At 39.3% G+C, this 144,179-nt stretch overlaps 1 protein-coding gene across 1 annotated transcript; it reads right to left on the bottom strand.

The window, feature by feature from the left end:
- Nucleotides 1-58,153: 58,153 nt before the first annotated feature.
- Nucleotides 58,154-117,327, bottom strand: LOC107789109 (fatty acid amide hydrolase). Its single transcript, XM_075225318.1, has 20 exons — nucleotides 116,979-117,327; nucleotides 110,107-110,216; nucleotides 105,905-105,965; nucleotides 105,642-105,817; nucleotides 97,207-97,336; nucleotides 96,560-96,637; nucleotides 96,332-96,479; nucleotides 96,147-96,259; nucleotides 95,926-96,001; nucleotides 95,391-95,462; nucleotides 95,254-95,305; nucleotides 72,586-72,657; nucleotides 72,369-72,449; nucleotides 72,111-72,214; nucleotides 71,862-71,954; nucleotides 63,320-63,388; nucleotides 63,024-63,088; nucleotides 60,716-60,777; nucleotides 58,538-58,633; nucleotides 58,154-58,438 (listed from the first exon to the last, which is right to left on the bottom strand). The coding sequence occupies exons 1-20, from the start codon at nucleotides 117,322-117,324 to the stop codon at nucleotides 58,379-58,381; spliced, it is 2,064 nt and encodes a 687-aa protein (XP_075081419.1). The 5' UTR covers nucleotides 117,325-117,327; the 3' UTR covers nucleotides 58,154-58,378.
- Nucleotides 117,328-144,179: the final 26,852 nt, after the last annotated feature.

The raw sequence follows: 144,179 nt of genomic DNA, 5'->3' as shown, positions 1-144,179 counted from the left end.
GCTGGGGATATCTGTATTGACACTGGCCTCGCGTTTGTTCCCTGCTGACTATACCCCTTGGATGTACTAGTCAGATCTCATTTTTGGAAAGCTGATGGCCTATTCGAAGTCACTTCATACTTGTTCTGACCAGACAGACTCTATTGGGGATTTTTCTATGAAAGGAAAAAGATAAAAGGGAACAGAATAAAAAGACAAAGGAAAAAACATGACTCTTTTAACAAAAGAAACTATAAATAAAAACCCTATCAAATGCAGATGCCGACTCTAATGGCCATGACATGCATATGGGGCCTATCCTTTACCGTCAATCCTCTTTCAAGATCTTCAATTGGCGATTCCCCATCTGATTCTCACTCTTATTCGACTTGTAGTGCCCGAAGGGTTTTCACTATCAAGCCTCTCTCATTTTGGTTTTCTCTTAGCTTTTATCGCCTTATGGTGTCTGTGAAGGTTTTCACCAATAAGACTCTCTCATTTGTATTACTTTCCAGCTGGGAATTTGGAGTGTTGCCGGCATGACTCTTTTTGTTGGAGATTAGAGTCCTTTCTGTTGTGGAAACAGAATGTTATGTTCGCCGGTAAGAATCTTATTTGTCTGACTTGGCATCTTTTGAAGACTGGACAGAAGGTCTTTCTTTGGACCGTAATGTGGGTTTTGGATAGGGCTAGAAAGAAAGGGTATTAAAGGCTCAAAAATGAATCGATTTCGGGTTATTAATTACAACCTTCGGAATTAGACTTATTTACAACAAACGCAACTTTTGCCCCAGTTTCTTGCTTGGGGATATTTTGATTGTTTTTTTTTTCATTTTTCAAAACTATGACCGAGCCGTGAAGCGCCTACGTATCCTCTTTGAGGAATCAGGTCAAACGTAGTTCCCAATTCCTCTATTTTCATTTGACTTTCTTTTTTTTCTTTTTCTTTTTTTTTTTGTTATCAATTTTCTTTTCTTTTCTTTTCTTTTTTTTCTCTTTTTTTTCGTTGTTGTTTTCTTTCTTTCTCTTTTTTTTCGTTGTTACTGATTCCGAACGAGGGGTATGAAAGAAAAATAAATAAGGCTCAAAAGGGGTAACGAAGGATAAAGTGTTTAGGTAGCAGAACAAAATGCCTTCGTCATTTCAGTCTTCAAAACATGCCAAGTGCAAACAACACACTTTAAATTTGTAGTCTCTTCTGATGGTGCTGGACTTGACAATTATGTTAAACGTTTTATTTTTCCTTTGTCATTTCTAAAGCACCGTTGGGCGACACTCTCATTATCATTATTATGGACGACCCTCATGCCAATTTAGGCGAATCTTTCTTTAACGGTTTTCTTTGTGCTTAACTTGCCCCAGTTCCACATGACTCGAGCTCTGAATAATTTCAAACCGTCCTTATTTTCTTTAAATGGTCTGATCGCCTTTCCGGGGTTTTATGATCAACTTTAGAGATTAGGCCCAAACTGGGTGCGCATGTCATGTCCCTAGAATCGGCATTGAACGAAATGATAAAAGGACTAAACAAAAGACGACTGGAACTAACAAAAGACCGGATTTTGCCTTAGACCGGTGAAATGGTTTGAATAACAAAACAAACAAACAAACCAGAACAAAATCCTAAACAAACTGCTATGACCAAATGGAAAGATAAGAAGGTTTGACACAGGACAAAATCCGAATTACAAATCTAATAATCCGAACAAAAGAAATGACAACAAAATAAGCCACCAAATGCCTCTTTCTTGTTAACCAAGGAACGGAGCGTCCTCCCACTTTATCAAAACTGGCATCTTAGCCACTTGAGCTTCGCATCAATACTGCCAAGACTATTACCAGCTTTAATATCATCGTCCTCTGTCAGCAAATTCCCAATAGGATTTGAGTGCTTCTGTTATCGGCCTGATCCCAGCAAAGTGCGCACCATGATGTGCAAGTAAAGGATTCTGGGTGTCATTGTCCGGCTTACCACAAACCAACCACCTTAACTTATCTTCAAAACAAACAGGTTAGAATGGACTCAGTCGGTCCTCATTATTGACAACATCTTTTTTTCTTTTTCTTTTTCGATTTTTTTTTTTTTTCTCTTTTTTTCCGCTTTTTCTTTTTCATTCTTTTTTTTTTCATTCTCTTTTTTTCATTTTTTTTCATTTCTTTTTCGTTTTTTTTTTCATTTCTTTTTTCATTTCTTTTTTCCTTGTGGTCGAATCTTATGGAGATTGCCTACGTATCATGACCCCGCATGAATCAGACCTTGCGTAGTTCGGACCAATAAAAGATAAACAATAATGAACATTTTTTCAATTTTCATATTGAAACAAACTGGGTTTCAAAGGTTTATAGATGACCTGCAAACTTGAAAATCAAACAACCCGCCTATTTTAGTCAAAAGGTTTACAAACTTCACAAACAAAAGGCTAGCTCCCTTTCTCTGTTCGACAAATGCGCAACCAAACGGTTATTTTTGCAAATGTGGCCCTTTCCAACTCTCACATGAATTTTGAGGCCGAGGAGGATTATTTTATGACGCTTTACAAACTTGTCCATTCTTTTACGAAAATAACCTTTCGACAACTGAAAGATACTCTAAGGCTATTTCGGCAAGAACGGTTTAAGATGCGGCCGAAGCTGGCTCGGCTTATTATGACAAAATTTGAACGGTATTCACCTGACCGTTGACTAGTTGTTGTTTTTTTCAACTTATAATAAAAACCTGGTATTGCAAACACGGCCCTTCAGCGCCTCGGGGACGAAGATTTATAAGGCTGTGTGGGTCAACTAGACCAAAAATCCTAAACATGACCCGAAGGTGGCTATTTATGCAAAGTTAGCCTTCCGGCGTCCCTTTCGGGAACATTCGGCTATTTATGGCAAAACAACATCACCTGACTTATTTATGACTCTTTTTATCATTTTTTTCAAATTAGAAAACTCAATATTGCAAGCACGGCCTTTCAACGTCTCGGGGACGAAGATTTTTAAGGCTGTGTGGGCCAATTGGACCAAATCCAAAACATGACCCAAAAAGTGGCTGTTTATGCAAAGTCAGCCTTCCGGCGTCCCTTTCGGGAACATTCGGCTATGTCTTGATAAAACAGCGTCACCCGACTTCTTTATGACAAAACTAAAATTTGACATGTATTTTTTTTATTATTATTATTTGTTTTTTTGGCTTTTTTAGCAAAAGGTGGGGTTGGACCCGATGAGGGTTGCCTACGTATCTCACCTCCGGTGAGAATCAAACCCGCGTAGTTCGGGTAAATAAGCTATTTTTGAGAAGACCCTTTTCCATTTGTATTTTTTTTATTATTATTATTATTATTCTTTTTTCACAACAATCAAATAGACTATTATTTTTCATTCATAACAAACAAACAAATTAACGAAAAACATAAAACATTCCTTCTTTTTTGAGAAGGTGGGGTTGGACCCGATGAGGGTTGCCTACGTATCTCACATCCGGTGAGAATCAAACCCGCGTAGTTCGGTCGAATGAGAATAAGTAGGCAAATAAGAATAAGTAGATGAACTAACTTTTTTTTGAATTTGCGAAGGAAGGCAAATAAAAGAAGCAAGGAAGTATTTTTTTTGATTGATTTTCTTTTAAAAGAAAGACTTCTAAGATATTTTTTGAATTTTCATTTGCTCTTTTTTTTTTCTTTATTCTAAAGAAGAAGAAGAAAAATATTTTTCGGAATTTTGCTTTTAATAAAAGGAATGCTTCTCAAAAATGTTTTTTTTTTGGATTTTGAATTTTCTTTTCAATTTTGAAAAAGAATCAAAATATTTTCGGATTTTTTTTTATTATATATACATGTTTTTTTTAAAACAATTAGAAAGAATTTCTAAAGAAATCAATAATGGAAAGTATTTTTGGATTATTGTAATTTCAGCATTTTCATAAACAAGTAAATAAACATATTTTTTTAAAAAAAACAAGACCCTTTTACTTATTTTTTTTTTATGGCAAGACAAACTATTTTTTTTTTGAAAAACAAAACCAAACAATGATGATTTTTTCTACTTTTCCTTTGTTGTTAATAAAACTAACTAATAAGACATATATTTTCCTTATTTTCTCAAAAATTCGGCAGAGTTCCGACACTACTTGGACATTTGTTTTTTTCACATTTATAAACTGTTATTTTTCCTCTTTTCCACTATTTCTAACTTGTGGATGATGATGAAAAAACATACAAATTTTTTTTTTTTTTTGAATTTTTCAACGTTTTTTTTATATATACATATATACATATATATTTTATTTTTTTATATTTATTATATTTTCAAAAATGTGGCATGGGGGACATAGGGAATTTCAAGATTTCTTGGGTTCCGCAAATGTTCCCCATGTGCTTTTCCCAAAATGAAGCGTGGGAGACATAGTGGATTTCCAAGGCTTCTTGGATTCCACAAATGTTCCCCATGTGCTTTCCCAAAAAGCAAGCGTGGGGGACATAGGGAATTCCAAGAATTCTTGGATTCCACAAATGTTCCCCATGCTTTGATTAAAATAACATCATGCTGGAAAAACGTGCGGCCTTCTTATTTAAATGTGATCAACCTAACAAGGTGTGTTATTTGTCCGCAACTATTATTGGTCCGCCAAACGACCCATTCACCCTTGAATAAATACAACATGCAGCACTTAGGATGCCAAAAGATGGTCTATTATTTTCAGGTTGCTTGTCCTAGACGGACCCAACCCCTGTGTTGAGTCCCCTAAGTCAAATGCACATGATGCAAATAAATATTCCTACTAGGGATCCGGCATGAAGCTGAGTTATTCTAAGTTGATAACCTGGGTATTTGTTCTAGACCTGGCTTACCCGAGCGGACAACTCGAGCCAAGGATGGGAGCTGTGTACCGGTAACCAAAAGGCCATCCGATTTTGCAACTCCACCGAATCCTCGTTCTATTTTGGTATATGACACTAACAGAAAGAAGCCACGACCAGCGTGCACTCCTCAAGAGAGAGAAGAGAGGGGTTTCGGCACAGTTTATATATACAGTCCAAATAATATCAAAGCAGTAAAAGCAGCATTCAGCACATTAGGCTAAACACGTAAAAAACCAGATAATAAATAAAGCCAAATAATAACAATTATTTCAAGCTCGAATTCTTAACCCTGAACCAGCTTTTATGGATTTGATGAACCGAGTGTCACACCTCCTTTTTTCGCGCCCGCGAGGGTGCAAGGGAGTTTTTTCCAATTAAAGGACAATCGAAACGGGATTGGTTTAATTATTTCAGAGTCGCCACTTGGGAGATTTAGGGTGTCCCAAGTCACCAATTTTAATCCCGAATCGAGGAAAATAATGACTCTATATTACAGTCTGCGTACCAGAAATCTAGATAAGGAATTCTGTTAACCCGGGAGAAGGTGTTAGGCATTCCCGAGTTCCGTGGTTCTAGCACGGTCGCTCAACTGTTATATTTGGCTTATTTATCTGATTTTTAATACGCTATGAACTTATGTGCAAATTTATCTTTTAACCGCTTTACTATTATTGTTTTTAGGAGAATGTGAACATCGCTTAAAACACGTCTTTGGACTGCGTCGCATGAAATACACCCACAATCCGGAACGCATTTTATTTGATGTTTTGAGATTTGGATTTGGGTCGCATGAAATGCACACCCGAGTTTCAGAAAGTAAATTATTAAATACGCGCCTAAAGAGACTATCGCGTTATTATTTTTTGCGGAGGCCGCGAAATTCGCTAAACGGCCCTCCTGAATTCTAAGTAATTTTAAACAAGTATTTACTGAGGGCCCCACGATTTGTGTTGTTATTCGGCGAGGCTCATCTCATGCTTATTTTTTAAAAAGGAATTTGCAACGTCATGGAAATGCATCTCATACCACGTCACAGTCAATGTACCCGTGATTAGAGGCACATTTCGATTTTCGTTGAGATTTGGATTTGGGTCACATAAATGTGCACCCGAGTTTAGGGAGATAACATTATTAAAGGCGCGCTTAAAGCAACTAGCGCATTATTATTTTTGGGTAGGGCCGTGAAATTTGCTAAACGACCCATCCCGGAATCTAGGTATTTAATACATATATTTTGTGAGGGCCCCGCAGTTTGTCCCTTTTATTTGGCGAGGCTCGTCTCGTTTTATTCTTATTATTATTATTTATTATTTATTTATTTATTTATGTATTTTTTTATATATATTTTTTTTTTAAAAAAAGACAAGGCTAAAATGACTACATTTCTTTGCTACTTCGCGAGGTCATGGATCGTAGATTAAACTTATTTGATGAAACGAGTATTTTTCCGCGGGATTAAATTACTACTATGATTTTAACATTGCTACTACATGTACAAACAACTATTAAGACAAACATTGAGATAACAACAATCTGAGCGTGAAGAAACAAAATGCCGAATAACTACTTAACATGACGGAACAAAGGAAATACATTCACGAACAAATTTCAATATCATACGGAGTTGATTATCAAGAAATAGCAACTTACAAACATCATGTGAATATGTCTCGCTCATTTGCATACTATTCGCATGAACTAGGATTGTATTTCAACAAACACATGTATATATTACTAACATAAAACATGAGGGACACGAGCAGGGATACCTACTTGCGATCGACGTCCGGTGCGTTGGACCTGCGACGAAACCTCTGACAACAACCTCGACGCACCGAACCTCGACGGAAAACAGAAAACTCGGCAAGGCGGGATCGCAGCGACCCACAACTGCTCGCGAAACGCAGTTACGACTGCTTGGAGGTTGATGACCTTGGACTGAAAATGGCGGACTTGACGACGGGGGAAAATGTTGGTCGTGGTGTTGGGTTGTAGTGAGGAGCTGGTGGGTTCGGACGTGTGGGCGTAGGGTTTTTGTTCTACTTTCTTCAGGAAGAAGAAGCAGGAACAGTGGCCGACGATGAGGAGTGGTCGTGGTCGACGGAACTGGGCAGCAAGTTATGGAGGTCGACGGACTGGAGGTTTGACGGGGTGGTGTTTGGTCAGTGACGATGTTGTTGCTGCTCGTCGGGCTGAGTTATGGATGGAGGTTTGACGGACTGGTTTTTGAGACGACGAGGGAGATGGTGTCGTCGGAGCCGGTGGTCGTTTGGACGTGGTTTTGCTGGTTTTCGTTATGAGGGTGACGGAGGAAATGGTGTTTACGTTTGGTGATGATCCGGCGAGGAGGGCTGGTGCGTGGGGGTGCCGGAAGGGATGAGGGAGCTTAGTGGTCGTCCATGGTGGTTTTGGAGTGGAGGTGACGGTCCGGTGCTGGGGGGAAGTCCAGTAGGTTTTTTTTTCACGCTAGGGTTTCTTCTTCTTCTTTTGAAGAAGAAGAAGACGATGAACAGTGGTCTGTTTTCAAAAGTTTCGAAAATCTTCCCCGTCTTCCTGTTTGTTCGTTCTTTTTTCTTTTTGAAGAAGAAAGACCAACAGTCCTTCTTCTCTTTTTTTTTTCTTTTTTTTAAAAGTCCTCAAAAGTCCGTTCCTTTTTGCTTTTGTCCGTGTTTTGTACTGGGTTTTGCCCAAAAAAATGAGCCCACGCGTGGTGGGGTTCGAGGCATATGTCCCCCACGCGTGGTGGGGTTCCCCATGTGTCCTGGACACGGTTTATTATGGGCTAGGTCCGAAAATTAGGCCTAAAACCGGGTAGTTTGAACCCGAATATTATTCTTTTGCCCGGACCCGAGAAATAGGAACACATTGCTTAACTAGTCCTATGTAAGCAAAATAACTACAAAAAATAAGACTAGTATTTAAACAAAACTATATCTTTTTAAATATTTTTTTAAAGATTTAAAATAGCTACAAAATATTAATAAAACTATTTTTGTAATTTTCGTTTTTCTTAAATATTAAGATAAAATATGAAGTAATATTTTTTTTGTATTTTTCAAAGTTAAAATGACTATAGAATATTAATAAAACTATTTTTTTTGTAATTTTCGTTTTTAATAAAGACAAAATATAAAGTAATATTTTTTTTGTATTTTTCCAAAATTAAAACGACTACAAAACATTAATAGAATTATATTTTTTTGTAATTTTCGAATTTTATATAAAGTACCAAAATAAAGTACAATTTTTGTATTTTTCAAGTTTATGAGAAATACATAAACTAAAATTTATATATATATTTTGTGATTTTTTCTTTTTGCAACAAAATAAGGTAAAATAGTTAAAATAGCTATACTAGACCCAATTTCACATATTCATGCTAAAAATGTGAAAATTCTCGGGGAGGGTCAAAAATCACGTGCTTACACTTGTCTGGTCAGATTTCGACTTATACAGATATTGCTGGTATACTACATATTGGTATACCATGATTACTGTTAAATTATGGTATTCTTATAGTCTTGGTATATTATATTGTAATGACCCGGCTGCTCGTTTTGTGTATTTGAACCTCATTTCCCCATTTGATGTTTCTTATATGTTTGGTTTTTGTTTTATGACTTGCCACGATAGTTGGTTTTGTTTTTGAAAAGTTTGGGAATGAACTGAAACACTTGGTTCCTTTGTTGGAAGCTTTAGTTATAAGAGTTGACCAATGGTTGACTTTTGTGTAAACGACCTTGGGTTCGTATTTTGATGATTTTAATAGGTTCGTGGGATGATTTTGGACTTAGGCATATACCCGAATTTGGATTTGGAGGTTCCTAGAGTGAATTGACTCAAATTATCGAAAGTTGAAAATTTGAAGGTTTGGAGAGTTCTTAAATTTCACTAGGGGTTGAGTTTTATGATATCAGATTCTAATTTTAGTTCCCGATTCATATTGTCATTTGTGACTTGTGTGCAATATTTTGGATTCATTCCAGATTGATTAGGCTTGAATCATACGCTTGGTTTGAAGTTTGCATGTTCGTGAACTTAAGAGAAGTTCTGTTTGCATTTGATTCATTTTTGTAATTTTATTGTATGTGTTTTGAGGATTTGGATGTGTCAAGGTAGTGTATATGAATTGTCGAACCATTGGGGTTTGATCCTAAGGTGATTGCCAAATGAAATCGGAAGTTTGAAGGCATTTGAATGTGATTTGGATCAATTGGAAACTTCAAAATCGAGCAAAGAAGAAGAAATGCAGAAAAATTTCATATCAACAGGTTGCGTAGATATGTGCGTAGCTACACATGCCTTGCGTACATACGTGTGTAACTATGCACTCCTTGTATAGATACGTGAGTAGCTACGCACCCATTGTGTAGCACAAAATAGTAGCCACCAAAGTGGGAGAAAAATTAGGCATAGTGTCACGACCCAAAATTCCCACCATCGGGACCGTGATGGCGCCTAATAATTCACTTGCTAGGCAAGCTAAGTTAGATGTATTTATGAACTATTTTTAACATACTTCAAATAGATGAAAATAAAGAAATTGAATAGTCTAAAACCAGATAAATAAGCTAATAAGTGATGAAATTCAAGTACAACCCAGGATCTGGTTACATTAATACATGAGCGTCTAAGATACTACGAATAATGGTATAAATAAACATGACTACTTAATTAAATTAAAAGCTAAAAGAAGTAGAAAGGGACTTCAGAGCTGCGGATGCCGTTCAGCTATACCTCAAGTCTCCTCTGGGTAGCTGGATCCGAGCAAGTCTACGGTACGCCGCTGGGACCAACTCCGATATCTGCACATAAAGTGTAGAGTGTAGTATTAGTACAACTGACCTTATGTACTCTGTAAGTTCCTAGCCTAACCCATGATATAATCACCTATCAATATCATAACCATTCTTATTCTGACATTTCAATTCATTAGGTTTTAATTTCCATTGCGACGTGCAACCCGCTCCCCAAACAATGTCAATTAACAGTAGTAACTCAATAACTAAGATTTACAAGAAATCATACATCAAGAGAATAAATGTATGGCAATGGAGAATAACATAATAATCAAAGAAACTCTAATTACTCAGATGTCTCAACTATACTAACTCAACGATATCTATTTTTAACCATACATACAAGTGAAACTACTTCAACGAGGGCAACATTTAATACGAAACTATAAGGCAAAAAGGCATAAAACCATTTAGATATATGAGGGAAACGAATAAAGACAAATAGTAAATAATTATGGAATCAAGGAGGGGATGGAAAATCTAATACAAGAAATGCTAAATGGCAAGTAGCAAGCATGGCATGGAGGTCAAATAAGCATGTAGCAGTTAAGGCATGAAAGAAGATATAATACGAAGCAATGAAGATAGGGAAAGCAAGTAATGTAACAGTTATGTCATGAAATAAAGTAAATAAGAAAATACGGGAAAGCATGGAAACAAGTAATTTGACAGTATATATACACGCCGCTACACATGTAATTCACATACCACATAACTCAAGGGTTCCTAATTCCCTCAAATTAAGGTTAGACCCAATACTTACCTCATTCTGCAAGTAACTCAAAGTTCAACCACGGTCGTGCCTTTCGAGAAAGCTTCCAAACCAACCAAATCTAGAAAATTATTGACCAAACTATTCAAAATAAGCCTTAGAAACTACCCACGATTGAAAGAGGTTCAATTTAGATCATTATTGAAAAAGTCAATAAAAGTCAACCCCGAGCCCCCTTGGTCAAAACTAAAATTCGGACCAAAACCCCAACACCCATTCACTCCCGAACCTGGTTATGTAATTAGTTTCGAAATCAGACCTCAAGTCGAAGTCTAAATCCCAATTTACAAATATCCTTAATTCTATCCAAATCCCTAGTTTCTACGTTGAAAGTCCTAGATTTAATGTTGAAAACTTATGAAATATAATGGGTAATTGAAAAGGAAATAGATTAAAGTCACTTACCAATGAATTTAGGAAGAAACTCTCATGGGTAAATTGCCTCTAGGGTGTTTAGGGATGAGAGTTTGAAAGAAATGAGCTAAATCCCATTTTCCCCCTCCTTTACTTAGTTGTAGTTATCGCTATTGTGATGATCGCAAAAGCGACCAACCTTCGCAAATGCAAAAGAGTCAATGAGCCTGAAATCGTCGCAAATGCGATAATTTTATCGCAAATGTGAACCAAGTTTTCCGCAACTGCGAACATCAACTTGTTTGCGAGTCTGCCTCAGTCTTCCTTTACTCGCAAATGCGACTCAGATGTTCGCAAATGCGAACCTGCCCGCTTCGCATCTGCGGACTTCATCTCACAAAAGCGAAGCTGACCCAACCCCCACCATCTTTACATATGCAAGCCTGACTCGCATTTGCTATCAGGCCCTTGCAAATGCGAGATCTGCAGACCTGATGCACCAACACTCTTCTAAGTTCAAAATTACTCCGTAGCCTATCTGAAACTCATCCGAGCTCCTCAGGATCCAAACCAAATATGCACAAAAGTGTAATAACATCATATGAACTTGCTCGCACGATTAACACACCAAAATAACACCTAGAACTATGAATCGAACACCAAAACAAATGAAATTTTCAAAAAAAACATAAGAAATTATAATTTTTCAACCGGACGTCCGAATCACATCAAATCAACTCTATTTTGCACCAAATTTTGCTAACAAGTCATAAATACTGAAATGAACCTATACCAAGTTCCGGAACCGAAGTCCGAACCCACTAGCAATAAAGTCAACTTATGGTCAAACTTAGGAATTCTTTAAACTTTTAAACTTCTAGTTTTCAATAAATTACGTTAAATCAAGTTAGGGACTTCCGAATTCGATTCTGTGCATATGATGAAGTCCCAAATCATGATACAGACCCATCAGAACAGTCAAAATACTAATCCGGGTCTGTTTTCTCAAAACGTTGAGCGAAGTCAACTCAAATGTGTTTTAAGGCACAATTTCACATTTTCATCAATATTTCACATAAAAACCTTTCGAAAAAAGATACGGGTTGTGTATGCAAATCAAGGAAGGCTAAACGGAGATATTCGAGGTCTCAGAGCATAGAAATGAAAGGTAAAACTATCGATGACTTTCAGGTCATCACATTCTCCACCTCTAAAACAAGCCTTCGTCCTCGAACGGACATAAAAAAGTACCTAGACTAGTGAAAAGGTGTGGATATCTACTCCGCATGTCAGGCTCGGACTCCCACGTGGCTACCTCAATCGGCTGACCTCTCCACTGCATTCGAACTGAAGGATAACTCTTAATCTTCAACTATCGAACATGCCGGGCTAGAATAGCCACCGGCTACTCCTTGTAAGTCAAATCTTTGTCCAATTGGAGTGAGCAGAAATCTAACACATGAGACAGATCACCATGATACTTTCGGAGCATGGACACATGGAACACCGAATGGAATGCTAATAAACTAGGTGGTAATACGAGCTTGTAGGCCACCTCACCCACTCTCTCAAGAATCTCAAAGGGTCCGATGTATCTAGGGCTCGACTTGCCCTTCTTTTCGAACCTCATCACACCCTTCATGCGTGAAAACTAGAGCAATACCCTCTCTCCAACCATGAATGCAACATACAAACTCTACGGTCGGCATAACTCTTCTGCCTAGACTGAGCGGTGCGAAGTTGATCCTGAATAATCTTGACCTTGTCTAAGGCATCCTATACCAAATATATACCCAACAACCGAGCCTCCCCGGGCTCGAACCATCCAACTGGCGAACAATATCACCTCCCGTATAATGCCTCATAGGGAGCCATCTAAGTGCTCGACTGGCAGTTATTGTAGTAGCAAACTGCACAAACGGCAAGACCTGATCCCATGAAATGTTGTGCTCAACTCAACCTGCATGCCTAACTCACCTTGTATAGCCCTCCAGAAGTGCAAGGCGAACTGCGTACCTCGATCAGAAATAATAAACATGGGCACACCGTGAAGACAGACAATCTCGCGGATGTAGATCTCAGCTAACCGCTCTGAAAAATAGGTAACTACCACTGGAATGAAATGTGCCGACTTGGTCAACCTGTCCCTAATGACCCATACCACATCGAACTTGTTGTGAGTCCGTGGGAGTCCAAAAACAAAATCTATAGTGATACGCTCCCATTTATGCAACTATATCCTTCTTCATTCTCCTCCACTAATAATGTTGCCGCAAATCCTGATACATTTTGGCGGCACCTGGGTGAATAGAATACCGGGAACTGTGGGCCTCGTCAAGAATCAATTCACGAAGCCCATCCACATTGGGCACACAAATACGACCCTACATCCGCAAAACCTCATCATGTCCAACAATAACCTGCTTGGAACCACCGTGTCGTACCGTATCCTTAAGGATAAGCAAATAAGGATCATCATATTGACGCTCTCTGATGCGCTCATACAAGGAAGACCGAGCGACTGTGCAAGCTAGCACATGACTAGGCTCTAAAACATCTAGCCTCATGAACTGATTGGCCAAAGCCTGAATATCTGCTGCAAGCGGTCTCTCACCAACTGGGATATACACAAGGCTACCCATACTAACTGCCTTTCCACTCAAGGCATCGGCCACCACGTTGGCCTTCCCGAGATGATACAAATGGTGATATCATAGTCTTTCAACAGCTCCAACCCCCTTATCTGTCTCCAGTTGAGATCCTTTTGCTTGAACAAATACTGAAGATTCTGATGGTCCGCGAATACCTCACACGACACGCCATAAATATAGTGCCTTCAAATCTTCAATGCATGAACAATGGCTTCCAACACTAAGTCATGAACAAGTTAATTCTTCTCATGAACCTTCAACTGCCGCGACGCGTATGCAATCACGCTGCCATCCTGCATCAATATTGCACCGAGTCCAATACGAGATACATCACAATACACCGTGTAGGATCCTGAACCTATGGGCAACACCAACACTAGCACCATAGTCAAAGCAATCTTGAGCTCTGAAATCTCGACTCGCACTTATCCGACCATCTAAACAGCGCACCCTTCTCAGTTAGTCTAGTCAATAGGGCTGCTATGGATGAAAACCCCTCCACGAACCAGCGATAATAACCCCTCAAACCCAGGGAACTCTGGATCTCTATAGCTGAAGTAGGTCTAGGCTAGTTCTGAACTACCTCAATCTTCTTAGGATCCACCATTATGCCTCTACCAATACAACATGCCCCCAAAAGGCAACTAAGTCCAACCAAAACTCGCACTTTGAAAACTTGGCATATAAGTGGCTATCTCTCAAAGTCTAAACTACAATCCGAAGATGCTGCTCATGCTCATCTCGACTGTGGTAGTAGATCAAGATATCATCAATGAATACAATCACAAAAAAATCCAAGTAGGGCTTGAACACCCGGTTCATCAAATCCATAAAAGTCGCTGGGGCATTTGTCAACCCAAATGACATTACTAGGAACTCATAATGCCCATACCGAGTTCGAAAAGCCGTCTTTGGGACATCGAATGTCCTAATCTTCAACTTGCGGTAGCCAGACCTCAAATCAATCTTCAAAAACACTTTGTCACCCTGAAGCTGGTCAAATAAGTCATCAATCCTGGGCAACGGATACTTGTTCTTGATAGTTACTTTATTCAATTGCCAATAGTCTATACACATCCTCATCGATCTATATTTCTTCTTCACAAACAACATAGGAGCACCCTAGGGCGAGACACTAGGTCTAATGAAGCCCTTATCAAGCAAATCTTGTAACTGCTGCTTTAATTCCTTCAACTCGTAAGGGGCCATACAGTATGGTGGAATAGAAATGGACTGAGTGCCCGGAGACAAATCAATATAGATGTCAATATCCCTAATGCGAGGCATCCTAACAGATCTGCAAGAAACAACTTTGGAAACTCACAAACAATTGGTACTTAATCCATGGAAAGAACCTCTGCACTAGAATCACGGACATAGGCCAAATAAGCTAGACATCCCTTCTCGACCATACGTCGAGCCTTCACATAAGAAATAACTCTGCTAGTAGAGTGTCCAGGATTCCCTCTCCACTATAATTGAGGCAACGCTGGCATGGCTAAGGTCACCGTCTTGGCGTGGAAATCCAATATAGCATGATAAGGTGACAACCAATCCATATCCAAGATAACATCAAAATCTACCATATCAAGAAGTAGAATATCTATGCTAGTATCAAGACCCCCAATAGTAATCACACATGAGTGATAGACACAATCTACAATAATAGAATCTCTTACAAGCATGGACACATACACAAGAGCACTCAAAGAATCATGAGGCACAACCATATATGAAGCAAAATAAGATGACACATAGGAATAAGTAGATCCCAAATCAAATAAAAATGAAGCATCTCTATGGCAAACTGGAACAATACCTGTGATAACGGCATCAGATGACTCGGCCTCAGGCCTGGCTGGGAAAGCATAACATCGGGGCTGGGCACCACCACTCTAAACCACATCTCTAGGATGGCCTATAGCTAGCTGGCCTCTACCTCTAACGGCCTGACCCCCACCTCTGATGGTCTGGCCTCCATCTCTGGCTGCTTGATCCCTACCTCTAGCTAGATGCGTTGGCAGTGGGGCAATCGATGTCGGTATGATGGCACAAGAACCCTGCTAAGATCTTCTGCTCGACAATCTAGGGCAATACCTCCTGATATGACCTATGTCCCCACACTCAAAGAACCACCTCTGCTGCTGAGGCTGCTAAAATGAGGACTGACCCTGACTGTCTGAATAGCCATTGTAGTAACTCTAGAGTGGTGGTGCACTGGTAGAAGCTGAATGTGCATTGAATGCTGGCTGCTCAGAATGAGACCCGTAAGGACCATGATTGTCCGAAGCACCATGGGCTACCTGAACAACTAACTAAAATGGTCTAGGAGGACATCCTCTCCCAAAAGAACACCTGCCTCTAGATGAGGCCTGCTACAATGTGATGCCTTTTGGGCTTAAGAACACCGGAGCAACTTACAAGAGGCTTGTGAACAAAATGTTTGAAAAGAAAATAGGGAAAACAATGGAAGTTTACATAGATGATATGCTGGTTAAGTCTTTAAATATAGGTGATCATCTGAAGCACCTCCAAGAAACCTTTGACATCCTAAGGAAGCGTAACATGAAGCTTAATCTTGAAAACGGTGCATTCAGAGTCAGCTCTGGTAAGTTCTTGGGTTTCCTGGTGTCATAAAGGGGGATTGAAGTCAATCCCGATAAAATTATAGCCATCGAGGACATTCCCGACCAGCTATCAAATGTGAAAAAGGTTTAGAGGTTAACTGGATGTCTGGCCACTTTAAGCAGGTTCATTTCCCAATCCTCAGAAAATACCATAACTTCTTCTCAACTTCTGAAAAAGAAGAACAACTGCGAATGGACTACGGAATGCCAACAGGCCTTGAAAGATTTGAAAAAGGTATTTGTCGAGCCTTCTGTTACTATCGTAACCAGAGGAAGACGAACAATTGCTGATTTACTTAGCAGTATCGGAGGTGGTGATAAGTGTCATTTTAGTCCACGAAGACGAAAGTATGCAATCTCCTATCTATTATGTTAGTAACATTTTAACGGGACCGGAAATTCACTACCCACACATCGAAAAATTGGCCTTAGCTCTCATAGTTGCAGCTCGAAAGCTTAGGACTTATTTTCAATACCACCCGATAGCTGTGGTAACGACCTTTCCCTTGTGGAATATCCTTCACAAACCTAAATTTTCAGGTCAACTGGCCAAGTGGGCAATCTAAATAAGTGAATTTGACATAGAGTAGATATAAGGCCCCATAAAAATTCATCTAAAACCCGGGGTTTCGTGGTATCGAGGTAAGCTAATGTGTTTCAGGAAGGTACAGACTTTTTGGGTTATACATTAAGTCAGGGTGTTGAAAGAAAAAGTTTGCAGATCGACCGTAGAGTGAAGCAGAAATTGAGACAAGATTGAGGACCATTATGCGGTCCATTATGCAGCCAAATAACCATATTTCTAATTGCACAATCAATCGTAGATCCAACACGAAGATTTTCGGAGGTGGATTCTGTGGTGCATTATGCAACCGCAGAACTTGTTTGCGGATCGCAGACTTGCCGCATACCTAACCCGAGCAGCCCAATTTTTGAGAGTGATTTTTGTGGTCCCCTATGCAAACCACATACCTATTCTGCAGTCCACTCTGTGACCACAGAGTTGAAATCGGAAGGTCCATTTTCTGATTTTATATATATGGTCGTTAAGGATCATTTGTAAAGAGAAAATCTGATATTTCTAGAGAGAGGAAGTACCATAGAGTGAGAGGAGAAGTCCCTAAGCTAATTGTTCATCAATCCTTGCTCAAAAGTTGGAGAATTCACAAGAAAAACTCACAAGGTCTTCGTCTACGAGGTAAGGTTCCATACCCTAGTTTCAATTTCGAGTTTGGGGTAGAAGATGGTTAATAGGAAGTGTGATTCTTGGGTGTGAGTATGTTATTTATGCATTCATGTACTATCAAGGTTTGTGGGAAGGTTGTTGAGCTCAAATAGGTAGACTTTGGATTGTGGGATGAAGGAATCCACCATAGGAGGACCTTGTGATCATAATGCCCACCCAGTGTTTGTTAAAATGCTCAAATGAGCTAAACCCGTGAACTTCTCACTAATTTATGTTCAAATATTTTATATTTGTAAATAGATCGAAGTTGCTAAGATTTTCGGAGCATTTCAGTAATTAAAGAAAGCTCAAGTGAGGTATGTTGACTAAACTCCTCCTATAGAAATCGTATTCCATGATGTCCTCGTAAGTTGCAATGATTGGCTCAACCTCTTATTTCTCATGTTTCAAGTCCTTCCTAGTAGATTTGATTATTCTAAGAATAAGTGATGTGTTGAAAGATGTATCTACTCAAAATGTGTCCCAAATGTTCCTATCATATCATGATTCCCTCCGAGAATGTAATCTAGTATGATCAATGTACCAAGGGTGTTGTGATTTAAAAATCACGTTTCAATTGCATGTTGGTATGACTAATTGTGGAAGAGGAACTCAATGTGCTTAAAACTCTTATTTTCTCGTATGTGTACTAAAAGTTTTGATATGTCTCTTATTGATGATAATTCATGGTAACGTGTGAAAGTTATAGGAGTGTGTATGAAATATAAAATACGACCGACATGTCAATAATGATATTATTGTGGCCACTAGTGCCAATGAAATGAAAAGATGTGTGAAATATTATGAAATGAGCTAAAAATCCTTTAAATAATGAATGTTTTGGGAGTATCGTTTAGTCACCGAGGAAGGGTAGGTTGAAACAAGCCGAACCCCGAAATTATACGTGACGGTGTAGGAGTGGTTGAGGGGTAAAATTCCCATGTTGATGTAATGAGATTGTTTCCCCCATATGAGATGAGATTGATGTGTTGAAATTTTTCCTCTTAAATAGGATGAGATTATTGCTAGTGAGATGTGATGTGATGTCGACCCACACAACATTGTGGTGAGACGGCTTAGCCGATCGGGCTGAGATCGGACGCCATGTCCTCCCACATGGTGGTGTTGTGATTGGATGTCTTGAAGTGAGATGGCTTAGCCGATTGGGCTGAGATTGGACTCCGTGCTAAAAGTACGGTGGTATATTGGTACTAAAGATCTCCCAACTTAAAAATATTGATACTTACTTGAAATTTATCCTTCTCCTAACTTGAAACTTTAATATTATTTGAGGCTCTCATTGATTCCATGCTTCCTTCTCAGTTACACGTTCTATTGAGAGAGTGTTTAGTTTTACATACTAGTACTATTTCATATGTACTAATGTCTCCTTTGCTGAGGGTGCTGCATCTTTAATAGATGTAGGTGGTTCCACAGCAGGCGGTAATCAGTGATAGTAGTACACCCTCTCCTGAGCTGACTTGGTGAACCCCACTTCATTTTAGGGTCTTGTATCTCTTGTCCTCTATGTATATTGTTTTGATGTGTAGCAAGAGCCTTGTTGCCGTCACTATCATGCTACTCTTTTTTATCTATTATAGGCTCTATGGACATAGTGTAGGTTGTACTTTGGTTATAGGAAAGTCAAACTAGCAATGTTGTATTTGTATCACGTGCCCCAATTCTAAACTATGAATGTGTAATGTAATATCTTGGAGACTAATAAATGGCATTATTTGTAACTAATTTGGTGTTGTTCACATGATCCTATCAGTCTAATTAATAAAAATATATCTTCTCTTTATTCATGGGTAAGTTAGGGTAAAAAGCATTATACAGGCTTGCTTGGCCGGGTTATCTCGGTTGAGCACTGGTTGCGCTCCTCGAGGTTAGGGTGACAGTATAAACCCAGGACTGTGGTCAAATTACAAGTTTTGGCTGACTTCATGGCCGATTTTAGTCCCAGACTGATACCTTTGGCCACCAAAGAAGCGATGATGGTGTTATAAATGACATCAAGAGTCTAGACCTTGTTCACGGATGGAGCTTCCAATGTGAAAGGGTTCGGGATCGAGGTAGTACTAATTATTCCCACGGGAGAAACCCTGAGGCAGGCCATAAGAACTGTTCCCTTGACTAACAATGAAGCGGAGTATGAGGCTTTGATTGCAGGAATTGAACTGGCCCGAGACTAGACTCTGAGTTCATTAAAGTCAAATGTGATTCCCAACTAGTAGTAAATCAGGTATACGAGATCTTCTAAACCAAAGAGGAATGCATGCAAAAATATGTAGTGAAAGTCCAAAGTTTGCCCGCACAGTTCAGAGAATGGTCAATCACCTATGTACCGAGAGAAGAAAATATAGTAGCAGACGCAATGGCCAATTTGGATCGTCCACGGAAATGAAGGGATTAGACTTCGATACGATCGTCAACTCATGCATTCGATATTGGATGTGGATGGTTATTATGAAGTAAATGCGACCAATTTGGTCTGGGAGTGGAGGAATGAGATCATCGACAATCTTGAGCACGACAAACTACCTGAAGATCCGAAGGCATCCGGGCACTCCACACCAAAGCAGCTCGTTAAAGCTTCTGTGGCCAGTTGTATATAAAGTCTTTCCAAAGCCCGTTGGCACGATGTTTAGGGGTCTCCGGGGCTAATTATGTCATGAGTGAAGTTCACAAAGGAATTTGCAGATATCACTCCGGTGCGGACTCGTTAGTATTAAAGTTAATTAGGGTAGTATACTACTGGCCCCAGATGGAACAAGGCTCTAAGGCATTTGTTCATAAATGCTACAAGTATCAATGCCACGCGCCATTGGTGCATCAACCGGTAGAGCTATTGCATTTAGTATTGTCGCCTTGGTCGTTCATGTAATGGGGGATGGACATAGTCGGTCCGCTATCGCCGGCTCCCGTTAAGGTAAGATTTCTTTTAATTTTAATTGATTACTTCTCTAAGTGGGTTGAAGCATGTCCTTACCAAAAAATCGCCAAGCGTGAAGTGGTCGATTTCCTGTGGGAGAAATAATTTATAAGTTCAGAATACCAAAAGAAATAGCCTGCGAGAATGTGCCACAATTTATAGGCACAAAGGTCATGAAGACTTAAAAATCAAAAGGATCACATCTTCATCATACCACCCGAGCGCAAAGAGGAATTGACTAATAAGGTGATTATCCAAAATATCAAAAAGATATTGGAAGCATCCAACGACGGCCAAGCCAAGCACGGAAGAGACATTTTTCCCTCTTGTATACAAAGAAGAAGCCTTGATCCCAGTGGAAATGAGAGAACTTGCCATGAGATACTTTCGGGCAGACGAAGAATCAAACAATGAAGCATTGCTGGTTAGATTGGAGCTGCTTGACGAACGCAAGGACTTGGCAAATATAAGGATGGTCGCCCAGAAACAAAGAATGGAAAGATGTATAATCGAAGAGCCAATATATGTTATTTTAAAGTGGGAGACTTGGTTGTAAGAAAAGTAACTCAAAACATCTGAGAACTCAACATAGGGAAGCTGGGTCTGACATAGGAAGGCCCATATCGAGTTTCAACTACTACCCAAAAAGGATCACATGAACTAGAAAATCAAGATAGAGTGAAATTGCCAAGAAACTAGAATTTGGCACACCTTAAAAGGTACTATTTCTGATGAGTGCCCACTTATACAGAAACTATATGCTGTACTATTTTTTTCTTCATCCAGTTTTTGTCCCAATTAGGTTTTTCTGAAAAGGTTTTTAACGAGGAAGCAATGGAAAGCATACTAAGAAGGAAGCGCCATCAGCATAAATAAGACATTTAAACGACAAGGCATGGAACAACAAACTACTATGGGATGGTTAGATAGTCTTTGGCTCGATAGAAAGTTCCTAATGGGGGACAAAGCTTGCTATCGGACCAAAAGCTACCCCACCATTCATGAGTGTCCCTTCACTACAATGCACTGGGGGTGGTTAGATAATCTTTGGCTCGGTAGAAAAGTTCCTAACGAGAAATGAAGCTTGCTATCAGACCAAAGATTATCCAACCATTCACTAGTGGAATTTTCAAAGGAGCAAGACTTCTAGTATTCCAGTTTGCATTCTTCACACTCAAATAGTGTGGGGTGTGGGGTGGGGGTGGGAGTGGGGGAATGATATGAGAATATATAAACCTAATTGCCACAAAAACTGGACTACAAAATCTGAGAAAAAAAAAATATATCATCGAGACTGGGGACTGCGCGACCAACCCCGTATAAACAAGTTGTACAAAATAGCCACAAGTAATGGCAATTTCTTTTCAGCACAATGAATTCTTATGTACTTTTAAAAATGGGAGGAATAAAGTAATGTCCTTTTATTTTTATCTTGTTTCTTGTCCAAACTATGAATTTATTTTATCATTTGAAAATTAATCAAGTCCTTCAAATGCTACTGTTGGAATGAACAGGAGATGTCCTCTTCAAGAGCATCGTAATTATAAGAGGGCCCTCTCTTATGAAACCCCCATAGTAAAAGGTTGGTTTGGAGGAATTTATGCCAGGAACCCAAATGCTATCAGAGAAAAATACACATGACGCCTTGCATAATACGACACAAAAAAGTAAACTTTGCGTAATACTTAAACAGAAAGCATTTTTTTATAACCAACGTGACAAGCAGCACAAGTACAAGACTATAAAATGAAAACAACAAAAGAAAAGGAAAGAAAAAAACTAAACTACTGTATTCCCAGAATTCAGGAGAAGAGAAGTATCTGTGCCCCCAGGAGAAGTAGACGGATCTTCCACCGGCTCGAGATCTTGACCTTTATCATCATCCTCTTCTAGTTCCTCCTCAGTTCACGAGAACTCAGAACCGGAACAAGAAGAGCCAATTGCATCGGGTCGAGTCGGGAGGCACCTTCAGGCAGTTGACTCAAGTTCTCGGGCCTTGGCGATCTCGGCATCAAAGTCAATATGCCCGCTTTGGCATCTTCCAAGTTTTTTCTCCTCATGCTATATATTAAATATGTTTTCTCAACAGTGAGGGAATCCGCTCGGTGTTAGAGCTCTAATTTGAGTCGATCAACCTCGGTCAAAAGGCTATCCCGCTCGGACCTCGTGGCCCTAAGGATGAGATCAAGGTCACGGAGAGTGGAGATATGAACTTTATTTTCTTCCATAACCTTCTTATACTCCTCCTCTATTTAGGCACGCTTCTCCTCAGCAGCAACAACCTCTTCATCTTTGGAGTTCAAAGCTTCACCAAATTATTCAATCTCTCAGTAAAGGCAGCCTTGCATTCGGTAACAACAAGTACAACATTTTGGACCTCGGATTATTTAGCTTTGTATTCTTGAAATTGTGTACTTAACTGGGAGGTTTCTTGGCTAAGGTCCATCACTTCTTACTCGCTCAGCTACAACCAAGCCTCAAACTTATCAGCTTCAGTAGCTTGCACTTCTAGTACCAAGAGGCGAGCAATAATTTGGTCTCGCTCGGCCAAAAGTTGATCCCTCTCAGATGTGAGTCTTTCTTTATCGAGGATCACTTTCTGAAGCCCCTTGGAAGAAAGGAAGTTAGCCTGCAAAGTAGAGACTCAAATCATAAATCCTATCATAACAAGACAAGAAGAAACAATAAAAGGAACAAATATCATACCGTTGTTGCATTATGCATCGCATTGTTTATCATACTCCCCCGAAAGAGAGTGTATTTTCTTCTTATCTTTATCTAAAGCCAGCGACTTTAGGTAATTTATGAGTTTCACCAGTCAGGAAATAGATGGCACTCAGTAGAGACCAAGAGGGAGACGCTTCTCCTCTTCTGAGGATCTGTAGAGGGGGCCCAATAGTTATTGCCTCAAATTCCCAAGTTCTGGGGACTTGGGAGGGGTAAATCCTCCTCTTGGGTGTCTGCAGTCGTTGGGGGTGAAGTAGCGGTTGCTAGTGACGAAGGTATGGCCGATGTGGAAGGAGATGAAGCTAATGGTTGTTGTGGGATGATAAGTAGATGTGGCAAAGGCAGTGTTGACTGTAGGTTACTCATCTACCGACGACAGAAGAGGCCTAGTACTCAGCTCCATAGTACCGGGAGCAGATACTGGGGCTTGAAAGTGAGAGATGGCAGGTTTTACAATATCACACTCTCCCTAGAGCGCTTGGACGTCTTCCTCGGTTGGCGTTATAAGCTCTTCAGATTGAGAATTCTATTAAGCTGATGAAGGTCATTGTCTCCTCTGTATAGAAGCCTCTTCATCTCTAAATTCCCCATCATCATCAATCACCACAGTGGTTGCGCCTGGCTTGGGCCAAGGAGGAACACCACCTTTTGGTTGCTTGTTCTCTAGCCGGGGACTCCAAGAGGAAGCACCTGCACCGGAAGCGGATCCGAGGGCACCTATTCGGGTGAAGGCCTCTTTCAGCAAACTCACAGCCTCTACGGGATCAGCCAAAACATCCTCCTCGGGGACAATAACAGAGCCCTGCGGAAGACCTGAATTTAACATAAAAAGAAGTTAGCCAATTTTCTTATATGCAAAAATGAGATGAAGACATGATTAGTTTCGTGAATCAACTTATCATGAATTTGGCATTCCACCTGTATTTGAGGATCAGTTCTTTCCACCGGCAGGTTTCAAGCGTGGTAATATCTAGAATCTTCTGAACCCGCCGGTACAAACCTTCAACCCTTGGTGGTGTCCACCGAGTTGCTGAAATAAGGAAAAGTGAAGGATCAGTAACATTATGAAACAACCTTTTATCAAAGAGAAGACAGTTGTTGAATTGCGAGTACGAGTCCATGACTCGGGAAAAAATGGAGTTGTGGCAAAGATGATATCCCTGGTGGCAACAACAATGAATCGCTCCATCCATCCACGATTGTTGTCATCATCCATGATGGTGAAGAAAGCATGGTGGTTACGTTTGCTGAAGCTTATTGCCCCCCACAAAAAATCTCAAGAAGTAGAGGTTCATCATGCGAGCCAAGTAGAGCTTTTTCCTTATCTCCTGGCATAGCCGCCGTAGACAGGCTACCTCCCTCTATACAGAGAGGCTCATATGTGCCAAGTAGGCTTGATACTGGTGGAACAACTCTAGGATTACGGGGTCAAGTCCCCTGCTCAATGAGAATGGGCCCAAAGTGAAGGGATACGTGTAAACGTACGAAAAACCCTTCTTGCAGAAAGTTACTCACTCCAGCAGATCGGGAGCAATGATATTCAGATCATGGAAACCACAATCCTCCTTCACAGCAGGAATGCTAGAAGGACAAATGAAAGAAGGGTACACACCAACAGCCCATGTACGAGAGTTTGTAGAAGGAAACTTCTCTTCAAAATCCTTGGATATACTGAGCCTTCTAGGAATGATGGTGCTAATCGTAGGAGCGGCATCATCATCAGTGCTTTCATTATTTTTTACTTGAGTTCTTGGAGGAGGAGGCCATGGTTAGTAGAAGGTAGTAAGAGTTCTTTGAAGAAGAAGATTAAAGAAGAGTGAAAACGAGAAAGAGTTGAGTTCAAAGAAGTTGAGAGAGTTTGAAAACTATGAAGTATAAAAGAAGAAGAATGAGGCGTATAAGTAAAGGAATAGGTGGATAAAATTGTGGCCGTAATTACCTCGAGAACCGGTGAAAATATTGCTAAATCGTGGAGTGACGCGCCTTCTAGGCATTAAATGTGGAGAGATGTATGTCTAATCAAGCGACAAAAACTATCACGGCCCCAATTTTCCTCCAGAGGATGTCATGAAGGCACCTAGTCTTTGAGACTAGGTAAGCCTAACAAACATGTGGAAGTAACTAAAATACTAATTTAAAAATCTCAAAACCCAACAATTAATATAAGGAAAAATCTCCACAACTTAGTGTAAATACAGTAGCCCAAAACCCGGCGAAATACAAATCATAAGCATTATTATAATATCAAAGTCATCCCTATACAACTATATCTAGTAAAGAAGGAAAGATGTAAAAATGGGTAGAAGGGGACTCCAAGACTTGCGGACACGGCTAGGTGTACCTTGAATTCTCCAAATGCGAACTTAGCTCACTAGTGTCGGGATTGAAATGAGGTACCTGGATCTGCACAAAAAGATGTGCGGACGCGTACCATGAGTACACCACAACGGTACACAGTAAGTGCCAAGCCTAACCTCAGTGGAGTAGCGACGAGGTCAGGTCAAAGCCCTACTGGAATAAATGAAATACTAAACAAATTTAAGACAGTGTAATAATGACAGTAATAAAATTGAAACAACAATTAACACATCAAGGTTAGTTACACGGAAGTAAGCAGATAGTGCAACACGAAGAAAGAAAACTAATAATATGCTAAGGAAACAACAACCAAAGATAAGTGCAAAGAAAAAAGAATTTCCAACAAGAGTCACTACCGAGGTACCGCCTCGTAGTCTCAAATCTCAAGAATAAATCATAGTCTTTACTTATATCACCACGGGAGCCTTTACATTTAGTTTTGAAAATCATTTTCCCGAAATAGCATCCTACGTTTTAGCCTACCTTATCAAACTGCATGACTTTTAGTAGTTCCCCTACTAGCCACGCGTATCAACCCACATTATCTCACTGCATTCGTTTTAACTCCAAAACCTTATACCATCGCATGCGTATCAATATCACAATGTATCACAGATCGCACCTCAATGCCCAATATCACAACTTGCGAGAGAAACCAAACAATAACAGAAATTTCATAGTATAAAGCTCCTGGCTCAACCATAATGTACACAAGAGTCTCAACAATAACAACCGGAATGAACAAACTCAAAAGAATGGTATTTCAAAACTTAACACTATGCCTCAATGTGAATCATGGCCTTTATATCTCAATACCAATTTTGACAACAAGATGTTCCATAATTTAACAACTTCAAGTAAAGAGTTCAATGATCAAAATAATGAATACGGAATCGAGGAAACAAGAACTTCAATTGAACATGTAGGCAAATTAGCATGTAAGAGAATAGACAAGTAGACATGTGAAAATAGACTAGAGGTAATGACTATAGCATATTAAGGTAACTCAATTACGGCATGAAAGGAATCTATATAGCTAAAATCAGAAATTTCCACATTTATCCCGTATACACAATCGTCACCTTGTGTACATGTCTTTCATATATTACAATGATCACAACCAACACAAATCTTAAGGAAAAATATTCCCACACAAGGTTAGATAAGCCACTTACCGCCAAATCACGCTAACTCAATCAACTAGAAGGCGTTTCCCTTGATTATCCAACTCCGAACGCCTCGAATCGTGCCAAAATAATTTTATACTATAAACACAAGCTATAGGAAACTAATTCGAACAACAAAATTATGATATTTACAAGAAATAAAAAGTCAACTCAAAAAGTCAACACGAGCCCGCGCCTCGGAATTTCAACCAAAATTACAAAATTCAAATACCCATTCGATAACGAGTCCAACCATACAATAATTACTCAAATCTAACCTCAAATCGCCTTTCAAAACTCAAAAATTTAGTTTAGGAAGTTTTAAACATTTCCCCAATTTTCCAATTCAAGCCACTAATTAAATGATGAAATTAACTATGGATTCATGCAAATTAACCAAAACAGAGTTAGGATTCCTTATCCCAATGATCTCTCTAAAAAACCTTTGAAAAATTGCCTCCCACCAAACTCTCTATGTCCAAAAATAGAATATGAATCAAACCCTCGAAATTTCCCCTTTTCTGCCCAGCGAATCTACTTATGCAGCCTTTTGCTGGCTTCTGGGACACTGCTCCTGCGGAAAAACCATTGCAGGTGCGGATTCCACTTGAATCCAGAAGTTCCGCTTCTGCGGACCATGGCTCGCACTTGCGACCCCGCTTCTGCGGAGAAGGAGACCGCACCTGTGGTCCTGCCCAAGGCCCTTTCTTCCAATTCTGCTTCTGCGCAAGCTGGTCTGCACCTGCAAAGATGCACCTGGGCCCAGGTGTCCACACCTGCAAGCCCAGCCCTTGGCTATCCTATTTTCTTCTGCACTTCACCTTCTACACCCGTGATTCCACACATGTGGTCAATTCTTCCGCAGGTGTGATGACGCCAACAGGCTTGGGACTTCAACAATGAAGCTAAGTCCGAAATTGGTCCTAATTCGATCCGAACCACACCCGAGCCCCTGGGACCCCTGCCGAATATACCAACAAGTTCCAAAACACATAACGGACCTACTCGAGGCAAAAACAATCAACCAACATCGATTCTATGATTCGCAGCCCAAATTTCGAAACCAATGCTGATTCATACCAAAACAACTCTGAGTGACTTCAAATTTTGCACACAAATCATAAATGATATTATGGACCTATTATAAACTTCTGGAATCAGGATTCGACCCCGATATCAATAAAGTCAAATAACGGTCAAACTTTCCAAATCTTCCATTTTCCAACTTTTGCTAATTCACGCTTAAATGACCTACGAACCTCCAACTCATCATCCAGACATGCTCTGAAGTCTATAATCACCATATGGAGCTATTTGAACCCATCAAAACTCCATTTCGGAGTCATCTTCAGACAAGGCAAACTACGGTCAACTCTTACAATTTTAACCTCCAATTTAGGGACTATGTGTTCGATTCCACTCCGAAACTCCCCCGAAACCAAAACCACATAGGTCGATAAGTTGTATAACCATATTATAGAGGAGGAAATAAATAGGGGATCGAGACTGAAATACTCAAAACGACTGGCCGGGTCATTACAAAAACTTTTCAGAAGAGTTCAGAAAATTTTCCGCCAAGAAAGGTATATTCAACAACTTCCCGATGAAACAAAGATGTGCCACCAGAAAGAAGAGGGAACTATCTGTATAGGGTAAAATCATTTCGTATTAAATAATCGAATAATGGAGCGATACGTGGAACCGCAGAAAGACGAAAAGCAAGGCAAGTAGAAACCAAGACCGGGGACAGCAACTTCGGTTGGCACTGGGAAGACCCCAAAGGAAATATTGCCAATGAAGACAAATGAATGTTTTCCATCCGATGACATTCAATGAAGAATATTCTTCAGTATTAAATACAAAATCCGTTATTGAGAATTTTGGAATTCATAGTCTGCTGTTACACATTCATTAATGGCCCCCATAATTGTCATTTAAAAGGGGCTTGATTCTAGGACCTTGTTCCCTAGGTGCATCTATGGCTGTCCAACAGGACGGGTCGTCCCATCCCATCCCACTTCATTCTAAACGGGATGGGCCCATGTTAAATGGGACATGGTGTTACACCCCATGTTTTCATACATGGAAGTAGGCTATAAGTAAATTTATATAAAATCAAAAATGAGATGTTACGCCCCGCATTTTTGTACGTTGATGTTTCATCGTATGTTAATCGATGTAAGCTCGGGAATGAGATTATTTTGGAATTATAAGTATTATGCTATTTCAAACAAGGGATAAGTAAATTCGTGAAGGTGAGAGGGCAAGCAAATCGAAGAAAACGAGTTTCGTCGAAGTTTGTCAAATTGGAATAAAATACGGTCCGAGCTGTAATATTCGGTATTTATGGACTAGTATCATACAAGAAACCACATGGCCATGATAGTGAGGTGTATAAGGTGTGTTAAAAGTGAGTAGTATTTTAAGTAAGTTGAGATAATTCTTAATTATGTGGGTAATTGGTTAATTATTAGGTAATGGGACATTACCTAGTAAACTAATAATTAATGATTGTCTTTGGATAAAGACTAAGATCATTGGATAAGAAGTAAATCAACCAATGTGACAGCACCCAATACTAATTAAAGTGACTCACCATTTTGATGTAAAAGTGGCCATTTTAAGTAAGATAGATGACACCTACGTGAAGGCCTTTAGAAGTTGGCTTCACTTGGCCTTAAATAATCAAATCTTATAACCTTCTTCCTAATTCAAACCTTACAAAAACAAATTTTAACCTCTATCCAATGAAAATTCTTAATACTTTGACAAATCTTATTATAACCTTCTTCCTAATTCAAACCTTACAAAAACAGATTTTAACCTCCATCCAACGAAAATTCTTAATACTTAGACAGATCTTATAACATTCTTCCTAATTCAAACCTTGTAAAAATAGATTTTAACCTCAATCCAACGAAAATTCTTAATACTTAGAAGTATTGTGCAATCTTTCTCAAGAATATCGTACGGATGTTCCCTTACTTTGATCCGCCGTTATGAGTTCTTCGCAAAAGATATGTGTTAGAGGGATTGTCAATAAAATCGATTCAGGTTTTGTTAAGGCTATCCCTTCTTTCTTTTTGGCATGATCCAAATAATACAAATGAAACGAGCAAAATACACAACTTTCATAAATGACTCTATTCATAGATATACTAGGAGTGTCTATATTCTTGATTCCCCATGTGGATTATTATTATATCTTCTATTCATGAGTATCAGAAAAATACGTACTTGATAAAGGTTATCCGAAAGGCATATTGATTTTTATGGTATTCCGAGAAAATCTTATTAACGTATTTCTTATGCATTTATACATGTACATTGACCCATGAACAGATGGCGTTATATACGTATATATATCTATATTATATTTATATGGGATATAGGAAAAGGTTACGACATTATATACGCACCACCACCTGATCAGCTGGTATACGTTGATGATGTTGCCCATAGTGGCCGAGATGATATGATGAGATGCCCTCAGAAGCATGATGATATTATAAATGTATATACCTATGCATTGCATGACATTTATAAGCATATGCATGACATTATAAAAATGAAATGATTCACAGAGCTATGCAAACATACATGTCGAGTCTTTTACTCCATGTTTCTCTCATGTCTATTATTTACTAATTTTCATTCCTTACATTCTCGGTATATTATTTATAGTGATGTCCCTTTTGCCTGGAGACGCTACGTTTCATGCCCGCAGGTCCCGATAGACAGGTCGAGAGCCCTCCAAGTAGGCTATCAACTCAGCGGAAGATGTTGGTGCGCTCCATTTGCTTCGAAGTTGCTTGTTTGGTTAGTATGATTCAGACATGTATTGTTTAGTATGACGGGACTCTGTCCCGACCTTATGATAAATATGTACTCTTAGAAGCTTGTAAACAGATGTCATGTATACAGATGCTTGTATGACCTTGCCGGCCTATATTTCGAGTTTACAAAGGATCATGTTGGACTTATAGGCCCGTATGTCACATGTATAATTGTTTTTATCAGGTTGGGTCGTCCTATATTGAGTACTCCCCTATGTCTATTCTGGCTAGCCCATGACGGCCATTTGGCCAATTTTCCAATGAAAGTACAATACGAAAGATATGTTATGTTGGTACTCGGTTGAGAAAGGTACCGGATGCCCATTTCGTCTCGTTTGTCCCGTCCCGTCCCGACCCGCCTGTCCCGCGTCCTATTTTTTTATTTTTTTTAAAATTCTAGCCGTTGGGCAACGACTTCAATTGCAAAAATAGTCGTTCCCAACGGCCAAAAACGGCTATAATTGGCCTCCACCCCTACCCCCAAAAAAAACTTTTAATATAACCCCTAAGTTTATTAAATTATACTTTGGCCCTATTTTCTACTATAAATACCCCCATCCTTCTTTATTTTTTCCCACAAAAAATCAATAATTCTCTCTCAAATCTCTTACATTCTATCTATATTATTCTCTCAATTTTCTCACTATCAAGTGATAACTTTCAAGTATTTGGGCAAATTTTTCGTAATGACCCAACCAGTCGTTTCATGAGTTACCACTCTGTTTCCCCCATTTCTGCTTCTTATTGCCTTGTTCAGCTGTATTTTGGTATTACCGGGTTAGTTGGCTCGGGTTCGGAGAGATTTTGGTAAGGTTTGAGACACTTAGTCTCTTTTGAGGAAGCTTAAGTTGGAAAAGTCAACCGGATGTTGACTTATGTGATAAAAGGGTCAGATGTGAGTTCCGATGGTTCGGATAGCTTTGGGAGGTGATTTGGGACTTAGGAGCGTGATCAAAATATGTTCTGGAGGCCCAGAGTAGATTTAGGCTTGAATTGGCGAAATTGGAATTTTGGCGTTTTCCGGTTGATAGGTGAGATTTTCATATAGGGGTCAGAATGGAATTTCGGAAGTTACAGTAGGTCCGTTGTGTCATTTGGTATGTGTGTGCAAAATTTCAGGTCATTCAGACGTGGTTTGATAGACTTTTTGATCGAAAGTGAAATTTAGAAGATTTTGGAATTCTTAGGCTTGAATCCGATGCAAATTCGGAGTTTTGATGTTGTTTTGAGCATTCCAAAGGTTGGAACAAGTTTGAATGATGTTATGGGATAAGTTGGCATGTTTGGTTGAGGTCCTGAGAGTCTCGGGTGAGTTTCGTGTGGTCAAACGGACTATTTCATGTTGTGGAAAGTTGCAGAAAAACTACTGTGTATGATGCAGACAAATGGCCTTCACGTTCGCGAAGGATTAGCAGGTGAGGCTGAGTATTTGGCCTTCGCATTCGCGAGGGAGGTTCCGCGTTCGCTAAGGGCTAGGTTCATCACGTTCGCGAGGGGGTGGTCGCGTTCGCGTAAGAGCAATTTGTGGTCAACGTCGGTTTGTGCTTCATAAACGCGAGGCTTTGACCGTGTTCGCAAAGAAGGATTTGAATGCCTGGTCAGAATGTTTAAATAGCCATTGTCCGCGATTTTGGGTGTAAATTTCACCATTTTTTAGCGATTTTGGAGCTTTTTGAAGAGGGAATCAAGGGGGAACACTTGGAGCTAAGATTTATGGACTTAATACTCAATCCTAATGTGAATTCAACCTAATTAATCATGGAATTTAAGCCTAATATTGAATAACTAGGACTTGTAATTGGAGACCTAAAATTAGAGATTTGAAGGATCAATTGTGGTTGGATTTTGGTGATTTTGATATGAACAAACTCGGGGAGTGATAAGGAGTCTATTGATGTAATTTTTATCGAAATCCGAGACGTGGGACCGGGGTTCGGTTTTGGCCAATTTCGGGATTTGTGTTGTAATTTGATTTCTTTTGAGTGGGCTTTGTTCCCTTAGCATATTTTGATGGTTTTGCACTGATTTTGGTTAGATTTGGAGCATCCGAAGGTTGATTCGAGAGGCAAAGGCATCGCGGGCTAGAGATTGGACCGGATAGAGGTGAGTAATGATTGTAAATGTTGTCCTGAGGGTATGAAACCCCAGATCTCACATCGTTGTGCTATATTGAGGTGATGCACACGCTAGATGACGAGCGTGGGGTCGTGCACCATTGGGGATTGTGCCTTAGTACATCCCGAATGACTGTTTTACCGTATATTTGATTGAAAATTATTTGCTATCATCATGTTTTGGGTTGAATGCCATATTTGGGCCTCGTGCCAACTATTTGGACCCTTAGGGGATTTTTACTGCTATTTCCTCACTGTTTTGATTTTAATATCTGTACTCAGCCATGCTATATTATACCATTTTCAAAACTCAGCCATGTTTACTCTGTTTTACCACATTAAATGATATTTTGCGATGAGCATCATATTGTTGCCCAAGTGGCTTATGGGATTCTGACTGAGTAAGGCCGAGGGCCTGTGTTGTGAGGATACTTTTGGGTCGGGCTGCACGCCGTAGCAGTGATACACTGATTTATGATTATGAGGCCGAGGGACTGAGATTGTACTCCACAAGGTGGCTTGATATGAGGCCGAGAGCCTATTGACTATGCCACGAGATTGGTTGATATTGCGCTTGGGCCATAAGGGGCCCTCCCGGAGTCTGTACACCCCCAGTGAGCGCGGGTACCTATTGTGATATGAGATATAGCCCGAGGGGCTGATTCTGTTGGTATTGTGCCTGAGGGGCAGTTTTTATGTGTTTATCTCTTCTAGTTGCCTGTCATTTATTTGTTTTACTGTTAAAAAGGTATTTTAAAGAAGCTTATTCTGAACTAAGGTATTTTTTATAAGATTTCACTGTTTCTTTGCCTTTTATTGGTTTTTACACTACTTCTTTATAGCATGTTGTTGTGTTTTACGTGATTTCTTATCGCTCAGTCTTCATTTATTATTATTACTCACTGAGTCGGAGTACTCACATTACTCCCTACACCTATGTGTGCAGATATAGGAGCATCGAGTCCCGCTAACGAGTGTTGATTGCTTCCAGCTCAGGCGGTTTGGAGTTCACTAGGTAGTTGCTCGGCGTTCGCAGCCCAGTGCTTCTCCCCCTATCTTATTTTCCCTTATTTTAGTTCTGTAATGGACTATGTAGACTTTTCCTACTTTTAATAGGTTATTAGATGCTCATGACTGGTGACACCCCGATGTCGGGCTGTGTTTAATCCGCAAATTGTACTGTCTTACTGTTTATTTGGGATTTAATTATATTAATGACTTAAATTGTGTTATTTTAATTGCTTATAAATAATTAGGTGCTTGTCGGTTGGCCTTGTCTTCACGAGAGGCGCCATCACGACTGGGTCTAGGTTTAGGATCGTGACATTTTTGGAGCAACTTTCAAGCTTCAAATTAATTCGTCAAGTATTTGGACCAATATTTTGGGCAATTTATTCAAGTTTCAATATTTAATCATGGTGCACTCGTTCCATCTCCTAATTTTAATATATAATTTTTGTTTATTATTTTAGTGCTTAATTTTTGTGTTTACTTTACGTGTTTTATTTTCGTATTTCATTTGTGTGTTTAATTTTTGTGTTAACTTTTTTAATTTAATTTCGTATTTAAATTATTGCACCTAAAAATGTATTTGGCATGTTTAAAAAAAGTAGTAAAAAATAGTAAAGGTGAAACTAGTAGTAATCCTAATCCTAACCCTTCTCCGATAATTAGAAAACATATAGATGAAATGACTCATGTTGATGAAACTTCATTTTCCCAACCCCCACCCCCACCCTCCACATGTTATAATATTAATTTCAGAGAACAACTAAATCATGAAACTTTACAAAGACAATTTGGCAATGATATATTTTTTGAGGATGAAGAAAACGAGGAAGAAGAATTAGATGAAACACCCACTAGTCCCGCAATACAAGCTCCAATCCAGAGTCAATCTAGGTCTGGATCTTTACCCCCTGAACCCCTGTAAGGGGTAAGCCTAAGGCTGAACATCCCAAAACATCACTTATATGGAAATTTTTTAAACATGATAAAGTCAATAATCATGCTATATGTGAAAAATGTAAGCAACAATTTGCACACACAAAAAAGTGGTGGGACGGGGGGTTTAACTAGACACTTACGTAAATATCACAAATCTTTATGGATAAAAGCTAACATAGAAGCTGGAAAAATTATGGATCCTAGCACCAATACTGGCACTCTTAGTGGATCTGGCAGGGGTTCTAATTTTGTACAGCAGCAGTTTGACCCTGCATCTGGTACTTTTTTATGCCCCTATAACAAAGATAGAGATCGTGAGAACTTAGCAAAAATGGTAGTTGTTTGTGCCTTACCTTTTACTTTTCCTTCTCACTCTGCCTTTGGTGCATTATATACAAGAAACTAATAACCCTGCTTTTCAAGGTTTTCCTAAGACCACAGTTAGAAATGATGTTTTTAAATTTCAAACTGAATATCTTCAGTATATTCGTTGTGTATTTTTTTCACTTAGATTGTAAAGTGTCTATCACATCTGATATAGGTCGTAGTCCAAATGGTTGTGATTATTTAACTGTCACGACCCAGATTTTCCACCCTCGGGAGTCGTGATGGCGCCTACTAGTGAAAGCTAGGCAAGACAACCGTTTGAACTATTTATATTTTTCCCATTTTTAATACCTTAACAATTATGAACCAATATTTTATAAACAGCGGAATTTTAAACAAGCGGAAGAACAAAATAAAACCATTTAAATATTTCCAATACAATTTTTTAATCAAAGTCTACCCAGAACTGGTGTCACAATTTCACTGACTGTCTAGGAACGCTACAAATAAAGGTCCGAAAGATATATTACAACACTGTCTTTGAAATACATAAAAGAAACAGAATGAAAGGATGGAAGGAGACGCCAAGGCCCGCAGACGCCTGCAGGACTACCTCGGGTCACTTGTTGGACGGAAGGAAGCAGTCTCACTGCGGTCCAAAAGCTATAGCACTGGGATCTGCACATAGTGCAGAGTGTAGTATCAGCACAACCGACCCCATGTGTTGGTAAGTGCCTAGCCTAACCTCAGCGAAGTAGTGACGAGGCTAAGACCAGACTACCAAATAAACTTGTGCAGTTAAATCATATATACTGGAAAATAAAAGCAAAAATGTACTGATAAAGATGGGAGGGGGAAACATGTTGTGGGGACATCGAATAATAACAGAAGAACAACAAATAAATATAAGGAACACCACAGTTCAATTGAAGATAGGAAGGGGGAATCATGTTGCGGGGTACAACAAGTATCAACAGAAAACCAACAATTAAATGTAGGAAACCATAACTCAGTTATCAATAAAAATCAGTAAATCAAAGAAAAGTGCACGACATCACCCTTCGTACTTTAACACTCTCTCGCAAATAACATGCACGACATCACCCTTCGTGTTTTAACACTCTCTCACAAAAATCACGCACGGTATCATCCTTCGTGGTTTACACTCTTCCTCACCCAAGCAACAATCACAAAGCAATTTGGGCAAGGGAATCAATAACATCACAATAAAATCAAGTAACAACAGAAAATCAGTAAATAAACGTAAAGAACACCATAACTCAATTATCAGCAAGAATTAGGAAAATCAAGGACAAGTACACGGCATCACCCTTCGTGCCTTTACTATCGTCCTCACTATAAAATCAATATAAATGGCACAGCATCACCCTTCGTGCTTTTACCTCACATAATTATGACACAGAGTGATCCTTCGTGCATTATCACTCGTATAAAGGCACATAATGGTACATCATGCGGCACGGCATCACCATTCGTGCTTTAACACTCTCTCACAAATATCATACACGGCATCACCCTTCGTGCTTTAAGACTCTTCCTCACCCAAATAACAATCACAAAGCAATAAGAGCAAGGAAATTAACAAATTTACAATTTAATCACGCAAGGGAACAATAGTACAACAGTCATATCCCGGCAAGGAAAACAATATCAACAATAACATCCAGGCAAGGGAGACAATATTAAACAACAACATCTCAGCGAGGGAGATAATATCATAATCCTATTTTCTTTTTCACTTTTGCTTCACAACTCAATTCACAATTTGAGCCAATGCTCTATAAGGTTCAATTGCCAATTATACTTCCGCAATTCTCTTTACAACTTGAGCCAACACTCTTCAATGTTCAAATACAAACATTACTTCCACAAGCCTTGCTCAACAATAGAAATCATCACATAAAGCATGAACAATACAAATAGCGCCACATTAATCATAATATAAGACTAACGGGCATGCTTGACACCAACGTATAGATACTCGTCACCATGCCTATACGTCGTACTCAACAACTAGCACATAGAAAATAGGACACAACTCCTAATCCCTCAAGCTAAGGTTAGACCAAACACTTACCTCAAACTTTCACGGCCAATTCAAGCCTCAAACACCGCTTTTCCTTTAGAATTCGCCTCCAAATAACTCGTATATAGTCCAAATTGATTTAACAACATCGATAAATGCTGAAGAATTCATACCCAATGCTTAATCATAGGTTTTCTATCATTTTCCCCAAAAAAGCCAAAAATTGCCCCCAGGCCCGCTTGGTCAAAACTCGAGATTCAGACCAAAACCCGATCACCCATTCACCCACGAGCCCGAATATACAATTAGTTTCGAAATCCGACCAAAACGAGGTCTAAATTCCAATCAATCAAAAAGCCCTAACTCTACCCAAATTCATAATTTCTACCACAAAAACCCTAGATGTTTGGATGAAAATTGATGAAATGCAATGGGAAATCAAAAGAAAAAGGTTTAGAATCATATACCAATGCTTTGGGGAAGAACTTGTTCTTTGAAAATCGCCTCAATGCTCTCTAGTTTTGAAAATATGAAGTTTTGAACTAAATCCCGATTTGCTACTGTTTTTAATTCACTGGACAGGCCTTGTTCGCATTCGCGAAAGTCCTATTGCGTTCACGAAGGGTCAGGACCATTAGCTTTCATGGAGCTTTGACTCCTCAAGCCTTCGCGTTCGCGTAGAACAAAATCCCCTCCCCCCTGCCCCATCCCAAAGGCCTTCACGTTCGTGATAGCAGGTCCGCGTTCGCGAAGGGTAGCACCCCTAAAGCTTCGCGTTTGCGACATGTTTCTCGCGTTCGCATAGAAGGAAAATTCCTTCAGCCTGACTTACTCTTCGCGTTCACGAGAGTCCTTCCGCGAACGAGAAGAACAAAACTTCAGAACACCAGAAACTAAAAACCTGCAACTTTTCTAAGTTTAAAAACCTTCTGAAACCTATCCGAAACTCACCCGAGCCCTCGGGGCTCCAAACCAAACATGCATACTAACTCAAAAACATCATATGGACTTACTTGTGCGATCAAATCGCTAAATTAACAGCTTTAACAACAAATTTAGCATCAAAATCAAAGAAAATTTTCAAGAACACTTAAGTTTCAAATTTCACAACCGAGGGTCCGATTCACGTCATTTCAAGTCTGTTTCATAACAAATTTTATAGGCTCAACTTAAATCATATATAAGACCTGTACTGGGCTCCAGAACCAAAATACAGGTCAGATACCATCAAATTCAATTACATTCAAATTTCCCAAAACTCTAAAATTTCAGTTAAATAATTTTCTTAAAAAATTCATTTCTCGGGCTTGGGACCTCGGAAGTCAATTCCGGGCATACGTCCGTCCCATATTTTCCTACGAACCCTCCGGGACCATTAAATCACAGGTCCGGGCCTGTTTACCCAAAATATTGACCGAAATCAACTTAAATTAAATTTTAAAGGCCAAATTAAGACTTTCATCACATTTCCACATAAAAGCATTCAAGATATACGCTCGGACCGTGCATGCAAATCGAGGTGAGGAAAAAGGAGGTTTCTAAGGTCTCGAAACACAGAATTTACTCGTAAATCAAGTGATGACCTTTTGGGTCATCACATCCTTCACCTCTAAAACAATCGTTCGTCCTCGAACGTACATAAGAAAGAAGTACCTGAGTTGGGGAAAAGATGGGGATAACGGCTTTGCATATCGGACTCGGACTCCCAGGTCGATGCCCCAATAGGCTGACCTCTCCGCTGAACCTGAACAGAAGGGAAACTTTTCGATCTCAACTGACGGACCTGCCGGTCTAGAATAGTTACTGGCTCCTCCTCATATGACAAGTCCTTGTCCAACTGGACAGTGCTGAAGCCTAACACGTGGGATGGATTGTCGTGATACTTCTGAAGCATGGACACATGCAACACTGGATGTACGGCTGATAAGATCGGCGACAACGCAAGTATGTAAGCCACCTCTCCCACTCGATGAAGAATCTCAAACGGGCCAATGAACTTAGGGCTATTCTTGCCCTTCTTTCCAAATCTCATCATGCCCTTCATAGGCGACACCCAAAGCAATACCCGTTCACCGACCATGAATGCCACATCACGAACCTTACGATCGGCATAACTCTTTTGCCTGGACTGAGTTGTATGAAGCCTATCCTGAATGATCATGACCTTGTCCAAGGCATCTTGCACTAGTTCCGTACCCAACAACCGAGCCTCTCCCAGCTCAAACCACCCAACCGGCGACTGACACCGCCTACTATATAAAGCCTCATAAAGAGCCATCTGGATGCTCGACTGGTAGCTGTTGTTGTAGGAAAACTCTACTAAAGGCAAAAACTGATCCCACGAGCCTCCATAGTCAATGACACAAGCTCGGAGCATATCCTCTAAAATCTGAATAGTGCGCTTGGATTGCCCGTCCCTCTAAGGATAAAATGATGTGCTCAACTCAACCCGTGTGCCCAACTCTCGCTAAACTGCCCTCCAGAAATGTGAGGTAAACTGCGTACCTCGATCCGAAATGATAGACACGGGCACACCATGAAGACGAACAATCTCTCGGATATAGATCTCAGCTAACCTCTCGGAAGAATAGGAGACTACCACAGGAACGAAATGTGCTGACTTGGTCGGCCTATCAACAATAACCCACACTGTATTGAACTTCCTCTAAGTTCGTAGGAGTCCAACAACGAAGTCCATAGCGATACGCTCCCACTTTCACTCAAGAATCTTAATCTTCTGGAACAGACCACCAGGTCTCTAATGCTCGTACTTTACCTGCTGACAATTCAAACACCGAGCCACATATGCAACGATATCCTTTTTCATTCTCCCCCACCAATAATGCTACCGCAAATCCTGATACATCTTAGCGGCGCCCGGATGAATAGAGTACCGGGAACTGTGGGCCTCCTCTAAAATCAACTCTCGAAGTCCATCCACATTAGGCATATAAACTCGACCCTGAAGCCTCAAAACTCCATCATCTCCTAATGTAAACTGCTTGGCACCTCCGTGTTGCACTGTGTTCCTAAGGACACATAAATGAGGATCATCATGTTGTCGATCTCGAATATGCTCCAATAAAGAAGAACGAGCGACTGTGCAAGCTAACACACGACTAGGCTCAGAAACATCCAACCTCACGAACTGATTGGCCAAAGACTGAACATCCAAAGCAAACGGTCTCTCACCGATCGAAATATACGTGAGACTGCCCATACTGGCTGTCTTCCTACTCAAAGCATCGGCCACCACATTGGCCTTTCCTAGATGATATAAGATGGTGATATCATAGTCCTTTAATAGCTCCAACCACCTTAGTTGCCTCAAATTTAACTCCTTCTGCTTGAACAAATACTGCAGACTCTTGTGATCCTTGAACATCTCACATGCCACGCCATAAAGATAATGCCTCCAAATCTTCAACGCGTGAACAATGGATGCTAACTCAAAATCATGAACCGGATAGTTCTTCTCATGAATCTTCAACTGATGTGAAGCATAAATAATGACCTTGCCATCCTGCATCAACACTGCACCAAGTCCAATACGAGATGCATCACAATAAACTGTATATGGCCCTGAACCTGTGGGCAAAACCAACATTGGTGCCGTAGTCAAAGCTATCTTGAGCTTCTGAAAGTTCGCCTCACACTCGTCCGACCACCTGAATTGGGCACCCTTCTGGGTCAACCTGGTCATCGGGGCTGCAATAGATGAAAGCCCCTCCACAAACCGATGGTAATAGCCTTCCAAAACCCAAAAGGGCATGTCGCGTTCGCGAAGGGTCAGGCCCATTAGCCTTCGCGTTTAGCGGATCGCATTCGCAGAGCTTTGACTCCTTAAGCCTTCGCATTCGGGGGCTAGTGGTCGTGTTCGCGTAGAACAAAATTCCCTTCCCCCTGCCCCAGTCCAAAGGCCTTTGCATTCGCAATAGCCAGTCCGCGTTCGTGAAGGGTAGCACCCCCAAAGCTTCAAGTGCGCGACCTGTTTCTCGCGTTCGCGTAGAAGGAAAATTCCTTCAGCCTGACTTACTCTTCGCGTTCGCGAGAGTCCTTCCGCGAACGCGAAGAACAAAACTTCAGAACACCAGAAACTGAAAACCTGCAACTTTTCTAAGTTTAAAAACCTTCCGAAACTCACCCGAGCCCTCAGGGCTCCAAACCAAACATGCATACTAACTTAAAAACATCATATGGACTTACTCGTGCGATCAAATTGCCAAATTAACAGCTTTAATAACAAATTTAGCATCAAAATCAAAGAAAATTTTCAAGAACACTTAAGTTTCAAATTTCACAACCGAGGGTCCGATTCACGTTATTTCAAGCCCGTTTCTTACCAAATTTTACAGACTCAACTTAAATCATATATAAGACCTGTACCGGGATCCAGAACCAAAATACGGGCCCGATACCATAAAATTCAATTACATTCAAATTTCCAAAAACTCTAAAATTTCAGTTAAACAATTTTCTTCAAAAATTCATTTCTCGGGCTTGGGACCTTGGAACTCAATTCCGGGCATACGCCCAAGTCCTATATTTTCCTACGGACCCTCCGAGATCGTCAAATCATAGGTACGGGTCCGTTTACCCAAAATGTTGACCAAAGTCAACTTAAATTAAATTTTAAAGGCCAAATTAACATTTTCATCACATTTCCACATAAAAGCGTTTCGAATATACACCCGGACCGCGCAAACAAATTGAGGTGAGGAAAAAGGAGGTTTCTAAGGCCTCGGAACACAGAATTTACTCGTAAATAAAGTGATGACCTTTTGGGTCATCACATTAACTGTTACATGTCATTCGATTGATCATCATTGGAACATGCAAAAACATATTATTGGTTATAAATTTGTTGATTCAAAACACATTGGATCTTATATTGCAACTATCATTCTACAAAAACTTGATTTTTATGGGTTCATTGATAAAGTTTTAACTATCACCTTAGATAATGCTTCTGCTAACACAACCACAACAACTAGCTTAAAAACTAGACTTTGTCCAATTAATCCAGCAATTTTTCATGTTAGATGTGCATGTCATATTTTTAACTTGGTTGTAAAAGATGGTATTAATTTATTTTCTGATGCTTATAGTAAAATACAACATGCTTGTGGCTATATTTTTCGTGCTAGTAAAGCGAGTAGAATTCGTGAATTTGCTCAACAATGTGCTAGTGCCAACCTTCCATTTAGAAAAGTTCCAAAAGATGTTTGTACTAGGTAGATTTCTACTTATGAAATGCTTAAAGTTGCTTATGATTATCGGGTGCCTATCCAAAAGGTATTTAATATGCATAATGGTATCCCCACTGATCAAATTATTGATTGCGATTGGGATGAAATCAAAGAGCTTACTAAATTTTAAAAAAAATATTATTATGCAACAAAATAATTTTCTGGTATATATTATCATACTGTTACACAAATATTATGGTATATTTGTAGAACTTCTATTGTATTTGGTAACTATAAAACAAATCCAACTTATGCACTGACCATTAATGAAATGAATTCAAAATTTAAAAAGTACTTTTCTCTTATTCCCCAAGTTTATTTAGTTTCTACTCTACTTAACCAATCTTTAAAACTAAGAGGTGCAAAGGAACTTGTTAAAATTTATGAGAATTTAACAATTCAAGAAAATGAACAACCAACTTTCGAAGACTGCCACGCTAGCATATATTCTTATGCTAGATCAATGTTTGATAAATATAAATTTATGGAAACAACATGTTGTGAAACTGCTCCTTCTACTAAGTCTAGAGCAGAAGTTTTATGAGAAGTTATGGATGATATAACCGGTTTTGATTCCTCTATTGATGATGAACTTGATTCTTATCTTAATTCAGGATTGGAAATTATTAAAGACGAAGAAGGCAACGAACAACTTTTGGCATAGTGGAGGGAGCGTGGCAAGGCTTTTCCAACACTTTCAATAATGGCCCAAGATATCCTGGCTATTCAAGCATCATCAATAGCATCAGAGAGTGTTTTTAGCGCAACAAGATTTCAAATTGGAGATCATAGACATTCATTAGCGAAGGACAACCTAGAGATTTCCGTATTATTCAGAGATTGGATTAATTCAGAAAGAATAAATCTTGGTTTGAAAACTTAACCACTAGGGAAGAAGAAGAATACCATGAGATACTTAGCACTGGGAGCGATGACGACATGGAGGTCATGGAACATCAATCAACATTGCTAATTCCAGAACAATGTACGAGAAAAATTATTGATAAGTTACAAAGAAGCTATATAGGAGCTTACAAATATTAGTATGATAATTTGTAATTCGCTACTAAAAGGCCTAATTCAAGTAGATTCCTTTCTAGAAGGTGGCTGCGTAGATTAGGTACTCTTCAAAAGAATTGCATTAGTATGTGAGATTTGAAAGTTCTATTAATAAAATAAATGGCTCTAAGCGTCGAATTTTTTTTTTATGAATTGTCTTAGTTACTTAATACTTTAAAATTATATTAAATAAATTATAACTCTTCTATAATTACTAGAATATTTTATTACAAGTATTTTGTTTTAATATTTTATAATTCTTTACTTAATTTTCTAATTTTCGTTTTAACATTTAAGTTTATTAAATAAGTCAAAAAGCTAGCCGTTGCAAACTTTAAAAACTTAGTCATTGTCAAAAAACTAGACTTTTTTTTAAAACTGCTCTTAAGGCCCGCGAACCCGTCCCGTCTCGTCCCATCCGGTCCCATCCCGTCCCTTCCCGTTTGTTAGCGGGACGGGATGGGCCTACCGTTTTGGTCCGTTCGTCCCGTCCCGCCACCATCCTGGCTAAATATCATCCTGTCCCGTTGGACAGCCATAGGTGCAGCTATAAATAGTGACTTCAATAGCCATTGCAAGGGACACGAATATTCTGACAAACTTATGCTACAAATTATTCTATGCTCAATACTATTTTATTTTTTGTATATTGTTAGTCTTACCATTGCCTAGCTCCCGGAACCAAGTTATTTGTTGTATTATCTCGATTTCAACGCTAATTCTTACATTTTATTTAATTTATATACTATTTTGAAATCAAATCAATCTATTTATATATAAATCACGTTACAGATTTAACTATACCGTTTTACGAGTAAACAATTATGTTTACCGTGAAAATGGTAACAGTAATTAAATTTGTAAATGGGATTCTAAAAATACATGATCTATTCTCAAGCTAGTTGTTTATAGTAGTTGATGCTAAGAATATGAAGTTTATGGCAAAATACGAGCTAGAAACGGGGCGATAACCAAACCTAAGGGCTTACTATCCGGGCTTGTTTACCAAGAGGATACAGGCTAAAACGGGGAGTTGAATGAACCGAGAAACCTGCTGTCCGAGTGTAGGATTAGCCGATGAGGGGCCTCGGGGTCGATATCTGGCTCGAGTTAGAGGTGTCGGGGGTAGTCGGGGATGGGATAACAGTTAAGATATGATCATACAAGGCTCTCTATGATAAATATCAGGAAATAAATAAAGAACAAATAAGAAAACGATAAAATACTAAAATGGTCTCGAGCCAATAAGAACAAGCGAGTTAGAGAGAAAAGAGAGAGAGAGAGAGAGATTATTGCACTTGAGTAGAATGGTTGGAGCTCTGTTTACAGGGTGTTAGCGACTCCCCTTTTATAAGAGGGGGGAGCCCAAGCTTAGTACAAGATACGTTGCATGATAAAGGAAATGGGATGGGACATCCGGCTAGCTTTATGACGTATGCGTGGGCCGATGTCGAGCTGCTCAGATAGACCTTATCGTCCCCGGATGCATTCCTCGAGAGATTCTTTAGTTCTTCAGGACTTCGGTCGGCATTATCCTTGGCGGGGCATCGACAGATCTTGAAGGAAGTGACCGGCTTGAGATCCCGGGCCTCCGGGATCACCCTTCGAATCATTTTGTCAAGGAGAAATCGGCCTCCTAGATTTCACCGTACACAGATAGTTTCCGCGTTTCTTAGAGGGAAGTGATAAGAAATGATTATGATATCCCACTTCTCGGGCTCCTATAACGACGACATGCTGATGGTGCAGCCCCCATTTTACAAGGGCCGGGGCATTTCGCCTTTCTGCTTCTCTAGGATCATCCGAAATGTCGCAACTCTTCATTCTTTGGGGTTGTGTTATTGCTATTGACTCAGCTTCCATGAACGTATTGATTGCACCTGCTGTTACGCTTTTCGAGGGCGGTAATTGCACCGTCAGTTACTCTGTCCTCCCCCTATAAATGGGGGCTTCTTGTGGTTGGCCTCTCATTCAAACCTCCCTTGATACCCATCTTTTCCTCCTTTCCTGCAATCTCTAGTTTTTGCCATCTCATTTTGAGGCCTGTGGCCTCAAGATCTTACATCATATGTGCCTTGGCCCAATTCTCGATCCCTTTTCGGTTGGGAGAAGTTGTGTCGTTGTGATGTTATTGTCGTTGTTGTTGTTGTTGTTGTTGTTGTTGTATTTTATTGTCGTTGTAGTCGCCGTTGGCTCGGGGCGATAAGGTAGAGGACCGATTTCCTCCGACCAAGGGAGATACTTTGGATTATGCATCGCTGCTCACCCTCCTCTCTTGGATCGGCGCGTTACACCCCTTTTGGATTCCTATGGGGTATGGCAACAATCTTTGTTGGTTGTTACCTCCTGGGCCGAGGCAACGTCTCAAGAAGTGGCTTCAAAATGGTAGTACTGGCGGAGCTCGTACTAGCCAATTTTTTCACCCAGCCACTTCTTGTCTTCTTTCGACCTCTCCTTCGTTATTTTGCTCTTCTCCCCTGCCTTCCTATTCTATATCCTTCCTTTTGAATATACCATTCTGGGAGGATTAGGATGAGGTTCCCGAGGGGATTGGATTTGGAAGATATTGTCTTTGAGGTCATACGCCTGAGGGGATGATGATGGAGATGTCGCATTTAGAGAAGACGCTAGATTCTTAGGCTCTTGTTGTATGTATATCCTTGTAACTTCTTCATTTTTATGTAAGGATCCCCCTGCGGGCTTTTGTAACCATATGTAAGGACCCCTGAGGGTCATTGTAAGCGAACATTTTTATAAATACATAGATATTTCCTTGATTCCTTCCTTCGATACTTGTTGTATTTCTTTATGTTTTAATACACGATCTTGTTTTGTCGCCTGTGATACTGACCTCGGATGAGAATATTGTTCCCGGCCTTCGGTCGATAAAATGGCTTCATGCGAGGTCCTTCGTGGTTTCTCAAACTGGACCCGAATAAGGCCAATAACCTCGGGCCGCCGGGACTCCATCTTTGCGTGGAGGTGTGGATAATGTTTTCGGGCCTCGCAATAATCCTTGAGAAGAAATTTGCACAAGGACCCGCGGACCAGGGACGCCGATGACTTCCTAAAGGCGGTCTCTGAACGGAGGCCTGCCCATGCTCGGACCATCCTGGATAGCACCCGGAGCTCGTTTCGTACGGGTGCTTGATAAAAAATGCCTATTTCTTCGCAAGCTGGTTTCCCTTGGCGAGACCTTTGAAGCCGTGTGCCAATTTGGTGAAGGCGTTGTTAGCCCTCTGGAGCGTCGTCTTGCTATGAACGAGGTTTCCGGAGTTGAGTATTACCTCGAGACTGGAGGTGGTGCTGATGGTTGGTGTCCTTGGTCAGCTTTGAGTCGTTGTTGCTCTTCCCATATGTGACGTGAGGCTGCTTCCGCCTTCCCGGGGGTCATCGTGGTCTGCTGACTCCATGGAGCCGGTGGATTATGCCTATAACGGCTGTTATTTGGAGGATGGTGGAGACCGGGCATGGACAAGTCGCTCTACTTGGGAGCTGACCGTTGAAACAATAACTTTGGGACCTGCATTACTTGTTTGAAAAATGGAACAATGCTCTTAAGGCGGCGCGCTCCGCGCTTTGCCGGGTCTGCCTATAGTGATAGCGAACTCAGCAGTCGTGCCTTCCTTCCTCAGTCGTGTTTTTATGGGCGTTGTTGGCATCAGACGGCCCCTCAAGGACGAGGTTGTGCCCCCTCCGGAGAGAGGGAGGAGTTGTAGGCTTCCGAGCTGGGGGATGATGGCAATAAATGAGATATGCGCTCATAATGCAATGGAGCTTTTAATGGGGCAAGACGGGCCTATGTTTCTGAGGAGAGCGCATCATCCGAGCCTGTTGTTTCTGGAGTCTTTGGCTTTGGAGCAGTGGTTCTTTCGAGCGATTATGCCCCGGCCGGGGTCGGTTCTTCCGGGCCAAAAAAGGTTGGGCCAACTAGAGTGTGCTCGGCCTTCGTGGAGGTCTGCCAACTTTATTTCGCGGTGAGTCTTGGCATGATTCTTCAGCAACTCGGATCTTCCCTTTCTTATCAGGTTTTCCCTCCATAAGACTTTGATAGGCTCAGGTTTGAGCCGCTCTGTCAAGGGGCTAGACTTCGTGGGGCCCTGGATGAAGGTGAGTCCCTTGGGCTCCTTAACGAGGAGAAGGAGGGGTTAAGTCGGTGCACTGGCGATTCGGGATGTATCGGAGCTCGTATTATAGGAGCACTTTAATGAGGCAGATGCCCTTTTGTGGTAAGCGTTTCGCCTCTTCAACCTTCGAGGTTAGGATTTTTCTTCTTCTTTTTAGAAAAAAGACGAAGGCTCAAGGGTACCTTAAGAGTGACGCCGACCGAGTCAGGAATGCTTGGGGCGAACTGAAGGTTCAAATGCAGGCTCGAGCTTTGATTTGAGTGATCATGATTGTAAAGTTGTAGTCTGATTCCTCGAGGGCCCTGGTTGGAAATAACCGGTGTTCGGACTGATGTAGTACTGAGTCGGACCGAGGACAATGAGGGAGTGGCGACCCATTTAAAGGACGTTACTGTCATCCAAGCTAAGTTGGAGCGGCCCCTCGATCGTGAGAAAAGGAACGAGGGAGACGTTCATCGTAGATTTTGGGAGAGGTGCTTGAAAAGACCTGCGCCAGGAGTTCCGTCTTCTTGGAAGGGTTTGCTTGAGTGAAGGCGGTCGAGCGTGATGCTCGGTTGCTTTCTTGCCGATGCCACAGAGAGCGAGGCTGGGGCTAGTAGGCCGTAACCTTTTGGGGTGGAGCGTAGATTTTGTCATCTTGTATTTGTTGTTTGCAGAGCATGTTTGTAGATGGATATCGCGCCTTTCGCGCATATATAAAATAAGAGAAAACTTGAAGCTTTATCTCATTTGTACCTTTTTCCACGTTGCCTTTGACCAGGTGGGATGGTTTCGGCGTTTGGCGGGAATCTCGTGGATTCGGAGCTAATTAGGCAGGCCTAGAGGCTTTTGGGTTCGACTTTTGTCGTTAGTAGGTATTGGGGCCTCTGTGCTTTGCCCAACTATTCAGGCTCAATCTTTGAGCCCGGCCTTGACTCGAGCTTACCAGACATCCGGTCTCCTATGCCTGCATGAGCGAATGATAGTCATTTTTATTTCTCGCCCTCGAGCGTTTGTTGTTTCCACTATTTTGGGTTTAGTCTTTGAGTCATGTTGCGACTCGAGCTTCAATTGACCCTCAAGTTTTTTCGTGCTTGCATGGGCGGAAGACGATGGTTTTTATCTCTCGCCCTTGGTCATTTGTTGTTTCAATTATTTTGGGTCCAGTCTCCGAGTCGTGTTGCGACTTGATCTTCAATTGATCCTCAAGTTTTTTTTTATTTTCAAGCTAGCGACAGTGGCTCTTACGCTGTTTTTGGTCATTGAGACCTTTTGATATGTGGCCTGGAGGCTTGCATAGTTAACTATTTTGGATCCGGTCTCTGAATCGGGTTACGACTCAAGCTCATTTTAATCCTCAAGTTGTCAATTTTCAAGCTGGCGACAATGGCTTTTACACTGTGTAGTCGTTGAGACCTTTTAGTGTGTGGACCGGAGGCTTGTTTGGCTGGCGATAATGGGTATTACACTTTTTGCCTGTGGTCATTTTGTAGGCTTTGTTTTCCTCTCATTAAGGTCTTACTGAAATGATTTTGCTTGACCCGTCGTCTGTTCTGGAAGAATCGCGATTTCGAGTCGTTATCGGCGATGTTTGAGCACCTCAGAAGGTTCTTAGCTCGTAGGCTGAGTAGGTCGAAGCCTTGTGATTTGGAGCCGATGTGGTCGAAGCTTGTTTTCCTGTTGAGGGAAACCTGTTTTAATCGGTTCTTTCTGAAGTATATTCGAATTAGTAGCCTGTGATTTTGTTTAGCAACGGTCGGGCATCCCCGAGTCACGTTAATTTGGTTGTATCAGCCATTTTGACCCTAGTCATATGTGTTTGGCCAGAGCCATTTTTTATCCCGAGTTATAGTTTAGGCGTCTACACCGAGGGTATGCCCTTTCGGGATTCTTACAAATGCTACGTATAGCCTAAACTTCGGGATTTTTGAGTTTCATGCCTGTTGAGGTCTTACAGTTTGTCATGCCTGTTGAGGTCTTATAGTTTTATCATGCCTATTGAGGTCTTACAGTTTGTGTTGCTTTGTAGAATAGATCTGGTTATACCGAGTCTAGCCGCTCGGGGTCTTACGGCCTCGGGTTTTCCAATGTAAGGCGATTGGTGACAGTCTCCGAGTCATCGAGTTTGCTTAGGCTCGAAGGCCGTGATTCGTGAGCTCAGAGTTACCTTGCTAGGGCTTTATGAGCTCGGAGTTCCAACCTTGGGGCCGTGCGGGTGCCAAATTGTTGACGCTAAGTCTCTGAGTATTTCGGGATACATTCGGTGGAGGGACCCTTGCCGTGAGCATGCTAAAATCCCCTTTTCTGGAGTACGAGATGCCGAAACATATTCTTTGTTGCTTGGCATAAATATATATTGTTGTGTTGGATCGATCTGTATTAGATCGTATTTGATCGCTCGGCAATTTCCATGTTGCCTTGCCTGAAGTTTTTGTGGTTTTAGAGTTTCGACCCGGAGGCGGTCTGAGCGTTTTGAACTGCTGGCATCCGTTCCCGTTTTTTTGGGACATTTCTTGTGAAAGAATTTGTTACCTTACTTTGAGAAGGAGTCCTTTTTCTTTTGAAAAAAGGTATTCTTCGATTGCCCGATACAATAATATATGTGTCCACCGACGGGCGCCTGACTATATGGACATGGCTCCAATACATTGTTTTCCTACAGGAACCTTACTCGACATTTCAAAACTCCTTCGAGCGAGTAGCTCCCTGGGGGAATGCCCTTCGCTATCCAAAAGTCAGGCGCAGGGGAAATTTGAGCATTTTGCGGAGTTCCACCTTAGGCAGCTCGCAGACGTTGCCTCGTTAAAAACCCTTCTTTTGGGAAAAAACATTTGGTCGAAGGAAAAGAGTGCAACGGATGCATTTTTAGAGCCTTGAGGTCTTCAGATAGTGCTATCATTCCGGCAGCTCCGATCGGGTGCTTGCACAAGGGTTAGTTCCAAAATCGAAACGAAAAGGGGGATGGTCATACCTTGAAGTGAGATATGTTGGCGATGCCTCGGGATTGGTTTATTATAATTGCTTGGGGTGGAGATGTAACATGGATTTCCGTTTTGTCAAGCTCGACCGAGGTCGAGGCCCAATTCGCCCTTTGGCTTATCCAGGGGCAGAAGTATGAGTGTTTGTACCACGTCGTGTATTGCAAACATTTCCCTTGCCTCGTGTTGTTCCCCGAGTTGAACTATAACTACAAAAAAAACTGGAATTAGCTACGAACGTCGTCGCTAATCTATCGCTAAAATGCTCGTAGCTAACAGAATTTCTTGATAATCCGTTGCTAATCTGTCGCTAAATAAGATTAGCAATGCATTTTTCAATTTAGCTACAGAATTTGTCTGTCGCTAAAACCTGATTTTTTAGTAGTGTTTGATCCCGTCCTTTGTTGGGAATTTCATTATCTGATGAAGGGTGGATGGTACCGCTCTTATGCAGTGTATCCAAGGTCACCCAAATAAGGCGTAATACCTTATGTCTCCCTCGATGAAATGGAATTTGGTGTCTCGGGTCGTGCCGGCCACGACAACCGGAAGGATGATTTCTCCTTTCATTGTTTCGCTCGCCATGTTGAATCCATTGAGGACTCGAGTAGCGGGCACGATCTGGTCGAGCAGTCCGAGCTGTTCTATCACCCTTGACCTGACAATATTGGTTGAGATACCTGGGTCCACGAGTACACATTTTATCTGAAAAGAATTTACGAGAAAGGAAATTACTAGGGCATTGTTGTGGGGTTGATACAGGGCCTCGGTGTCCTCTTCGCTGAACGTGAGGGCATCTTTGGGGAAACATCCCCGAGCCCGTTTTTTCTCTGGTGATGGATATTTTTGTTCTTCTCATCACGGGTTCCTGCGGGGCATCGGGGCCCCCCATGATCATGTGGATGACATGTTGCGGCTCGTTTGCCTCATTTTTCTTGGTTGCCTCCCTTTCTCGGAACTGGTTTTTGGCCCGACCGCTAAGTAATTTCCGGAGGTGTCCTTTGTTGAGAAGCCGAGCCACCTCCTCTCGTAGTTGATGGCAATCCTCGATCCTGTGACCGTTCATGTTGTGGAACTCACATACTAAGTTGTAATTCCTCTGCGAAGGATCCGACTGTATCGGTTTGGGCCACTTGGCGTCTCTGATCTTACCGATAGCGAACACAATGTATGACACATCGATGCTAAAGTTGTATTCCGATAGGTGGGGCGTATTTGTTGGTACTATGTTTCAATCAAACCTGGTCCTGTTGACAAGCCCTCGAGGGTCCTGTCCTCGATCCATCCTTTGATCATTGTGAGGTAGGTTGCGCCTTGGGGCGTTCCTCCCATTTTCGAGGTACGACTAGTACCTTTTTTTGTTTGGTTTTGATTCCTTTGCCAGGAGTCTGTTTGGGTACACTGAGCCCGAAGGGGCTCCCAGCTGGTCATCCTCGGCTCTGATCTTTGATTGATACTGGTTGTGTACGTACGACCAGGTCACGGCCGGATACTCGATCAGGTTCTGCTTCAGCTGTTTTGAAGCCACCGGGCTTCGTTCGTTCAAGCCTTGGGTGAAGGCTTGTACTGCCCAGTCATTGGAGACTAGCGGTAGCTCCATCCGCTCCATCTAAAAGCGGGACACGAATTCCCGTAACATCTCGTTGTCTCTCTGCTTGATTTTGAAAACATTAGACTTCCTCGTTGCTACCTTGATGGCTCCGGCATGTGCCTTTACGAAGGAGTCTGCTAGCATGGCGAATGAATCTATGGAATTGGGAGCCAAGTTATGATACCACATCATGTCCCCTTCGAGAGTGTTTCTCCGAATTTTTTCAGCATGTGCCTTTATATCGTTTCCTTTTACAGCATAGGTGTAGGCGGTAAGGTGTTCATTAGGATCGGTGGTACCGTTGTACTTAGGGAGTTCCGGCATTCTGAACTTCTTTGGAATGGGCTTTGGGGCCACTTCCTCAGGGAATGGCCTCTGTACGAACTTCTTCGAATCTAAGCCCTTGAGGATCGGGGGCGCACCTGGGATCTGATCGACCCTAGAGTTGTAGGTCTCAACCTTTTTATCGTTGGCTACAATCATTTTCTCACCCGATTCGATCCTTTTGGTGAGGTCCTCCAGCATCTTTACTATGGCAGGGTCGGCTAAGGACCCGTTATTGCTTGATCTTTTGAGTACTTGCTCGGTGGGGGGAGCTGTTTCCGGCGCTGCTATGCTGGGAGTCTTCGGATGGCTTTTTTCTGAGCAATGGCCAACTGTTATATCTGCAACATTTCAAAAATGATGTGAAGACTAACTTCTTGCTCTTCCCGGGACGGGATGCTTTGAGCTTCATGTTAGTCGCTGTGACGTATGCTCCTGTCGGTGTGAGAAGTTTCGTCGACATGTTGTGCGTCCTGCTAATCCGCGTCTGCTAGAATCGGTCCGGGCGCGTTATCGAGATTCTATGGTGGCGCTCCAGTGGCCGGGACAGCCACGCCATTTTCCCCGTGGTTTTCGAGGTTGTCGTTCTCAACTCTGTTTACCAAACCAGACGTTTTGACCTAAAATCAAGAGATCTTGGACAAGAAAAAGTGTGAAAGATAACTTGTATTTGTGCAATGAAACCAGCAAAAAAATAATCACTATTATTTTTAGCCCCACGGTGGGCGCCAAACTATTTACTGTGAAAATGGTAACAACAATTAAATTTGTAAATAGGATTCAAAAAATACGTGATCTATTCTCAAGCTAGTTGTTTAGAGCAGTTGATGCTAAGAATATGAAGTTTATGGCAAAATACGAGCTAGAAACGGGGCGATAACCAAACCTAAGGGCTTACTGTCCGGGCTTGTTTACCAAGAGGATACAGGCTAAAACGGGGAGTTGAATGAACCGAGAAACCTGCTGCCCTAGTGTAGGATTAGCTGATGAGGGGCCTCGGGGTCGATATCTGGCTCGAGTTCGATGTGTCGGGGGTAGTCGGGGATGGGATAACAGTTAAGATATGATCATACAAGGCTCTCTATGATCAATATCAGGCAATAAATGAAGAACAAATAAGAAAACGATAAAATACTAAAGTGGTTTCGAGCCAACAAGAACAAGCGAGTTAGAAAGAAGAAAGAGAGATATTATTCCACTTGAGTAGAATGGTTGGAGCTCTGTTTACAGGGTGTTAGCAACTCCCCTTTTATAGGAAGGGGGAGCCCAAGCTTAGTACAAGATACATTGCGTGATAAAGGAAATGGGATGGGACATCCGGCTAGCTTTATGACGTATGCGTGGGCCGATGTCGAGCTGCTCAGATAGACCTGATCAACCCCGGATGCATTCCTCGAGAGATTCTTGCGTTCGTTAGGACTTCGGTCGGCATTATCCTTGGCGGGGCATCGACAGATCTTGAAGGAAGTGACCGGCTCAAGATCCCGGACCTCCGGGGTCACCCTCCGAAGCATTTCGTCAAGGAGAAATCGGCCTCCCAGATTTCACCGTACACAAGTGGTGACATGTTGGCAGTTTGAGGAAAGGAAATGATCAAGAGTCTCTCATTTTGATGTCTTGTAAACAAGGCAGGGTTAGATGTCTCTGTTACCCGCCACGTGAATAGAAACAAGGAGGAGCAACACAATCATAGCTTTTACAGCATGGACCTTACACAGTTACAACTTACACCCCGGGGTGTAGTTGCCATGATATATGCCTGCCTAACTGAAGTATTTAATTGTAAATACTAGTTAGGTTTGTTAGCGAAAGTGGATCTATAAGAATTACAATTTGAGTCACCAATCGATAGAAATTCTCACAAAGTGGAAGAATTCCTTGGTTTTCACAGCCTAGAAATTTCTTTTGAGATTCAAAGAGTTTTCTTCATAGACCCTAGTCGTCGTCATTCAGAATAAAAATAAGTATACTTTTTAACACCCATAATGGTATTTATATACATTAGTATTAGGGTTTAGGCAGAGATTAATTAATAATGTTGTGAACTATCTACCACCCCTTATGGGTGGACCCAATCCAATAATATCTTCCCACACTAACTCACTTGTGATACAAAAGAGGAACTGCAATGCTCCACCCGTTTTAATTTATATGACACTTTTCTTATTAGTTTACTCCAAAAATATTGATACAAATTATATTTTATAATAATTTAATATTAATTTTTTTATTTTATCTATTTTGCCCTTAATGAAAAGTTTTTATAGTCACACAAATGTTACTTCCCACAAAGCTTTTATCCCTTAAGTTTTTAAGACCACAAATTTTAAAAGTCGTTTTTTTCCTTAAATGTGTTGAGTCAAACTACCTTATCTATCTATCTATATTATTATAAAAGCATGAAGCCTTTAACTAAAAAGTTAAAATACCAAATTACCCTTTTAAATAACATAGATTTACCTAAGTATCCTTTCTATCTATATTATTATAAAAGCACGAATAATGTATGCTAAATGTTGAACGACTAAAATATCCCTCAAATATTGATCGACTTTTATACCCTTAAATATTTATATAATTTAATGATATAATTATAAATCACCTAAGGCTGAAACTCTTTTTCGATTTAAATTAAACTACAAATACGTTGGGTCAAATACTTTTGGTACATCTTGAACGTAGCCTACCAAGTCTACAAAATTGATTGTCTAATACTGAAAAAAATTTATACTAAATAAAATTGTTATATTGATTCCATTGCCTAATATTTAGAGTCCGGAATCTTCTAAGTTTTGCCATATATTTTACCCTTAATAAACTTTTTTCTTTCCTTATTATATTGGAACATATATATTCTTTCGGACCAGAATAAAACGTGTATTCTCATCTTTCTAACCTTTAAAAGATGGAAATCACATAACTTTGAACGAATTGACTAAGAATTTCAATTCTTTTCGGGTTTAAAGTTCTTTTACTGAAGGAAATTCCAAATAGGCTCTTAAGTCTTAATCAATTCCATATCTTATAGTATCAAACAAGCGAAGAAAAAAAGTCAAAATAAGAACTGCTTTCGGAAACTGATGTGGTACAATGCATTAAACTGTTTCTTAAAAGGTAGTTGTTAATGAGATTTGTTTCTAAATAGTAAATCAATTTTAATATTGGAGACGTATTACAATTAATCAATCTAGACATTGTGATTAATGAATCTTAAAATAAGAAGAATAATTTCCATAACATGAATCATTAAGACTGAACTAAAGTAATTTTTGAACAATAAAAGAAGAAGGTATTATTGTATTCTTAACTTGATTTTACAATTTTAATCTCTAACTATGTGATTCCAAATAGTTTCGCTTTGTCCTGTGATTGCGTCAAAACTTTATTGATGAGTATAATAAACTTTTTTTTATAAGGTTAATGAGTTTATTAGACTATATGTTATATTCTGTAAAAAAAAATTATTTTAAGGAACTGGTTATTAAAATTCCTTCATATCCATGATTAATTTTATAGTATATATGCAATTAAAAGTTTTTATTTTTATTTTTGGTACGCGTTATAATATTTGACAAATAATATTCGTGCATCGCACGAACGTAGAGACTAGTTATTATAAAAGCATGAAGCTATTAACTAAAAAGTTAAAATACCAAATTGCCCTTTTAAATAACATAGATTTACCTAAGTATCCTTTCTATTAATTAAACTAAATATTCTATTTAATAAAATATAAAACCCAACGCCTAAGAGAAGGCAACGCTTCATGATGTGCTGTTTCTAAGTTGCACAAAGAGTCACCGTTCAACTCTCAAACCATCAAACCGTTAGTTACAAACACTACACTTTTTACCGCTTAACAATTATTTCTTTCTTTACTTGCATGCTTGATACAACGGGATTTTGCTATCAGTTTTTTTGGGTTATTCGTACTGGAGGTCATTGAGAGTAGCAGTCAAGGTCGTAATAGAATATATTGTACTTTTCTTTTGAGCGAATTACTACGAATTTTTTGATTCATTCTTTTTGATTTCAAAATTTGGTAATTCCTTTTAATCTCTTTCCATCCTTTTCAGTTTCTTGTAAACGATTCAATAGTCAAAATAAAAGAGAAAAGATTAATAGAATTTTTCAAAATGGTTATCTCAGTGGAGAAGGACTGCACTTGGGAAACAAAATAAAGTACCAAGACCGTGTGGCTTTAGTATATTTAGAATAGGAATATAAACCACTCATAAATATTTCACTTGAATTTCTTTTGTGGTGTAATTGGCATATTAAATTAAATATATATTTTACTAACAATACATTGCCTCCACTGGTTGAAGTTGTTGAAAATCTCTAGAAGATTGAGTATCACCCTCTTATGGTGTCCTTATTTAGAGTTTATTTTGATGTGAGACGTTTTATTATAAATTACCCGAATTGGATAGTAATCTAACTCCGCAAGCACATAAATTGAATAGAATGACTTGATATCCACATAATGTAAGAAAATATATCCACGGAGTTATCTAATGTTTGAAAATGGTGTTAAATGTTGACCATGAGTTCTATTAATTTTTAGTGGATATCCGTTTGGGGCTTGACAAAAAAGAGGATTCAAGTGGTTTCTCTTTTCATTTACCTTTCTGTTGAGTAATGTTTAATTTATGTAGATTGTATTTCCGTGATTAGTCTCTCTATTGTTGGTTGAGTGAACAGAAATTGGGTGAAAATTAAAGCTTCTTCAAATTTACAGATAATGATGCAAATGCAATTCCGGCACTACGAACACAACATGGTTGTGCAGTGTCTTGCAGACACTTCATGAGACTTATTATATTTGCGGCCCAATGGGTAAATTACATTCTCCTTTCTCGTCTTTCATTAAATTCTTTTGGGCTAAATTATGCTCTTGATATGCATCTTATACCATGTAGCTCTTCCTTAGATTTGACCATTCGCCGATATTCATATGCTGTTATATCTTACTTGAAATTCTAGCACCTCTAATTTTGACTCTCTCTCAAAATCAAAGTGTTTTATGTCAAATTAAGTAGTAACAGACACTTGTTGAAAAGGCAATGAAACATCAATTGTCGAAAGTAGCTATTCAAGGTATTAATGCTCTCATTATTCTTACAAGTCTTATTCCAAATTGAATTTTAACTAATCTAAATTTGTAGATCTATCATGTGAACCAGCATATATTATATTGGTTTGTACACTGATCCTTTGAGTTACTATAATATGTTCAGTTCAACTCTCACATCTTCAATTCCATGCTCAAATTATTTGTATTTTTTGGGTGCATGGATCCTTTTCTAGATTGAGTTTTCATAAAGAATTGAATGGATTGAGATATGATCATTGCTCTAATATTTGGATTCTAAAAATGATGAAGAAGACAACAATAAACCATAATAATTATTTGGAAATAACATTAAAAGGGTGGAAATGAAAATACACCATGAATATCGTATATAGAGAATTATTAGGTGAAAGTATGCGTCATTACTTGTTTGTACCTCATAAAATTGAAAAGGACAGCTCAGTGCACTAAGCTCCCACTATGCGCAGGGTCTGAGGAAGGGCCAGGCCACAAGGGTCTATTATATGCAGTCTTACCCAGCATTTCTACAAGAGTCTGTTTCCACAGCTCGAACTCGTGACCTCCTGGTCACATGACAATAACTTTACCAATTACGCCAAGGCTCCCCTTCACCTCACAAAATTAAATTAAGTATAAAAATTTTATGTATCTAATTAAATTTTGATTGCTCATCTTCATAGGTTCAACTGATATCCAATTACCTTAACCTCAACAAGCAAGCCAGATGATCCACATTTATCAATAACAGAAACTTATATTTTATTTTTTAATGTATATTACTCAAATTGTTTTTAATAATATTAATATTATTTTGTAAAATACATGATTCGGAATACACGTGCATGGCACGTGCCGAGAAACTAGTATAATTAAAACATAGGGAGTATATGACTCCTACGAAGAACAAATGCATTAGACCATATTGAAGAGGTTATAGGCTTTTGATTTACAGGTATTCATTATCTATTCTTTGCTTTATATTTTAGTAATAGTGTTAACTCCTTAGTTAAGAGATGACCTAGTTTGTTGAATATGATACCGTGTGATGTAAAAGTGAAAAGTTGCATTATATTCATTCGTCGACACTTTAAATACGCTCATTCAATAAAATAAAATAAAAAGCACATGCATGTGGACACCCCAATTGCAATGCTGAACGCAGGCGAGCACGTGCTATACTCATCCAGTCCTATATATAACCAAACATAACATGAAACTAGTGTATGAATCCAGGATATCCAGCCCCCACGATTAAAGGAATTCAACTACTACTTGCCCAATAAATCAAAGAAAACCTCTGGCCTTTTGTATTCAGAGATGCATAATGCCTGAAAAACCAAGAAACGTACGCTATTTCTTAGTACAAAATCCAATTTTAATAATGTAAAATATGATAAAGATGATCAGGGATTCAAACATTCACTTACTTGCATGCCAAAAGCTATATGAATCAGTAAGGATTCATCCCATGGCTTCCCAATAAATTGAAGACCAATTGGCAAACCAGACATATCATAACCAACCTACCCCCAAAAGATTAAAGAATGTATATATCAGTGTACATTTAATAAAAATCTTGACAGTATTGCAACTAATCTTCAAAGGGTGGGGAAGTTTTTAACTGTTGTTAGGATGGGGCAGATGATTTGACAATGGTAAATACTTACCCATATGGGTGTTTACACAACCAATTTATTTAACTTTACTAGTTAAAATTAAAGTAATAATAAATATATACTACCATTTAACCATAGTCAACTGATAAATGTGTATATGTAAGACACCGTCTTGCACTAGTTTAGTATAAGGAATTTTTACCTCCTATAGTAAAGGTTAACACGTTATTTATTTTAAATAAATTTCATTTAAAAAAATTATATTCTATAGATACCTTTCAATATTTATAGCAAAATATTTAATTTTGATTACCTCCTACCCCTAAGCCACTAAATACGCTATTCAGTTATACTATTTTCTTTCTCTCTACTTTGATACATGCCATTGTCTTCCCCCATATTTTGGGCTATTCTCCGGCGCGAACACTCTTGAACTAGACTCCCCATTCTTCCACCAAATCCCTACTGCTGCTTTTCACAAACCAATTGCCAATATATTTTTGGACTTTGACCTCTCTTTATAAAGCTAGAATAACCGAAGTAGATTTATTTGACTTGTGAGAAAGGCATAGGTTGGGAACAAAAATCTTTTGAAAGAATCCAACAACAGCAACTTGTCGCCATTGCTACACAATTCGTCATTGAAGGATATAAGTTAATTCGTCTTTATCAATCAATTCGTCATTGAAGGATATAAGTTTCTGTGATTTCTACCTCTTCTGAGATATGGCATTGAAGGCTTTGACGTTGTTTTTTGCCATTGTGGCGGTCTTATCGGCGGTTGCTTCTGCTCAGGGAGTGACCTCGGCTCCAGCATCATCGCCGGACCAAGGCGGCGTGTTTTCACTACCAGCTTCCGGTGAACGACGGATTCACCGAAAATTAGGGTTTGTTCTTGAACAAAGACGATGGAGTTTGTGGCTGAGCAACTTGATTTTCTGTTAATATATTTCAATGTATTTTCATGTATTCCATTGTATTTATTGTCTTTTTTTTCATTGTACTTCAATGTATCTCGTTGTATTCCATGTATTTGTTGTATTCACTGTCTTTTTTTTCATTGTATTTCAATGTATTCCGTTGTATTCTATGTATTTCATTGTATTCACTATCTCGCTATATGCCATGAATGTATTCATATATTTTTTTTAATTAATATAATTTATGTATTCAAATGTATTATATAATTTCTCGGAAGATTGCTATGTTTTTAGGGTATTTTTCGGTTGAGAATCTTTTTTATAACTGAAAATACAAAATTTGTGTGTTATAATTGAGTTTGTTGAGTTATATTAGGAGTATATTATGTTAATTGATTCACTTTCCTTTTTAAAAACAGTGTAATCCCTATTTCACGCCGTGAATACAACCGAATACAATAATTTGTCCAGCTGCAATCTCATGTTTCACTCCGTGAATACAGTCGAATACAACAACTGATTAGCTGGACTTCCTTGATTCACGCCTATTTTCGCTACTGTATTCATGAATACAATAGCTTAAATACATCAAATACATCTTATAACCACATAAAAGGTATCTATAATCCATAATATAGTAAATGGTATTTATAGATGGCTAATTACTGCTAAAGGATAGTGCTTTATGAAAATTTCTCAACCGTTTGGACATAGGAATTTTTTCATTCTTTTTCGAAATCAATGTTTGGTCATAAAATTTTCAATTTTCACTTGAAGATGAATTTTTTAAAAATTTTAAAAACTCCAAAAAGTTAATTTTCAAAATTTTCACTCAGATCACTCACATAACTTAAAAAACAACCCAAAATTATATTCATGTCCAAACACAACTCTAATTTTCAAATACCATTTTCACTTGAAAAAAAAAATTACTTTTTTTTTTGAAATTTTACAATTCTTATCTCCAAACGCCCACTTATACAGGTAAGTTTTTACCATTTGGGAATTTTCAATGTAGTCCTCAATCTGAATCTAAAAAAATAGATGTAGTAGAAATTGGATAGCATACTGGTATAGTAACAGCAGGCAATCCCAGAAAGTTTCCTGCTATCTGGTATCGAACTAGTGCAGCTGAAACAATAAGGCATATAATCATAACGGGCACAACTGATAACTATTATGACTAAAGGCCACTCTAAAACGTTAGTCAATAAATAAGAACATAAAAAAATGCAATGCTTTAGCGATGTGGAAAGTTTTAATCTTGTTATCCAATTTTTGAAAATCTTCAGCTTTTGAGCTTCAATTGTTTAACAATTTCAGTTACATACAACTTAACTTACTAACTATCAATTGCCATTGCACATGTGTAAGTTCCTACCAATTGTTTATTACGAGATTGCTGCCTGCTAGGAGGTTATATATATTCAGTGCTTACCATTGAATATAGTAATTGTTAAGATGTGAGAATGGAGAAAGAGATGGAGCTCAGATTGAGCATCAATGGAAGAATCTAGAGACGTCCATGAAGGGGGGGGGGAGGGGGGAAGAGGTCTGTATAAGTACAAACTTGTGGAAGAAAAAAAAAATGCTTTTGAGAAGAAGCAAAAACAGTTTTGGAGAAGTAGAAAAAAGTAGCTTCTCTTAAAAAAATACTTTTTTGAAAAGCACTTTTAAGTAAAATGCACTTATAGCCTGTTTGGCCAAACTGCAAAAATCAGCTTATTTTGAGAAGTGTTTTTTCTCAAAAGTGTTTTTTTCAAAAGTACTTTTGGTGAGAAGAAATTAGTCTTTAGCTAATTTATTTGAAAAGCACTTATGAGCAGCAATTAGTGTTTGGCCAAGCTTTTAAAAACCGTTTCTAAGTGTATTTTTCTCAAAAGTATTTTCGGAGAGAAGCTACTTTATTTTGTTTCTCCAAAACAACTTTTGCTTCTACTCAAAAATACTTTTTTCCCCTCTAAAAGCTTGGTCAAACACTTCAACTTTAGAAAGAAATATTTTTTTTTTTTGAAAAGAAAAAGTACTTTTGGCTTGGAGAAGCTTGGCCAAACAAGGTATTAGAAGCAGTTTTTGAAAGCTTTGCCAAACACTAAGAGCCCGTTTGGATTAGCTCATTGTAAATAGTTGATAAGGTTGAAGTGCTGAAACTGATTATTTAAATAAACATTTACGTGTTTGGATAGACCTGCTGAAACTGATAATAAGCAATTGATATATTTGATAGAAAGGTGTTGATAAGTCTTTCTCTTGTTAAAAGGACTAAAATACCCTCAAATTTTTTACAAAAGATTATGAATTAAAAAGTTTCTTTGTAGAGAAAATGATAAACAACGAATATGGAATGTAGAGAAAATTTTAAAAACTATTTTGGGAAAAATATTATATAAATTAAAAAATGTTATTAAGGATAAACTAGTAAAAATTTGGGTCAAACTAAAAGTGCTTATAAGCTGAAAAGTCATAAGTTGGGGGTGACCAACTTATGGCTGATTTTAACTTATAAGCGCTTAGCTTATAAGCACTTTGGATGTGTACCGAATGCGTAGAAAAGCCAAAACGTTCTTATAAGCCAGTTTGACCAGCTTATAAGCTTAGCCAAATACCATCTAATTGCTGCTCAAAAGGGCTTTTCAAATTAATTAGCCAAACACAAACTGTTTCTCATCAAAAGTACTTTTGAAAAAATACTTTTGAGAAAAAACACTTGTCAAAATAAATTGATTTTTGCAGCTTGGCCAAACATGCTACAAGCCCTAACTAACTAACTAACTAACTGTACACATTACCAGCTAATTGAATACACTAAAAATACAAAAACACAAAGCACATAAATATACCTTGTATCTCAATAGTAATTGGCTAGAAATTTAAAGGGGTTGATGGTAAATGTAAAAAAAATATTACATCAAGATTGGTTTTTTTATGGATAAAATGTGTGTGATTATAATAATTGTAGTGAGTGATAAACACTGAATTATTTATTAAGCATGCATCTCCTGTTGAATATCTAGTTAATTTATTGTTTTAAAATTCAAGAGGTATGGTGTACAATTTAAACATATATTTGGGAAACTTGCGGGGAAAAGAAACTTTCCATTATTAACCCTAGCAAATGCATCACTTCTTTGTCATCTTAAAGAACGAATGTTTATTTCATGTTTTGATTAAGGAAATGCAAGTCTCTATTTGGTTTTGATTGGGAAACTGATTTCAATAAGAGTTACCAAATAAGTAAAAGGAAAAATTAAAGTCATTATTTTGAACTATGAAAATTTATCTTTTTGTTAAGAGATAGTAACTGTCTTAACAGGATGCATTATGATTAACAGAATATAATGTTCAAAGATGTGACGAAATTTGAGATAGTTTGGTACCTCCATTTATGTAGTCGAGTTCCCCGGTCTCCCGAACATCCTTCTGTATGGTGTAAGCAGTAACCCTATACAAGTATTTGGCACAATGCATAGCAAATCTTTATACTCAATCACAAAAACCAAAAAAAAAACCAAAAAAAAATTACATCACCAGATTACCTAACGTCATCCCCACAATTACACTTATTATATTATATTCATTTATCTTACATGAGAAAATAACATATGCTTCTCATTATTTCTTTTAAATTAGTTGATAATAAGGCTTTTCTTGCGACAAAAAAGTAAATATATACCCTGTTGTTGGTGTAACGATGACATCTGCCTTGGAAAATATTCTTTTGTGAATCTGAAGCTGCCGATTTCTGGAGATAAAACAAAATATTAAAACATGAGCGTTTGATCTTATCAGAACTGGGCACTTAGTTTTAGCTATTTTTTGTTTAAAAAAAAAAAGGAGCAGCACGGACGTATGCAAAGAAAAATGAGACAGCACCTGATTTCTCTAAGGCTTGGATGATATCTCATGTTGGGAAAGTCATGTTGACATGTGCATAGATACAATGAAACAAAAATAACTATTTGTACACGTATAATTTCTATCACCGGCGAAGTTAAAATATTCAATAAGAATATTCAAAGTTTATTTTTTCTTTTTGTTAGTGAACTATGCAAGGGTGTTCAAAATTTATTTTTTATCAATAATCTTACACTATAAACTATAATTTTTCGGCGAAAGGTGTTCAATTGACCACCCTTGACAACACATAACTTCGCCCTATTATTTGATGATGAGGTACCCACGTTGTGAACGAAGACAAATAACTACGTAAATACGTTATTGTATACTCCTTCTATTTCAACTTAGATGAAACACTTTCTTTATTAATCCGTTCCATAAAGAATGACACATTTCTACAATTTGAAATAATTCAACTTTAAACTTTTTATTTTACTCATTTTACCCTTAATGAGAAGTTTTTATTGTTAGGTGTTTGTCATGATTTTCTTATCATATTTGGTTTTTCAATTCCTTGAAGGAAAGGACAACATAATTTTCATAATTAGGTTTTTTATTTCTTAGAAGAAAATTATAATTCTTCCATATTTGGCTAGTATTTTTTCTTGGTGGAGAAGGTTTGGACTTTTATAAATTGAGGATCCTTCTTTCTCATTCAGTAGTATCCATAATGTAGTCATAAAGTGTTTGAGAGTCTTATTTAGGGGGAGAACTTTTCGGGACAAGTGTTAGTGTGTCACTTGTGTTTGCCTCTTCGTGAGGTTGTTCTCTCGATATTTTGTACTCTCTTTTATATTATGGATTGCCCATCTTCGTCGTGGACGTAGGTCAATTGACCGAATCACGTTAAAAATTTGTGTCTCTATTGCTATATTTTCCTTCTATTATTTGATTCAAGATTTTGCTTTACTGGCTTCCGCTTGATACCTAATTATTTCGGTCCCAACAACCGGTATCAGAGTACAGGTTCAAGGGGACAAGTATGACGATGGCAAAGTGATGGTGCAAAACTCGGTTTAACGAAGCACACATAAAAAGAAGCTAGTTGCGGGCTTCGGTTGCCAGTATACTCTAACAATGTGGGTGGCACACAGTGAATCTCAGAAATTGACCCGTGGATCATGGCAATGGGCCACATGAAATTTATTTCGAGAGCTGCAAACAAAGTCCCATATTGGTAGCCAAAAAGACTGGGAGCCTATATATAAGGTGTAGGAATATTTTAATGGTGTGATGCCTTTTGGAAAAAACTATGCGAGTTTGGTCCAAAGCGAACAATATCACACCACGTTAAGAGTATTTTTGGGATGTTTTAGCCCAACAACTGGTATCAGAGCCACATGGGAGCATTGTTAGGTGGTTGTCCTGATTTTCGTACCATATTTGTTTTTTCTATTTCTTGAAGGACAACATATTTACCTTAACTGATTTTTTCTTTTACGAAAAGAAAAATATAATTTTTCCATATTTGGCTAGTTCTTATTCTTGGAGGAAAATATTTTTGACTTCTATAAATTAAGAATCTTTCCTGCTCATTCAGTAGCATCCACAATGTAGCTATATGTGGTTTCAGAGTCTTGTTTAGGGGGGAACTTTTCATGACAAGTATATAGTGCCACTTGTATTTTCCTTTTCGTGAGGTTGTTCTCTCGATACATTATACTCTATATTAAATAGTGGATTGCTCATTTTCTCTCGTGGATGTAGGTCAAATTGACCGAACCACTTTAAATGTTTGTGTCTCTTTTGGAATATTTCTCTTTTGTTGTGTGATGTATCATCGTTCAAGGTTTGCGTTACTAGATTCCGCATGACACCTGATTTTTTTCAGTCCTAACAAGTGGTATCAGAGCGAGGTTCAAGACAGGTTCTTCTTGGTGGGTTCAGTTCTAGTCACAAACTATTTGACGATAACCATGATTTTTTTCTGAGAAATTTGACTAGAATACTATTCACGTTGAGGCAAACTTTGCGGTGGAGATTTGAAGATGCGACATGTTAAAGATTATGTGAACAAGGTGGATCAAGTTTATTTTATAAGAAAATTCAGGCCAAGGGGGAGAATTATTAGGTGTTTGTCCTCATTTTCTTACCATATTTGATTTTCCTATTTCTTGAAGGAAAGGGCAACATAGTTTTCACAATTGGATTTTTCTTTTCTTAGAAGGAAATTAGAATTCTTCAATATTTGGCTAGTACTTTTTCTTGGAGGAAAAGATTTGGACTTCTATAAATTGAGGATCCTTTCTTCTCATTCAATAGTATCTACAATATAGCCATAAGAGGTTTGAGATTCTTTTTAGGGGAAGAACTTTTCGGGACAAGTGTTAATGTGTCACTTATGTTTGCCTCTTCGTGAGGTTATTCTCTCGATATTTTGTACTCTCTTTTATATAGTGGATTTCTCATCTCCGTTATGGACGTAGGTCAATTGACTGAACCACATTAAATATTTGTATCTCTTTTGATATATTTCTCTTCTGTCGTTTGACTTATTGTCGTTCAAGGTTTTCATTACTAGCTTCCGCAACACCTGATTATTTCAATCCTAACATTTATAACCACACAAATGTCATGATTCCACAAAGCTTTTACCCTTAAGCTTTTAAGACCACGAGTTTCAAAAGTCTTTTTTTTCCTTAAACTCCATGCCCAGTCAAATTGTCTCATCCAAATTGATACGGAGGAAGTATGTTTTTATAGGTAATGAAAACATGAGCACCTAATAATATATATTTTTAAGGACAAAGTGTAATGACTCGACCGATCGTTGAGTATTAACATTCAGTTCGGTGGGTTGAGGTCATGAGTAGCTTCATGTGGTGTAATATGACCTGTATTTATCGTCGGTTTTGGTTTTCGAGCAGCTCGAGATTAATTTGGAAGAATTATTCTCATTTTAGAAGCTTTAAGTTGGAAGAATTGACCAAATTTTATTTTAGTGAATTTCACCTCGGATCAGAGTTTTTATGGTTCTGTTGGGTCCGGATGGTGATTTTGAACTTGGGCGTATGTCCAAATTTGAATTTGGATATTTCTAGAAGTTTTTGGCACTATTTGGGGAAAGTTGGCAATTTGAAGATTTGGAAGGTTCATAGGTTTGACTGGAATTTGACTTCGATGTTATTGGGTTCAGATTGTTGTTGGAATATATTAGTTGTGTCATTTGAAACTTGTGTGCAAAAATTGAGGTAATCCCGAGTTGTTTAGGCATGTTCGGCGCAAGTTTGGAATTTGAAAATTTGAAATAGCTTATTAAGCTTGATTTGAGGTGTGAATCATGGTTTTGATGTTGTTATGTGTGATTTAAAGCCCCTAGTAGGTGTGTATTGTATTTTGGGACTTGTTGGCATGTTCAAGAAGGGTTTCAGGGGGCTCGGGTGAGTTCCGGGGTGGTTTCGAACCATTCCTATGAGTTTTGGAAGTTGTTAGTTGCTGGTGTTTCAATAGAGTATTGCGATCGTGGAGCTAGGCCCGCGATCAAGTAGAGGAATTTTGGAGCAGTTGACATTTGTTTATCGCATTCGCAGGAGAGGAATCACGTTTGCGAAGATTGTATGTTGCGTTGGAGAGACTTGTTCTTCGCATTCACATAGGTGGATCGCGATCGCATTTTAGCGAGGGAGCTGGGGATTTTTTGGTAATCGTATTCGCATGGCAGGCGACCCGTTCTCATAGGTATGGCATCAGTGGTCGTCATGTTTGTGGGAAAAGTGTTGCGAACGTGTATTTTGGCAGTGTCCCTCTTAGTGCTTCACGACTGTGAAGTGGGTCCCCCGATCGCGAAGGGTACACTTGAAGCAGCTATATAAAGGTTTATTTTCAGACTTTGAGTTCATTCTAACATAAATTGAGATTTGGAGCTCGGATTTGACCGATATTGCAGAGAATTTTTACCATTTGGATTGGGGCAAGTTTTTTTTACTCAGATTTGATTATTTTACATAATTCTACCTTTAATTTTGGCATTCAATTGATGAATGTAAAAGAGAAAATTTGGGGGGGGGGGGATTGTCAAAACTTTTCTAAAGTGAATAATTGAGTTTTGACATCGATCCGGAGTCAGATTTCAGTGAAATTAGTATGGTTGGACTCGTAATCGAATGTGTTGTCAGAATTTGTGAGTTTTGTTAGATTTTGGGGTGCGGTCCTGGGTTGATTTTGAATATTTGATTAAAGATTCAACCTTTATCGTTTGGGTTTGATTCCTAAGGCATTATTTGATGATTTTGGATTGCTTTTGGCTAGTTTCGAACCGTTTGGGGGTTGATTCATCCGGAATATCGCTTCTAGTGTATCGATTTAGCATGCTTGAGGTAAGTGTCTTGCCTAACTTTGTTGAGAATTTTTTTTTTACTAAATGTTATTATTTGCTACATGTGGGAGTAATGCATTTATGAGGTGACGAGCGTATATGCATCTGCTAGGGTTTCTATGCTCGGAAGGGGAAAACTATATGTTTTTTTTGTGCCTTGTTGAACTTGGTAATCCCAAATTTATGTTTCGTTTACTTCTATGACTAATAAACTCAATTAACTATGTTAGGAATCATGCTAGAATATAGGACATCTTCAAAAAAGAGTTAATGGTTTGTTTCAAGATGTATTGCATACTTAACTTGATCGTAGTATTACGAACCTATATCTAAATCTGTTATTGTCATGTTACTTAAGATTCTTGTTCCTAATAAAAGATGATGATTGGGCTATAGGGCTATGTTTGGCATGATAGGTATTTCCGTGCGGTTGATATGATATTGGCACGACGAGTATTACCGTGCCGTGTGAAATAAGATTGGCCGGTTGGTTGTTGCCATGTGAGAGAAATGGGAGTTGGAATCTTGTTATGATTACTTGTTCATTAAACACTTACATGCCCTCAACTCTGGTTTCTCTTAATATTTACTATCTTGTAGCTAGGTTATCACTTTCGTGTTCCTTATGTAGTTACCTCTATGTTTCATATTTGGCCTGATAATGTTATACCCATGCTTCTACTTTGTTTTTATTGTTATTCATACGCTTTTACTTGATTTACTTCTGCTACATGTTATCTTCGAATCCACGCCTTTACTGTTATTTACTTGTACACGTTATTTGTCTCTATTTGTTACGTGATTTGCTTATTAGTTGTCTTGACCTATTATATGTCGTAACTTACTACCTGCCTTCATATGTTATATGTCTTTATTTGCTACGCATCTTCACATGTTACATGATTCACTTCTTTAACACCTCTATTTTATACTTGTTTTATTTGATGTACATCCTTTCTCACTTCATGCTCTATACTTTCTTGCTTAGCTAGATTGGGTGACTTTTTGATTGGTTGTGCGTTTATGTTTTGTGGAAGCTTTGATTTTAAAATGTGGGAGATTAGCTCTGGGTGCTATGTTGCTCACCTTACTATGTTTGAGTTTGTATTCCTAGTTGAATTCCGCTTATTAGTTTTCTTGGTGTTACATTATGAACTTTCCCTTGCTTGTTGTTGTGGAATAGTTTCATATGAATCTATATTGATATATGGGATCGAGTTGCACGCCGTAACAGAGAAGATATTATTATGTAGGATTGGGTTGCATGCTGCAACGGATATTAAAATTATTGTGTGGGATCAGGTTGCACGTCGTGTCACAACGGATATTGGTATTATTGTGTGGGATTGGGTTGCGTACCGCAACGAATATTGGTATTGCTGTTTGGGATCGGTTGCACGTCGCAACGGTATTTGTATACATATTTGTGGATCGAGTTGCTCGCCGCAACGGAGACGACATGTTATGATTGTTCTTGATTGTGTTCTATATCTGTGTATAATGATAGGCTATAATTACATATTTTAGTCGCTTATTACACTCTAATGTATTGCACTTTAATTGAGTTTGAACTTTAATCGCTAGTGTTTTGCACTAATCGTGTATTTTATGCCTTGTAGGAGTGATTCCGAGCTATGTAGATATTATTGAATGAATTCAAGTAATTTGGAGTTTTGAAGTCTGAGTAAAAACCCAAGGAATCAAGCTGGGATCATGTTCGGGGATCAACGGATGATAGTCAAGAACGAAACGGAAAATCGAGCGGGCATACAACGCATTGTCTAGTAAAATGCACATAACTTTTCGCTCAAAACTTCTTTTAGGCTCCACAATATATCGTTGGAAAGCTATTTGAAAGGATACAAATTTCGTGTTTTGCATTTTTGCGAATTCCCAATACTGCGGCGCGCGGTGCGGCGCGCCTGTGGAAATTTTCTGCAGCCTGTCAAAATCAGCAATCTTAGCTTTTCCACTGCCGCCCCACATGGCACGTTTCCCCATGTGGCGCAGTAGTGCCAATTTTACAGAGTGGGTGTCCTATTTCGTTCGGGAGAAGGTATTTTCATCTGAGCCCGACCCTATTTGGTATAAATACATGTAAAAATCTAGGTGCTTTATCGAGAGGGTATTCATATGCTATAAAATTCAGTAGAGTTGGTTGCATTCGGGGCCAAGTCAGAGCTGGGTGGCTCTCAATAGCGGTCCGACATACTTTTGACACAGATTTGACCTAAGGAGGCAGATACACAATAGGAGCAAGGCGGAGAATTCTTCTACGAGTTTTTCCTTCCTCTTCCTATTTTTCATTGTTGGTTATGACTCTTAGTATTGTAGTTTTACATACTATTATGAATAGCTAATTTGTTATCTAGGGTTTTGATAGAACCTTTTGTAGGATAAATTCTTGTTATGTTTTTATATAATTAAGCCGTTGGATTTCTCTACTTGTTCAACTACGTATTTACTGTTGTTGATTGAATGGTCATCGATTGACGGTGCCTATTTATTATGTGTTGCTTGAGAAAGGATACATATTTAGGTGGTTGATGAACAACGTCACTCCTAACGTATGTGAGAAATCAATACATCGGGTTTAAGGTTGGTTTAGAAATAACAAAGCCTTGACGTGGCCATAATAAGCGGTTAGATAAAGCCAACTAGCGTAGTTCGAGAGAATATGTCTAGTAAATTGTTGTAGTTGCTCGAGAGAGAATTACGGCACCTAAAGTGCTCACGATCAGTAGAGAATACATTGGCAAAATTGTAGGGAACATAGCTAGAAGGATTCCGACAATTGGGGAAATCATAACTCTAGACCTCCTTAATTTAGTCTCCAACCCTTTGTCTCGTTAGTTGATAATTTTACTGCTTTCTAGTATTTGCTAGTTAATTAGTTAGAAATATAAATCTCAATCTTTATAATTTAGAAAATTGTTTAAACTTGTCTTTTTAGTGATATTAAACAGATATAGCTAAGCCTTAATTCTCTGTGGGATTCGACTCCGGACTTTTAGACCGGATTATATTTGCAGCGACCGCTTATCCTTTTTAGGACTAGAGTTGGGCGTGATCAGTGTAACACTGTGAATTGAGCATATGAAATAATCTGGGGCCCTCTGTCATTTGCGTTTTTGTTTCATTTATTACGTAATTATTTGTGTCTCTTTATCATATTCTCTTTCTGCTTATTATCTGCACAGGTAAAATATTGAGAGAGTATCTTTTGACTTAAAATCTCATCACTACTTCACCGAGGTTACTCAAGATACTTACTGAGTACATGGGGTCGGTTATATTCATACTACACGTCTGCATCTTGCATGCAGATCTTAGAGCTGCATAGCTGTGTAAGACGAAGCCTGCCATTGAAGACGTTCCAATGTTCCAGATTCAAGCTATCTCTTGTTCATGGTAGTTTAGGACTTGAATATTGTTTATGTATACTTCAAACATGTGTTATATTATTTTCGTACTAGCTTTATAAATCTGAGTCTTTGAGGCTCATGGCTTGTACTACTACTCCTTGGGTTATACTGAAATTCAATTATTTCACTTTTTGATTTCATATTAATTTCAGAAATATATTAACTGTTATTTAGCCTACCTAGCGGGTTGGATTAGATGCCATCACGACTAGGCGGATTTTGGATCATGAACACGAAGTTTATTTATGCAGTTATGGAAGTGTTATCAGAATAGAAGTGGATCAAGAGCGGTAGACTAAACTAGATCTATTAAGCTTTGTCATCTGTTAGTAAAACAAAGAAGCGGTTATCGACGAGAAGTTTTACCACAAAAATAAAATTTCTTTTCAAATCAATATAACTTGCTCATGCATGAAAGCATCAAAACACTCAATATTTGCATGATAAATGTAAGTTAGAGTCAAATCATATGTGTCATGTCTAGTAACCATACGTCACATATGGAGTGGCCAAGACCAGCAAATGAAGTTTTCAATGGTAAAAAAGAGTAAACAAAAGCATTCTCCATTTGGGCTTACCTAATTCTCTGGGCGTTCAAGTACTCCTGGCTACTAAAGGAACCATACACAGAAAGTGCAACCCTAGCATCCCATCCTAATTCTTCCTTATTCCTATGCCAATATTCAGAGATCCACGGTGTCAAAACAAATTTATGTATAACTTGAAAGAAGAGTAATAATTCTTAAAAGTGGAAATCAAGTAGTTTCAAATTCCCCTAATGTCTAAGTGTATATATTGTTAAGAGACAAATTAAGTAAAGAACTTACAGCTTTTCTAGTTCACGAGCAATTGAGGTATTGCATTCAGATCCAATTGTCACATAATGTGCCAAGCGCATAACTTCTATCTCAGGTACGGTAACTTCTATAGTCTTTTAAAGAAGAATTAGAAAAAAGAAGATGTTAACATGGTCATGATAGCCTCACGTCGCAAGAATTGGAATGGGAGTGTACTCTATTAAGGACATTTCTTAGTAGCAAAATAAAAAAGAAAATAATTTTCACCCAATATTATATTCGAATTACCTTCCACCCATAACTCTTGTACAATTTTGCTAAAGCTTGAGAACAGCAACTTCTTATGTCATCACTGCAGTCATTAAACCACTAAAAAGAAGAAGAAAATGTTGAAATTAAAAAAAAAAAAAAAAAAAGGAAAGAAAGAAGACAATAAATTACTAGTAATACAAAGGAACGAAAACTTTTACAAATTAAATTGCAATGCTAATAAAAATAAACAAACCTCCCCATATTTGGCCAATTTGATATTAGGTATAAGCTTTGGTGACTTCAGCAGAGGGAAACATAGTTTTGGCTGGAATAAAAAAATTTAGAAGAAATAAATCAGTTATAAAGAGAAAGAATGAAATGATTGCAAATAAAATCCTTCGTTTTTTCCTTATTTTTTATTAACTTTCTTGGATAGAATTGTGAGAGTACATCATCTTTTTTGTATTACAACTTCGCTAATAAGTTTTACTCCAATGTATTGTGAGAGTACATTTGAGGAGTGTGGGAAGAAGGAAGTCATATGCTAATGTGATGACCCGATTGGTCATTTTCAGTTTTAGTCTTCATATATGTATTTTAAAGCCTCGATTAGCTCTGTTTTAGCCTTTTTCGATTTGCGTGCACAATCCGTGTCTTTTTCGGAAGGGTTTTTGTGAAAAGATTTGATGAAAATGTGCAATCGTGCTTTAAAACTCATTTGAGTTGACTTTAATCAACATTTTGAGCAAACGGATCCGGATCAGTATTTTGACGGTCCGGGCGGGTCCGTATCATAATTTGGGACTTGAACGCATGCTCTGAATCGAATTTGGAAGTCTCTAACTTGATTTAACGTAATTTGTTGAAAACCAGAAGTTTAAAGGTATAAAGAAGTCCTAAGTTTTACTGTAGGTTAACTTTGATCGCGCGAGTTCGTTCGTATGATGTTATTACACTTGTGTGTATGTTTAGTTTGGATCCCGCAGGGCTGAGATGAGTTTCAGATAGGCTATAGAGTGGTTTTTGACTTAGCGAAATACCCGACGCTTCTTTGCTTCAGGTGTTACTTGCAGATCTCGCTTTTGCGAGGTCTGGCTCGCAAATGTGAGCCTCGCTTTTACGAACAATGAGTCACATTTGCGCGCATGAGATGGGTTGGGAAAAGTTCTCATTTGCGAGAAATTCTTTGCATTTGCGGACTCTGTATCTTCGCAATTGCGAAGGTTTTGGTCGCAATTGCGGCCAGAGACTAATTTGGTGCTGCTTCGCTTTTGCGAAGTATTATTCGCATTTGCAGACAATCTTAGTTCACATTTGCGATGATAACAGGCTTGGTGACTTTTTTGTATTTGCAGGGGGTTGATCGCTTTTGCGATCATCGCAATTGCTAACTATGTGCCGCAATTGCGATAACTGCAGCTGGGTAAAAGAGGGGAAAAGGGGAATTAGCTCATTTCTTTCAAACTCTCAACCCTAAACACCTTAGAGGCGATTCTTTCAAGAGATTTTCTTCCTAAATACATTAGTAAATGACTTTAATCTACTTCTTTTAAATTACCCATTACATTTTATAAGTTTTCAACATCAAATCTAGGATTTTCATGGTATAAATTAGGGATTTTTGGTAGAATTAGGGATTTTGCAAAATTGGGAATTTGACCTCGAATTGAGGTCGAATTTTGAAATAAATTACATAACCGGTCTCGGGGGTGAATGGGTAGTCAGATTTTGGTCCGAATCTCGAGTTTTGACCAAGCGGACCCGGGGTTGACTTTTGTTGACTTTTTCAATAATGATCTAAATTGAACCTCTTTCATTCGTGGGTAGTTTTTAAGGCTTATTTCGAATTATTTGGTTAATAATTTGCTGTATTTGGTTGGTTTAGAGGCTTGTTCGAAAGGCAAGGCCATGGTTGAACTTTGAGTTGATTGCGGAGTGAGGTAAATGTTGGGTTTAACCTTGATTTGCGGAAATTAGGAACCCTTGAGCTATGTGCTATGTGAATTTCATGTATAGTGGCATATATGCGAGGTGACGAGTGTATATACGTCATCAAATTCCTTGTTTCCATGCTTTCGCATATTTCGTTAATTACTTTATTCCATGACTTAACCGTTACATTACATGTTTTCCCTATCTTCATCGCTTCATAGTATGTCTTGTTTCATGCCCTAATTGCTACATGCTTATTTGACTTCCATGCCATAATTACTTGCCATTTAGCATTTCTTGTATTAAATTGTCTATCCCCTCCCTGATTCTATACTTATTTACTACTTGTCTCTATTTGTTTCCCTCATATATCCAAATTGTCTTATGCCTTATTGCCTTAAAGTTTTGTATTAATTGTTACCTTCATTGAAGTAGTTTCACTTGTATGCATTGTTAAAAGTAGATACCGTTGAGTTGGTAAAGTTGAGACATCTGAGTAGTTCGAGTCTCTTTGATTATCATGTTGCTCTCTATTGCTCGTACATTTGTTCTCTTGATGTATGATTTCTTGTAAATCTTAGTTATTGAGTTACTATTGTTAATTGACGTTATTTGGGGAGTGGGTTGCACGACACAACAGAAATTGAAAGCCAATGAGTTGACATGTTAGAATAAGGATGGACTATGATATTGACAGATGATTACATTGTGGGGTCGGGTTGCGCACCGCAACAGATAGTTTAAAGTTGATATTGTGGGATCGGGTTGCACGCCGCAACATATTGATAAAAGTAATATTTGTTTGTGACTGTTGGATTGGCCTCGGTTGTTGAGATGAGTTATATGACTGATTATTCGGGACTTTTTGCTGGTTGAATTGAGTTTCGTTTATATGAGTTATATGCTTTACTTCTATTCCTATATTTTCTGTTATTATTACTATTATTGCGTACAGGTTAATATAAGTGACCCGCCTTAGCCTCGTCACTACTTCGTCGAGGTTAGACTCGATACTTACAGAGTACATGAGGTCGGTTGTACTCATACTACACTCTGCATTGCTTGTGCAGATACTGGAGTTGGTCCTAGTGACGTACCATATAGACTTGCTCGGACCCAGATATCCAGAGAAGACTTGAGGTATGGCTGCACGGCGTCCGCAGACTTGGAGTCCCCTTCTTTTTCCTTTAGTTGTTCATTTGATTTAGACAGTTATGTTCATTTCAGACCATTATTTGTAGTATCTTAGACACTCATGTATTTGTGACACTAGATCTGGGGTTTGTATTTGGATTTCATCACTTATTAGTTTATTTACCTTGTTTCAGACTATTCAGTTTCTTTATTGTCATCGTATTTGAAGTTTGTTAAAATGGTTAATAATTACATCTAACGTTGGCTTGCCTAGAAAGTGAAATATTAGGCGCCATCACGATCCCGAGGTTGGGAATTCCGGGTCGTGACAGGCATCATTCTCGGTGTGTGAGTATTGGTTGGGCTCTGTGGCATTTTTGGGTCATATGGTATCTAGTAAGGGGATCAAGGTGGATCCAAAGAATATTGAGGCAGTGCAGAGTTGGCCCAGATCTTCTACCGCTATAGAGATCAGGAGCTTTTTGAGTTTAGCAAGTTATTGTCATCGCTTCATAAAGGGCTTTTTAATAGATCATGAGCTTCAGAAGGGCTCTCCGTTTAGGTGGTCGGACGAATGTGAAGAGAGCTTTCAGAAGCTCAAGACTGCTTTGACTACGGCTTCAATTTTGGTTTTCCTTTAGGATCAGGGTCGTATATGATTTATTTTGATGCTTCGAGGATTTGCATTGGGTGTGTGTTGATGCATGACAGTATGGTGATTACCTACGCATCACGCCAGTTGAATCCATATGAGAAAAAATATGCGGTGCATGATTTGGAGTTAGTAGCTATTGTACACGCGCTCTAGAGGATTTGCATTAGAGATATTACTTATACGGCGTGTCTTGTGAGGTGTATACAAATCAACAGAGTCGCCAACATTTGTTTAAATATAAATATTTGAATATTAGGCAGCGGAGATGGTTGGACCTGTTGAAGGATTAAGATATAACCATTCTTTATCATTTGGAGAAGGCTAATGTTGTAGCAGATACCTTGAGTAGAAAGGCGAAGAGCATAGGGAGTTTGGCATTTATTCCAGATGTGGAGAGACCGTTAGCTATAGATGTTCAGGCTTTGGCCAACAAATTGTGAGGTTTGATATTTTAGAGTCTAGCAGGGTTCTTGCTTGTGTTGTATCATGGTCGTCTCTGTTTGAGTTGTAACGACCCGGCCGATCATTTAATGAATTTCAGCCTCGTTTCCCCAATTTCTGCCCCTTTATGCCTTGTTCAGCTGTATTATGTGGTATCGGGTTGGTTGGTTCGGGTTCAGAGTGGTTTTGGAGAGGTATGAGACACTTAGTCTCTTTTGAGTAAACTTAAGTTGGAAAAGTCAACCGGATGTTGACTTATGTGTAAAATGTCTCGGATGTGAATTCTGATGGTTCGGATAGCTCCGTTAGGTGATTTTGGACTTTGGAGCGTGTTTGAAATGTGGTTTGGAGGTCCGTGGTAGAATTAGGCTTGAATTGGTGAAATTAGAATTTTAGCTGGCAGTGAAAATTTTGATATCGAGGTTAGAATGGAATTCCAAAAATTATAGTAGGTCCATTGTGTCATTTGTGACGTGTATGCAAAATTGCAGGTCATTCGGATGAGGTTTGATAGGTTTTTGGATCGATGGCAAAATTCAGAAGTTTTAGAATCCTTAGGCTTGAATCCGAGGATGATTTGAGGTTTTGATTTGAGTATTCCGAAGATTGGAATAAGTTTGAATGATGATATGTGACTTGTTGGCGTGTTTGGTTGAGGTCCCGAGGGCCTCGGGTTGATTTCAGGAGGTTGGTGGATCAAGGATTTGATTTGAGGAAGTGCTAAAGAATTTTCTTCAGCTGTCATAACCGCACATACGGAGTGAGAACCACAGGTGCGACGTCCGCAGGAGTGAGTAAGCAGCCACAAATGCGGCCACAAGTGAAAAGGGCAGGAGTCGCAGGTTCGGAAGAAGGAACGCACCTGCATGACCGCAGGTGCGGGTAGGGTGTCGCAGATGTGGTTAAGGGAGATTAAGTGAAAACCGCAGAAGCGGTTGGCTGGAGCGCAGAAGCGGTCCCGCAGGTGCGGGAAATGGACCGCAGGTGCGAAAATCGTTGGGCAGAAGCTATATAAACCTCACTTCGCGAATTTCAGTCTTTTATCCACCATTTTTGGCCGAGTTGGAGCTTGGAGAATTCAATTTCAAGGAGGAATTTAAGTGTTTTCAATAAGGTAAGCTACTTGGACCTTGTATCTTATGTTTGTGGCAATTATTCCATGGTATAATCATGAAATTAATGGAGAAATTAGAGAAGAAATTGGGAGATTAGGGCTTGAAATTAGAGAGTTTTCATTGGGGATTTGAGGGGCCATTTGAGGTCCGATTTTGATGTTCTTGGTATGTATAGACTCGTGGGAGGATAAGGATTCTAATGATGTAATTTTTATCGAATTTCAAGATGTGGGCGCGGGGGTCGGGTTTGGCCAATTTGGGATTTTTGAGTTAATTCCATAATTTTCGTATGAGTTCCATTCCTTTAGCGTATATTGATGATAATATACTGATTTTGGTTAGATTCAGAGCATTTGGAGGCTGAATCGAGAGGCAAGGGCGTCGCGGGCTAGAGTTTGGCTTGACTTGAGTTAAGTAACGCTTCCAAACTTGGTTCTGAGGGTTCAAAACCCCGAACTATGTGTTCTATGATTACTATTAAGGTGACGCAAATGCCAAGTGACGGGTGTGTAGGCATGCACCGTGAGAATCGCGGACTGGGTCATTCCACGACACCGCTTAGTGACTCTTTCTTGCTGATACCTGTGTTGTGATTATGTAATTAAGTTAATGAGTTGTAAATCATGCTAATTATCATGCTAAGGCTTCACGCCGATACGGTTGAGACCCGAGAGGTCGTTTCTTGCTGTCATATCATTTGCTTCATTGATATTCCATACTCAGTCCTGTTCATGCATTTTATATCACGCCTCAATCTCGATTATTGTTATTTGGTACATCATATCATTGTTCGGGCTAGTATCATGACATTGTGAACCCGTGTGTGTGAGACTGGAGAGTGATGACTGAGTGAGGCCGAGAGCCTGATTGTGAGTGATAGTTATGGGATCGGGCTGCACGCCGCAGCGGTTATGTTGATGATTATGATAGCGCTTCGGTTGTAGGAGACCTTTCGGAGTCTGTAACACACCCCCAGTGAGCGCAACTAATGATATTGAGGGATGGATCTTCCCTGGACACGGATTTTGTCCAAAGTATTTATACTTGGAGATGGATCTTCTCCATAGGGCTGGAATGGCCTTCCTCGGTACTGGATGACTGCGGTAAGTGATGTGTATATATTCCGGGATGGATCTTCCCTGGGACGGATATCCATATACGGTACCGTGGTACCGAGTGGTTGAGCACTTATGAGAGGAGGTAAATAGAACATTTATCATTCTATCTGTGCATTTGTACGTAGAGATTTCCTGAGCTTTATACTCTGTACTATTCAGATTGTATTTATTTACTGTTGAGTTTTACTTGAACTGCAAGCATGTCTACGTTTTCTGCACAGTTTAATTGTATTACCTGTTGAGGTTTGGTTCGCCACTACCTGTCAGTCCATAGTTTGGACTTTTTACTTACTAAGTTGGTGGTGTACTCACGTTACCCCTTGCACTTTGTGTGCAAATCCAGGCATCTCGGGCCACGGTAGTGGTTGCTGATCATTTCAGTTGTAGACTTTCCTTGGAGATAGAAAAGTAGTTGTCTGGCGATCGCAGTCCCGCCTTTCTCCTTTCTTATCTTCCTCTTAGTGTATTTGTTGGCTATTCTCATACTATGTTAGTCTTGTTTTATTTCAAACGGTTGTAGTATTTTGCTCATGACTTAGTGATACCCGAGGTCGGGCTTGTATTTTCCGCTTTATTTTAACTTTTACTTTATATCTTTTATCAAATTTCAGTTGGAAACATGGTTTACTTAAGTTTTAAATGAAATATGGATTATTTGGAAATCAGTTGGCTTGCCTAGTTTCACGATAGGTGCCATCATGATCGGGTCAGTTTTGGGGTCGTGACATGAGTGCATTAAGGCTCGCCAGTATGATAATTCCCACTTGCTTGTCCTTAAGGACATGGTGCAATGAGAGGGTGCTAAGGAGGTGACTATTGGTGATGATGGGATATTGAGGATTCAAGGTCGGATCTGTGCTCCTAAAGTGGATGACTTGAGGGAGTTGATTCTTGAGAAAGCTCACAGTCCGCAGTATTCTATTTATCTAGGTGCTACTAAGATGTACCGTGATTTGAAGCAGCATTACTGATGGAGGAGGATGAAGAAGAATATTGTTGGATATGGTGCATGTTGTTTGGACTGTTATCAAGTCAGGTATAAGCGTCAGAGACTGGGTGGTTTGCTTCGTAGGTTAGATATAGCGGAGTGGAAGTGGGAGCGCATCAATATGGACTTTGGGGTAGGGTTTCCATGGACCTTGAGGAAATTTGATATTGTTTGGTTCATCATGGACAGACTGACTAATTTTGCGCTTTTTATTCCGATCGTGACTTCCTACACTTCTGAGCAGTTGGCTCGGATTTATCTCAGAGAGATTATTCGTCTGCATGGTGTGTCTATGTCTATCATCTCGGATCACGAAACTCACTATACATTGCATTTCTGGAGAGTCGTGTAGCCTAACTTGGACACGTAGGTTGAGTTGAGTATGACGCTTCATCCTCAGACAGACGGGAAGTTTGAATGAACCATTCAGATCTTAGAGGAAATGTTGAGATCCGGCGTTATTGATTTTGGAGGTTAGTGGGACCAGTTTCTACCATTATTAGAGTTCTTCTACAACAACAACTACCAGACTAGTATCTAAATTGCTCTGTACGAGGCCTTATATGGGAGGCGATGTCATTCTCCAGTTGGTTGGTTTGATCCTGGGGAGGCTAGATTTTTGGGCATAGATTTGGTTCGTGATGCTTTGGAAAAGATGAAATTGATTCAAGAGTGGCTTCGTATAGCGTAGTCCAGAATGAAGAGTTATGCTCATAGGCGGTTTGCGATGTAGCTTTCATGAAAGGTGAGAAAATTCTTCTCAGAGTTTCATCTATGAAGGGTGTGATGAGGTTTGAGAGGAAGGACAAGTTGAGTCCTGATAACTAGGGATTTTAACGCATTTTATACTCCTTCTTGCTTATGCTTTGATTAGAAATTCATACAAAATAGTCCCAAAAGGCTCACAAGTTATGCTTGATTGCAGGCTTAATCAACAAACTGGCAAGATGTCAAAGATCAGCTCAAAAGGAGTGAAACTTGCACAAACACCAAGACAATACAAAGCTCAGGCAAAGGAAGGCCAGTGCGGCCGCACTACATTCTGTGCGGTCTACACTGTGAGGTTAAGAGAGCATGACTTTTAAGGCACAACGGCAATGCAGCCGCACTAGGATTTGTGAGGTCCGCACTGAAGGCAATGCAGTCGCACTCAATTTAATACAGTCCGCAGAACCCAAGATCAGAGAAGTTCCAGTTTCAAGGATTCAAGTCAATGCGGTCCGCATTTCATTTTGTGCGGACCACACTAGAAGCCTCTGCGGCCGTAGTCCATTCTGTGCGGTCCGCATTGCCTAAGTTTAGAGAGTTGGATTTTGAAGTCAAGAGCCCTAGTGCGGTCGTACACCATTTTGTGCGGTCCGCACTAACCCCGCAGGGGCATTTTTGTCCAGAATTTTCAGCTTAGTATAAATAGCTTCTTTTCCCATTTTTAAGGTATCAGATAGTTTTGTAACGTAGCTGCACTCGTGGGTTCGACTTTCTTAGCTATTTTGGGCAATTTTATCTACTTTTCATCATTGAATCTTGTTATTTACCTTAGTGATTAATTAATATGAGTTGTTCTTCATCTATTTCTTGCTTTTCTTCTTTAATTATGAGTAGCTAGACCCATAAGCTAGGGTTGTGGCTCAACCCTAGTGTGGGTAATTGATGGGTCTTGTATTTTAGGGCTAGATTGACTATGGGTGTTTGATATTTGGTCAAATTTCATGGTTAATTGTTGAATTAGTGGTTGCAAACACTAGTTTGTATTTAGTTGACTAGGGCTCTTTTTGAGAAAGAGAGCCTAAGTCTCCGAAATTGGTCCAACAAGGAATTGGAGCGTACTCAAGAGATTGATAGCCTCAATTAAAGGGTTGAACCTCGAGAGAGTAATACCCGACTTGAACCCTAGTTGCTTGTGCAAATTTGCATACCCAATTGGTCTTGAGAAAGTCAATTCGGGCAAAATCACTCGAACTACCGAGAGGTGTAGAGTGGGTAATATCGTGCAACGGTTATATCATACTCCCCAATTATGTCAATCGTATCTTAGATTCAATTACCAATCAATTAACCACCTAGGTGAAAGTCATTACCCTAGTGCCTTTTAAACCATTTGAACAACCCTTTTTAGTTTAACGCTTAGCTTAATCTAGTTGCATTTACCATTTGTAGTTGATAATTCGAAGTAAAACGAAAACCCCAAAAATGATTAGAAGTGTAATTTGGAACACATACGCAATCCTAAACTAGATAGATACTCGATTCCAAATTCTAGCTCTCTGTGGAAATTGATCCCGACCCTAAATTGGGTAAAAGCTGCTCCGACCCTCTCTCGCTACTCAATAGTAGTGCGGAGTAGGCCGCGATCACTTTTTGGCACCGCTGCTGGGGAGCTAACGGTTTTGGCTATCTATTTAGTTAGTCTTGTGTATTGTTCTTCTTTCCTTCTTTGTTACTAACTTGTTTGTGTCACAACTCAGGTACCAAATGGCAGCGAACAACGCTAATGACCCTGTTGGAAATGTGATTGCGGGGGAGGAGGTAGATGATGTCGGAGATGATAAGGTCCTTCTTGTATCTCAAGGACAATGTAGAGGCCGCAATGCAAATGCTAATCCCAATGATAATGTTCCAGACCCTCCTCCGCCACCTCCAAGAGTGGATCCCAGGGTATTTCCAAACCAAGGTTATGCGAGTGCTATTGTCCCACCCCGAATCCGGGCAGGCAATTTTTAGATAACCAATGTGATGTTGACCTTACTTGAGCAGCGTGGATATTTCACGGGCGCTGCAAATCAAAATTCCTACAAATATCTCAAGGGGTTCATGGATATATGTTGGGGGAGCAAGTAGACGAATGTGTCTGATGATGCTCTTAGGTTGAGACTCTTCCTATTCTCACTTCGGGGGAAGGCACTAGATTGGCTCGAGAGACTTCCCAACCATTCCATCACAACTTGGGATGAGATGGTGGATAAATTTATTGCTAAATTTTCTCGCCGGGGCAATTGGCGGCATTGCGTGATGAGATATTGGCTTTCAAGCAAGAGCCAACAAAACCTTTGCATGAGATTTTAGAGCGTTATAGAACAATGGTGAAAGAATGCCCCAACAATGATATGACCGAGGCTATGATACAACAAACCTTCCATCGGGGCATCAATATAAAAAATCTATGCATAGTGAACCAACTTGCTGGGGGCAACTTTATGAAGTTGTCGTATGTTGAGGCATGTGATATACTTGACGAGATGGCTGACACTTCTTCTGCATGGCAAAGTAGAGCCAATGTGCCTCAGGGTGACCCCATGGTTATTCATTTGCACAAGTAATTACATGATTATGGGAAGGCTATAGCGGAGTTGACAACTACTATGAACCAATTGAAAAAGGCACAGTTGCAACAAGTTCAAAATCCTCGCCAAGTGAATTCCATGGAGGGTGTCAATATGCTTGCCAACAAAAGAAGGCAAAGAAGGCAACAAAACCAAGGGAATTCTGAGCAATTTGATGATGACTGTGATAGATTTCAAAATGATGGTTTTGATGACCAAAGTGAAGAGGTTCAATATGTAAACAACTATCAAGGCCAACGGGCAACTCTTCCAACCAACAACAGTGGAGACCTCAAGACAATTGGGGCAACTAACAACAAAACAGTGATAATTGGGGGAACAGCAACCAAAACAACAACTGGGGCAATCAGAACAACAATCAAGGAAACCAAGGGAATTGGAATAGTAATAACAACAATTGGGGTGGCAATAACAGTCAAGGTGGATGTAATAATGGAAACTAAGGAAATCGAGGGCATTGTTTTCAAAGGCCCCCAATGTACCAACAACCGAACAATCCACCCCCATTTTCATCTCAAGGTCCTAGTTCTTCTGGCAATGATATGAGTAGAATTGAAATGATGTTCAAACATATGATGAAGAAGAATGCGGATTCAGATGCACAGTTGGCTTCCCACAATACCTCTATCAGAAATTTGGAGGTACAGTTAGGCCAAATCTCTCAGTCTTTAAATACTCACCCTAAGGTTGCTCTACCAAGTGATACAGTAGTGAACCCAAAGGGTGTAAACAATCATGTCATGGCAGTAACAACGAGAAGTGTGAGAGGCGGTGATGTGAATGCCTCTAAACAAAAACAAATCTTGGATGATGATATTGAGTTGCAAGAAGATGAAGTCCCTTTGGTAGTTGAAGATGTGGTTGAAGAAAATGTGAACAACGAAGTGAGGATTGATATTCAAGATGTCGAGGTGGAAACTCAAAATGGTGTGAATCCGTCTAGGGAATACATAATAGACATGCCGGAGCTGGTTGTGCCTAAAGCCAAGGCTCCTTTGCCAAGGCCACCTCCACCTTATCCTCAAAGGCTCGCGAAGCAAAAGAAAGATAATCAGTTTAAGAAGTTCATTGACATGATAAAGAGTTTGTCCATTAATGTCCCTCTGGTGGAGACTCTTGAACAAATGTCGGGCTATGCAAAATTCATGAAAGACTTGGTCACAAAAAACGTTCTATGGATTGTGAAACTATAAAGATGACTCACCAAGTTAGTGCTATAGTGCATTCAATGGCCCCGAAACTTGAAGATCCCGGTGTCTTCACCATTCCTTGCACCATTGGAAGTGCGGATTTTGCCAAGGCTCTATGTGATTTGGGAGCTAGTATCAATTTTATGCCCTACTCAGTGTTCAAAACCTTGGGTATTGGGCAACGTAGGCCGACTTCTATGAGGTTACAAATGGCGGATAGATCGATGAAGATACCATTGGGTATTATTGATGATGTGCTTGTGCGTGTGGACAAATTTATCTTGCCAGCTGATTTTATGATCTTGGACTGCGAGGTGGACTAAGAAGTTCCTATCATACTGGGCAGACCTTTTCTAGCTATGGGTAAGGCATTAGTAGATGTGGAAGCAAGGGAACTCACCTTCCGGGTGGGTGATGAAAAGGTTGTCTTTCATGTGTGCAAATCTACGAAACAACCCAACAATACCTAGGTGTGCTCTTTTGTTGACCTCGTCACAGCAGTGATAATTGATGACACCAGTGTAATGATCAATGTGGAGGACCCATTGGAGGCCGTATTGTTGAATCTTGATGTCAATGAGGATGCAAGCCGAGTGGAGTGCGTGAATACTTTACATGGAATGGGCTCTTATTCTTATGAGCCTAGGAAATTATCTTTGGATCTCGAGAATAGAAAGACTCCACCAACTAAACTTTCAATTGAGGAGCCTCTGGTGTTGGAGTTGAAACCACTTCCTCCACACCTTAGGTATGAGTTCTTAGGCTCAAATTCTACTTTGCCAGTTATTCTTTCTTCTTGCCTTACTAACATGCAGGTTGATGCCACATTGTCGGTGCTTCAAAAACGGAAAAAGGCAATTGGATGGACTCTAGCTGATATTCGGGGAATAAACCCCGGATTCTGTATGCACAAAATTATCTTAGCGGATGATGCAAAGCCTTCCTTGGAGCATCAAAGAAGATTGAACGAAGCAATGCAAGAAGTTGTGAAAAAAGAGGTGATCAAGTAGTTGGATGCCAGGGTTGTGTACCCCATCTCTGATAGCTCTTGGACTTCGGTGGTGCAATGTGTACCAAAGAAGGGTGGCATGACCGTGGTTACAAATTGTCAAAATGAATTGCTTTCTACAAGAACAATCACTGGTTGGAGGGTATGTATGGACTACAGCAAGTTGACTAAAGTGACCCGCAAGGATCACTTCCCTTTGTCTTTCCTTGACCAGATGTTAGACCGACTTGCTGGGTGTGCCTTCTATTGTTTCATAGATGGGTATTATGGGTACAACCAAATCTTGATTACTCCGGAAGATCAGGAGAAGACCACATTCAGTTGTTCATATGACACTTTTGCTTTCTCTAGGATGCCTTTTGGGTTGTGTAATGCACCAGCTACATTTCAGCAGTGTATGATGGTCATTTTCACCGATATGGTAGAAAACATTTTGGAGGTGTTCATGGACGATTTTAGTGTTGTGGGGGATTCATTTGATGAGTACTTGAAGAATCTTGATAGGGTGTTGGCCTATTGTGAAGAAACCAATCTTGTCCTCAATTGGGAGAAATGCCACTTTATGGTGGAAGAAGGAATAGTTCTAGGGCATAAAATTTCGAAGCATGGTATTGAGGTAGATAAAGCAAAGATCGATATGATTTCAAGGTTCCCTCCCCCTACATCCGTGAAGGGAGTTCAAAGTTTTCTTGGGCATGTGTGGTTCTACCGGAGATTTATCAAAGACTTTTCGAAGGTATTGAACCCCTCGTGCAAGTTGTGGAAAAAGATGCTAAGTTCGTGTTTGATGAGAAATGTATGCAAGCCTTTGAACTTCTCGAGCATAAGTTGACCACCACCCCTATCATTACCGCGCCTAATTGGGGTTTGCCCTTTGAACTCATGTGTGATGCGAGCGATGTTGCGGTTTTGGGTCAAAGAGTGAACAAAATGTTTCATCTGGTATACTATGCAAGCAAGACAATGAATGATGCTCAAGTGAACTACACGGTGACCGAGAAAGAACTTTTGGCTATTGTGCTTGCTATGGAAAAATTCTGGCCGTATCTTATGGGTGCCAAGGTTATTATTCATACCGACCATGCCTCACTCCAGTACTTGATGACGAAGAAGGACTCCAAAGCTAGACTGATGAGATGGGTTTCGTTACTTCAAGAGTTTGATTTGGAGATTGTGGATCGGAAGGGTAGTGAGAACAGAGTGGCGGACCACTTGTCCTGCTTGGAGGAGGAGGGGAGGCCTAGTGATGGCCTAGATATTAATGATTCATTTCCTAACGAACAACTCCTTTCGGTGTCAATGAATGATATGCCATGGTTTGCCGATGTTGCTAAGTTCCTTGTGACTGGTATAATCCCGTGTGAGCTTTCTTTTAACCAAAGAAAGAAGCTCAAGTGAAATAGTTTGGACTTCTATTGGGATGAGCCGTACTTGTTCAAGATTTGCACGGATGGTGTGATCCGAAGGTATGTCCCGGAGGAGGAGCAATTGAGTATCTTGGAGGCTTGTCATTCCTCTCCCTATGGTGGCCATCATGGCGGGGCGAGGACGGCTTCTAAAGTTCTTAGTTGTGGGTTTTATTGGCCAACTTTGTTCAAAGATGTGGGTGATTTGGTGAAGAGATGCAACGAATGCCAAAGAGCGGGTGGAATTTCGAAGAAAGATGAGATGCCTCTCAATACCATCCTTGAGGTTGATATTTTTGATGTATGGGGCATTGATTTCATAGGCCCATTTGTTAGCTCTTGTGGGAATACTTACATTCTTGTGGCGGTGGACTATGTTTCAAAGTGGGTTGAAGTCGTGGCTTTGCCCAACAATGAGGCCCGGAGTATTGTAGCATTTCTCAAAAAGAGCATTTTTACAAGGTTTGGTACTCCTCGTGCAATCATAAGTAATGGGGGGTTTCATTTTTGCAATAGAACTTTCGACACTTTGCTTTCAAAGTATGGTGTCAATCACAAAGTTTCTACTCCCTATCATCCTCAAGCAAGTGGTCAAGTTGAAGTCTCCAATAGGGAAATTAAAAGCATATTGTCAAAGACGATCAATGCAAATAGGACTGATTGGTCAAAGAAGTTAGATGGCGCTCTATGGGCTTATAGGACTGCTTACAAGAGTCCGATTGGTATGTCTCCGTATCGGTTGGTGTTTGGGAAAGCTTGTCATCTACCGGTTGAGTTAGAGCACAAGGCCATATGGGCTTTGAGGAAGCTAAATCTTGAGTGGGATGTTGCAGCTAATCTCCGTATGGAGCAGCTCAATGAACTTGATGAATTCAGATTCCATGCCTACTCCAGTTCATCCTTGTATAAGGACAAGATGAAGTACCTTCATGATAAATATGCTCGTGGAAAGGAGTTCAAAGTAGGTAATTTGGTTCTCTTGTTCAACTCTCGGTTACGTCTGTTTTCGGGAAAGCTCAAGTCAAAATGGAATGGACCTTTTGAAGGGTGTGTGTAACCCCGTTTGGTGCTCTTGATTTAAAGAACAAAAATGGTGAAGTTTTTAGAGTTAATGGGCACCGGGTCAAGCATTATCTTGGAAAAATTGATGACAGCCACGTGGTGGCACTTCTTCATTTCAAATGATGTGATGGTAACCTGCGTCGTGCCGCGACATTAAATCAGGCGCTTCTTGGGAGGCAACCCATATGTTTTTCTTCTTGTTTTCTTTGATTTTCATTGTAGAGTAGGATTGATTTTTGGGCTAACTGGTTGTGAGATGTTACAGGGTTGTGTTGATGCAGTGCAGGACTTAGTGGAAAAAAGTGCCAGGTCTCTGAAGTTGTTAATGCGGCCGCACTACATTTAGTACGGACCGCACTGGTGAATGTAGACCTCTCTGAAGTTTGCCACTGCAACCACACTACATTTTGTGCGGTCCACGATGGACCACTGCGGCCACAGTACATTTTGTGCGGACCGCAACGGTTACCTTCTCAAGCTTTGAATCAAGTTGTGTAGTCTGGACCGCGGTCGATTTTGTGCGGTCCGCACTGGTTGGTAAGACTAGGCCCCAGGTCCTTTTCTTTAAATAGGGCTTGAGGGCTTCCTTTTTCCCTTTTCGCATTATTGACTCTCAGACCCTCTAGAATACTGTTCATCATTTTTTTACCTGCAATTACTTGCTTGACTTGATATCTTCAGTCCTTCTTACATCTGGTAACATCACATTCTTTATAATTATTTTGAATTCGTTATTTTTCTTTTATGTTTCGTTTTTCTTGCTTCTTCTCATGTTTCCTCCCCCGTATTTTCTTTAATGTTGGTAGGATCAGGTTAGTAAGTTCTTCGGTAATGGGGGATTAAGTAATTAAAATCTTAGGGCAACGGTTTTAAAATTGGACATAAAGTCACAACGCATGAAACCCTAGGTTTGTGCTGGTTCTGGGCATTCAGTGCAGACCGTAGTCGATTCTGTGTGGTCCGCGGTGCCCCAGTTCGGTCCGCAGTACCATTTTGTGCGGACCGCATTGATGAAATTCATGGAAGCTGATCTTTAGGCAATGCGGCCGCACTACATTTTGTGCGGTCCGCATTGGCCCCGGTGCGGCCGTACTATCCTTTTGTGCGGTCCGCACTGCCTAGATATAGAGTGTGGGTAGTCTGAACCCCAACCCTATGCGGACCGCATGGCCATTTTGTGCGGTCTGCATTGGCCCCTGCGCGGCCGCACACCATTTTGTGCGGTCCACACTGGGTACCTTCTGCAATATGTCTGCAACTCTTTTCTTCTGTCTGCAGTTCTGTTTCTTGCCTACTGCTATTGATACTAACATAGTCATTTGAATTGTATTTGCAGACAAAGGTAAAACAACGAGGCAAAGGATCTAAACAACCTGACAGAGGTAAATCTTCCCGGGGAGGGAAGCAGAAAATGATAAGACTTACTCCCCAAGCTAGGCAAAACATCAAAAAAATGAGGAAGATGATAAAAGCTGCTGACGGAGCCATTGACATGTCGGGGAGTGAGCATGAACCCTCCCGGGAGATTTCTTCAGACTCCATGCCAGAATATATCCTTGACTGCCCGGAGAGGAACAGACTAAGAGACACACCTCCAGCATCCCCCACTGCCCAAACGTCAGTGAATATATCTCCTGGGTTGTCTGAGGGCTCAGTAGCAGGTAGTGGGGATGAATACTCCACCTCTCCCACAACTTCATTATCTGAAGAGGGTACAGTAGGTGATGAGGAGGAAATAGGGGAGAAGAAGAAGTAGGATAAGGAGGTGAACCTCAGGTGGGGGTATTGCTAGGACTAGGAACCTGGAGGTTTGGAAAGACCGATTTGTTAATGAAGTTGCATACCATAAATTCCGGGAATGGTGGCCAGTGAGGAAGTTAATCCCGGAGCGGAGTTTTATTGATAGAGACTTGCTACCTCACAACCCCAACGTGAGGAGGCAGTTTAGGATAAGAGTGGGTTGGGAACAATTTCTAGATGAGTGTGTGGATGCCAACGAACACTTGGTCAAGGAACTTTACAGCAACGTAGCCCACATCAAAAAGGGCTCCAAAGTGACCAAGGTTCGAAATCTGAAAGTGTTGTTCGACGGGAAGACAATCAATGACTATCTTGGGTTTAATGAGGAATATTAGACCCTGTATATGGCAAACATAGAAATGGGCGAGGAGGTCCTCCCATGGTTGGTACAGTACTTGGCAATCGCAGGTACCAATCCCGATTGGTTGACTGCTTGAGTCAAAATTCTGAGGCGTAGTTTGAATTTCGAGGCATGGGGGTAGGAGACCTTTGTATATAGCAGGTTGGACCCCACAATGCATGACAACTCCCTCCCTCTCCAGCAGGCTGTGTTAGTGGCTTCGACCATGGCGGTATCCAATCAATGTGGGGAATGTGATGTCATGGATTATTACTATTGTAGGTGTCGAGCATGACAGAAACTACCCGTTCCCCAGTTTTCTCACTATGTACTTTCGGGATTTGAAGGTGGAAAAGAGGCCCTTCGACATCAGAGTCAAAGTGGAGGCCCCTTTTTCCTGGTACAGCATGCAGGGGGATAACAACCCCAAGAGCAAGAATTTCAAGAGTATAGTTACTGCTCCAACTGGCCAGTCTGAAGAGCTAGTTGTGGTAGTGACTCCTGCCAAGCCTGCATCTACTTCCACTGCTATCCCTCCTGGTCCATCCACCTCAGCAGACCTGGAGATTCCATCTTCTCGGGACCATCCTATTACTATCCACCGACTAAGCCAGGCACTTCTGAGTATCAACAACGGGATGCAGACTGCCTCATCCAAGTTGTCCATCCTGACTACCACGGTAGAGGCTCAGTCGGCACCTCCAGCCCCACAGGTTTCCCAGTCGATAGAGGATACTTTGAAAGAGATTTTAGACAACCAGAAGAAAATCCTTGACATTCAGAAGGTGCTCACAGATTCAGTTGCTTCACGCAGCCAGTCTCTCAAGGCGCTTGCTAGGGAGCACAAGAAGCTGAGAAAGACACGGGCATCCAAGGAGTCTGTGAAGGTGTTGAGAGATGATGTTGACAAACTGAAGGCATATCAACTGCCTTTAGACTTACTGCTCTAGGACCCAGTACCCGCAGCTCATTCCCAGCCAGAGCAGTCACAAAGGCCTCCTAAGAGGAAGAGGGTGATTCCTAGAGCGGATGATGCAGTCATCCAGTTGGCCGACCCATCGGAGGCTTCCTCCAGTCAGCCCCAAAATGCACTTCAAGAGCCTGTCCAGGTCTAGGCCCAGGTCCCAGCAGCACAACAGGAGACCACCAGGAACCAGTCTGAGGTTCCCGAGCATAGTGAGGACCCTGGGACAACTTAGGAGCCTATGCAAATAGACAGGTCATAGGGAGTCCCTATATCCTTTTTCCTATCTCTTTTTGATGCTTTATTTCGTTTAGTTGGCATTGGGGACAGTGTCAGCTTACATTTGAGGGGGTAGGCCCTACTTTTTATTCATTCGGATGATTGTATATATATTTGATACTTTTTTTATGCTTTCTTGAATTTTCACCCTTGGGTTGTATACAATTTTAACATTTCGTACATTTATCGCACTTTTATTTTACTTTGGGTCTGTATATAAAGTTATGTTATATTGTACATATTCATACCATCTATTGTATATTCAAATCCCCTTTTATATATATTCATTCTACTTTCCGCAAATTTTTAGTTCTTATCTTCTTATTTGTGATTCGTAGCTTCTTGTTTCTCAAGTTTGCAATAAGCCATTGGTTTTCTTAATGTCACGGTTCTTTCCAAAGGTGAAGTGTTGTGTGAACCAGGTGGCTCTTCCCCATGATGGATGGCATGACAATCTTCTTAAGGGTTTGAGTCTATTTTTCTTTTTGTTTTTAGTAGTTAGTAGTTAAGGGTTCCTCAAGCAAAGCTTCACTTGGGCCTAGCACATTTGCCTTTGATCTTATGGTCAAAAACAAATTGTTGTGTTTAGGATGGTGAAAGTAGTGACCTTGAGACTTTTGTGTTGACCAATAATCATCAAATAATCATCAAGTGGTTTTTCGGGACCATTGTGTGCTCAAATATTATCTAATATCGTTGTGGGCCCCCGACTCTGCATCTTTAGCAATCACATAGCTTGTGTGGTGAGTAATCGCATTGCAAGTCCAAGTCACGAGCCATTGGTCTAGAACTTGCCCTAGATGTTTGTTGAGGCGAAATCCTAAGTGAATTCTGACTTGAGACATGATTATAGGCTCTCCTTGGTCCTAGTTGAACACATCCATAACCTACCAATTATAAGATCCCTAGTCAACCCTTTTGAGCCTTAGACCTTTTTCCTTCAAGAACAATAATACAAGCCTATACCCGTTCTAAAAGATACCCCCTCTTGGCACTCGATCTTTCCTTTAGCACATGGCAAAAGTATAAGTTTGGGGGGAGACGAATATTGCAATAAAGTGGTAAAAAGGCACAAAAATGAAGAAAAGGAAAGGCAATGAAAAAGAAAGAAAAGCAAAATGGCAAATAGAATGTTTAATATGAAAAAGAACAAAAAGGGATTCAAGAAAAGCAAAGAATGAAAGGTGTGGAAAGTTGAAAAAGGAGAAAAGGTTTGAAATGCATAAGAAAGAGTGACAGTGTGTCTCTCTAACCCCTTAGAAAGAAGTGAAATGACTCAAAGAGTCAAGTGAATGTGTGCCAAATGAATCAAAAGAAGTGCTTAAGGGAAGATGGAACTTACTTAGACCAAAACATTTCCTACCCTGAACCAAAGGCCTTCACAATATCTCCACAAAAGCCATATATGATCTTGAGTTGAATGAAGCTTACATTAGTGGATACGCACATAAGGGGCAGGCATATGATACCTAGAGCCGGACTTGTGGCTTTTTCTTGAGAGAGATAAGTGAACTTCCATTAACCTTGTTTTGAGTGCCACTATTCTAAAGGTGAGGTTTGCTTAGGGAGAGTTGAGGATGTGTGAGTTTGGGTTCCACAATGATCAAAGTAATAGAAAGAGTCCTTTGATGTGTTGAGCCAATTCTTGATGCTCTTGTGTCGCACTTAATCCATAGTGTTTCAAAGAGTAAAAGTTGTTAATGATTCATTTGTATTGAGGGCAATTGTTAGTCCCAATTGATGCTAGATGAGGTTACTTTAAGTCAGCTGAAAACTTCTTAGAGTTTCCCTTAAGGGGTGGGTCTTATTTTGTTTGCTCGAGGACAAGCAAAAGCTTAAGTTTGGGGGAGTTGATAACTAGGGATTTTAACGCATTTTATACTCCTTCTTGCTTATGCTTTGATTAGAAATTCATACAAAATAGTCACAAAAGGCTCACAAGTTGTGCTTGATTGCAGTCTTAATCAAAAAACTGACAAGATGTCAAAGATCAGCTCAAAAGGAGTGAAACTTGCACAAATACCAAGATAAGACAAAGCTCAGGCAAAGCAAGGCCAGTGCGGCCACACTATATTCTGTGCGGTCTGCACTGTGAGGTTAAGAGAGCATGACTTTCAAGACATAAAGGCAATGCGGCCGCACTAGGATTTGTGCGTTCCGCACTGAAGGCAATGCGGTCGCACTCAATTTAGTGCGGTCCGCAGAATCCAAGATCAGAGAAGTGCCAGTTTCAAGGATTCAAGTCAATGCGGTCTGCATTCTATTTTGTGTGGACCGCACTAGAAGCCTCCGCCACCGCAGTCCATTCTGTGCGGTCCGCATTGCCTGAGTTCAGAGAGTTGGATTATGAAGTCAAGAGCCCTAGTGCGACCGCACACCATTTTGTGCGGTCCGCACTAACCCCGCAGGGGCATTTTTATCCAAAATTTTCAGTTTAGTATAAATAGCTTTTTTCCCATTTTTAGGGTATCAGATAGTTTTGTAACGTAGCTGCACTCGTGGGTTCAACTTTCTTAGCCATTTTGGGTAATTTTATCTACTTTTCATCATTGAATCTTGTTATTTACCTTAGCGATTAATTAATATGAGTTGTTCTTCATCTATTTCTTGCTTTTCTTCTTTAATTATGAGTAGCTAGACCCATAAGCTAGGGTTGTGGCTCAATCCTAGTGTGGATAATTGATGGGTCTTGTATTTTAGGGCTAGATTGACTATGGGTGTTTGATATTTGGGCCAATTTTATGGTTAATTGCTGAATTAGTGGTTGCAAACACTAGTTTGTGTTTAGTTGACTAGGGCTCTTCTTGAGAAAGAGAGCCTAAGTCTCTGAAATTGGTCCAACAAGGAATTGGGGCATACTCAAGAGATTGATAGCCCCAATTAAAGGGTTAAACCTCAAGAGAGTAATATCGGACTTGAACCCTAGTTGCTTGTGCAAATGTGCATACCCAATTGGTCTTGAGAATGTCAATTCGAGCAAAATCACTCGAACCACCGAGAGGTGTAGAGTGGGTAATATCGTGCAACGGTTATATCATACTCCCCAATTATATAAATCGTGTCTTAGATTCAATTACCTGTCAATTAACCACCTAGGTGAAAGTCATTACTCTGGTGCCTTTTAAACCATTTGAACAACCCTTTTTAGTTTAACTATTAGCTTAATCTAGTTGCATTTACCATTTATAGTTGATAATAGTAGAAGTAAAACGAAAATCCCAAAAATGATTAAAAGTGTAATTTGGAACACATACGCAATCCTAAACTAAATAGATACTCGATTCCAAATTCTAGCTCTCTGAGAAAATCGATCCTAACCCTAAATCGGGTAAAAACTGCTCCAACCCTCTCTTGCTACTCAATAGTAGTGCGGAGTAGGCCGTGATCAAGTCTTTGGTATATTAGTCCATTTGAGGGTGCTAAAGAGGCTTGGTGAGTTGGCTTAAAGATTTGCTTTGCCACCCAACTTTTTGGGAGTTCATCCAGTATTTCATGTCTTCATGTTTCACAAGTATCAAGAAAATTAGTCACATGTGCTAGATTTCAGTTCGGTGCAGTTGGATGAGAACTTTGCTTATGAGGAGGAACCAGTGGCTATTTTGGATAGGCAAGTTCGAAAGTTGAATTCAAAGAATATTGCATCGGTGAAGGTTCAGTAGATAGGTCAACAGGTTAAGAAGGCGACTTGGGAGATCGAGCATTATATGCGGAGCAGAACAAAATTCTTTTATAGACTTCTTAGTTAGCGGATAAAGAGACAGAAGAAGCTGGCGAAGTTATATATAAAAGTTTCCAAATACCCTTATTTTCCTAGCGAACTTCTAAATTGATTCATGTTTCCAAATACCCCTATATTCCTAGCGAACTTCTAAATTGATTCATGTTGAACCACTTCTAAGGTTAAAAGTAAACTAAATTCAATTTTGTAGGAAAAGAAGGAAAAAAATAATCTTAACATTGGGTTGGGGTAGTTGATTTAAGATTGAACCACAGGAAACAAAAAATAATATTAATTTTACTTAAAAGTAAGAATTAAAAAATGACCACAAGCGCAAAATCTTTCTATAAATCTCATGATTTAAAATTGCTTAATATAAAAATATTCCTAATGTCAAAAAATGTAATGAGAGGAGAAGATAAATCTTACCTGAGCAGTTTCAGATTGATCTGATGATTTGGGGGAACTGATAGCTGCATAACTGGAAATTATGAGATTGTAAGTCGGTTTAATTTGCAAATTATTTAAAAAATTTAAAAATTAACATTTTAGCCAATAATACTAACACTAGAAGTGCATCTTCAACAGTAGCAGCCAGTACCCCTACCATTCCAACTGTCCAATTCAGAGGAAGAATACTGAAAAATAAGACAGAGTTTGGTGAAGTTTATAATTTGAAAGTTTTCTGAATAATCAAATAAAAATAATAAACAAATGGTACATATTCTATGGATCTGCTAACGTCATTTTGGATATAAATATATGTCGAGTGAAAAAATATAAATTTGTGATTCATGAGGTCTCCTTACCCCAGAATATGCTAGGTGAATGACCTTTTTCCTTTTTTTCCTTTCGTTTTTATAATGTTGTGAAGATTGAAGTGAAGGTAATATCATAAATGAATAATATAACATTTTCTCATATTTGATGTACTCGAGTGAACTTGTGAAAATATTCTAGAATGAATGAGTTCTAGATATCGAATATTTTATCTGTTAATAGATCTTACGTTGCGTGAATTTAAAATAATTAACTCCGTAAATTTTAAATAGTAAATACATAATAAAGAAAGCTTGTGAGAATATTTAGACAATAATATACCCTGAGTGTGAGACGCGTCCAAAACTTGGCTTAAAACCTACAACTCCACAAAGAGCGGCAGGCATTCTGACAGATCCTAAACTTATAAAGAAGAAGTAATTTGTTACAGTATGCGAAATTAAGGATGTCAAAAGACAAGTAATGAAAAACATGTTAGGGTTAAAATGAGGTTGTTAAACAATGGGCGAATAACTCAAAAGATAAAGGTGATGATGGATTACCTCCTCCATCGACGCCAAGGGCAGCAGGGCATAAACCTGCAGCGACAACAGCAGCAGAACCACTAGAAGAACCACCCGCAATCCTTGCAACATTATAAGGATTTCTAGTTGTTCTATATATAAACAAACCGGCCATCAAAATCAAAATCATTGAAATTAATTAATTATAAAAGTATTAATCTTACCCATGATGAGGATTAATACCACTAGTTCCAGCACCAAGCTCATGCATGTTTGTTTTTCCCACCAATATTGCACCACATGATCTCAAACGCTTCACACACTCTGCATCATCCTTGCACCCTCTTACCTTGTGCATCCACTTTGTGCCTCCTACCCATTAATTTATTAATACAACCAACCATGTATAATTCAAATGTTGTACTACTTAATTATCTCAAATGACTGCTCACCTGTAGTGGGATACGGCATACAATCAATTTCATCTTTTATTGCAATTGGCACTCCATCTAAAACTGATAATGGTTCGCCTGGGGAACAATCGTGCCGCCAATATTAAACCAATTAAGAAATATTTTTCTAAAAAAGAAAATACAATCCCGTAATTAAATAGATTTTTGATATATAAACCAACTATAGAGAATGAACTTTAATTGGGTTGCAATAAGACATATCATTAAGAGTAAGATGAGAATGCTAAGATTAAAAAAAAAAGTGAAAAAATAAATCTGAAATTATTTGAAGGACAAACAAAAAAATTGTGACACATAAAATGGGATAATTAGAGTGAAAGATTTGTTATAATGTTTATTACTTTGATAAATATGTACGAGAAAGCCATATGTATAATATACAACTTTGGTCCATTCTATAATTCTCTTTGACTAAACAAATTTGATTCAAAATAAGTGTACATTTAAGATTATAACAAGGTATCAATTATTATTTGTCTCTTATAAAAATGAATGATTTAAACAGTTTCTTAGAAGCATCTCAACAATTATTAGTAGTGATACAGGACAATTTAATCAAATAATTATTATAATTAAAATACTGTTTAAAATGGGCCAAAATCAAAATCCAAAGACTCGGATCGTACCTTGTTCGTATCGATTAGTTGACATAGTAGCTTGTCTTAAGATATCGTCAGCATCAAAATTAATAAAAAATGACATTTGCATTGAACAAGTAGATGATCGATGAACCGCTGATAAAAACCTTTCCATTACCTGTCAAAAGACATATGTTGTAAGTCATAAAAGAAAGTCCTAAAGAAATTTAATATATGTCTGAAAAAGCAACTCGAATTGATAATTAGTAATAAATATAAGCTGTGATTAGAAATGGTTCAACATAATTCTTTCCATATTGAAATGAAGAAAATGACTATGTGTTTTAAAAATCTTTTGAGCTTTATTTTCAGATTTTTTAAGTGTTGTTGAAAATTCAAAATAAATTAAAAATTTGTAAAGTGCCATAAAATCAATTTAAGAAGCATGGTTGACCGGGCATTGGAAGGAATATTCGAGCTTTCGCAAAATTCACCATCTTATCCATGTCCCAAAAATTAAACCTCTTTTTTTCTAGTTATCATGATGTGCTTAATAACGACAGAATTTTCATGCCTGGATTAATATGAAAAACATGTTATGAAGTAAATAATATTAATATTGAAGTGATTTTTATGCAACGATTGCTTACTTTAATGTAATGATTCGGTTGGTCGTTTTATGTATTTGACCTCCATTTTCCTTATTCAATGCTTTCCATATGTGTTTGTTGTTTGATGAATTGTGGGCATGTTTGGATTGGTTTAGTAAATGTTTGAGAATGATTGGAACACTTAATTTTATTTTTGGTAAGCTTAAGTTGTAATATTTGACCAAGGTTTGACTTTTGAGTAGACGACCTCGGATTGGTGAGTTGATGGTTTCAATAGGTTCGTATGGTGATTTCGGACTTAGGCATATGTCTGGATTTGGGTTTGGAAGCTCCTAGAACGTTTTGGCTCTATTTTGCCGAAAGTTTGCAATTTGAGGTTTGGAGAGTTCATAGGTTTGACCAGAAGTTGATGTTGATGATATCGGACTCGGATTTAGTTTCGAAACTTGGAATAGGTTCATTTAGTAGTTTAGAACATGTATGCAAAGTTTGATTGTAATCCGAGTTGGTTAGGAATGAATTAGACGCTTGATTGAAAGTTTTGATGTTCTTCGACTAAAGAGTTATGCAACTTGAGTTTTGATACATGATTTGTGATTGTAAATGTTATTGTAATTTTATGATCCTTAGAATAAGTTTGGATTATATATTGGGACTTGTTGGTATGATTGGTCTGCATCCTAGGGAACCTCAGGTTTTTTTGGTGTTAAGAGCAATTTTGCTGCTGGTGCGTCGCACTTGCGAGGTTTAGGTGCGCAAGTGTAATGACCCGCCTGGTCATTTTATGTATTTGAGCCTCGTTTCCCCTTTTGATGCTTCATATATGTGTATTTATAGTTTTATAACTTGCGGGATTGGTTAGTTTCGTTTCGGAAAGGTTTCGGGTTGATTTGGAGCCTTTTGTGAAAACGACCACAAAACGGCATTTTGATGACTCCAATAGGTTCGTATCGTAATTTTAGACTCGGGCTAATGCCCAAAATCCAATTCAAAGGTCTTTAGGTTGATTTAACTTATTTTGCCGAAACTTGGCAATTTGAGGTTTAGAAATTTTTTCAAGTTTGACCATATGTTGACTTTGTGGCTATAGGGTTCGGAATTTGATTTTGGAACTTGGAATAGGTCTGTTTTCCTATTTGGAACGTGTTTATAAAATTTGGTGTCATTTGGAGTTGGTTTGTTAGGATTCAGACGCTTGGTTGCAATTCTAGAGGTTCTTGAGTTTTCTTTTGAAATTCATGCGTCTTGATGTCCGATTCGCAATTCTAAATGTTATTTTTGTGTTTTGATTGCGCGAGAGAATTCGTATGATATTTTTACACTTGTGTGGATGTTTGATTTGGACCCCTGAAGGCTCGGGTAAGTTTCGAATGTGTTTCAGAATGGTTTGGACTCAAATACAGGTTGTTGGTGTGCTGGTGCTGCAGTTGTTACAATTGCGAGCACCAAAATCGAAATTGCAAACATGACGGGGGACTCAAATATCGCAATTGCGATACCTGGTTCGAATTTGCTAAGCTTAGGCTTAAGTTGGGTAGGTCGTAATTGTGACCAATTGGTCGCATTTGCCAGGAGAGCAGACTTTGCATTTACGAGGTTTGTGTCGCATTTGCGATATCTCCTGGGTGTGTCAGGTACCGTATTTGTGAGGATTCCTTCGCAATGACAAGGGCTCGAAATTGGAAACCTAGTGTCGCAATTGGGACATCTGCAAGTGAATAAAAGGTTGGAAAGTCGGGATTTCATCTCATTTTCTCTTATTTTAGAACTCTAGACTCGGTAGGAGGCGATTTGGAGAGGGGATTTTCATCTTTCAATCACTGGGTAAGTGATTCTAATCGATTTTAAACTATATTTCGTGATTATATATTATATTTAACATCAAACTTATGGGAATCAAAGAGGAAATTTGGGGATTTTTGTCAAAATTTTGAAAAATAAAAATTTGGATTTTGAGAGTCGATTTGGACTCGGATTTGGAAACAAAATACATATATAGACTCGTGGGTTATGGATAGTCGGAATCTACCCTTGGATCGGAGTTTAGACCGGACGGCCCCAGGATTGACTTTTGTTGACTTTTGGAGAATTGTATAAAGATCATAGCTTTATCTATCGCAATTGATTTCCCTTGCTTTTTTTTTTTTTGATGATATTAATTCATTTTTGGTTAGTTTTGAGGCGCGTGGAGGCAAAATTTAGGGGAAAATTATTTTCGAGGGTTGATTTGGCCTAGTTGAGGTAAGTATCTTGTCTAACTTTGTGTAGGAAAACTACCCCTTAGGATTTGGGTTGATTGTGTTATATGTATTATGTGGAAGACGCGTACATAAGGTGACGAGTGTGTACATAGGCTATATAGGTATTTTGACCAATTTAGACTTTTAGACTTCTTCCATGTATTTAATTGAATTTGTCATAACATGTTACATCTTTTATTGTTGAATTTACTCACATGCTTTATTTGACATTATTAGCACTTGTTCTATCTTTTATTGTTAGGTTTTGTTCTTATATGTTTTAGTTGAAGTTTTTACCTATCTTATTGTCTTGTTACCTCTCTTATTATTGAATTACTCTTACTTAAAGTTGTTATTTTGTATGAATATCTTCTTGTAGGGTTATTGATGTTAAAGTTATGAAAGCTATTATCATATCGAGGTTGAAGTTGTTGATTGTTAAGATATCTTTTCTTGTTGACTATTTCTCAATTCATTTTGTTATTATTGAGATTCATGTACACATTGTAGTTGAGCCGTGAACTATATGTTGTAGTAATATTGGTATTGTTAATTTTGGCAAGTTGTGTCATATGGGCACATGTGGTGCGAGTTGTTATTGTGTTGTGATATTGATACTCATGCGGCGGTATAAGGATAGGGTTGATGTGCATGCAGCGACATAAGGTGGGATTTATGCATGTGATGCTAGTAAGAGAATTACTTGAAACCATGCGGCGAGATAAGGGGTCTAAAGCGCGTGTAGCTATTCGAAAAATTATTTTCAAAAACTATCTAAATATAAGGCTCACGCGGCGATATAAGGAAAGATAGTGATTGTGACTTTTGAAATGAGATTGTGAGGTGTGGTATCTCGTTTGTGATTCTTATTGTACATTTTACGTTAAAAAGGCTTGATGGTTGAGCAATTTTTGTTATTTCTTCATTTGTCTTAATTGTAATTGTCCGTATTTGATTACTTATTGCTCATACCATGTGTTCACTATGTTGCCTTTATTGCCTTAAATCCTGATGTTAGTCTATATTATTGTATTGCTTTGTTATCATTCATTTCCTCTCTTGCCTTTATTAGTCTATATTATACTCTGCTCTGTTTTACTTATTTTAGTAGGTGTCTTGACCTGCCCTCATCACTATTTTATCGAGGTTAGACTTGATACTCATTGAATGCAATTGTGGTATACTCATGCTACTACACATGTTTGTGCAGATCCAGGTACAACCGCTTCTGCCGGATGCTGGTGATCGCTCAATCATTTTCGGAGACTTTAAGGTATGCCTTCTCGATGCTTGTAGGCTTCAGAGTCACCTTCTGTTATTCCTTTTACTGCTATTTATCCTGTTATCAAACATTGTTGTATTAGAGATTTTAGTATATTCGTATAGAGCTTATGACTCAGTTCCACCAGTTTTGGAGATTGGGTACTAATGTTCTGTTTTAGAGTTATTATGAGCTTTATCAGTTTATTTTATTATATTAGTTTGTTATTTCTTTTAAACTATCAATGAATGTTAGGCTTACCTAGTCTTAGAGACTAGGTACCATCACGACATCATAAGGTGAGAATTTGGGATCGTGACAGCAGGTGCGACGTTGCACATGCGGATGGATGTGCACAAATGCGGGCATGAGCAGGAAGTTGAAGGACTGATTCTGCGATGTTTGTTGCGCAGAAGTGGATGCGCAAAAGCGGAAGGGAGCTCACATGCGGGATCACAGAAGCGGAGTTTAGCTCCGCATGTGCGAATGGTCGGCTGTTTAATGAAGCTCAGAGATGTGAGGTATTGGCCGAAGACGCGGCATTGCAGAAATGACACTGAAGGCCGCAGTTACGAGATCCCTGGAAGACCTCTTTTGTTTCGAGGGCTTACTCCTTTTTTATTACTTGGAGTTTTGGAGCTCGGTTAGAGGCGATGTTTTGGGAGATTTTCATCACCACTTTGAGGGTAAGTATTCTCTACTTGGATATAATTTTATATCTTAATTATTCATGAATTTGTACACTTAGAACATGGATTTAAAAGAGGAAAATTAGAGTTTATGTGCTTTATTTTGGAGAGATAATTGAGAACTTAATCCCTATTCGGAATCGAATTTAGATAAAACTTATATATTGGACTCCTATTTGAATGGGTGGTCGGGATTTATGAGTTTTGTCGGGTTCCATGAAGCGGACCCGAGTTAAGTTTTTGGTGTGATTTTGTATAATTGATCAAAGATCGAGCCTTTATGCTCCGTAGTTATTTCCTATAGCATTTTTTGACATCGTGTTATGTTATTTGACTAATTTTGAGCCGTTTAGAGGCCGATTTGAAAGGAAATGCATTCTTGAATTATTGATTTTGCTTGTTTGAGGAAAGTATCTTGCCTAGCCTTGGTTTGAGGGGCTTGCTTGAATCATTGATGATGGCTACGTGTTGTGATGACCCGATAGGTCATTTTGAGTATTAGCCCTTAATTCCGTATTCCGAGACCTCCGTTAGCTTTGTTTGATGTTTCTTGATTTGCGTGTGTGGTCCGTGTCATTATTTGCAAAGCGTTTATGCAAAATTTGAAGAAAATGTGAAATTTGGCTTTAAAAATAACTTGAGTTGACCATGGTCAACATTTTGTGAAAACGACCTTGTCTGTATCGTGATTTTGGACTTGAGCGTATGTACGAAATGAAAATTAGAGGTCCCTAAATTGATTTGACTCATTTTTTGCCGAAAACTAGTATTTTTGGAAGTTGAAAAAAATTTATTAAGTTTGACCATATGTTGACTTCTTAGCTAATGGATTCGGATTTTGATGTTGAAACTTGGAATAGGCTTGTATCGCTATTTGAAACTTGTATGCAAAACTAGTGATGCATGTCATAGGTAAAACACCCACTTATAATTACATAAGTAATTTTATTGCAAGGTTTTGGCATTCTGTTACAACTCCAGAACTATATTTCCACGAAGATGGATTTTACATTGCTAAATTTCATAATAGGTATGATAGAGATAAGATCCTTTACTCTGGACCTTATACAATCAATAGCATGCCTTTAATTCTGAAGGATTGGACTCCTTATTTTTATTTTCAAGAGGAATTCCCACGTACCATGCCATTGTGGGTGAATTTCCTAATCTCCCCCTAAGTTGTTGGAATGCAATCACTCTCAATAAGATTGCTAGCCTATTGGGAAGACCTATTTGCGGATGAATGTACTGAGAAGCAAAATAGGGCGTCCTATGCTTGAGTCTTGGTAGAAAGGGATGTAATTAAGGAATTACCTAATGAAGTTGAGGTTGTTGATCTAGTAAAGCTTTCACTTAGTATGTGAGCTACGACTGGAAACCACTATTCTGCCAAAAATGTTTATCCCTTTGTCATGAATGCAAAGTTGAACGTCAAGTGAAGCAAACTCAGGTAGATGTACATACCAAAAAAGGGTCCATCCAGGAAAGGAAGGTCTTAAGGGTGATAAGAAGGTCAACTTGCAATGGGTAGGCAAAGCTCAAACCAATGTGCGAATTGGTCCTGATGATAAAGGAAATAATAAGGTACATATGAACAGGCTCAGGTGTCCGAGAAGGTTGAAAAGGAGAAAAATGATGCTAGCAGAAGGAACACTGCAGCTCCTATTGTTAGGACTCCAGAACATGTTATACGTGACTCTCCTCAAACTAGCACTGCTATACAGGGAAGAATGCCAAATGCAGCCCTTTTCCAGCATGGAAAACCTCTTTTAATAACTATTTCTAGACCAATCACTACTCAAAATTTATTCTACCCTTTTATAATGAAAATTTTGGGTGATACTATATCAGGCAAGCCTCTAGATGGGAGAACCAAACCCATATCTGCATGATTTGGAATATTGGAATGTGAGGGGCATGAACAAGCCCTTCAAACAGAGGTAAATGGGGAACTATTTGAGAAATAATAAAATAAGCTTGGGGGACTGTTAGAAACAAAAGTGAAAGAACCTAAATTTGCTACTAGTATATCTTTAATAGTTAGAGGTAGCAAACTACTAATAACTATTCTCAAGCACCAAATGGAAAAATTTGACTTCTATTGAAGGGAGAAGATGTTTCTGTTACTATTAAAGAGTCTCATGCTCAATTTATCCATTGCTATATCAGAGATAGACTCTCTCAATTTCAAAATGCCCTGACTGTGGTTAATGGCAGTAATGATAGTGAGGAGAGGAAAGCTCTGTGGAGGGTTCAACAGAAGATAGTATGGTGATTGATACCCCTTGGTGTGTGTGTGTGTGGGGGGGGGGGGGGGGGGGGTTCAACTGTTGTTAGGCTTTCAGAGTGAGTCTCTTTGGGGGGCCAATCAGTTGCTGACCATGAGGTTCAAGACTTTCGAGCCACTTGTGTTGCTTTATGCCTTACAGACATGAAATCAACCGGAAGGTTCCTTACTTGGACCAACAGAAATGTATAGAGCAAGATTGATAGGGTACTATGTAGTGATAAATGGGTGATACAGTATGGTAACATCACAACGCAGTTTTTGGAGAACCACTTTTAAGATCATGCGTCAATCCATCTAGAATGTGCATTGAATACAGATATTAGAAGGAAGCCTTTTAGGTTTCTGAATGTACTCGCTGAATGGTTCTTGCAGGTAGTAGCACATGACTGGAGACAGGAGGGTTAGGAAACATGTATGTATAAGGTGTGGCAAAAACTTAAAAATTGCAAGGAATCCCTGAAGAAAATGAAGGAATCCAACTTTGGCATCATGGACAGGAGAATTGCTATGGCAAGAGAACATCTCCAAAATATCCAGATTCATCTAACCAATAAACATGACCCAACATTAATACTAGAGGAAAAAGAAGCTGGAAGGAGCTGAACAAATGGTTAGCATTACGAGAGAAAGTACATAGGCAGAAGTCCAAAGCACATTGGATTAAGGAAGGGTATGGAAATAGCATTTACTTTTTCAATTGTATGAATTCTAGAGCTAGCACAATTCATATATTTATTCAGAAGACAGACTCAAGCCAAACACTACGTTCACAACAGGAGATAGAATTAGAAAGAGTTGCTGGGGTCATCAGATTCTATTGATCTGCAAATTATGAGGGAGGGACCAAGTGTATCTGTTGCACAACAAAGAATTATATGCTCAGAAGTAATTGGGGAGGAGATCAAAGCTGCTTTATTTGAGATAGATGATAATAAAGCACCAGGCACAGATGGATTTAATGTTGCATTCTTTAAAAGAACATGGATTATAGTCCAAAGTGATGTCTACCAAGCTGTACAAGAGTTCTTCAAATACAACATGATGCTAAAAGCAGCAAATAACATTGTGGTTACCTTAGTCCCTAAGAAAGCTCAACCAGAGTCTATTAGAGAGTTTAGACCTATTGCATGCTATTCTACTATCTACAAGATAATATCTAAGATCATCTCTGAGAGGATAAAAGGAGCTCTAGAGGATATTATTGGGCCAAGCCAGTCAGCTTTCATCCCAGTACTTTTGTGGCAACAGGAAGCGTCGCTCGTCACTGAAAACGTAATTTCTTGTAGTGATATACTTTGGTTTGGTAAATAAAATCATTTAACTACCAAAAAAGAAAAAAGTTTGTGGCGGTAATATCATGAAAAGTGCAAGACGTGTGGTTAGGGACAATACCTTGCGAGGTGTAATTAGTTTGGAGTTATAAGCTGTTGAATAATCCAATATGGTCCACCTACTGAAACTATACTTTGGAGGTTCTAAAATTGATGGAAGGCATCCCGAGGCCTGCCCAACCTGTTCTGATGGAGATGCTCCGTACTCTACACATATTACTTCTTTTTCTTCTTTCCCTGTCAATTGTCATTACCAATAAATACTCTTCATATATAGCAACGTGACTTAAAACGACTGTACGTGTAAAGATAAAATAACCGGACCTTCATAGCTGTGAAGAGGAACATAGAGGGGTGACTCCTGCAACTCAGCAAATGTAACATGCTGCCAAATAACACTTTTCAGTAACAATGAAACAAGAGACAAACTTTTGGACTTTGTTCCGAATTAAGATCAAGAGGCGACATTTCACCGCATTAATTGTTTACCTCTATATTATAGTGGCAAAACTGATCATCAAGATTACTTGCATCTTAACTCTTAGGTAGCATGTATGTGTGCCGCTCAAGTAATTTGTTTCGTTTAACTAAAAGTTGCCAAAAAATTTCATTTGCGTTGAAAGAGGAGTATTAATTACTACCAGCTTATTAAGAGAAGGGGAAAAAGGGAAAATTCATAGTAAATGCTAAAATGCCATCAAATTTTGTATTTTATATATTAATAAGCATTACCTAACAATTGACATGGAGTAATTCAAATAGAAAGAGAACACACAAGCAGAATATATAAAATAACTCGTTAAAATTTCAACAATGTAATTTCTAGCTTATGAAAGTGAGCATGATGATATGTATTTTGATTCCATCCCCCACCCTCCACCCCTCACCTCTCCAATATATCTATCTATCTATCTATCTATACTATATTAAAAGTGGGAAGCCCTTAAGCCAAAAATTAAATTACCAAAGTATCCTTTAATTAACCTATAATAGTTTTTAAAAATATAAATAAAAAATTAAAGCCTACAAAACGCAACCTTCCATCAGGCACCTATTCAGAAGAAATATGTTTCTAAGTTTTAACACTTTAAATTCTTCACATCAATAGTCACAACTCTTAAAAGAAAACTTTTTTTTTTTTTGTTGCTAAAAACTCTTAAAACAAAACCTAACACCTACAAACAACTCCTAATTACCCAATTGTCATCCGCATTACCCTCAAATCACATCTCTTATATAACCTTAATGGCTTAATCAACCATGAGCGAACCGCGAAAACACCAAGTTCTTCTATACGCATATACTTCCACATTCCGCATAATCATCATATTATTTTAATTATTTGTTATTTTCTTTTCTAAGTTAAATTGGAGTTACATTTGATTGTCGTTTGGGCAAAATTTGTCAAACTAATCATTTTTATGCATGATTTCGGATGCAAGTTTAAGAATTTAGTTGACTTTGTTTGTCGTTTCTACCAGGTTTCACTGCAAGGTGCAAGTGCGATAAATATTTCAAGGGATGTGGTTTTGGAAAAAGGATTCGCAAAAGAGAGCGTTATGGAATTATACCCGGCGAGCCACTGTTGTCGCGCACTTAATTCTGGTCCGTTATTTGCTCTTTTTTTTTTTTTTTTTTTTTTTTTTTTTTTTTTTTTTAAGAGATATAGTTGGTAGTCATGTTTATTAGCTTAATAATATTAGTTATGATCTATACAATGCTTCGTTATGTGGTATGACTTCATTTAAGATATTTTATGTTGAATGTCTCATTTTGGTAGAAATTTTTTTCACTTGTAAAGTGATAATGGTACATTTAAAACTTGGAGATGATCGTAAGACAATTAGTGATTTTTCTTATTTAGCGTTTGTTTGAGTTGTACTCTCGGAATTTTTGTGTCCTTTATCATAAAGTTCATGCTTTTAAAATGCCAATTCAATTGATTTGTCGTTTTTGATTTTCCACATGTTCTTTTTCAGTGTCGAGTTTTCACCTAATTAAGTATAAGTAGTAGTAATTCTTTTTATATTTTCTGACTTTCTATTTTCCCTTTGCAAGACATTTTCGTAATACTTTCTCTCTCTTGAACGTGTATATGAAAAGATAGGGTTACATTGATTTCTCAAACTTGATTGTGAAATCTGTTGTCTATAGTTAAATACATATGTTGTTGCAAATTAAATACAAAGTAGAGAAGAAGAAGGTTTTCCCTCAAAGTCCACGTATTTATTGTTGAATACTTAAAATATTAAATCGGACATATAAGAGGCATAATTCCTCCTAATTAGTATTAATAATCCTGTATTATGAATTTGAATTTGTGTGCATATTCTTCATATAATACTAGCATATTACAGAAATTTACCAAATTGTGTTTCAAATTATTATATATGCAGTTAAAAAATAAAGCCAAGTGACATTGGATGGACAAAAAAAATTGAAAAAATTACAAATATATAGAATATTTATGGTTTAGTGTGAGTACATGGGCGATGGCCGATAGATCGTTGACATGTGACTATTTCTTCTTTAGCTATATTTCTACAAGTTTTTTCCTATGAAATAAGACTATAAGATAACTCTAATGAAGTCTAGAAAAAATTTATAGTAAAATCTTTTGTAACATAAATAGCTTTAGAATATGGATTAACGACGAAAGATATTGCCATATGACTTATAACTCTGCTATTATTTTCTTCTTGCTCTTGCAGACAAAATTCTATATATATTTAAGAAAGATGAAACTACATATGTACTTACCAACAGTTATATTAGTCCCCATTCTACTGCTTTTAATTAGTTTGTTGCATTCTTCAAGTTACATAAATACTATACACTTCTTAAATAGTAGTAATATATTTTTACTATACCCGAATCATTTTAGGAAAGTAGAGGGACAAAGCAATCATCGTTTTGATTAATGTGTCAATTCCTCCGAAGCTTCCTCTATCTAATCCCATTTAAATTTATTTTCACATCTTATAAATATTTTTATGTAAAGTCATGTTGCTTTTATCTAAATCCTATTTAGTTAAATAGGGAGAGAAGGAGAGCTCCTTGTTCTGATATACTAATGTGACGAATTAGCTGGCGACTCAATGAAGACATCAAGCTCTAAATTCTTTTAAAAATTATAATAATAAGAAATCAGAATTATATAAAAGTACAGGAGATATATGACCCTTTTTTCTTAATTTTATCATACTTAATTATCTAATTTTCATTCAGTGGATAAAAAATGATCCATTTTGTAGATTTGAGCTCTTAATACTTATTGATGAATAAATGTAAGAATTATTTGTAGGTTTATATTATGAAGCTTAATTTTGTGCATAACATGTACATTCACATAAAAATGCGAGGCTTGAATTTTATTAAAAAAGAACAATCAACCTTGAGAAGACAATTATGCCAAAAGCGCAATTGATTATGTTATGGCTGGAGAATATTAGGGAAAAAATCGATCAAGAAATCATGCTTTTTACGTCGTCTATTGAAGCAATCAAACTCAAGAAACTATACCAAAACTTAATTGGTAACGTTATGCCTAGAAAAATCGAGATCGTGTTGGTAGGAGAGTGTGCTTTTTTATTTTATTTATAAAAAAGGTCTTAAAGTTACAAAGTAATGCTAGCTTTTTGCTTATTTAAATATGTAATTTATGATAAAATAAAATATTTTTCAATTATGTAAGTATTAATTAATTTTAGTATATATTTTGTAAAAATATGATATAAAATACACGTGTATCGCACGTGCAGAAAAACTAGTATATATATGTGTGTGTGTGTGAGAGAGAGAAAGAGAAATAGGCATTTTGAAAGTCAATACATACAAGGGGAGAATGTCCAACGTTCAAAGTTAAAGAAGGATATATATATATATATATAGTGGGGGGGGGGGGAGGGGGGGTGATATGACACAGGACTTTTTGTAAGCGGTGTCGTATATAACTAAAAAAATTAATAAGTATTATTTAATATCATTTACCTACAAGTTGAAAGTTTTGGCCCAATGGTTTGGTTGAATATTATTTCCAAAGGAGATATAGTTTAATTTTTCTTAGACTCAAATTTTTAACAAAAATGCTCGTTCAAAGATGTTATAGAAATAAAATATTTAGGTCCAGCCTCGAACCTACAACCTTTACAAACCCAAATACGAGCTTGACCAGTAAATAAAGAAATACTCTCGGTTAGAAAGCGATGTCATCACTATATATTACTTCGTTTTTTATATAATGTTGCATTTTTTTCCGATGAAGGTGTGTGATGACACCGCTTCGATCCATTTGCGTCCGACCCTGTGTGTGATACAACTGGGCTTGGGAAAACTCTGTGATCATTTAAAGTGCACAGTGTCTGATACTTTAAAATTAAAATAATTTTAGTCGATATAGTTTTTTCATTATACTTTTAGATTCTTTCAATTTTCATTCAAGTTTTTCTTTTGATCATTTAATTTTAATGTACAAGTCGAACAGTGTCACCCAATTAAAGGCAAAGAAGCGGATAAAATGAACATACCTTGTGAATTAGGTTATTTCTCTTCAAAAAGTAGAGCATAACGGATCCAAAGATCGGCATTTCCAAGAACCATACAAACACTTTAACAAGAAAGCCGGCCATCCGAGGGGCTGGTATTGAAATTAAATGCGAGGAAATAAAATTGAATTAAATTAAGAATCTGAATTATAAGTTAAAAAATAAAAGAAAAAGAAAAGATATTAATGAAAACAGAAAAAGGGCGGAAAACTATTGCACTAAAGTTTAACACATAATATATCCTAATTCCAGTGTGAAGCAAATTCAATAAACTCTCTGTACATCTAATCATATCCTTGTCACAAATCTTTAGACAAAAACGAAAAACAGACACAAAAAGAGAGCACAGAACTATTGACAAATAAGTAACTAAGGGTGTGTTTGGTATAACAGAAAATGTTTTCTTGGAAAATAAGTAGTAATCTTATTCATTTTTCGGTGTTTGGTACGCAAATTAAGGAAAATGACTTCTCAAAAGTATTTATAAATAATTTAGATATAATAAACATGAAGTCATAAACTTTCAAAACAATAACCTTTCGGACCCAAAAATTTCAATAACTTTCGAACCGCTAAACTTTCAAAACCGCGAAATTTCGAACTCGTAAACTTTATAATTTCTAGACCCGTAAACTTCAAAACACATAAACCTCCGAACTCATAATTTTGAAACTTGTAAAATTTTGAGCCTTTAAACCGATAAATAAAAAAATTAAAACTGAAAAATATATTTAAATTTTTTTTGGGGTCCCAGGGGCTGGGTAAAACGAAAAAAACAAAAATTTAAATTACAAATTTTTTTTTGCGGGGGGGGGGGGGGGGGGGGAGGGGGGTGGTGTAGAAAAACAGAAATTTAAAATTGCAAAAAAAATAATTTTTTTTCCAGGTGGAGGGGGTGGGGGTAGAGGGGTAGTAGGGTGGGTGGTAACGGAAAAACTGAAATTTGAAAAAAAAAAACCTTTTTTTGGAGAGGGGGTGGGGTGGGGAAGGTTGAGAAGGAGTTCTGGAAAATATTTTCCCTTCTCTTGTAAGGAAAACATTTTCCTCTAATTGGAGGAAAATGAGTTCATAAGAAAAATATTTTTCAAAACATCTAAGCTAACCAAACATGGGAAAATTGGAAAATATTTTCCGGAAAATATTTTCCTTCATACCAAACACACCCAAAATCATACACTACAACAACAACAAGTCCAATAATTTTCTACAAATGGGGTATGTGAAGGGTAAGATATACGCAACCTTACTCCTACCCTGGAAGGGCAGAGAGACTGTTTTCGATAGATCCTCGGCCGGAGAATGAGTAAAAAAAAGATAATGACAACAAGTAGAAATAACAACAAGATAAAATAAGACCGAATCCAAGAGAGCAGTTAAACTCTTGGTAGTAATAGTAATCTATGAATAAAAGGATATAATACTAACACTAATGCTAGTGAAATGAATAAGACAAAGAGAAACGCTCGACTACCTACTAGCCGTCCACCCTAATCTTTGACCCCCACACCCTTTTATGTAGGGTCATCTCCTCAGTCAGCTCCAGTTGCGCCATGTATCGCCTAATAACCTCTCCCCAAGACTTCTTAGGGCTACCTCTACCCCTCCTGATATCCACTGAGGCTAACTAAAACATTTGAACTATATAATTATCCGGTGATTATAGTCCTAACGATTAATCTCTGGACTAATTTATGTTTGGAAGGGTTCAGTTTAGAATCGGAACACTTAGTTCCCTAATAGTGGCCTAAGATGATCATGTTTGATTTGAGTCAATATTTTGAGTAAACGACCTCGGAACCGAAATTTGATGATTCCAATAGGTTCGTATGATGATTTTGGACTTAAGCGTGTATTCGGATTAGGTTTTGGGTGATCCGAGAGCATTTCAATGCTTAAAGTGGAAAGTTGGTTCATTAAAGGTTTTCTAATTCTTCAAATTTGGTTTGCAATAGACTTTGGTATTACCGTTTGGGATTCCGAGCCTGGGAATAGGTCCATATGGTGACTTATGACTTGTACTAAAAATTTGGTATCATTCCGAGTAGTCTAAGTATGATTCGACGCGTTCAGAGCTAATTGAAACGTTTGAAGTTCATAAGTTGATTCAAGTTGGTTTTGGGGTATGATTCTTGGTTTCGATGTTGTTTTTCATGTTTCAAAGGTTCGAGTAGGTTAGTATTATATTTATGGACTCGTTGGTGTAATTGGTCGGGGTCCGGGGTGGCTCAGGGAAATTTCAGACTGCTTGGAGCTAAGTCTAAGAACCTGATGTTGCTGGTCCTGGCGAACGTGGAGGTGGCGTCGCATTCGCGGAGAAGGAATTAGGGAACTGGACATTTTTTCCCTTTGCGTTCGCATTCAAGGGATCGCGTTCGCGAAGGTCTGGGACCAGTAGCCTTCGCGTTCGCATATACAAGCCCGCGTTCGTGTAGAATAAAGGGTCTGGGGAGGGTCAACCACCTTTGCTCTTCGCGTACGCGAAGGGCTAACCGCGTTCGTGAAGCTTAGGCTGGGCAAGACTTTGCGATCGCGAGACTATCCTTGCGTTCGGGAAGAAGGTCTTCAGGGCATGGGCCTGCTATGCCTTTGCGATTGTGAAGCTTCTTCCGCGATCGCAAAGAAGCGTCAACTGGGCAGTGTTTTGATTTAAAGATGAGACTTAGGCTTATTTTTCCCGTTTCTCTTTTGTATGGTCCGAATTTGGAGCTTCTTGGAGAGTGATTTTCATCAAGCATTATATGGTGAGTAATTTCTACCTAATTTAAGTTAAATACATAGGTTATGTGTAGATTTTAACGGATAAAATGTTAAAATTTTAGGAGTTTGTTGAAAAACTTAGGTTTTGATAAAAATGAGATTTGACCATGAAATTGATTATGTAATTGGGAATAAATTATATATTTGAGTTCGTGAAGTCACAGGTAATATTTATTTTCAAAATTCGGGCACCTAGGACTGGGGGCGATTTTATGAACTTCCCAGATTTGGTTGGAAAATTAGTTTAATAGCTAATTTGGAACTTTTGAGAAATTATTAATTAGTTTATATGATTTTTGATTAGCTTCGGATTGCTCGGCTTAATTTGGGGAATTCTAGTGAGGTTAAAGAGATGGTTAGTAGACTTAAAAGCGAGGTAAGTCTCTTGCCTAACCTTGTAAGAGGGAACTTATCCCCTTAGGTGTATTAATTGTTGTGTGATACTTGTTTTGGGGAGCTGCGTACGCACGAGGTGACGAGGTCCGTACATAGATATATTCATAATATGTTCGTGTAGACTTAGATTCACAACATGCCTTTAATTGTGCTATTTATACCTATCCGGTATATTAATTTTCTTAGTTATGACTGAGATTGAGGATTTTAATAAAGATACCGACTTAACCTCTTACTTTGGAAAAATTGGGAGATATTTGATAAACTATAGATCTGTATCTTCTCGTCTCGTATGTGTTTCCGCGAGCGAGGTAAATTTATCTACTCTTATGGGATCGGGTCATTTGTCTCAGCAAAAAAATAAATTACTTTTATGGGATCGGGTCATTCGCCTCGGCAGTGTGGTAACATTATTCTTATGGGATCGGGCTGTTAGCCTCAGCAGTACCGAGTACCACTATTCCCATAGGATCAAGTTGTTCGCCTCGACAGCTTCATACTTAATATTTGAGACTCGATTTGATTTGGTAATAGTTGGGTTAGTACCTTCAAGGCCGGTTAGGACATGTTTAGTGATTTGATTAAGACTCATGTGTTTGGTAATAGTTGGGTTAGCACCTTCAAGGCCAACTAGGACATGTTTAGTGATTTGATTAAGCCTCGTGTGGAATTACTGTAATTACTTTTACTTACTTCGTTGCTACTTGTTGTACATTCACCATGTCTACTTATGTATTTCTATTCCTGTTTGACTTCTAGTAAGTGTCAAGTTGACTCCTCGTTACTACTTCTTTGAGATTAGACTAGATACTTACTAGGTACGCATTGTTTTTCGTACTCACGCTATACTTCTGCACTGAATGTACAGTTACTGAGACATGTACTACCATTGGTCACACATGCACGTAGCCTCACTTCTATGGAGACTTAGTGGTGAGCTGCTTGCCTTGCTACGATCTGCAGCACCGGAGTCTCCCTCTACCTTGTATATTATCTTTGTCTATTACCTTTTAGACAGTAGTTGTATTAATTTTATATATTTTCTAGATTGCTCATACACTTGTGGCACCGAGTTTTGAGGGCTTTTAGCATTGATGTACTATTGTACTTATCATTATTGTCACTACAGTGGATGTATTTCTCACGCTTGTATTTTGTTGAGAAAAAAAGTATGTGCAGTTGCATTAGATCTTACTTATTTCATTCTTTTATAAAAGGAAACTTTTATTTTAAATATTAAAAATGGGTAATTAAATTGTAGGTTCACTTGTGGCCTTGCCTAACGATATTGTTAAGTGCCATCACAACCTATTATGAGTTTTGGGTCGTGACACCCTTCTTTTTAATTTATGGGCCTTGATTTTTGTTTTTGGCTATTAAAATTTTCTGACAAATAAGCTTTTAAATATAACATCCTTAGTTTACTCTAAACGAGCCTCAAACCTTAAAGGAATGGCATGACATGTATACGATCATAATATTCAAACAATATTTTGGTATATGTTCTTAACTTTAGCTTTACACCACAAAATTCAATTTTTATTTTTTTAACTATGTGCCCAGTAGTATGTGTGTATATATATATGTGTATGTCTATATATCTATATCTGTACTATTATAAAAGCATGAAGACTCTTACAACTTGTTTGGATGGTTGTTACATATAGTTTCATAATGTATCATATTGTATTGTATTATATTGTACTGTATCGTTTGATGAATACAATCTTTGGATAAATTGTATCGTTTGCCGTTGTTTCATTATATCACATACCATCAATATAAAAAATAAACTTGCAGTATTACCAAAAAAAAAAAAATGATACGAGGTAGAATTATTATATAAAAAGTTAGGGTAAAAGATTGTTTAATAATAATAAAGGGTAAGGTAAGAGAAAAAGACAAGGTAATTATGTGACCACACCAAATCGGTCGTTACATAAAGTAACACTTTCCGCTGTTACATAACAATGAATTTAACGATATGATACAATAAAGTTTAAGTAACAATAAAACAAATATTATGTTTAAAGTAACAATACGATACAATACAATAGGTAATGACCATCCAAACAAACTGTTGGTGAAATATAATTTTCATTTTTTATCCTTTTAAAATAGATTTCACATTAGATAAAATTATAATTTAAGTAACTTTTCTAATTTTTAGGAATTTAAAATCAACTAAAATTTAGTTAATAATTTTTTTACTGACAAGATTTTAAAATTAAGCAAACATCAATTTTTACTTAGTGATAAAACTAAGCAGGAAATCCTAATATTTAAGATTTTAAAATTAATTAAACTTAATATCTTATATAATTTTCCTTCTCTAGAGCCCATTGGTATTAAAGTATGAACTATAGGATCTTTTGTTATTTAAAACGTTAGAGATTATGAGTTACCAAAATTTACACGCGTCAAAAACATAACAATTTTGAAGACTCAAAGATTCAAAATTGATATATGATTTTTTTACTAATTGGAAAAACTTTCTTATTGGACAAACATATAATTATAATTAAATATTTAAAAATTAGGATGAATAATAATAAGAATTTGAATGAAAAAAAACTAAGTAATTTCCATTCATGTTGAAATCAAATAATCAAGTTTTTAATTAACTAACAAATAAAAGAATATGATTCGATTATTTTTCAATATGGACATATAAATAAAATTATTTGTCAAGTAGACAAAACTCTTAAGGTACATTTATTTTCGTACGAAGAGCATTAGCAGTGAAAGAAACTAAAAAAATAAGCAAATTGCTTATAATATAAAATTAAGAGTCAATCGACAAAATACAAATTTGAAAGAATATGAATAAAATAACAGAAAACGAAATGTAATGTAAATGAGTTGTCATTTGTTATTTTTTTCTGTCTTGCATTTAATTAAAAATGATAATGTCGCGCTATATTTTTTATATTAATTTATTTATTTAAAATAGAATTCAATATTAGTTGTCCTTTAAACTTTACATTATCACTATCAATTTTGTAGGAGGTATAAAGTCAACCTTTTTATTTCTAAATTTCTAAATAAATTTTAATTTATAATATATGTTTGATTTGACAAATCATTAAAGAATCGTGATAAGGGTATTTTTATGTGTTATTTTCAGTATTAGGTTAGAGAAGTCATAATATTTTTCATAAAATATTCCGATATAAGTCCTCATGAATCATAATAAGACCTGAAACTTTCGTGAGATATGATTTTTCATGTTTGAGCCAGCTGAATTAGAACAACATTTCTCATGTTTAGGATTTTTTAATTTTGATTTTATAATTTTATATAACTTACATAATTTATCTCATAATATTTACACAATGTTTTTAGAATTATGTATCATTAATATGAGTACACCTGCAAAACCCATATCCTAAGACTGGTATATATATAATTTTTGAAACTTGTGATTTTAAATGTATTATAATATTTGTATGATTATACGATTTTTGATACTTATAATCTTAAACATGTCATAACATAATTTGTGTGGCTATAAGATTTTTTTTACTAGGATAAAATTGAAAAGTTTAAAGTTAATTATTTTGAAAATAAAAGCGTGTTATTGTCTCCAAAACTAACTAATAAGAAAATATATAAATAAGAATAGACGGAGTAAGGATGTATGTGAGAAAAAAAGAAAAAAAACGAAGTGAATCGATGACATGGGTGATGGGGATGCTAACCTTTGACGTTGGCTCGGAGATAAAATTCATTACTATGGGGACCAAGATCAACATTATCAACAGCCTTGTAAGTCTCTCCTTTAGCCTTGAGAAACCCCATGATATGATCTCTTCTTCTATCCCAAGCGTATATGTATGTATATATGAGAGTAGAAATCGAGGGTGGGTTTGGAAGAAGAAGAAGAAGAGATGTAATTAAAGATGTATGAGAAGAGGGGTGGGTGGTAGTTGGAAGAAGAAGAAGACGTGGTTTACTATATATATAGGTTGTTAGAAGCGGAGATGGCAAAGAGAGACGGACAAAGAAGAAGTAAAGTTGCTCTTTTATCCCATGCAAATCTATCATGTCTCCATGTTTTTCTTATATAAATGAATGCCAGCAGCATGATTTTTCATAAGAAATGTCAAAATTTAACTATGATAATAAACGGTTTTATTTTTTATTTTATTTATTATCTATATATACATATCTTACAAAACTTTGCAACGAAACCGTGTAATGAGACACTCTTGGGACAAGCTAAGGTAGATACGCCTATATATCCAAAGAAATAAAAGGAAAAGAATTATAAATACATATACACGTGTGTGTACAGAAAGCATCCCGCTCAGTATAATAAAAAAACAAGTGCAAATTGTTTATTTTATTTTTAAAACCTCCCGAAAGGAGGGCTTTAATGCACAACCAAGGATGATTGTAAATTAACAGACATGATTGCAAGCTAATGTTGTCTAAACATGTTTGTGTAGTTTTCAGTATTTTAATTAAGGGGACGTTTGTGCAAAATCTTTACTATACAGTCTAGAGAAAGAGAGGCGGTATTTCAAAACAAACGATTGACATTTACTAAGAAGATGCGTTACAAACACTGACTTTTGTCTTTATCCTTTCTGTTTCTTGTCTTTGCTTAATTCTCTTTTTCTTGAAAGACCAAACAATATTAGTAGTTGGCATCGAGGAGGAGGGAGAGTCTGTGTGGTCGGTCGGCCAAATGGCGACTATGTTCACTGATTAGTCATCGCTAATTCAGTCTTAACCATAATGATGATGAGTGAGATGTGTGAATTAATGTTTAATTTGAAACCTACCCCAATTTGCGAAATTGCAAAGCTTTTCAGCTATAGAGTGCAGAAGAAGAACAAAACCAAAAAATGGATAATTTTTTTTTTTTTTTTAACAAGCTAAGGTAAATGCAAAAAAATCTTTTCTACTTTTACTCTTAGGTTCACGACTATATCTTTTCTTTAATTTAATTTAGATTTTTTTTTTTGTCTCAATGTGCTTTTCTTCTAATACTCGTGTTTACCGTGAAAATGGTAACAACAATTAAATTTGTAAATGAGATTTTAAGAATACATGATCTATTTTTATGCTAGTTGTTAGAGCAGATGATGCTAGGAATATGAAGTTTAATGATGAAATGCAAGCTAAAACGAGGCAGTAATCAAACCGAGAGGCCTGTTGCCCGGGTATAGGACTGGTCGATAGGGGACCTCGGGGTCGATATCCGGGTCGAGCTCGAGGTATCGGGGATAGTCGAAAATGGGATAACAGTTAGGTTATGATCAAACAAAGCTCTATATGGCCAAGGCCAGACAATAAATAAAGAACAAGTAAGAAAGCGATAAATACTAAAGTGGCCTTGAGCCAGTGAGAGCAAGCGAGTTAGAGAGAAGAGAGAGAGATATTATTGATCTTGTGGAGAAATAGTTGGAGTAACATCAATCCTTTACAAGGTAGTGCGGGTTCCCTTTATATAGGAGGGGAACCCGGCTATAGTACATGGGCATTAATTGTAAAGTATGGAGATGTGACGGCTAGACGCCATGCTTCGGTGTAGGCTCTGGATAGGCCGGCCCTGTCAGACTTAGCCGTGTATCTAGGGAACTTCCCCTTCTGTTCTGTCCTCGTCCTTTGTCTTCTTCGAGTCGGGCCCCGACGAGCCCCGATGGAGGGAACTCGGTCGTGGCTTCACATCCTCGGGGTCTCGAGGCATTCTTCCGAAGTGGCTTGATAGCGGAAAATCAAGTCCTCTGATTTCGCCGCATATAGATAGTCTCCGCGTTTCCCAGAACGAAGCGATGAGAAATGATTATGACACCTGACTCCTTGAGCTTCTTATGGTGACGTCACACCAATGATGCAACCTGTGGCGCGAGCTATTGTGGCAACCGGGGTTCCCCACAGACTTGTGCATTTGACATCATTTATTGTGCTGCCAATTTCCGTTCTCCAAGGCGAGTGTACCGCCGTCGATTCGGTTCTTCAAGAGCGCAGTAATTGCGTCCGTCGGTCTGTCTCCTAAAGCCTCGATGACCGTGTCGTTACCCCTATAAATGGGGGTGCCTTGGCGTTGATATTTCTATCCCAGTACCTCCATTGGCTTATTTGCCCATTTCTTCTTATCATCTTCCTCCATCTTTGAACTTCATGTTTGTGTCTCATGGCCTCAAGGCCGTTCGGCAGAGATCCCGCAGGCTGTGTTGTGGTTTGTTGCCGGAGCTTCTCTTCGTCAAGCATAATCATGTTGTCCTGTTGCTGCTGTGGTTGTTGTTATGTTCGCTGTTGTTGTTGTCGTTGGCCCGAGACGATGTCGGACGGGGAGTCGGTCTTCCCATTTCGTAGGCAGTCATTAGGGCTATGCACCGCTGCTCACTCTCCTACCTAGGCCTGGTGCGGCACTTCATCCCTTGGGTTTTTCCTTTCCCAAGGGATAAAGTTGCACTACCGGTTGTTGAGGCTGGGGTCCGCCGAATCTTCAACCTTTGGCTTTGGCGGGTCATGTCTCTTTTCTCTGCCTCCTCTGCATCCCCTCCTTTTCCTCTTCTTCATTTTTCCCCATGGTGGGGACCCCCCGGAGGATTGAGCTAGGAACCTAGAGGAAGCGGCGGTCGAAGGAATCACCCTCGAGGATGCGTGCTTGAGGGGGCAACGCCCGAGGATGCTGATACCAGAGATGGATTTTCAAGGATGGATCGAGCTCTCGGGTTTCATCACATGTACATCCTTCCGTTCATCCGTTTTTGGTGTAGAGATCCTCTGTAGGCTTTTGTAATTGTATGTAAGGACCCCTCGAGGGCTGTTGTACATGGATTTTTATGAATATAAATATACTTAACTTCTGATTTCGATTCTTGCCTTATTATTGCAGCTCTCGTGCCTTTTGAGGCCTTTGAATGTTTTCCTTTGTTGTTGACCGCTAATATCTAACTCGAATGCGAGCGTTATTTTCGATCCTCTACTGATTGGGATGGCTCTTTTCTGAGCCCATCGTTGTACCTCCGACTGATCCTGAATTGATCTGATAGGTTCGGGCTGTCGGCTGACCTCCGAGTTGCATGGAGATAATACGCTGAGTTTTGGAGCTTTCGAGAATGGTAACCTGAGTGAAGGTCACTTTTGGATACCTAGGGGTCTCTTTTGAACTTGATGCAAAAGGCCTCAATATTTTAGATAGCTACCCTTCCGCCTTGGCATAGGGTTCTTCATTTCTTCAGGCACAAAAAGCATTGGCGCACATTCGTGCTTTAGTTTGTCGATTCTACCGTAGCCATGGCAACTATTCGAGGCCGGCCTGCCAGGGAGTGGGAAGTGCCACTCCCGGCGCTCAGGATCTGCGGGAGTTCGCTCTGAAGACCGTGTCTTTGATAAAAGAGGAACATCTGGAGATGGTAAAGAGATACTGCGGATGGAGCGAGGGGATAACGCTGCAGGTGCTTTCCCCGGATGAGAGCATATGGACTCTGCTGGTGGATTCTTGAGCGTATACCTATATCCTTTCGCATTTGGCCCCCTTAATAGGGTCGTGCTTGATTTTTGCTTGAAGTATCAGGTTACTTTGGCGCAGATACATCCGTCATTATGGAGAGTGGTGCTGATGATGAGGTCCTTTGCGGAGAAGGCTGGTCTTGAATTCACACTCAGTCACCTCGTCAGGCTGTACCGACCCTTTCATTACCGAGGCCTGCTAACCCTACGGTGCCATTCGTCCACGCCCTTTGTTGTCGATGACAAAGAAGATGGGGATCGAGAGTGCACTAGTTGGTCCGTCCGGGTCCAGACAGCTGACATCATCCCCATGGAGCTTATGCCATTTCTTGAGGGATGGAATTACGCACGTGAGTCGAGTGTCTAGCGCTTTCTCAGATTTTGCTTATAGCGAAAAATCAGTTGAGTAATTGTGCTTCTCCCTTTTTGCAGCAACTTTATGGACACCGGGCGAAGTTCTCGGTCTGCCTGGCTGGGTTCGGAGGTTGGTGACCCATTCGACCTACGACGAGCGTAGGTGGCGAGCTGTATTCCGTATCAGACGGGGAGCGAGATACCAAGGTATGCGCGCACGCTGCCTTTGCCCTGGCCTTCGTATATTTGAGATGACATTTTCCCCTTTCTTTTGTACCGGCTTTGCCGCTGTAGGTACTAGGCAGTTCCTAGGGATGAGGCAGTGCTCTTCCAAAGAGTGGAAGGAGTCGTCGGCCTCCGAGCTGAGGGACAATGGCGATAAATGGGATTTGTACCCCTAGTGTGGTGGAGCTTTTAATGCGGCTCAACGGGCCCCTACCTTCGAGGAAGGGGCATCGCCTGAGCCTGCTGTTCCTGGAGTGTCTAATTCCAGGATGGTGGTTCCCCCGAGTGAATATGCTTTTCCCAAAGTCGGTTCTCCCAGGGTCGGAGGGGCAGGACCAACAGGAGTGTGCTCCGCCTTCGAGGAAGTCCGCCGACTCCACTTTATGGTGAGTTTCGGCGCAACTTTTCTGTATTTTGCGCCCTCCTTTCTTTATCAAGTTTTTCTTTTGCAGGCCTATGATAGGCTCAGGTCTAAGCTGCTCCATCAAGGGGCCAGGCTTCGAAAAGCTCTGGACGAGGGTGAGCCCCTCAGGCTCCTCAGCGAGGAGAAGGAGGTTGAGTTGATGCATTGACGATATGAGGCGTACCGGAGTTCGAATCATGAGAACTATTTGACGGAGCAGGTAACCTTTCGTAGTATGCGCTTTGCTCCTTTTGACTCTTAAGGTTAACCCCTTTTTTCCTATTTTAGCTGCAGAAAAAGACAGAGGCCTTGGAATACCTTAAGGACGAAACCGATCGCGTCAGGAATGCTTGCGGTGAACTAAGGGCTCAGGTGGAAGCTCAAGTTTTAGAGGAGAAAAGCACCTCGGCCAAGGTTCCCGCCTTCGAGGTCCAACTCCGTTTGGCTCGTGAAAATGCTTCAGTTCAAGAAGATATGATCGCGAAGCTCGAGATCGATCTCTCAAAGGTCAGGGTTGAGATAACCGATGCTCGGGCTGAACCGTTGTTGAGTCGAACCAGGGCTTATTAGGAGATGGCGATTCATGCGAAAAATGCTGCTGACTCCCGGGCTGAGTTAAAGTGGGCCCTCAATCGTGAGAAGAGGATCAACGAATATGTTCGTTATAGATCCCGCAGAGAGGTACTCGAGGAGGTCGATGCTAGGGGCTTTGTTCTCTCGGGGGAATTGGCTTATGCAAGGGCAGACGAGCGCGATGCTTGGTTACTTCTTGCTGACGTCTCGGAGAGAGAATCTGGGGCCAACAGGCCATAACCTTTTGGAGCAGACTGTAGATTCCGTCGTTTTTTAATTTTGTATTTGATATCTGCAGAACATGTTTGTAGATGGAGAGCGCGCCTTTCGCGTATATAAAATAAGGGAAACTTGAAGCTTTATCTCTTTCGTATCCCTTTCTGCATTGCTTTTGACCAGGCGGGCTGGTTTCGGTGTTTGACAGGAATCTCTTGGGTCCAGAGCTAATTAGGCAAGCCCAGAGACTTTTAAGTGCGACTTTTGTCGTAAGTTGGCGTTGGGGCCTCTGTGCTTTGCCCAGCTGTTTAGGCTCAATATTTGAGCCCAACCTTGACTCGAGCTTACCAGACCTCCAGTCTCCTGTGCCTGCATGAGCGGATGATAATCGTTTTTATTTCTTACCCTCAGGCGTTTGTTGTTTCCACTATTTTGGGTTCAGTCTCCGAGTCGCGTTGCGACTCGAGCTTCAATTGACCCTCAAGTTTTTTCGTGCCTGCATGGGCGGATGACAATGGTTTTTATTTCTCACCCTTGGTCGTTTGTTGTTTCAACTATTTCGGGTCCAGTCTCCAAGTCGCGTTGCGACTCGAGCTTCAACTGACCCTCAAGTTTTTTTGATTTTCAAGCTGGCGACAGTGGCTCTTACACTGTTTGGTCGTTGAGACCTTTTAATATGCGGCCCGGAGGCTTGTATAGTTAACTATTTTGGATCCGAACTCCGAATCAGGTTACGACTTGAGCTCATTTTAATCCTCAAGTTGTCAATTTTCAAGCTGGTGATAATGGCTCTTACGCTGTTTGGTCATTGAGACCTTTTAGTGTGCGTCCCGAAGGCTTATTTGGCTGGCGACAATAGCTCTTACGCTTTTGCCCATAGGCATTTTGTAGGATTTTTATTCCTCTCGTTAAGGTCTTTTTGAAATAATTATGCCTGACCCGTCGTCGATTCGAGAAGAACCTCGATTTCAAGTCGTTAGCGGCGATGTTCGAGCATCTCAGAAGGTTCTTAGCTCGTAGGCTGAGTAGGTCGAAGCCTTGTGATTTGGAGCTGACATGGTCGAAACTCGTTTGCCTGTTGAGGGAAGCCTATTTTAACCGGTTCTTTCCGAAGTATATTCGAAGTATGGCCTGCGATTTTGTTTAGCGACGGTCGGGCGTCCCCGAGTCGCGTTAATTTGGCTTGATCAGCCGTTTTGACCATAGTCATATGCGTTTGGCCGGAGCCTATTTTCGATCCCGAGTGATAGTTTAGGCGTCTACACCGAGGGTATGCCCTTTTAGGATTCATACAAATGCGACGTATAGCCTAAACTTTGGGATTTTGAGCTTCATGCTTGTTGAGGTCTTACAGTTTGTCATGCCTATTGAGGTCTTACAATTTTATCATACCTGTTGAGGTCTTATAGTTTTATCATGCCTGTTAAAGTCTTACAGTTTGTGTTGCTATATAGAATGGATCTGGTTATACCGAGTCTGCCCGCTCGGGGTCTTACGGCCTCGGGTTTTCCAGTGTAAGGCGATTGGAGATAGTCTCCGAGTTATTGAGTTTGCTTAGTCTCGAAGTCCATTATTCGTGAGCTCGGAGTTACCTTGCTGGGGCTTTATGAGCCCGGAGCTCCGACCCTGGGGTCGTACGGGTGCCAACTTGTTGATGCTAAGTCTCCGAATATTTCGGGATGCATTCGGTGGAGGGGTCCCCGCTAAGAGTATACTGAGATCTCTTTGTTTGGCGTATGAGATGCTGAAAAGATATTCTTTTATTGCTTGGCATAAACACATATCGTTTCATTGTTGTGTGCTCGTCCCGCGCAGGGGCGGCTCCTCAGACCGTTTGGTCCAGTACATGATTCCCTATTGAAACTGAGTCTGTCGTTCCCTGGACCATCTGAGCGATCGGTGCTTTTTAGAGAGGGGGAGGGGGTGCCCTTCATCGTCTGATTGCAGAAGGAAGGATTGCGATCTTGTAGGATCCTCCTCAAGGGGTACGTTGCTCCCCTAAGAACCTTGCTGGCAAGACCTTCTTTGGGGCAGAAGTCTGACCGATGGGAAAGAGCATGATGACTTCTATTAAGGCCTCGGGGTCCTCGGGTAGAGTTAGCACTTCCGAACGCCCTGGCCGGATGTCTACACAAAAGTTAGTGGAAAATAATGAAGGAGAGAGGTAATTTTTCTTTATCGCGGGGTGTGTAGGCGATGCTCTGGGGTTTGATATGTTCCTTCTATTTCGGAGTGTGGGTTCTAGTTCGGCCCTCCTCCATGTTTAATCGGACTCTATCGAGGGTGTGGTTCGCTTACCCCTTGATTCTTTCGAGAGTGGAGGTATTGATGTCCGTACCGCGTCATGTGATGCGGGATTTCCTCTTGCTGCGTATTGCTTTCCGCTCACGATTTTAGTTCCGTCCCTTGCGTGGAATTTCATCCCTCGGGAGAAGTGGGGGCGGCGCTGTCTTCGTGCAGTATGCCCGTGGCTGTCTGAACAAGACGTTAGTGCCTTGCGCCTTCTTTGACGGTATGGGACTCGACATTCCCTTCTGAGCCAACCATGCTGTATCGAGAGGATGGTCTTTCTCCTTGCTATAGCAATCGCCATTTTGAATCTGTTAAAAATTCGAGAGGTGGTCGTGTTTTGACCCGACGGTCTGAGCTGCCTTATTAACCTCGGCCCGACAACGTTGATGTGTTGATCGAACCACCTGAATTCATTAGCACATGTTTTATTTGAAATAGATCAAATGAGGGAGAAGGTTACCGATGCATCAGTGTGAGGCCGAGGCGAAGTCTTAGTGTCTTTTTTGCTGGATGTAAGGGCGTCCTCCAAAACGTATCGCTGGAGCCGTCTTTTCCTAGTAACGAGCATATTTACTTTCCATTTTATGAGTCCTTGGAGGGTGTCGCCGCTCCTCCACTATCGTGGCAATACGTTGTGGCTCATTTGCTTCGTTCTTCCTGGTTGCCTTCCTCCCTCGGGGCTGAATTCGAGCCTGATCGCTCGACAGTGCTCGACGACAATTTTTATTGAGTAGCACGACTGTTTTCCTCCTGAGCTGGTGGCCATTTTCGACCCCGTGGTCGTGCGCGCCATGCAGTTCCCGCGCCAGGCTGTGATTCCTTTAAGAGGGATTCGACCGAATAGGTCTGAGCCATTTGGCGTTTGTTCTCGAGTTTTCGGGATGTTTCTGGTGAAAGAATTTGTTACCTTACTATAAGGAGCAGTCTTCTTTTTTATTTTGACAAAAGGTATTCTTTGATTGCTCGATACAATAGTACATGTATTCGGCGACGGGGGACCTGACTATATGGTCATGGCTCGTTCGACCGTTCGGTCCGATACATTGTTTTCCTATAGGAACCTTATTTGGCATTTCCAAAACTTATTCGAGCGGGTAGCTTTCCGGGGAAATGCCCCTCGCTATTCAAAAGTCGGCCGCAAGGAAAGTCTTGAGCATTTTGCGGAGTTCGACCTTAGGCATCTTGCAGACGTTGCCTCGTTAAAAACCTTGCCGGTAAAAACCCTTCTTTTGGGACAAAAACTCGGTCGAAGGAAAAGAGTGAAACTGGTGAGTTTTTAGAGCTTTGAGGTCTTCTGACAGCGCTAGCATTCCGACAGCTCTGGTCGGGTGCCTGCATAGGGGTTAGTTCCAAATTTGAAAATGAAAAGGGAGATGGTCTTACCTTGAAGTGAGATATGCTGGCGATGCCTCGGGATTGGTTCGTTATAATTGCCTGAGGCAAAGATGTGGCGTGGATTTCTACTTCGTTTTGTTATGCTCGATCGAGGGTGAGGCTCGATTCGCCTTTTGGTTTATTCGGTGGCGGAGGTATGAGCGTTGGTACCACGTCGTGTATTGCAAACATTTCCCTTGCCGCGTGTTGTTCCTCGTAGACGGTTTTGATCCCATCCTTTGTTGGGAATTTTATCATCTGGTGGAGCGTGGATGGTACTGCTCTCATGCAGTGTATCCACGGACGCCCAAATAAGGTGTTATACCTCATATCTCCCTCAATGACATAGAATTTGGTGTCTTGGGTCGTGCCGACCACGGTAACCGGAAGGACGATTTCTCCTTTCGTTGTTTCGCTCACCATGTTGAATCCATTGAGGACCTGAGTGGCGGGCATGATCTGGTTGAGCAGTCTGAGCTGTTCTATCACCCTTGACCTGACAATATTGGCCGAGCTACCTGGATCTACAAGTACACGTTTTATACGAAAAGAATTTACAAGGAAGGAAATTACCAGGGCATCGTTGTGGGGCTGAGAAAGGGCCTCGGTGTCCTCTTCGCTGAATGTGAGGGCGTCTTCGGGGATATATCCTTGAGTCCTTTTTTCTCTGGTGATGGATATTTTTGTTCTTCTTATCACGGGTTCCTGCGGGGCATCGGCACCCCCATGATCATGTGGATGACATGTTGTGTCTTGTTTGCCTCGTTTTTATTAGTATCACTGCCTTTCATTGCACAAATATATGCAGTAACGTGTTCATTAGGGTCAGTGGTACCAGTGTACTTAGGGAGTTCCGACATTCTGAACTTCTTTGAAATGGGCTTGGGGGCCGCTTCCTCGGGGAACTACCTTTGTATAAACTTCTTCAAATCCAAGCCTTTGAGGATCGGGGGCGCACCCGGGATGTGATCGACCCTAGAGTTATAGGTCTCGACCTTTTTATCGTTGGCTGCAATCATTTTCTCACCCCGATTCAATCCTTTTGGTGAGGTCCTCGAGCATCTTTACTATGGTAGGGTCGGCTATGGACCCATTATTGATTTATTTTTTGGGAGCTATTTCTGGAGCTACTGTACTGGGAGTCTCCGGATGGATTTGCAACTGAGCGATAGCCAACTGCTGTGCCTGCAACATTTCAAAAATATCGTGAAGACTAACTTCCTGTGTTTCCCGAATCGGGCTTTTTTGGGCTTCCTATCGGTTGATATGCTATATTCTCCCGGTGGTGTACGAGGTTTCGTCGAACTGCTGCGTATTTTGCAAACCAGCGTCCGCTGGAATCGGCCCAGGTGCGTTATCGGGGTTCTGCAACGTCGCGCCAATGATTGGAGCAGCCACACCGTTTTCGCCGTGAACTTCGAGGTTGTCATTCTCGACTCTATTTACCGAGCCAAACATTTTGACCTAAAATCAAGAGATCTTGGACAAGAAAAAGTGTGAAAGATAACTCGCGTTTGTGCAATGAAACTAGCAAGAAAATAATCACTATTATTTTTAGCCCCATGGTGGGCGCCAAACTGTTTATCGTGAAAATGGTAACAACAATTAAATTTGTAAATGAGATTCTAAAAATACATGATCTATTTTTATGCTAGTTGTTAGAGCAGATAATACTAGGAATATGAAGTTTAATGATGAAATGCAAGCTAAAACGAGGCAGTAATCAAATTGAGAGGCTTGCTGCCCGGGTATAGGACTGGTCGAAAAAGGGGACCTTGGGGTCGATATCCGGGTTGAGTTTGAGTTATTGGGGATAGTCGGAAATGGAATAACAGTTAGGTTATGATCAAACAAAGCTCTATATGGCCAAGGCCAGGCGATAAATAAAGAACAAGTAAGAAAGCGATAAATGCTAAAGTGGCCTCGAGCCAGTGAGAGCAAGCGAGGTAGAGAGAAGAGAGAAGAGAGAAGAGAGAAGAGAGAAGAGAGAAGAGAGAGATATATTATTGATCTTGTAGAGAAATAGTTGGAGCAACATCAGCCCTTTACAAGGTAGTGTGGGTTCCCTTTATATAGAAGGGGAACCCGGCTATAGTATATGGGCATTAATTGTAAATTATGGAGATGTGACGGCTAGACGCCATGATTCGGTGTAGGCTTTGGATAGGCCGGCCCTGTCAAACTTAGCCGTATGTCTAGGGAACTTCCCCTTCTGTTCTAGCCTCGTCCTCCGTCTTCTTCGAGTCGGGCCTCGACGAGCCCCAAGGGAGGGAACTCGGTCATGGCTTCACGTCCTCGGAGTCTCGAGGAATTCTTCCGAAGTGGCTTGATAGCGGGAAATCAAGTCCTCTGATTTTTCCGCATACAACTCGTTAACTCTTTAAATACATTTATAACATATCTATCTCCAACTCTTTCTGAACTCTTTCTCAAAATTTTAATTTGTTTCCATTTGGTTCATAATACTCAAAGATTTATTCTTTTCCTTTTGGTTTTTGAAAAACAAACAAAAGAAGCAAAAACAAATAAGGAGGAGAAAGAAGAATGATTCTGAGGAGAACGAGTTTGATAGTGAGTTCCTTGAAAAATAGAGAATGATAGCCCTACCACACAATTGTCTTAAAGCTTGACTTGCATTGTAAAAGCTGTGCCAAGAAATTTAAATATTCAATTTAACATTAAGAAGGTAATTAACAAGGCATATAATATGATAACTTAAAAAAAAAACATATTACAATAGGTTATATGACATTTATAGAGCAAATTTTTCTACAATATCTAAGTATATATTGCTTAAATTCAATTTTAAAAAATAAAATATCACTCATTACTTCACTAAATTCAATAATATTCTGATTTACAACTGAGGAAATCATTTATTGAGAATTGTTTGAATTATTAGTTCTTTTCATATGGTAAGTTTTGTGAATATCTTGGCTGAGTACAAACAAAGAAATTGTTATCATATGGCTAAAATGAGTGTGATAAAGATTCTGAAAAGGTTGTCAGTGTATGAGATAAAATTGGTTAGCAGCAGTTGGATAAATGGCGAGATGACCCGTAGAACTGAAGACATATAATATGTGAGTCATCAAATAGTTAGCACCAAATACAAACATATGATTGGTGTTGTATGAATCCGAAGGCATGGGAATCGATAACAAAGAATTGAAGGGATGACATCGAACAACATTCAATAAGCAGCCATTACAAAGAATCTCTGTATTAATAACCAACTGTTATGAAACCATCAATAGTGGTTTATTCTCATTCAAGAGGAACTTGATTTGGGATCTTGTCTCCCTCAATAAAGTTATAAATAGGAGAATTAATATCCATTGTATAACACAAAAAAATTATCTTTACTCAGAGGCTATAATTTGCTTTTATGCTATAAAATTTCTCTATTATTATTGTTCTTAAAATTGTTCATATTATTACTTTCGAATATAGCTGTCAATATGGGTCGGGCCAGGTTAGTCCAACCCAGTCCATCCCATGTGGACTTTAGCAAATACCATTTTGATTGGTCTTATAATGGTCAGCCCACCTATGGGCTGGACCATCATTTTTTAAAATATAATTTTATATTTTTTTCTTTAAAGTTCTAACCTAAAAAAAAGATAAATATTTAAAATTTAAAAATATCTTATTGAAAATATTTCGCAAAACTTAATAACTTTTTATACTGTTCCAATATATCACAATAAACACTAAAAAGGTAAAAGACAAGACTATATTTTCAGTAAAAGTCAAACATCAAAACAAACTATTCAAGAGAACGTCATGTCGCTTATGAGATATTCAACACTTCATCTTCATCAACACATATAAAACTGCTTTTAACAAGGTTGCCTTAACATATTCATTTTCATCTATATCTACAGTTCATATGCAATATTAATTAGTTAAAATATTAAGAATAATTAAATTATAAAAACTAAAAATATTCAAATTCACATAAAAAAAATTACCAGTTTGAGTTTGGGAAAAGTCGTGCAACCAATTTCGAGTGGTAAAAAGTGTTTGGAAATTTTCATGATGGATGCAACTTCTGCACTTTGTCAGAACACGCTCACCAATGCTAAATGCTGATTCTGATGCTACAGTGATAATAGAAATACTAAGTACATCACGCGCCATTACTGAAAAATCGAGATGTTTTCTAGAATGGTCCTTCCAATACATGACAACATCCATGTCTTGGAACTTCTCAAGATCAAGCTTTGGTTCCTTTAAGTAATGATCCAATTTTGACTTTCCATCGCTAGAGGCAGTATACTTGTTATATTTTATATATTTTAAATAAATATTTTTATTAGGCCCACGGGCTGGCCCAGCCCAGCCTCAGTCAAGCCTCATGGGCCACGGGCTTACTCGGGCCAGGCTTAAAAGCCTCGCTTTCAAATGGACTCCAAAAACTCTAGCCCAACCACTGCTAAATTACAGACTATGCTGGCCTAATAGGCCAAGCCCATATTGATAGCTCTACTTCCGGATAAGCTTATCATTCAGCCAGGTTTGTATTTTTTAAGTTATTTTTGCATTCTTGACTTTGTTCTTGTTTATTTCATAGTTTTGGATTAAGTTAATTCACTTGTCTATAAAATACGTTATAAATTCAACTGTACTGTTTTATGGGTAAACAATTTGGCGCTGACCGTGGGGCATAGACAATTGTGTAATTGCTTTGATCCACTCATTTGTTACTAACGAATTTTGATTCCTTTCTTAACAAAAGAAAAATCAGATATGACAACTAACGATGTCAACAATTCCTATAATATTGGAGCACATAACGAACGTAAGGATTTGTTCCAACATGATGATTCAATCAGAGAAATCCACAATGAAGGAGATGAAACAACTCCACTTCGCGAATGACAAAATCCTCGACATGTGAGGAGTCCAACTCCTGATGATGCGTATGACGAACACGTTATTGAAATGGTCAAAATCATGAGAGATAAATGAAGGGAAATTATAGATCACCTCACAAGACAAGACCAGGTGATGAGATAATTGAAACAGGAGCTATCGATTGCTTCCGATAATTCTAATGGAGGAGCTCGGATTCCTCCCAGTGTCCCTGCAAATCAAACAGTTCAAACAACCGGTAACAACGCACCAAGGAAGGAGTTCAATTATAATGAGGAAGGAGGTGCCGGTAGTGGATTTAGGAACGTCAACAACGTAGAAAACCCTTTCAAAATTGAGCTCATGAGACTCATAAAGAAATTAATGAACGAATGGATCAAAATGCTAAGGAATTCCGCGCTCGGATGGATCATATCCTGGGAGTGCCACCAGAGCTAAAGGAATCAGATTCTAAAAAGTATACCCAGTTACTGTTCAAACCAAGTGCGGCCCCAGAGTTGATTCTGAAAAGGTTTAAGATGTCGAATATTTCGAAGTATGATGGGACTTCGGATCCATAGGAGCATATCACGACCTGTACTATGGCTATAAAGGAAAATGACTTAGCCCAACATGAGATCGAATCAGTCTTGTTAAAGAAATTTGGCTAAACCCCAACGAACGGTGCTTTAACTTGGTATTATCCTTTGCCTGAGCACTCCATTGATTTATTTTATTAAAACTCATGCTGGAGCAAGAAATGTTCAATCAAGGAAGGTGGATATATTTAAAATAGCCCACGGAGAATCCGAACTATTACGAGAGTTTGTGATCCGATTTCAGTAGGAAAAGATGTTGTTACCAGAAGTACAAGATGAGTGGGCAGTGGAAGCATTTACAAAGGGTCTCAGCGGAAGCATTTATAAAAGGTCTCAACCCATTAAGCTCTAATACCTCTATGAAACTGAAGGAAAGCTTGCTAGCATTTCAGACAACCACTTGGGCAGATGTTCACAATCACTACGAGTCGAAGATTAGAAGAGAAGATGATCAACTGGGCTCTTTAGCGTCTTTCAAAGGACAAAATTGAGATCAAAATCAAGATAAATTCAAAAGTGATTTTGATGCAGATCAGAGCTCCTCTAGAAGTCGGTTTCAATGTTACGAAAGGGCCAATGGGTGAGGAAATAAAGATTTTCAATCATCGGATAGGTTCACTTCCGATAGAAGGGCGGATCGTGGTTGAAGTAGTAGAGCTTTGTAGGAGAAAGTAGCATCGGGGTCCCGAGATTCAACATATCCCTAATTGTAGGGACAACAACTATGTCATCAGCTTGGTAGAACTGGTGTCAGTTATGAGGAATATAAAGGAGGCTAGGTTCCATAAACCAATTCGATCGGATCCTAGACAAAGGGATCATAATCTATGGTGTGAGGTCCATAGGACGCATGGTCACAAGAAGGGTTACGATCGAATAGAGTGTGGAACCAACGAGTTCAGTCGAACAAGATAACGAGTGTACGGGAAGGATCAAGCTTAAAAGGACTGCAGGCACCTTCGAGAAGAAGTGGCAACATTGTTGAAGAATGGTCACCTCATAGAATTTTTGAGTGATCGGGCCAAAAATAACTATGGGAAAAATTGAGATGTTGCAGAACCATCAAAAACAGATACGGGTTCACCTAGCATGAAGATAAACGTGATCTCTGGTGGAGACAAAGTAAATGGGGTGACATTTTCGACAGCAAAGAAGACAAAGATCGGTAACTCATGGCAAAACGATCCGAGAAGTTTCAGAAGATGACATCACATTTACCTAAGAGGATGCTGATGGACTTCTCTTACCGCACAATGATGCTTTGATAATTTCTCTTAAAGTGTTAATAAAAATTAAACATGTGTTAGTTGATCGAGGAAGTTTAGTCAACATCATATAATGGAGAGTTTTGGAGCAATCAAAGTTAATCAGAAACATAGTTCCGGTAATAAAACTTTTAGTTGGGTTCAACTTAATAAGTGTTATGACCCGAGGTGGGACATTGCTGCCCATGCATGCCGAAGGTGTAACAAAAACCACTCTGTTCGAAGTGGTAGACGGTGACATGGGATACAATGTGATCCTTGGAGGGACTTGGATATATGAAATGAAGGATATGTCATCAACATATCATCAGCTGTTGAAATTTCCCATGCTGGAAGGGATCAACAGGTGAGAGGAGATCAACCAGCCACAAGGAGATGACCGCAGTTACCTTGTCTAGTAGCAAGGGCAAAGAAACGAGCAAATAGTAATTACAGGAGCCGATGCCTTCTTCCTCCTCGATTGAAGATAATATAGAAGAGGAGTCATCATAATTTTATCTAGTACCGAGGTATTTTTAAGTACCGAAGGAAATGGATGTCAAATCAATCGTAAAAGAGCTCAAACAAGTGGCCTTGTACACAAAGTTTATGGAAAGAAAATTTCACTTAGAAATGGGGGTGAGTCTCGAACTGAGATTAAAAATTATTGATTTTCTAAAAGCTAACATTGTGATGACTTGATAGGTCATATTATATTTTAGAACCTAATTCTGCACTTTGAAGCCTTAAATACCTCATTTTAGCCCTCATCGATTTGCCTGCGTAGTCCGAGCGTGTTTCCGGAAAGCTTCTATGTTAAAAACTGAAAAAATATGAATTTTTTACCATAAAATCTGTTTGAGTTGACTTTGGTCAATATTTTGAGAAAACAGATCCAGATTCCTATTTTAATGGTCCCCGTGGGTCCGTATCGTGATTTGGGACTTGGGCGTATACCCGAAATCGAATTCGGAAGTTCCTAGCCCGAGTTATCGCACTTCGTTGAAATTTGAAAGTTAAAAGCTTAATGACTTTAAAATATTTGACCAATGTTTGACTTTTTGGATATTGGGTCCATATTTTGGTTTCAGAACCCGGTATAGGTCCAATACTATATTTATGACTTTTCAGTCAAATTTTATGAGAAACGGAGTTGGTTTGACGTGATTCAGACGTCTAATTGTGAAATTAGAAGTTCATGAGTCTTCTTGAAAATTTCCTTTGATTTGATGCTCAATTCGTAGTTCTAGGTGTTATTTTGGCGATTTGATTATGTGAGCAAGTTCGTATGATATTTTTAGACTTGTGTGCATACTTGGTTTAGAGTCACGAGGGCTCGGGTGAGTTTCGAATAGGCAGCGGAGTGGAATTTGACTTTGAACATTGATGGTGTGCTTCAGGATTTGGTGCAGGCCTCAGACCTCACAATTGCGAGGTTAGGCTTCGCATTTGCAACATCTGATGGGTTAGAATTTGCGAGCAACTCATCGCATTTGCGAAGATGCATTTGTGAAGTAGGTCAAGGGGGTACAACAATCACAATTGCGATCAAACGATAGTAATTGCGGAAGGTCGAAGTTTGCATTTGTGAACAAACCATCGCAAATGCGATGTTAGTAGAGATGGGGGAATCTTCGCATTTGCGGGTTACACAATTGCGAACCCCAAGTTGCATTCGCGACATTTGCGCCTGATCAAAATGGAAGTTAGACGGGATTTTTGTTCATTCTCTCAAATTTTCAAACTTAGAAACCTAGAGGCAATTTTCAAAGAACTCTTCTTCCCAAAATCATTGGTAAGTGATTCTAAACTAGTTTCTTTCAATCTTTCACTATATTTTCTAAGATTTCAACCTAAAATCTAGTGTTTTCATGGTGGAAATTGGGGATTTGGATAGAATTAGGGATTTTTATAAAATTGGAGATTAGACCTTAAATTGAGGTCGGATTCCAAAACAAATAACATCATCGGGCTCAGGGGTGAATGGGTAATCGGGTTTTAGTTCGAATTTTGGGTTTGGACCAAGCGAGCCCGGGAGTTGACTTTTGTTGACTTTTTTAATAATGACCTAAATTGAACCCTTTGCGATCGTGGGTAGTTCCTAAGGCTTAATTTGAATTGTTTAGTTGGTAATTTGCTAGATTCTATTGATTCGGAGGATTGTTTGAGAGGCAAAGCCATGGTTGAGCTTTAAATTGATCCTTTGGAGCGAGATAAGTGTCGTGGTTAACCTTGACTTGAAGGATTAAGACTTATTTGTCTATTTTCTATATGTTTAGATGTTGGGTACAATGTATATGTGAGGTGACGAGTACTTATGTGTTGTTGTTGGGTTAAAGCATGCAGGTGAGACTTGTTCCTTGCAATTACTACTTTGATCATGTTATCCATGCTTAGATTATCCATTTGTTAAATTGATTGTTCTTATCATGCTTATGGGCTTTTGTGATAATTGAGTATTGATTCCAAGTTGAGATTGGTATTGTGGAACCGTTGTTGAAGTAAGGCTTGTATTTGTTGATCCTATCTCCCTGTTATTACTTGTTCATTGTTATGTGGTAAGAGAGAGTGTTAATTCACGAACTGTGATGCCGTGTCGTATGCGAGTGTTAATGCACGAAGACTGATGCCGTTCCATATTGTGAGTGTTAATGCCTGAAAGGTGATGCCATGCCATATCTATTAATTTATACTGTGAGTGAGAGTAAAAGCACGAAGGGTGATGCAGTGCAGTATAATTATTTCATTGTGAGGTTGAGAGTAAAAGCACGAAGGGTGATGCCGTGCAATTTTTTACATTGTGCTTAATTGTTTTTACCGGTTAAAGGCATATTGACTATTTTGGTTATCATTTTCGCTGTATCTCTCGTATCTTGTATCCCCTTAGTATGCCCCCTCCCAATAGTAAATGTTTAGCTTTTAATTGTTGTTATCTTGTACATATACTGTTATCTGCACAGATTTATTATGTAGGTGTCTTCTCATAGCCTCGTCACTACTTCGTCAAGGTTAGACTCGACACTTACGAGTACATGGGGTCGGTTGTAATCATAGTGCAGATTTTGGTACCAGCCCTAGCTGTTCGTGAGGTGTAGCAGCTTGGACTTGCTTATTGGAGACTCGAGGTAAATCTGCTGGCGTACGCAAACCTTGGAGTTCCCTTCTATTTTCCCATTTTACTGTTTCCTTTCATTCAGAACAGTTGTATTTCTTTCAGACTCTATTTATAGAATATTCTAGAAGCTCGTGAGTTGTGACTCCAGATTCGTATTGTAGCAGATATTGGACATTTATGTTATTCCACACTCAGCTTTAATTCATTTTGGCTTAATCAACTTTATTTATGACTTAACGGTTCTCTAATGTTGGCTTGCCTAGCAAGTGAAATATTAGGCGCCATCACGGTATCGAAGATGGGAATTTTGTGTCGTGACAAACGTCGACCCGGATTTCCCACCGTCGGGATCGTGATGGCGCCTAACTCTTGAATGCTAGGCAAGCCAAGAACTACGGTTTTAACACATTAGCAATTAACCCAAACAGAAATAAATAATAACTAAAGCTAAACATATATAAAGTGCGGAAGTGTTATAATAGTTCAAACTACTCCAATACAAGTTTACCCCAATGATTTGGTGTCACAATTTCACGAACATCTACGAATTTCTACAAATACTGGTTTAGCAAGAAAAATACAACTGTTCTCGAAATGAAATGATACAGGAAATCTAAAACAGAAGGAAGGGGACTCCGGGGTCTGCGAACGCCGGTAGATCTACCTTGGGTCTCCTGTGGACTGAAGGCAACAACCTCAACACTACTCACGCAGTCCTTTACCGAAATCTGCACAGAAAGTGCAAAGTGCAGTATCAGTACAACCAACCCCATGTACTGGTAAGTGTCGAGCCTAACCTCGGTGAAGTAGTGACAAGGCTAGGACATGACAACCATATAAACCTGTGCAGTTAAACCATATACGAGAAACAATAATAACAACATTGAACAGATAAAGACAAGGAGGGGAAACATGCTAAGGGGAATATCAAGTTCTGACAGTAATAAAGTAAAGAAGCAAGGTAAATATCAAACTTGAACCAACAGAAATGATAACACAGTAACAAGTGCACGTCATCACCCTTCGTGCTTTTACTTTCGTTCTCACCATAGAAATCAATAGAAATGGCACGACATCACTCTTCGTGCTTTTACTCTCTCATAATCATGGCGCAACATCACCCTTCGTGCATTAACACTCACAGAATATGGCACGACATCACCCTTCGTGCATTAACACTCACAGAAATATGGCACGACATCACCCTTCGTACTTTAACACTCTCTCACAATATCGTGCACGACATCACCCTTCGTGTTTTACACTCTTCCTTACCCAAATAATATAAATAATAACATCCTGGCAAAGGAATCAACAATAGAAACAATAACATCCCGGCAAGGGAATCAGCTATAACCAACCTCGTTTCAACAGTTAACTTCACAAAACAAGTCTCAGCTTGAGTCAATACTCAACAATGGTCAATTACCAAGAAAATATCATAAGTCTTATTCAACATGGATAATCATCAATTTAAGCATGAACAATACATACTAAGAGTTACAACAGTCACATTATAAGACTCACTTGAATGCTCGACACCAACGTATATATCATCAATGAATACAACCACAAAAGAATCCAAATAAGGCTTGAACACCCGGTTCATCAAATCCATAAACGCTGCTGGGGCATTTGTCAACCCAAATGACATCACTAGAAACTCATAATGCCCGTACTGAGTGCAAAAAGCTGTCTTAAGGACATCGGGTGCCCTAATCCTCAACTGATGGTAGCCAGATCTCAAGTCAATCTTCGAAAACACTTTGGAACCGTGAAGCTGGTCAAATAAATCATTAATCCTCGGCAATGGATACTTGTTCTTGATGGTGACTTTGTTCAACTGCCGATAGTCTATGCACATTCTCGACCCATCTTTCTTCTTAACAAACAACACCGGCGAACCGCAGGGCGAGACACTAGGTCTAATAAAGTCCTTATCCAGCAAATCTTGCAATTACTCCTTCAATTCTTTCTGCTCTGGCAGGGCCATACGGTATGGCAGAATTGAAACAGGCTGAGTGCCCTGAGCTAAATTAATGCAATAGTCAATATCCTTGTCGGGTGGTATCCCCTGCAGGTCTGCAGGAAATACCTCTGGAAACTCCCGAACAATTGGCACAGAATTCATAGAAGGAACCTCAGTACTAGAATCGCGAACATAAGCCAAATAAGCAAAACACCCCTTCTCGACCATATGCGGAGCCTTCATATAAGAAATAACCCTACTGGTAGAATGATCAGGAGTCCCTCTCTACTCCAATCGAGGAAACCCTGGCAAGGTTAAGGTCACGATCTTGGCGTAACAGTCTAATATAGCATGATAAGGTGACAGCCAATCCATCCCTAAAATGACATCAAAATCAACCATATCAAAAAGTAGGAGATCTACACGGGTCTCAAGACCCCCAGTAGTAACCACACACGAGCAATAGACACGATATACAAGAATAGAATCACCCAACATTGTGGACACATATACAGGAGCACTCAAAAGAATCACGAGGCACAACCAAATATGTAGCAAAATAAGATGACATATAGGAGTATGTAGACCCTGGATCAAATAGGACTGAGGCATCTCTACTACAAACTGAAACCGTACCTGTATAACGGCATCAGATGCCTCAGCCTCAAGCTTGGCTGGGAAAGCATAACAGCAGGGCTGGGCCCCACAACTCTGAACTACATCCATGGGACGACCTCCTACTGGCTGGCTTCCACCTCTAGCGGCTTGACCTCTACCTCTAACACCTCGACCTCCATCTCTAGCTGCCTAACTCTTACCTCTAGCTGGCCAAGCGGGCGTTGGAACACCCGGTGCCGGAACCGTGGCACGAGAACCCTGATGCTGAGAACTGCTAGATGCTCGAGGGTAAAATCTAGCAATGTGCCTCGGATCACCACATGTATAACATGACCTCAGCTGCAGAGACTGCTGACCCTGAAACTGACCCTAACGACCTGAATAACTACCGTGATAACTTTGGAGCAGAGGTGCAATGATAGGAGCTAGTGGTGCACTATAGGGTAGCTTATCAGAATACTGCATATGAGAATCACAGCTACTTGGTGCACCGTGAGAAAATTGAAGTCCTGAATGAAACGGCCTGGGAGGATGGCCCCCACCAAAAGAATCCCTGCTTCCAGATGAGGCACCACTGAACCTACCAGAATGACGAGGCCTCTTATCAGACCCTTGACCACTCCACTGTGATAGAACCACCTCGACTCGCCTGTCCACATTGGCTGCATCCTGGAAAGAAATCTCACTCCCTGTCTCCTTAGCCATCTGCAATCTGATAAGCTGAGCTAGTCCCTCAATAAACCTCCTCACCCTCTCTCTCTCTCTCTTTCTCTCTCTCTCTCTCTCTGTGGGAAGTATAAGAAGATCATGAAGGGCCAAGTCAATAAATCTGGTCTCGTACTGAGTGACGGTCATAGATCCCTATTGGAGACGCTCAAACTACCTCTGATAGTCCTCTCTTAGAGTGATAGGAAGAAACTTTTTCAGAAATAGCTGAGAGAACTGATCCCAAGTCAAAGCTAGTGACCCAGCTGGTCTAGCCAAACAATAATCCCTCCACCAATTCTTGGCGGAACCTGACATATGAAAAGCAGCAAAGTCGACCCCATTGGTCTCCACTATCCCCGTATTCCGTAAAATCTCATGACAGCTGTCCAAATAGTCGTGGGGATCCTCTAAAGATGTACCAAGATAGTAGTAAAAAGCTTGGTGAACCTGTCCAATCTCCACAAAGCATCAGAAGACATAGCTGCTCTATTACTAGTCTGAGCTACAACACCCGGCAGAACTACCCCAACTGGCTGAACTGCTGGAGTTTGAAACTGGGGAGCCATCTGCTCCGGAGTGTGAGTGGTGGGAGTCTGTGCTCCTCTCCCATCCTGAGAGACGGCTGGTGCTACAGGAAGTATGCCTGCCTGAGTGACACTCTCCATAAGGTCCGCTAGACGGACCAGAGCATCCTGGAGTACCGAGGTAGCGATGAACCCCGGGGACCTGAGCTGGCCCTGCTGGAACGGTCTGGGCTGGAGCCTCATCATCAAACTCTACCTGAGGCTCCGCCTCTGGTGCTGCTGCTCTGGCTAAGCCCTACCCATGCCTCGGCCTCTAGCACGGCCTCATCCTTTGCCCCTCGTAGGAGCTACTACTAGGGGCTCGGACTGCTGATCAGCGGATGAAGCGATACGTGTTTTCTCCATATGCGAGAGAACAAAGTAGAAGTTAAATTAGTATTGAGAAGTCAAATCGCACGACAGAGAAGAATAGATGTGAAGTTATTCCTAAACTCTATAGCCTCTGGAGGATAAGCACAAACGTCTCCGTACCGATCCCTCAGATTCTACCTAGCTTGTTCGTGAATTGTGAGACCTAGGCAACCTAGTGCTCTGATACCAACTTGTCACGACCCGGATTTCCCACTGTCGGGATCGTAATGGCGCCTAACTCTTGAATGCTAGGCAAGCCAACAACTATGGTTTTAACACATTAGCAATTAACCCAAACAGAAATAAATAATAACTAAAATCTAAACAGATATAAAATGCAGAAGTGTTATAATAGTTCAAACTACTACAATACATGTTTACCCTAATGATATGGTTTCACAATTTTACGAACATCTACGAATTTCTACAAATACTGGTTTAACAAGAAAGATACAACTGTTCTCGAAATGAAATGAGACAGGAAATCTAAAACAGAAGTAAGGGGACTACCTGGGGTCTCCTGTGGACTCAACGCAGCAACCTCAACACTACTCACGCGGTCCAGCATTGAAATCTGCACAGAAAGTGCAGAGTGAAGTATCAGTACAACTAACCCCATGTATTGATAAGTGTCGAGCTTAACCTCGGCAAAGTAGTGACGAGGCTAGGACACGAGAACCTATAAACTTGTGCAGTTAAACCATATACGAGAAGCAATAATAACATAATTGAATAGATAAAGATGGGGAGGGGCAACATGTTGAGGGGAATATTAAGTTCTGACAGTAATAAAGTAAAAGAAGCAAAGTAAATATCAAACTTGAACCAACAGAAATGATAACACAGTAACAAGTGCATGTCATCACCCTTCGTGCTTTTACTTTCGTTCTCACCATAGAAATCAATAGAAATGGCACGGCATCACCCTTCGTGCTTTTACTCTCTCATAATCATGGCACGACATCACCCTTCGTACATTAACACTCACAGAATATGGCACGACATCACCCTTCGTGCATTAACACTCACAGAAATATGGCACGACATCACCCTTCGTGCTTTAACACTCTCTCACAATATCGTGCACGACATCACCCTTAGTGTTTTACACGTTTCCTCACCCAAACAATAGAAACAATAACCTCTCGGCAAGGGAATCAGCGATAAGCAACCTCGTTTCAACAGTTAACTTCAAAAAACAAGTCTCAACTTGAGTCAATACTCAACAATGGTCAATTACCAGGAAAATATCATAAGTCTTGTTCCATTTGGATAATCATCAGTTTAAGCATGAATAGTACATACTAAAAGTTACAACAGTCATATTATAAGACTCACTTGCATGCTCGACACCAACACATAGATGCTCGTCACCACACTTATACGTCGTACTCTACACTAACACGTAGCAATTACGACACAATACATATTCCCTCAAGCTAAGGTTAGACCAAACACTTACCTTGATTCCACGGCCAAAAGTCAAGCCTCAATTACCTCTTTTCCTTTGATTTTCACTTCCAAACCGCCCGAATCTATGCATAATTAACTAATTAACATCAATTAAAGCTAAATAAACAAATTCTAATGCATGAGTATAGATTTCCCAATGTTTTTCCCAAAAAGTCAAAACTAACCCCGGGCCCGATTGGTTAAAACTCGAAGTTCGAACCAAAACCCGACTACTCATTCACCCACGAACCCAAATATGCAATTGGTTTTGAAATCTGACCTCACTTTGAGGTCCAAATCCCCAAATTTCGAAATTCCTAAATTCTATCCAAGAACACCCAATTTCTCATGAAAAACCCTTGATTTTGAGATGAAATCATGTAAAAAGATGAAATAGATTGAAGAAAATGAGTTAGAAATCGTTTACCTATGATTTGGGAAAGAACTTGATCTAGGAAAATCGCCTCTTGGAGTTTAGGTTTTGAAAATTTGAAAAATGAATGAAAAATCCCGTCCAAGGCCCTTTACTCAGCTGCAGATGTCGCATTTGCGTCCTGATACAAAGCTTGCAAATGCAAACCCCTCACATCTCTGCTACCTTCGCAAATGCGAAGGAACGTTTGCAAATGCGAACATGATCCTTCGCAAATGCGACTAAAAGATCGCATTTGCGACCAATACCCCTCCCAGCTTTACTTCGCAAATGCGAAGAGTTCTTCGCAATTGCGAAGACTGTTGGCTCAGCTACTCTTCGCAATTGCGAAGAGTGGCTCGCAATTGCAACACTGTCAGGCATCGCAAATGCGAACTCTGATCTCGCAATTGCGAGATCAGAGGCCAACACTAGAACTGAACCTGCAACATTTTCTTTCAAAGTCCAAAACACTTCGAAGCCTATCCAAAACTCATCCGAGCCCTCTGGGCTCCAAACCAAACATGCACACAAGTCTTAAAACATCATACAGATTTTCTCGTGCGATCAAATTGTCAAAATAACTTCTTAAACAATAAATTTAACACCAAAACTCATGAAATTTATTAGTTCAAAATTTCTATTTTCTTAACTAAGGGTCCGATTTATATCAAATCTCTTCCATTTTCACTAAATTTCACAGATACAACTTAAATACTATATCAAACCTGTACCGGGCTCTGGAACCAAAATATGGGCCCAATACCAACGAGATTACTCACTATCCCATTTCAAAAAATTCTTATATTTTTCAGCAAAACATTTTCTTCAAAAATTCATTTCTCGGGCTAGGGACCTCGAAATTCGATTCCAAGCATACGCTCAAGTCCCATATTTTACTACGGATCCTACGGGACCGTCAAATCACCGGATCAGGTCCGTTTACCAAAAATATTGACCAAAGTCAACATTAGTTAATTTTTAAAGGCAAATTTTAATATTTTTCTTAAATGTCACATAAAAGCTTTCCGAAAACGCACCCAGACTGCACACACAAATTGAGGAGAAGGAAAATAAGGTTTTCTAAGCCTGGGAAGCCGGATTCGGATTCTAAAACACAAGATGACCCTTTGGGTCATCATAATTGGCTAGCTAACGTAGTAATTATACCTAAAAAGAATAATAAATTTAGAATGTGGATACATTATAAAGGTTTAAATAAGGAATGCTCTAAAGACTCTTTCCCGTTACCAAACATTGATCAAATGGTTGATGCTACGGCCAATCACGAGTTAATGAATTTTTTTGATGCTTATTCCGGGTATAATCAAATTAGGATATACCCGGAGGAACAAGAAAAGACCTCATTTATCATGAATTATGGCCAAACTGAGAGTTTGACATTTTTAGGCTGACCTGAGATTAAGATTTCAAAGAACAAGCGTAAAATATGGTGTGTTATAGATATTCGTACCAAATCACCACTATTATCCTTAGCTCCACGATGGGCGCCAAACTAGGGTGTGTCATGCATAACCGTCTACTGCATTTCCCGAGGTCAAGGAGTGATACTCGGTCCGATAGACGGTTATAGGGGGCGTAATACTCGCCCTCAACTGATTATGGATCAACAATTACCGAAAAAAGAAGATTTTTACCTTTTTAAAATTTATACTAGGGCTGAAATTCTCCTACTATATAAAAGGAAAGGTTTTTTTAGTTTGACATATTGTAACACGCAATTCAAAGCAATAAGAAAATTTACTTTTGTCTTCTAGCAACTATTCAAAGCATTGCTTGTTTGTTCTTTTTTTTTTCTCATGACCGAGCTTGCATCGAGGGTCCGATCGAGGACGAATTCCACTGTTCAATCTAAGATCAGCCTTGGCCATCGTATTGCAATTGGTTTGATCGTTTATTTTGTGTTTAATTCATCTATATGTTATTCTTAACTATTCGTATTAAATTAAAACCACGAATCTTTTAAAATCGCGTACAAATTTAATTGTTACTCACTTTTGGGTAAACAAAAGCCACTGCTGTATTTTTACATTTTAATATCATATGGTTGGCACAACTCCAATGC

The sequence above is a fragment of the Nicotiana tabacum genome, chromosome 11 (assembly GCF_000715075.1).
Source record: "Nicotiana tabacum cultivar K326 chromosome 11, ASM71507v2, whole genome shotgun sequence".
Taxonomy (NCBI): domain Eukaryota; kingdom Viridiplantae; phylum Streptophyta; class Magnoliopsida; order Solanales; family Solanaceae; genus Nicotiana; species Nicotiana tabacum.
Note: the sequence above shows the minus strand (reverse complement) of the source record. Positions and strands in the feature narration are given on the sequence as shown.

What these genes read in the sequence shown, in the direction of transcription:
- LOC107789109 (XM_075225318.1), bottom strand. Translation starts at nt 117,324, where the DNA reads ATGATAGATTTGCATGGGATAAAAGAGCAACTTTACTTCTTCTTTGTC. An exon ending in ATCAATCTGAAACTGCTCAG is followed by an intron (nt 72,658 to 95,253) that starts GTAAGATTTATC and finishes TTTTTATTCCAG; the next exon opens with CCAAAACTATGTTTCCCTCT. An exon ending in GCTCGTGAACTAGAAAAGCT is followed by an intron (nt 71,955 to 72,110) that starts GTAAGTTCTTTA and finishes ATATTGGCATAG; the next exon opens with GAATAAGGAAGAATTAGGAT.